Raw genomic sequence first — 139,986 nt, 5'->3', positions numbered from 1 at the left:
CGATAAAACTGAGTTGTAAAACAGGGTCTCGCAGAGGGGAGCGATTTTTGTCTTCTAGGCTCTGGTTCTCCTTCTGACCTTTCAGTGCAGTTTGATAGACTGGGTGGAAACCTGCCGCACTGAAGGTGTGACTCATTCCTGTGCATGTCTGTACTTAATTATAGCTCAAGCCTATGGAGTCAGTGAGCAATGCTATGGAAAAGGGACACAGTTTTCTCCAGAGTGTTTCTACTGACTAATGTTATTAAGTGGTCTCTCCAGGGAGATTGGTTTTGCAAAACTTTGTACCAATAAATTATTGTATATATGCAATTTCAAACTCTTTACAAAAGATTTTGGGGATTTGGTCTTCCCAGGCAAGTTTCTCATGGTTTCAGCTAAATGCTGTAGCTATTGCTTTAATCTGTCAGATTGCATAATTGTATTTCAGAGATCTAAGGGAGGAACTATGACAGTACTCTAGCGCATTGAGGCTCATTGTACTATTTGATTACCTCAGGGTATGTTTAAACTAGTTCATGAGAAGTTAGTCTTGCATGGACTTTGAAAGCCACGTTATTATGGCGCTGTTGTAATATAACTCTTTTACTATTGCGTATTGATTTTGATTCTGAAAATTAACTTTAAAAATAGGTGACTAAAAGTAACTGGTGTATTGGGCACGGCACATAATGAAGGGGAATTTAATTGTTTTTCAGATCCTTGAGGTGAAAGCACACGTGTAAACCCTGGCGTTTACAGAAGATGAAAGACATCGACATAGGAAAAGAGTACATTATACCCAGTCCTGGGTATAGGAGTGTGAGGGAGAGAGCTGACTCGGTGCAGCATGAAGAGCAGGAAGAGCCTAGTTTTCAGCATTCTAAACTTAAGGTCAGTTTCTTTTTCATTGTTCATTTTGCAGTCTTTATGCTTATTAAATTGCATGCAGCAGCCTTTTTGCTGTGCTAGCTGTGTATAGATTTGCTGCATTGAAGGTCAATAATGAGTATTGCCTATTGTGTGGAAGAGGTCATTCCAAAGGGTGCTGTAGCTATTTTGATACCAGGTCTTAGCACTTACTAAGCATTTTTCACTTTTAAGTGTGGCTTTTCAGTAACATTTGAGCAAAACTTTTTTCTAGTATTCAGCTATTGATGTGAATCAAGGAAGTTTTTTAAACCTTTGTGTTTTAGAGAATCATTACAACCAAGGAAGAGCAGTGAAGCGCTTGGCACAAATCATGCACCATTCAGTGTTGGCAGCTGAAAAAACTCTTAATCATGCCATAGTTGTTTCAAGGATTAATTTTCTAAAACAGATGGCTAGCTTGCTCTAGTACTTGACTTTTTTACTTTCCCCTCAGATGAAAGTAATTATTATTGAAGACTTTCTTGAACATCTGTGTATTTAACATGGTGAGGTATCATCATAATTCTAGTTTATTTTGAGAGCTGGGTCTTGAAATAACCACTGGCTTAAAGCTAGCCTGTCATTGTTCAGAGCTTCTAATTTTTAAAGCTTGTTTTCACTAGGAAGAGTGCATATACTACCAAGTGCTATTAGGAAAAAGGCTCAGAGAAATGGAAACACCCATGCTGATGAAAGATATGGTCAGAAACTAATAACCTCTGCCAGCTGAAGAAGGTTAAAGGTATTCCAGTGCTAGCATTCAGAGCAGCTAATATTTTCTTGCATGTCCTGTTCTTGGCCTTTTCTGAAATACTCCAAGGACTGATATATATGTATACACACTGTAGATTTTTCTCAAGACAAACAAATAAAGTTAATAGTGCTTCTGTCTGATTTTCACAATGATGAGTTCCTTGCAGATGTGCTGCTGGCCATTCCACATGGTTTGCCTGTGAGAGGGCTGGAAATAGGGGAACTTTCTGTATTTGTAAGGAGGAATTGTGAAGACCTCTAAAGAGGCTTAATCTTTGCTGGTTAGAGTAGCTGTTGAGATACTCTGTATTTCAGCTTCCCTTGTTTCAGTGGGTTTGAGGGTTTCCCAGGGCTGCTCTGCTGATTGGGATTGGAGAGCTGAGCTCTGCAGCAGTGAGTGCAGCCTGCAGGCCCTGCAGCTCCGGTGTCCCCACAGGCTCTATGACTCAGCAAGTGCTGCTGCCGTGTTCAGCAAGGTGGTGTCTGATTGCATTACAGCAGGCACCGATGCACAGCCGAGCCCTCGAGGGTTTTTATGGCTTTTGTCGTGTTGATGTCATGGGCTTGCTGCCCACCCTGCCCTGTCCAGTAGCAAATCTGCTCTGTCAAATTACTGGTGACAACAGTGATGCCATTGGTGGGCAGCTCTGTTTCCTGACCAGTGGCAGCGGAGTTCAGCAGTAATCATTGCATGTTATCTCTCCCTTTTGGTCTGCATCATCTAATCAGGATTTAACTTTTAAAGGAAACAAGCCTTATCTTACCTGTAAATTTTTAATTAAATGAAACCATGAAACTGGCATATTTGTGGGTACTTTTATTTTTTTATTCCTTTTTTTTTTTTCTTTTGTGGAGACTGAAAGGAAGCCAAATCCTGCATGTCTGTACAGCCTGGCATGAAAATCTCCGTGAGGCAGCTTCATGTCAGCTTCTCTGTTAGTGGTCTTTTTTACCCTTTTACCCATTCCATTTGATGTGCTACCTATGACTACAGGGTGGTACACACAGATAATTGATTGCAAAACAGGAGTTCTGTAAACTTGTGTTTACTGATGTAAGAGAAGGGCTTATCCAAGCTCATACATTGAACTTTATCTTGTTTGTTCTCTTTGAGTAGAAGAATGATCTGAACTTGTTTTGCTAATGGCATCTTCTGGCTCTGATAGGATTCCCACTTTACTTGGCAATTATCTTGCTCAGTATGCCAAGGTTGTGTTAATTTCTAGCTCAGACGTTGGTACCATTTTTGTTTTGCTAGCCTTGCAGCTCGGGTGTATGTAGTCCACAGACACAAACAGCTTTGAATTTGTTGCTACATGTCAGTGAGATTAAATCCTGCTTGCTTGCAGAATACTAAGGTTAAGTAAAAGAAGAGGTATTCATAACACCTTATCTAAGGTAGGCATTCATGTTTGTGTACCAAGTTTTTCCCTTTCTAGTTGAAACAAGCTCTGGTTTCAGCAGCATACTTGGCTTAGGGAAGAGCAAAGACTCCCCTTTCATAAAGCTGAGCTTTGTCTGTTTGGTTAAGCACTTTCCCTCTGCATGTAAGGAAATGGTAGAAGCTGTGAAGAAAATAGTGTTTCAAGGGAAGAGAAGGAGCCCTGTCCTTTGCTACTGTGTCTTTTAGGGAACCTGGATTAGGTTAGATGCCCAAATTGACTTGGCACAGGTGGTGGCAGAACATCACAGAGGGCTGATGTGATGAGGAAGGGTAGGACCACAGCAGTTCAGATAGAGGGACAAGCTGTAGTGGAACTCTCACTTGGACAACAGGGCCCAGTGTACCATCAGTAGAGATGTTGTGACTCTCAAATTTCTTGTAGAAAATCTGGCTCAGGATTTGAATTAAGTTGACCAGAAAATGACTAAGCTGTAAGCATGATCTGTATTGCCAGGAACAAGCTGCAAGCAGATGTAGGCTGTTATTTCACCACGAACTTCAGATCTTTGTGGAAGGCAAGTTTAAGGCTGTTTTGCAGCGGACTTTGACTGCATGAGGTGGCCTTCTTGCTAACATGGTGTACCCTTTTAGGGTGAGGTTGAATCCTCTGTGCTCTGGGGACAGTAGTCAAGGGCCACTGGTTCATGGCCAGTGGTGATGACTGCTTCTGGCAGGGCTACAAGTACATTTGGCTGATCAATAATATGACTCATTGGGTTTTTTGTTGCCTATATTGCTGCATTTCCTGTATCCTTCTTAACTTGAAGCAGACAAGTCTAGTTGATTTTCTGATCATGATCTTTATAGGTGAAAGACCTGTTTTACCATTGAGCCAAGGTCCCAGAGCTTTTTTGTGTGTCTCTTCTTTGCATTGCAAAAGGTTGTGTTCAGCTTTCCATTTTCTGTCCTGAAACCTCCATTCTTGTGTTTATTTCCAGCTGAAAGGATGCTGTTTCAAACCACCACAAGTGTGTTCATGACAATAGTGAAAAAGAACTTGCAATTCTTTCCTTGGAAGCTTAAATGCTGCTTGGTCACAGCTTGAAAGATCACATCTCTGAAAGACAGGAGCTTTTCAAATAGGCTTCCTGGAATCATAATTGAAATAATTCTGCAGTATAAGTAGGACTAATCCAACATTTCCTGGCACTTAATGGGAATGTTGCTATAGAAATATGGACCTTTGAAATAGGCACTTCAGGGCTGAAATTCAAGAAAAAATTATTCAGCTTGTGAATACATATATTCACCTCATGAATAAGTGTCTGCAGTGTGTTCTGATAACAATTAATTTTTAAGTCTTTGGAGACCTTAATGTAGCTGACAAAAGACTCTGAACTACATGTTCCCCCTGCATGGTACCATACTAATTGGGCTTATTGTTTGTGGGGACATGCCTCTGCTGGAGAACTTGTAGGTGCACTTGCAGTACAGTGAGTGGTCTTCATCTGTAAAAGCTGTTACATGACCAGTGAGTAATAATTAAGGGATGTTTTGAAATATTGATTTGTACTTACACCTTTAGGACTTTCTGTTCTCAGAATGTGCCTGTGCCCTTCAATTTGCATCTGCAGTAATTGTATGTAGTTTTTCTCATGGAAGCAGTGTATTCTGGGGAGGACAGACTCCACTGTCCATGAAATATAAAATCACAGATGAGGAAGAGAAATAATTTATTTTTGGAATGCTTTTGGAATTGGCTTGTCTCAAATGTAGATTTTGTTTATTTGATGGAATAGCAGGCAATAGAATTTAGCTTTCCTACCCCATTACAGTTACAATAGAGGAGGATATGACAACAAGCTGCTTCTATGATACACAGAGCTTATGAGAACTCAATTCTTAGAATTCAACCTCCCACGTTAACAATGCTACAGCACTTATTTACAAATTGTACTCCAAGCTGTAGTTGGCTCTGGCTGGAATGTACTGTTCAGGATCAAGTTCTTGCTGCTGAGGGATGATGACTGCATCTGTGGTGAATCTCAAGTGCAAATTGCTGTGTTTCAAGGCACCAGTCAGGGAACTGTAGAGATCACTTCAAACATGCAGGAAATGTGTTGCTAACTTTAGCTATCAGAAGCCCTACTAATATTCCTGTCCTTACCTTGATCTCTTGTTTTTCAGGTTTGTTTCTGACATCTTTTGCCCAAGACAACAGGGAATGTGATCAGAACTTGTTGGAACTGGTGTAAATCCTTCAAGCACTGATAGCTTTGAAGTGATTTATCACTGAGTATTTAAATAGATCAATTCTGCCTCAACCTCTCTGAAGCATCTGAGTGTCTGAGTCAACTGAACAACAGGTTAAAAATAGGGGTGTGAGTGTAGCCTGGGTGCTTCTGCCTGTGCACTTCCAAGTCCTAGACTGCTTAACTATAAGCTGTTTTTGTAGCTGAAACTGCTGGATGTGTCTGCATATTTTCATAGCCAAGTAAACATTTTTTAATTTTTCAAGTCAAATGAAATCAAAATTTTAAAATCTCATTTTTTTGCGACAGTTCTGTTATTTTTGAGAACTTTGAACACAGTCAGACTAGGTGCAGAAGCAAACATTGGTGGTACTTTCTAAAACTACATTAATTCCATGATATCCCTGAAGAACTGAGCATATTGGTTACCATCATGTTTTGTTGTTTTACCATTGAACTTCTGCTAGTAAAGCAGTCACTGACACAGTGATCACAGAATCAAGTGATTCTGTCAAGGATCACTTGATGGAAGATCCTAGAATTGTTTGGTGTATGCTTTAGGATGACCCTCTAACCACACTGAAGAAGGGGTATCTCTACCTTCTCCTCCATGCCTAGATGCACATATCCCCATCTGAGAAAGGAGCATATCCACAGCCAGTCATGTATCAAAAGTTTATCTGACACTTGGAGGGGGGTTTATGGTATCAGAGAAGCCTTCCACTTAACAGGAGGAGCAAAAAGGTGAGATCTGTGAATGGGCAGAGACATTTTCTAGAGGAACAGTGATATTCTGGATAATTCACAGCTTCCTTTGGAACGTGACTGCCTTCCTTAGTGCACAGCCATCTTCTTTCCAAGCCTTAGCCACATCATAAAACCTCAGCTCTGACCACACGCTGGTATTGTCTTTGACTACTGTGGGTTGCTCTTCCTTTGTTCAAAGCAGATTTCTAAATCGGCCTGCTCGTGACCAGAAGTGTGTAAGGAGTAGATTAGCTATCAGTGAAGGAAATCTTGCAGTGTCTTTTTCATTGTGGTGTTCTATATTAGTGCTGCAGACATTCTGCTCTATGGCTGTTTCAGAAACTCAGTGTACAGCTATAAAGTGTTCTCAGAAATATTCACTGCATCTATCCCAAACTATTGGTGAACTCAGCTTGGAGCAACTTAAAATTCACATATATGTGGGGGGTTCTGATGTCTTGGGACACTGAGATGGTTGTTAGTTTTTGAGAATTTGTATCCTAGTGATAAGGAATAGTCAGTCACTTGTGCTCTGAACCACAGACAGCAAACAAGCTGTTCCACAAACAAAATCTGTGTTTCAGTTGTTTTTGAGGATGAAGGTTAATGAATTTCAAAGTCAACATGTTTAGAGCCCTGTGATGTTTAGTTTGAATGTCCTAGTTTACTGTTTGCTTTTGGAAATGTATGTTGGTGCAGGAAGGTGAGTTCAGTACAAGATTGTTGTATCAGGCTTGGTAAATGCTGTGGTGTCAAGGCTTCTGCTGTCACTTGTTGATTCTACTCAATAGAAGTTGAAGTTCAAGGTCTCCCTGGATGCTCCATGTGCTGTACAAAATTCTCCTGTGTAGCTTCTATTGTGACCTGGCTTAGGCATGGCCTGAATAAGGATTGTTCCTGAAGAACACCCCCAGCATATGGCAGGGTGTTGGGGTGGTTCAGGAGAGCAGAGCTTACCTGAGCAAGGCAGGAGCCAAATTCTCAGCCTGTGCTGTGTTGAGTTGATCTGCTTAGTGAGGAGTTGGTTTCCCATCTTTGTAGGCAGAGAGATGTGGGTTGCCAATTCTAAAGCTGGTTATTAACAATTCCACAGGAGTCTGCTGTTACTGTGCATGAGCTATGTAGTTCCAGTGCTGGATGATCAATGTACAGCCTTAGTTTTGAATGAATCCTAGAACCTTTGCTTACAAGATCATGAATACTGGTTTTAATGCAAAACAAGACAGGAATTCATGGATACCACAAGCCTAAGCACATGCATAGCTGCTTATCAGGTGCATTCATAGCAGCTACATTTCCAAAATCCTAAAACAAACACTTCATGCCAAACTCTGTATTTCTTGGATTGCAGGAATTAGTGGATTTTCTAGGAAAGAGTTGAGAACATCTCACCTCAAAGCTGATGCTGGCCAGAATTCAAGGGCAAGGTAAAATAAGAAATATTCCTGTAAGAAGCTGATATACCTGTCTTCGCCAAGGACTTCTGTGCCTCAAGTGAAAGTGTTCAATATATGTGACTAAAATACTCAGGCTTACCAAATGTACATACCCTGACCTTGTTTGGCTGCAGAACCTTGATATCAGTACCAAGCACTATTGGGAAACTTCTGCTTTAACCTGAGGATGCATAAACCCAGGCTAGCTTTGAAACCATGACTCCAGTGTTAATACAACTTCTGCTAATCCTGGCCCAGAAAAGTAACAAAGGATCTGGTGTAATCAAGTCACATGTAACTGTTAAAGTGGACTCCAAGCTTTCCTATCTCTGAACTGTTGTGGTAAATCAGAATATTTCTCAACAGAGCTGTTCTTCCAGGTAGCAGAAGCTGAGAAGGCAGCAGAGACATGAAGTTTTATTTTACCCCCTTTTTCAGGAGGTTGAAGAAAATGGAGTCTCTGACTTCTTGATCTGATTCTTTTATGGAAATTGTAACCATAATTTCTAGGCATCTGACACTGTCTGATGGTCTCACCTTGGTGCTGTGTGAATGCAGCTGTGTTGTCTGTACTTTGCAGTCAATGTGTGCAGGTGCCTAAAGGATCAATGCCTCCTTCCTGACACCCACTGTCTCTGATCTAGCCCAGTGCCTGCTCCTTGTTGCTCCAGCGTCAGGGAGACAGCTGGTATGGGTGGATGATACACCAAGCTAGTCTTAAATAGGCTCATATTTTAATCAGGCAGGGTATTATAAAGTATCCTAGCTACAGAGAAGGCTGGGAGCCTAATGCTGCAAATCCCCTTGTTAATATTTTTATAGATTGTGTATTGCATCAAATCCAGTGAAAGGAGAATTGTCTTAGTAGACCATAAAGTTCATGGTGCATTGCTGCTTCACCAAGCAGCTGCAGACTCAACAATGTTTGGACCTGCAAACCTATTTGATTTTCAGATGCTCTGGGGTTTGATGATTTGCAGTCTGGACCATGCTTTAGGGGCTGCCTGTGCTACCTGCAGAAGCAGTGTATATATCCCTTACTCCTTTCTGGGGGTATTCTTGGACCCAGAGGAATTTCTGGGAAGAATGTAATTAATACTTCAGAGGATCTTTTCCTAGACTCTTGTTTTATTTTAGTTGTGCTTAAGCTAAATGGAACAGTTGGTTCTTTGCTTCCCTTCCCCAGCCCATACAAGCCAATCACTAATCTTGTTTTGTAACACCAATCTTTTAATGAAGTCTTTAAATATTTTTAAGTTGCTCTTCATCCTGGAGTTGTAAAATGGTGAATGCTTTAAGTTCTGAGCAGATCTGGTGATGATGGAATTATTTCTCATCACATGCCCGCCTAGTTCTGAGCTCTGCTCTTGTGGTCTCTAGGTTTCCCATTTGCCTCTCCTTGCTGGGAACTTTAAAGGCATGAGGAAGCCTGCTGAGCTCTGGCTGCTAAGTGCAAGAGATAGGAGTTCAGTTCTGCAGTGTTGCCAGCTCAGAGACCTTTACAACTTAAACAATTTTAACTCTGTAATAATAATTCAACCACAGTAGCTTTAGTATTCTATGTCAGCTGCAGGGATTATTAAAAGCATAGTTACAGGTCTGTTCTAGTTTCCTGCCCGCTGCTGGTAGGACCAGAAGAGATGCAGCTTCTTCCCTGCTGTGCTTTGAGCCCTGGAAGATGTTTTTCCTTGGGGAAGAAGGGACAAAGCTGTTTGAGGGGTTTGGGTTGTATGCACATATCAGATTCTCTAGTTCTCCAGGCTTTATGTACCTCTCAAATACCTGTACCTTTATTCCTTTTATCTATCCAGCTGAAAAATCTTAAGTTTATGCTGTTCAAGCCCCATTGTTATTACTGCTCAAGGAAAGTAAGTTTTAGTATAATACCCTTTTTGAACTGAAGTGACAAGAGGCATAGTCTGGTGTTCAAAAAGGGTGTAAACCCTAGGGTTTTTTAAGTGTTATGCTAATGTTTTCTGCTTTATCCTTTTTGTCTTTTGTAATAATTCTTCATTTTTTTGACTTTTTGTTGGTGCTGAGTAGTCATCTGCTGTTTCTCAATGCATGTCTGATTGAATCTTCCTCTCCCAGTTAGCAATATCTGATTTAGACTTGTTTTGTTTCTGTGAGCATTTCTTTGGAGTTACCAGTACCATGTTGTATCACTCATTTAATTGCTTGTTTTGGCATATTAATAAGTTGATGAATTAGAAAAAGTGCATTTTAATTTATTTTTTATGTTTATTAGACATTTATTTCAAGAGCAGAGCTGGAGCCTGTTGTAGCACATTAGTAACGACTCAAGGCATTGGTTTCCAAGAAAACTGTGCACACATGAAGGCAATCAGAAAACCTAATCAGAAACCTAAATTAAGTATTGGGGTTATTTTGGTTTTTTTACTTCAGTCTTTTGTTCCTGAAGTGCATTGTAGAACAACTTAGGAGCCTCACTTCTTCCTGATAAACTCTGCTTTGAAGATTTTCTAATCTTCAGAGAACTACACAGAACTCTGGAGTTGTTCTTAAATCCTAATTGTACAGTGGTGTGATGCATTTGTTTCTTGGTAGGGATGTGGGATTTTGACAATCTCACCAAGATGGAGATGAGCAGTGCTCTCAGTGTGGTTGTGTTTGTCTCTATGGCAGGACATCATAAAGGCAGTGCCCTTGTCTTTATCAATCCAGCTTTTCCACATTTGCTGAGAGAACTCTTGAGCAGCTCTGAAGTGTTTAATTATTTTTCACAGTGATTGTTTATGAATATTATCTTTGTACTGCCTAAACTCCTTGCAATTGTGCTTACTTATTAAAAAGCTATTCTTGTTTCTAAGTGAGTGAATCTATTTTTATGCTCATCAACATAGTGTTTTCTGTTTTGGAAGATTTTTTTTTTTTTTTTTACTTATAGGCACTTTTTTGGTGTGCTCTGAAAATCAGTGTTTATACAACTAGTTTATGGCATCACTTAGAAACAAGTGTGTTATCAGCAACAAGATGTTTGGGCAGATCTGCCCTGGGCCTCTTGTGGGGGTAACGCAACAAACCAGTTAAAATTTCCTCTGCTGTATCCAGAAAAGAGGTGGTGCAGAACTCTTCCCTGCTACTGACTCCTTTGGGATGTTTATGGCAGGTCCCTTATTAATGCTAATTTGCATAGGTTTAGTAAGGCAGTGTTGCCTTAGTGAGTCAGTAATTTAATATAAATTGAGTGAGAAGTCTTTTAATTCAGATTTCAAGTACTGTGTATTTTGAGTCACTCCATGTGTCATAAGGTTTTAATGTTCTTTTGTTTTTGTGTTATTTGGCTATCTCTTGTTCCTATGGCTTTAGGTGATAGCTTAGCAAATATATTTTTTGAGATAGAACCATGGATTGTTGACACCATGCTTAGGCGCTATTTAAGTACTTTGGTTAAGTAAATAAGGGACAGATTAATGACACTTTCAGTTTCCTGTTCTTATCCTTCTCATGGGTGGAAATAGTGTCTTAGTGTGCTATACTATTACATGTTAACATAGTACAAAGACCATGATAAATGGTGACACTTCCAAAAACAATTGCATGACTTGGAAGTCAGGAACCAAGTGCTTGCATTTAATCTGTGTAGGAGGCTACAATGCATGGCAGTTGTTTCTTTTCAAGGAAACAAGCTAACTTGTCTCTGATAGGTCAACTAATAAAGGTAGAATCATAGTATCTTTGTAAGGCCTTCAGGAAGATTTTTACCTCAGAATTTTTTTTCCCTACAAAGTAGCACAGGTGGAATAAACTGGAATACAAGCACGTAACGTGGTCCTGCAATAAATGGCACATCAAGTTAGCAGAACCAGTCAAGGGCCCTCTGCCACAACAGATAACAGGCTCATCTCCTCATGAACTTTTGCCACATCTGGCTGCTCACCAAAAGATTTGTTTGAATTTTGCAACATTTTGACTATCCTGTATCACTGCTGTTCCTCTGCTTGGATTAGCATTTAAGTCTGCCTTTCCCTGGGGCTGTGGAAACTCTCCCCAAGATAAGGTTTGCCTTTTAAGTAAGTGGCTGTTACCAAAGTTGCTGAGCCATTGAGAAACTGTGCCTGGGAGCAGAGAAAATTGTCATTTTTGTTACATTTAGATTAGGGAAAAAGAGAAAAAACCAGGAAACGTGATAAAAGTAAGTACAATTCTACTTAGTGCATATTTGGTTTTTTGAATTTAATCTCAAGTGGTTTTGAAGAAGAGACTTTAGTAGAATTCTGAAAATACTTTGTATTTTCTGTGAATAAGAATATCTAAATTATACTAAGAGGGTGTAAATTCATCAAGGAAATGTCTTAATTTCACTACATAAGCCAGTCACTGATTTCCTGAGCTGATGTCATAGGTACTTGATGTTGTCATCTTTCTCTGTTGTATTCCCTGTGGCAGGATTAGTCTGGTCTATCCATTTATCCTTTGAATGCACTGGTGCAATACTGGTACCGATTTGTTTTACAAATGCAGCAGTCTAACACAGACCTAGAAGCTGTGCCTTCCATGGCTTTGCTGCCAGGATGAAGCCTGTGGTCTAAGACATTGAAATGACTGTGAGTGTTGCACAATAATTTGCAGAAGAAAGAGGTGCAAAATTGCTGGAGATGGGAGTCATGGACTTCAAATGTAGTTTTGAAGTCTGAATCTGTTGTCTTTCTTGTAAAAGCAGATTGAATGCCAGGATGCCTTGGAAGCAGCAGCTCGGGCAGAGGGCCTGCCACTGGACATCTCTGTGCATTCCCAGCTGAGAATGCTGGATGAAGAGCATCACAAGGGCAAATACCACCATGGTCTGAATGCACTGAAACCCATACGGACCACTTCCAAGTACGTCTTTAGGCTACCACAGAACTCATACAGCATTTGCTTTTCAAACCAGTGACAAAGCAGAATTGCAGATGTAGGTCTGCTGACTGGTACTGGAAACATCAGAATTTGTTTAGCAAGTGTGGCTGGCATGGACCATTTGGTACTCTGAGTGCTTTCAATGAGAGGAGGCTTTGTTTTTCTGGAAGATTGACATTTCCTGTTTCCTTTTTCATTTGTTTGTGATTTTTCTTTAATTCTTTTAGACACCAGCACCCGGTTGATAATGCTGGGCTTTTTTCCTCCATGACCTTCTCCTGGCTCACTCCTTTGGCCCACAGAGCATACAAGAAAGGGGAATTGTTTATGGATGATGTATGGTCTTTATCAAGGCATGAGTCTTCAGATGTCAACTGCAGAAGGTAAAGACATGTAGTTCATTATTATTTCCTTGTTTCCATTTATTATGTTATCACATGCAGGCAATGGTATAGTGTTGCCCTAGAAGAGCACTGACATTTTGTTTTGCCTTTCTCAGAATGGTGGAATTCACTTCCATCTTTCAGAGAACAGCTTTCTCATTCAGCACAGTTTCTGTAGCCTTGTTGATTTCAGTGAAATTAGGGGATTATTTCTTTAAGATTGTCTTACAATTATTCTGATTTTGCATGTCTTAAAAATTTGTTTTAATAGAAAACCAGATTATTCTCAAGGCTAAAGTGAAAAATTCTTGTGCTAAAATGAGAAATTATACTGTCAGTAGCAAGGTGACTTAAATGTGGATCAGATCTTCTGATCAGGCTTACCTTCTATGGTTAATGAGAATTTCTTCAGGTTTTGACTCTGCAGTCTTCAGTCAGTTCAGCAGAGAGACTGTCAATATATTAAGACTGCCAAAGAAACTCCTGGCAAAGAAAAAACACTGTGTTTTTCATCCCTCTGTCCTATGGAAGTAACACTACATAGATATTTCTCTTTACCTCACAGAGTGTATTTATTTATCTTAATATTTTTTGTTGTTCTGAGCTAGGAAGCACTTAGAGTTTTAACAAAGGAGTATGTATGACACTGTACCTTCTCCCACAGTGAAAAATTTATGGCATGAATAAATGTCATAAATCTTCTGTTTTTATTAGGCTGGAAAGATTGTGGCAGGAAGAACTACAAGAAAATGGGCCTGATGATGCTTCTCTCCGGAGGGTTGTGTGGATTTTCTGCCGCACCAGGCTCATCCTTTCCATAGTGTGTCTGATGATCACGCAGCTCGCGGGTTTCAGTGGACCAGTAAGTAATATCCATCCTTTTTTTAACAACCCCAGAGGGCTCCATCTCATGGCCAACTGTAAAATCTTAAGGTTTCATTGCAGAATCACTTAAATGTTTTGACTAGCTAGAAATTTTGGGGTAAAATTCCAGAGCAATTCAATAATCCAAGATAGGATTCCTACAGCTGATGGATCAGTTGCTGAATACCCAGGCAAGTTCTTGGGGAAGGGAGGGGGAGTTTAGGTATCCTGGAGGAAATGGACTTTTTGTTTTCTCTCTTTGGTTTTGAGTATAGTTTAAAGTTCTTCCCTAACTGCATAAGCTTAACTACATAACTTGCTTTTTTCATAAGATTCTTATGTGCAGGTCTTATTGTTTTTCTGTTTGAAATTCTGTAAACTTATCTTGGAATAAAATTCAGTCTGATAAAACCCTAATCTTAAATTATTGGCATCTTCGAGAAGCGGACCGAAACAATTCTGAGAACACTGCTTAAAAACTAATGTGAGCAGATCTCAAGAAGCCTGTGGGCATAGTCTTTACTGATCCTACACAGAATGGCCAGACAGGTTTCAGGTAGAAGTGTTAGAAAATGTTGTTGCCTCTAGGAACGACTGCTGTTTGTTGCTGAGGGTCGTTATTGAAGAGAACAACATGGGACTTGACATTCACACCATTTTTTGTCACCTGTTTGTTGCACATGCTGTGCAGATTTAAAGTTGAAATTTTGACTAAATTTATTCTCTACACATTTCCCTTGAGGAGTAGGAGCAGTATTACTGCTAGTAGTACATGTTTCAGTGTGCTGGTAAGCTGGAGGTTCATTTCTTGGGTAAGTACACTTGGGTGCACTGTTAGGTGAAATGTCTTTTTAAGATGTTTTCCTGCTTTTCAATGTCTTATCAAAAAATGATGTTCTGTTTTTTTAAGTCTTCTTAAAGTTTGCCTTGTTTCATGTAATATGAATGACAATGAATGTTTCTGTGGTATTGTTCTCTTTGTAATATTTTACAGTTGTCTTTATTATAAAATACATGAACATGCTTTGTTAATTAACAATAAATTATGATTAAGGTTTTAACAGCACTAGCTTTTCCCAAGAAGAGCTTCTGTCATTGTTTCACTACAGGGCTTGAGGAGCTGCTTTTATCTTTAGCAAAGAACTTGCAGCAGGGTTACCCCTAATTTCTGTAGCGTAATGGTCTCAATTTGTCTCAGCCAAACTGCTGAATGAGAGAGAGCCAGAGGGGAAAGGAGAAAACAAACCAGCTTGATTATGTTGGGGGCTGCTGCTGCAATTGATGCTTGATATGGGTAACTTTAAATTATCTACAGACAGTTGCCCATTTACAGACAACCTTATTCAGTTTCTGAATAAGGCCCAATTCATTTTTGGTTCTACCATTTGGCATGAAATTAAGTCTTTACCATCCCTCCTCCCTGTTTTTAAAAATGGCATGCCTCAGGGATATGCCTATGCTGTCTCCTCAGATGTATCAGTGCTTTCTTGTATTCTTACACCCTTTCAGTCACCTGATGGTGAGAAGGGAGATCAGGAAAAGCACTTGACTTGACCTCATGTATTGGAGGAAAAATATAAAAGTGGAGTTAAACACTATATTTAACTTAAAAAATTTTAATGCCAGCAAATGGCTGTGGCTTTGCTAATGAGCATTGTGATGGTTATAACTGGAAAAGAGTTGTTCCAGTCTTCTTGTGTGGACTCTCTTGCTTTGGTTGGGTGGCCTTTTTTGGTATCAGATCCTTCAAGGGTCTTCCTCTTTTTTTATTTTGATACATTTTGCATCTGGCACAGAATCTAAACCTATAACCTGATGAGTCAGCTGCATGTGTCAGAGTGCCTTGTAATAACCATCAGAATGTACTTGTATAGGTGATATATTATTTATCTCAAATAAATACTTGCTACTATTTGATCAGCTACCAAAACTTCCAAGTTCTGGTGGAGGAGCAAAGAGGTTTCTTCATTACTGAACATAATTGGTTTAACTCCAGGTCTGAACAATGTACCTGTTTGCTACTGTTCAGAGCTATTCTTCCCATTTGGGAGATGGGGAAAGTTGCTATTTTAGTGGAGCACAGCTTGACACTTTGGTCAGTTACTGGAGGGGGGAGTGGTAAGCTGTGGGAGGTAAGTGTTCCAGTTTCCCCGTTGGCTCCAGCTGCAGCCTGCCCCGGGCTGTGGCGCGCTGGCTGCAGCAGGGGCGCCGGCACTGCAGTGGGACCAGTGACAGAAGCTGTTCTTCAGCATTTTCAGGATGGCTGTTTTCTGCGTCAGGATGAGACATTCCTGCTGGCCAGAGCCACCGCCAAGAGCAAAGGTAAGGTAATGTTTATTCCATGGGAATGCTTAAGACAGCCCAGCAGCTTGTACCAACTACTACGGTAATAGCCACAGGAGCTCTTTACCCCCTTAGCTTAGTTTATATACTGCAATGTTTTTGTTTTGTAAATAACTTTATGCTGGATTCTTTTCATTAAACGAATATGAATTTGAATAGTACTTGTTCAGATGTTAATGTTAATTTTCTGTGACTTTTTTCCCCTCCCTTTTCAAAATTCTTTAATCTGCTGTTTCCTCTTTTCTTTCTTCCGGAACAAAAATAAATTGGGGTATAATGTAAGCTGGTCTCTATTTCATCATTGGAGATGCTGAATCTATAAAATAGTGCTGCAAAATTGCACTAAAGTTTTGGGAGGAATGAGACCCCAGGAAACATCTGCTATCTTTATACATCCTCTCTTGGAGACTTTCAGCAATGCTGTGGTGTGTGAGAAAATGCTTGCAGTCTGCGACCATGCTGAGTTACAGCTCGTGAGGAAAAAGGGGGATTTTCACCCCAATTGCTCAGTGACTCAGTTGCATATGTTGGATTGAATACTGGAAAAAGAAGTCAGTAATCTCCAAAGTAACTGCAGAGCAACTGTATGCAGTTGTGATCCAAACAGTTGATGTAAAATTCAATCCAATCAGGAGAAAGTTGGAACGCAATAGATCTGTGAATGTGAACTCCTCACATTTGTTCAGTGGTTGGTATGTAAATTTTCTCAGTGGCCATTCTAGAATCTGATGGACATCTGGCTTTAATTCACACCTGTGAAAAAGAGCAAAATTATTTACAGCATGTTTCCTTGGTTCTGATGTACAGAATTATTTTCCTCTGAACAGATGAATTTGATCTCCTTTTTTTTTGTTATTTGGTGCTGGGCTGTAGCTATCAAAACCTTTGCTGGAGTTGTGGGGTTTTGTTTTTTTCTTCTCTTCAAACTATATAGAACTCCTACTTGCAAAACATGGTTTAGCCAAGAGGACTTCAACGGACTATGATGTGAAAGGCTTCTCAAATATTTTGTTTGGTCTCAGATTTTTTGTTGATTTTTCTTGTGGGCAAAGGTAATTCTCTACTCTGTGCTAGTATATCGAAAGCACCAGTATTTTAAAACATCATTTGTTGAAAAGCTCTCTAGGAAGTCTCTTGCTGTCTGTGAAGCCTTACTGTAGGATACTTTCAAAACCACATTTCAGAATTTGTGCAGCCTCAGAAACCTCCTCTGTTGGTATCTTCAAGTTTGACTTCTTTTGGACTCCGTGAACAAATACCATTCTGTTTTTGTATCTTTATAATTTTGTATATAGATTTAAATCTAATTTGCTAGAAGCTAAGACTGACTGTTAGATATTAGGCCTTTATAATTATCCTGTATGTGCAGATTTTATGTTTATACAATGGTTTACCTGTTGTATAGTGTTTTTGAGTTGTTACCATTTAAGATGACAATTCATTTCAAATAAAAGCCTATTGTTTCACAGTTAATGATATTTAATGCTGGTGGTTGTGAATTGTATGATGTTATATTGTGCCATTGGAACACAAAGAACTGGCGTTGGGAATTGGTGGTTCTGGGGGCTGTCCTCTTTCTGCAGGTGATGTTTGAAATGTGATTCCTGAGGTAAAGTGTTTATGTTCTTGTGGGAAGAGGGTATGGGGAGGGATTGAATGGTTAATTTTTTTGTCTTTTTTTTTTTTTTTCCTCCCCATCCCTAATGATTTGTGGTATTGCATACCTTGTGCTTTCTGCTTGTTTTTTTCTTTACTATTAAACTGCTGATGTTTATTTCCAGGAATGTTTTGCAAATGTCCTTCTCACTCTTCCCCTCTACAACTGTAGGTACATTGTTCCTTTTTATCAAATAAGCACGTTTGAAGCAAACCAAAGATAAAATAAAAAAGGTCTTAATGTCACGTAAAGGAATGTTTCTTAATGTGTGCAGATGTATAAGTAGTGACTATATTTTAAAACTCTTCTATATGATAATGCATTGCTTTCAGCTAACTGACACATTTATGTTAAGTTAGAAGACACGGAGGATTAGGAGCGTGCTGCGAGGAATATGGTTCCAAATTAAACTCTCTTTACTTACTAAATTTGACTCAGTGCTTGGCTCTCAGCAGGGCTTGTGTTACAATACTTCTTGTATTGACACCTTTTACTTCTGGAAAGAAGATGCTTTCTATTTCAAATGGCTCTTTTAAAAGCAAAGTAGCCTACTTATTTCTAACTTAACATAAAGTTGTTGTATGGTCTTCTGGGGTGATGGGGTGTTCATGCGAGCTTGCATTTCTTCCTGTAGGCCTTCGTTGTGAAACACCTCTTGGAGTATACCCAGCAGAGTGAGTCCAACCTGCAGTACAGCTTGTTTTTAGTTTTTGGCATCTTTATGACGGAAGTGGTGCGATCGTGGTCCCTGGCACTAACCTGGGCGCTCAACTATCGCACGGGGGTCAGACTGCGCGGGGCTGTCCTGACCATGGCCTTCAAGAAAATCCTTAAGCTGAAGAACATCAAGGAGAAATCTCTTGGAGAGGTAAGCTGCAGCCTTGTTTTGGAAATGGCAATGTGAAAAGGGGTGTGTAATACGTTCCTTTGAGAATGAGCTGTGCCTTAAATCTAAATTATCTGTTCTGTTTTTCAGCTCATAAATGTTTGCTCCAATGATGGTCAGAGGATGTTTGAAGCTGCAGCAGTTGGCAGTTTGCTGGCTGGGGGCCCTATTGTGGCCATCTTGGGAATGGTTTATAATGTGATTATTCTGGGTCCAACAGGCTTCTTGGGATCTGCTGTCTTCATCCTCTTCTACCCAGCAATGGTGAGTTGGAAAGAGTTAAGACTTACTTCATTTTTCTTAGGCCAGACAAATGTATAGTTCTGAATAGAAGATGTTGAAATGTGCTAGGTTTAGCCAGTTTATGGCATTGCAGAAAGCAGATAGCCAGAAAGGTTTAGCCAGTTTGGCATTGTACTTTATTGAAGGCATTTACGAGATAGTGTATGAAGCAGAAATATGGAATCAGGAAGCTCAAAGTGATAAAATTAGAAAATGGGGATGGGAAAGCTGATAGATCTGGCTGAGACTAATATTCATAGCTAAATGAAACTACAGAATATTAAGGTGCTCATGATTGATGTTGGAAAGATATGAGGGCCTCCAGCTTGTGTATGGGTGCTCAGTGTTGCATAAGCAGTGTTCTTTGATTTCTTGACTCAATGCAAGATGCTGAAAAACACCACATCTTCTTGATGAGGTACTCCTGCTTCTGCTGAGCTGTGAAATGGGCTAGTTCAAGCCAAAATCATCTTGCCTATAAAATGTCTGTAAGACTACTGGAGATTTGTCACTGTGTTCATAATACATGTTTTATAAACCATGGAAGCTGAATACTGTGAGGTTCACTGTGGTCCAATTTATCTGGCTAAAAGTAAGGATTATGTGGTGGGAGTTGCATTTTAGAGGGGAATGAGGAGTGGAGTTTGAACATGTTTTCCAGTTCTTTCCAGCAGTCCTCCTTTATTGATGGAGATGTCAAAAGAGTTTGCAGGTGTGTGAAGAAAGGCAAGGAGCTAAGACTTCCTGAAATAGTGTGTTAGGTTTGAATTTCAGACCAGGAATGGGATGAATGTAAGAGTAGCAGATACCTTTAAAACATATCAAACACAGCTTTCTGGTTTTAGATGAGTTTAGTAAAAATGTTAAAAACTGTTTTACTGCCTTCATAGCACTGGCATGGATGAGAAATTGATCTGACTGGGCAAAGTCCTGATTTGTCTTACAGAATGAGGTTAAAAGTCTGGCTAAAGTGGGGGTCAGCTTCATGTGTCTTCAGGTTCACTTTGTGCTTCAGAAACTTTAACTGAACTAGTACTAATCAATACTGGTAAAAGTGTGCACCTTTATTCTCTCAAATTTTTTGTTGAAATTTGCTCTCACAGGTCTGGTGCTTGGTGCAGATGGGGCAGGAGGAAATGCAAGATGTTCCCAGCCTGAGTTTTATGTTAGGGCAGCAGTTTCCTGGCCCTATCCCTGAATCCCCTTTTCAGATTAAAAATTAATTTTCTCTGGTAATTAGGAATTTAAGGTACTTGCTTTTCCTGAGATGCCATTAATGTTTCATGGTGTTTTTTGTTTCAGATGTTTGTGTCACGCCTCACAGCTTATTTCAGAAGAAAATGTGTAGCAACAACAGATGAACGTGTGCAAAAGATGAATGAAGTTCTTAATTACATTAAATTCATTAAAATGTATGCCTGGGTGAAACCATTTTCTCAGAATGTTCAAAGTGAGTTCCCACAGTCTGTGCATGTCTCCTTTGCTGCAGATGCCCCACTGCTTTGTAGCCTGGTGCATCCTGACTTTGTGCTGTAGGTGCTGCTGTACAAGCAGTGTAAGAACTGTCATCCTTCAGGCTCCTCTCTGTTATGTACAGTGGGTTGGACAAACAGACCTGCTTCTAAAATTTCACCTTCTGGTGTAATGATGTTTGTGGCATGACACAAATTTTAAGTTTTTCCATTTTGTTCCTCTTTTATCACTTAAAAAATCCCTATATTTGTGTGGAGATTAGACCATTATAGTTTCCTCCTCTATAATTACTTTCCTTTGAGAATGTTTATAATGTGATAAAGACTAAAGTGTAGAGTTAGGCCTCTTACTCACTGTTTATAGTGCTGTGCTATCTGTTTTGTGTATGTACCCCCTGAATCACAGTTCAAACGTGGTGCCCCTCTTTGGATTTCTAGAAATTCGTGAGGAGGAACGCAAAATCTTGGAGCGTGCAGGCTACTTCCAGAGCATCACTGTGGGAGTGGCTCCCATTGTTGTTGTCATTGCCAGTGTGGTGACCTTTTCTGTCCATATGATCCTTGGCTATGACCTTACAGCAGCTCAGGTAAGCTGTTGGAAATATTCTTTATGCTTTTGCTGCTGTAGCTTTTGTGCTGAGCCATTTCTTGTGTGGCTGTGCCCATGTGGCCAGGCTGTGTCCTGGCTCACAGAAGTGAATTATGGCTGTGACAGCAGCAGGTGGAGTCTTATATTTTGCACAAAAAGGCTTTTGGTGCTCTTTTGTCCTGACCTTCCTCAGAACAGGTTTTGGGCTGAATATAAATAAGTGCTCCTGTTTGGATGGGGCATTGGGGATTACTGGATGTTTTTGTTTTGCAGTGTGCTTGGATGCAAACAGCACAAATGTCTAAAAATAGGATTTGAATTTGTGCCTTTGCTGGTAGGTTAATGTGGAATTTGACCTGCAAACAGAACAAGATGTCATGGTCTGTTAAAAGCACTAGAGAAGGAGTTGGGTAGATTTGCTGTTTGAGAATATGTTGAATATTTAAATGGTTGTTCTTGGACTGGGCCTTTTCTATGGTTTTGACTTGCTGCTGTGCCATTTCAGCTTTTAGAAGGCTGGAGCTGTTAGAATGTTGCATCCAAGTGTGATTATTTTCCTTGTCTCACTTTTAGGCATTCACAGTGGTCACTGTCTTTAACTCAATGACTTTTGCTCTCAAAGTAACTCCGTTCTCAGTGAAGTCTCTGTCTGAGGCATCTGTTTCTGTTGACAGATTTAAGGTAAGCAGTCATTTGGCCTCACATTTTCTCTGTAAGTGTGGAGTGTTGTATGTGTTCAGTAGATGCAAAGGGAACACTTGGAAGGTAATGTGATTTTAATGGCAGAGAAGTTATATTTCTTTACACTTAACATTCTAGATTATTTGATTCTGCAAGACATACAAATGTAGTGAAGGAATATTAGCAGTTCAAAAATAAAATAATACCACTGTGAGAAGCAAAATAGTCTGATTCAAATATTTTGAGATTTTGAAGTTGGCCACAGGATGAGATAAGAGTGAAAGACTCAGTGGCTCACTGTGAAATAATTTTTAACTCCATTTTAAGAACATTTATATGAAAAGACTGCAACATGTGTACAATGAAATTTTATGGCTTGCTAATAAAGCTTTTTGAAAATATCAGGTGTTAGGTAAGCAGGTTGATAAAAAACAGTGGGGTTTTATCTGTGGTCATAGAACCCTGAGGTTTTATATTTTCAGACCAGATTAAGTGACTGAAATTCCTCTATATCAGTAAAATGGAGTTGTGATCTGGCAAAACAGATCTATGGCAGAAAACGTAAAGCCCTGATAATGAACAATCTTACCTTGCATCATGGGGATTGGAGGATGAATACACTGTGTGTACTTTATGAACTCAGAGGGGAGACCTTTACTTTGTCTTGTCTCTTGAAGATAACAGTGCATTACACATTGTGGAAATTTCCAGAATGGAAAATAGCACTTTCCAAATAGAAACCTTCACAAACACTGACAGATACATGGATTCTGTGTAATGCATTCATGAAATAAACCTCTGTATGAGAAAACCAGGATCTGTAGAGTGATTTTGAGATTCCATTGCTTTTGAGCAATTTTGCTTCATCTTCTGAGTCAGCCTAAAATCAGCCTTTCTTAAATCTAAGTGCACTAAAGGGAATTTTGTGGGAGGGATGAGAAGTAAAAGGAAATTGAATTTCTCCCAGTTTGCCTATAAATTGTGTAGGAAATGTAGCATAAGGTGAGAATACTCTGACATCACAGTAAAAATGTAATTGACTTGTTGGCTCTGTAAAAGAGTATGAGCTTTCTTATGAATGTGTGATTCAGACATAGCAATTGCAAGAATAAATAAGGCTGGGAATTGAGAAGTTTTAGTCACAAAAAAACTACTTGGTTTAAAACAAATTGTGTAAGTGGAGAACATTTTATCTTGTAATTAAACTGTGTGAAAAAATGTCTTCCTGATCTGTTGATTGTAAATACTGATGGATGTGGTGGAAAACGTGATACACTTGACTGACTTCTTGCCAAGCAGCCTGAGATAGATCAGCTACACTTGTGCAAGATGACTTTTTCCAGCAGAAAAGTTGATGGGTAAAGGCTCAAGTTAAAAGCCCTTCTGTCTCCTTCCATAATGAGTTGGTGTGCAGGACAAGTCAATCACTTTGTCCCAAGTGACCTCTCCAAGCTGTGTGTTCTGCTTGCGTGTTTTTAATCTGCAACACACAGAGCTGCAGTTGCAAACAGTGTCAAAGGAAGAAGTGCCTGTCACATCACATCCAGAGTATTGTAGTTCTGTTGAAAGTCAAGTGTATCCAGGTGCTTCCACCACATCCAGGAATGCCCCAGCCACTTAGCAGACCTGGAGTTAGTTTACACTAATGAGCCACCTTTTGCTCTTCAGCTTCCTCCTACTATGTAGCCTGATGTGTTTTGCTGCGTGAGTGTGCCGTAGGCTTGTCTCCCAGTCTTGATCAGGTGTCTCATCTTTACACCTCTCTCACAACTCCTATCAGAGTTTATTTCTAATGGAAGAGGTTCATATGATAAAGAAAAAACCAGCCAATCCTCACACCGCGATAGAGGTGAAAAATGCTACCTTGGCTTGGGACTTCTCCCACGCCAGCGTCCAGAGCTCACCAAAGTTGACCCCCAAAGTGAAAAAAGACAAGAAAGTCACCAAGAGCAAGAAAGAGAAAATGAAGCTGCAGAATGAGGGACAGCAAGCTGTGCTGGCAGAGCAGAAGGGCCATCTTCTAGTGGACAGTGATGACCATCACAGCCCCGAAGAGGAGCACAAAATGATCCACCTGGTCAGCCTTCGGCTTCAGAGGACTCTGTACAACATTGACTTGGAGATAGAAAAGGTAAGAAGAAATGAAAGGAGGAAATCTGAGCTTTTCAAAGGCCTCATTAGAGCTGCTCCCTGGAACAGAGCTGTGTGCTGTTTCATTTTGCATGAAATGGAGCATATTGCCTTTGTGCACTCCTGTAATATCCATGGCAACTGCAGTATCCAGGATGCAGTGTCTGATCTTGCTCTAAACAGCTGTGCCATTTTAGCAGCTACATCTTTGCAAACAGCCTGTGAAACAAGGGCAGGCTGTATAGCTTGCACATCCAGCTGAGGGGTTTGTAGCTCCTAGGAGAGTGTGAGCCACTGAGCTCAGAGAATCTGCAGGGCACCATGTACCAGTGGGCTGCTGGTGAACAATGTGTTCCTGCTGTGGTTTGATAATTTTGCAGTTTCATCGATGTTCTGGGTCAGCATTTTAGTGGTTAGGTGTTCCAGTGGAGCATAATAGTGCTTTTCATTAAAATGTACAATTTTCTTCCTTGAGAAGTTTTGTACAGGTGGATGCAGGTTTTCAAGAATAGTAGAAGCATTTGGAGCTATCGCTCCAAGGTGGGTAAAAGCATGTAAGATGTCAAAGGAAAAGTGTTGAACTTAATACATGACATTATCTACACATACCAAAGCTTTGCAGTCTGGAAGTTGGATATTGTAATAATGGGACCCATATATTTATGAAGTTATTCATGGTTAAATTGTCTTATGTAGTTACGCAAATAGAGGGATAAGTTAAGCTATTTTAAACAGTAAAAAACAGTATATTTTAAACTCTGGGGGAGAATCCATATAGTTAAAAAAAATTGCCTCAAATAGGAGTACAGTTACTTGAAAATGTTAAGTCTGGTTTTGTCTCAGAAGTCAAAAAGAAGCTGGTTTTGTCTTTCTCTGCTATCAAGAGAAGGCCAGCAATGTGTTCCACAAGTGTCTATATACCTTTCTTGAACACTTTACATTTTTTACAAAAGGAATAAAAATAGTTTTAATAAATTAATTGTTTAATATGGGTATTAACCCACTCATTCTATTGCAGAGAAATTCTTCAAAGTGACTAAATTCTAGTATTTTCATGGTACATGTTCTCTAACAAATTGGATCTAATTGGCAAGGAGTTGGACTGGACCCATATATGATGAATTCTCTTTTCTTTCAGACTTTTCTTCTTTCCTTATCACTCTCAAAAGCACTTTGGTGCATTCTGTTCAGGCAGACCTTGGTGCTTTTGGTTTATTGATCCTCTGCACCTGTAAGCCTAGTAAGAAGGAGACTGATCTTCAAACAGCTTTATTTTTACCTTTAGAGTTGATTTCAGTTATATTTCACTGTGGGATTGTGTTCACTGTCTACAATTTGAGCGTTAAGATGCTGACTCTTGCTTTTTCTTGTCTGTTATGTCACTTCAGAGGTGTCATTAATATGCAACTGTCCTCTCAGAGGTACTAAAGGTAGTCTGAATTCTGAAAAGGAAGATGAATGTAAGAAATGAGTGCTATAATTTTTTTTCTTTCTATGTAGGGAAAACTTGTTGGAATTTGTGGCAGTGTGGGGAGCGGAAAAACTTCACTTATCTCAGCAATTTTAGGACAGGTGAGAAATCCTGATTTGAGTATTTCTGCTCCTCTTTGCCATCTCCTGTTTCACTTATTTGAGCTCTGTAGAATGCAGTGTGTTGTGAGCATGGGGTGGCATGGTCTCACAGCTGGTGTGTCACTGCAGATGACGCTGTTGGAGGGCAGCATCGCGGTGAGCGGCACCTTCGCGTACGTGGCCCAGCAGGCCTGGATCCTCAACGCCACCCTGCGGGACAACATCCTCTTTGGCAAGGACTATGATGAAGAAAGGTCTGTCTGGCTGCTTGCTGATTGTCATGAAGCTCACTGATTCTTGGCCCAAGTGTGGGAAAGCTTTAATGCAGAGTACACTGCAGATAAAGCCTTGGTGCCCTTCTAGAGTCTGTCTCCAAATCGCCTCTGAGTCCCATTTAGGATCCTGCCCCTCTTCCGTGTGGCCCTGTGGCTGGTGGCTGTCATTGAGCCTGGCCCTGCTCCTTGCAGTGAGGCTGGGCCTCATCCTGGACCTCTGCGTAAAACCAGCAGCTGCTGTGAGCAGCACTAAAGTGGTGTTTGCTCTTGTTGTCCTGGCCTTGCCCTCTTCAAACACAACAACTGCTGTGTGCAACGTGCTGACATCTTCCATGGGCCCCCTCCACCTGGGGACTTTCCTGTGGCCCTTAGCCAGCTATCCCTGAAAACAAATTGTCTCTCTATCCTCACAATGCTTTTGAAGTGGATGATTAATTATTACCCTCAGTTTTCTCCTGAGACTCCAAGACAGATGACCTGTTTTAGTCTGACGGAATATTAGCTATTAGTGTAGAAAATGATATAATGCTATACTACTTAAATAATTGTGGGGAAAATCAGTGTTCTTAATTATTTATATACTTGTTCTTCAGATACAATACTGTGCTGAATGGCTGCTGTCTAAGGCCTGACCTGGCCATCCTTCCAAACGGGGACCTGACAGAGGTATGTTTTGCTTATACTAAACTAATTAATAGATGGAGAAAAAAAGTTTAGGTTTGACAGGGTAAACTGGAATGAGGATACATCACTCTGGGGTGCATATGAGCTAAGCTGTTGAATGCATTCTCTTGACCTGACCTTAGAGGGCCCTGGACTGTTAAGAGTTGTACCCTGTATTTTACTCAGATGTTGACTGTTTAGGAACTTTTTTTATTGTGTTGTAAATTTAGCTGCCTTAACAGGACCTAATTGAACTTGATTTAAAATAGCTAAGAGAAGAAATGGCTATGTTAATTCATAAAAGGTAAAATAAGCAAAGAAAGTACTGCCACATTTCAAGCATATTAACCTTGAGTTTGATGTGTAGCACATGTCACAAAGTGGACACTTAAACTTGAATACGTATATGTATTAATATAAAATGTTAAGGGGGAGTATATCTATATAAATATATAAAATGGAATGTTATGGTCTGCTTTATTCTGCTCATCTATGTTGCATGGTGCTGAAGAAATGATGGGTGTGTGTGTCTCTGTGCAGATTGGTGAACGAGGGGCTAACCTGAGTGGGGGCCAGCGTCAGAGAATCAGTCTGGCTCGAGCCCTGTACAGTGACAGGGACATTTACATCCTCGATGACCCCCTTAGTGCCTTAGATGCTCACGTTGGAAATCACATTTTTAACAGTGCAATAAGGAAGCACCTGAAGTCAAAGACTGTCCTTTTCATCACACATCAGCTTCAGGTACTGAATCTCCCACACTTTCTTTCTTGGACTTTCTTGAAATGGTTTGTTAATCCGTTGTCTTCATACTGGAAATCTTTGTGCCCTGACCTGTGATGGGACAACCCTGTCTGTCTATAGAGTGTGTGGCTTACATTTATAAACTAGGTTTGCAAAGGTGCACTGAGCACAATTTGATTGCTTAATACCAGTGCTGCTTGGTGTCTGATTGGGACTGTTAACCCTTGGCTAAAGAAAATTTACCAGGGAAATAAATACCTGTTCAAAAATACTTTTGCTAACTTGCTATAAAGCTATTTCATCACAGCAGAAAACAGTTATAATTGTTATCAGTAAATCAGAATTGATGTACCTGAGATTTTTTTGCTGTCTTCTGTGCATGGAAATATTAGTGCTCAGTCTATCAGTATTTGCAGTGTTTAAGTATTCTGAGTCATGTCTTCCAGAAGAGATTGGTTTTGATAGGACACAAAAACTTTTGATTTGTGTAGTGTGAGTAATCATGGCGCTCTAGTCAGAGGAGGACCTCTGAAACTCAGCTGTCTGTTGTGTGGGCATAGGTGTGCTGTGTGCCAGTGCCTACAGGCTGCTGAGAAGGGTTGTGTGGGAGTGTTTGGTTATTGAACATCATGATAGAGACTTGTTCTTGCTGCCACTCTCTGCAGTATCTTGTTGACTGTGATGAAGTGATCTTCATGAAAGAAGGCTGCATTACTGAGCGAGGCAGTCATGAGGAGCTGATGAATTTAAATGGGGATTATGCAACTATTTTTAATAGCCTACAGCTGGGAGAAACACCACATATTGAGGTACTTGTTCATTTTAAAGTGCTCTGAATCTTGACTGTTCTGAGGTGAACCAAGTGATGTTTGAAATATGGAAAATGGCTTCACACATTTTCATGTGTTGATCTGACCAATAGATTTCCTATAGAATAATTTCTGCTTCATTAGCACTTTGCCACAGTTTGGCTTTAGGGAACGTGTGCTAGAGAGGACTCTGCCAATGAGCTCATGAGTTAATAATGAAAATATTGTAGTGTCTCCCCTGGTGATACTCAGAGCAGGAAGTTCTTCTCTTATTGTACACTCCACTCCTTAATTTACCTCTGAATTAGCACAGATCTTCAACAACTTTGTCTGAAAAAATTCTTAGTGGCTTGCTTCTATGTTTTCAATGGAGTGTGACTGAGACACAGCAGGTGTGACACAACTTGTCAAAAGTTAGATGTGACAGTATTTTGGAGGCATAACTGAAAATGCTGTGTTTTGAGGGAGTTTAAGAAAAAATGTTTTGCCTTGACACTAATTCTGTTATGAAAAAAGTCTGTAAATGCAAATTTGAATATGTGCTGTAGTATTTCGGTTGGTGCAAAAATTGTAAATCTAGAAAAAAACAAGAGACATTCAGTACAACAACATGTAAATTTTCAGCAATTTTATTTTTCCCACCCTTCTGCTCTTTGTTTCCTGATGTTAATCTCTAGAGTGAGGATCTTGGCATTTTGATTTATAATAGCTTGTCTAAATTTTGTGTGCATTTTCTCTTAGAAAGAAAAAAAAGTACATCAACAGTTTATTTTTTAAGAGATGAGAAGCTCCTTACTCATGAGACATTTAAAACAAAACATTTCTGAGAAGGAAGCATTATAAGAATTACAGATAGAGAATGAGTTTGGTGACACATTCTCCTGGGAGATAATTGTGAAAGAAGCAAAAGGATATAATGCATTGCTCTGCATGTCCTTTGAGGCATGAAGATAATAGTTCTGCCATTTTAAGACTAATATAATGATAGTGAACAAGAGATACTCCAGTCTTCATGCTTGGCTGACCTTCAATGTCGCTGTAAACATTAGCTCATGGAAAGATCATTAAATTGCATTCCCTGTGGGATAAGAATAAATGGATCATCAGTTGGGTTCTCTGTGGTTTGATCTCATGTAAAGTATGGGAAGGCAACCCTGAACATGGCATGCAAGGGGTTTCAGTCCATGTAGGCTGATTCTGAGCAGGCAGTAACTCCCAGTTTTGGAAAGATGGCTGGGTTTAAAACAGTGCTTGTGGGTCACTGTAGTGTTTGGATATTGGATTTCTGGGAGATCAAGTTAACCTGATTTTTCTCAAGAAAGCTCTCATGAAATGTCTCTATGTGCTAGGGTGCTTGGGGAATAAAAGCCTCTTTAAAAAATGTGAGTTATTTTTACAAGGGATAGAGAGATTATATCTTTCTTGCAGTAGTGGGGATATCATTCCTCTACTATGTACAGTCATAATTTCACTGATCCTGAAAATTGCCCTTGCACTCTACCTGTACAGGTTGGTAGTAGTTCAGATTAATAGAGGAGGAGAATGTAGTCCACCAGAGTTGGCAATCATCTGTAATAACTGTGAAGTTAATATCCTCCTTGATGTGAATGCTGAGCTATTGAAAGCCTTTGTCCTTAGGTGGCAGATAAATAAAAGTTTAGATATGAAAATGTTAAAGCCAACTCCTCTGTTTAGTGTCATTGTTTCCCTGCAGATTAATATAAAGAAGAACACAAACAATTCATTGAAAAGGCCCCAGGATAAAAGTACCAAAACAGGGTCTGTGAAGAAGGAGAAGGTTGTAAAGAAGGAAGAAGAGGGTAACTATGTAATCAAATTTCTGGCTGTAATTATTTTGTACACTAAGCTCAAAACATGTGCTTCAAAGTATGTTGTTAATGTACCTCTCATGTTTTGGAAGCTGTCTCAATCCTAATCACTTAGTGTGGTTGATGGGAGACAGGCAGTGGGCAAAGAACATCCATTAATTCATTAAATATGGGTGCCTGTACAATGTTTTTAAGTTCGGTCAGATGCTGTTAGCACAAAGGAGGTGGTGCTGCCTTGTCCCCCACACCACCTCTCCCTCCTGTCCTAAGAGGGCCATGTGCACAGCCTGACACTCAGCCCTGGGCAGGACATGGCATTTATGGGTGAAGGGACAGTCTGACCTCTGTAGTTCTCTGTTTAATGTTAGCTTTGAACTTCAGGGTTTAAAAAGCAATAGCGAGGCTGATCCCAGCCTAACATTCAAGTCTGTGCTGATGAGGCTTTTTCAGCTGTACCATGACTTAAATGATTCTGCAGAAGAAATGTGACTTCTTGAAAAACTGTTTGAACCACTGAGTTGAGTGTGAAGTAAAGTGTATGTTTCTGAAAGTACTGTGCACAGTTTGAAAGACTAATTTTGTGAGTGTTCACAAATTTATAGGAGTTTCATGGAAGAGCTTTCCTCATTCCCTCTTCATCTTCTGTTGTCACAGGCCAGTTGGTGCAGTTGGAAGAGAAAGGCAAAGGCTCTGTGCCCTGGTCTGTTTATGGTGTCTACATTCAGGCAGCTGGAGGCCCCTTTGCATTCCTCATCATCATGGCACTGTTTGTGCTCAATGTGGGCAGCACAGCCTTCAGCAACTGGTGGCTGAGTTTCTGGATCAAGCAAGGCAGTGGAGTAAGTTCAAAAGCTTTTCTACTGTTGTGTCTGATGGGCTGGGGGTGTTCTGCTAGACTAATTCTAAGCAGTCCTGTGAGACCAAATGGTGCTTTGTAATTTAAATAAGTTGTAAGGCTCCCCAGGAGGTGGTCTCACTAGGGAGTTCATCTCCAAGAATAAGAGAGCTCCAGTAATGAGAAAAATATAATAACTTATGTGGTTTAATGCTGCCCTCTTGTTCCTTTTCTTGGTTAGTCTAAGAAAAGGAAGTAAAAATATGAAAGGGGCCAACAAGCTAACTTTAGTGGTTTTTGTTTAAATGTGATCTTATACCTAACAGGATAATTTTTTAAAATATGTAAAAATTGAGTGAGATGACTTTTGGAAATTGCTTTGGAGATTCTGATGACTTGGGGTGGTTTGGGCTTTTCCCCCACTCTCAGGGCTTTGCTTGCAAGTCTTGTTGCGTTTAAAAATCCAAATATAACTGCAAGAGTTTTTTTGTGGGGGCACAGAGAGCAAGGTACTAATCTCAGAGATTAAATAATGAAGTGCAGGTGGCCAACAATATTAGAATCAGCAATGAGGTCCTTAAACATACTTAAAGAGCAAAAATAAAAGAGAGAATGGGAATGTATAACAGTGTGACAGTAAAGAATTTATTGCATAGTGGCAGAAATAAGTGTTTGGTAAAGATCTATCCAAGGGGAATGTCTGTGTGGTGGCATCCAAGTATCTGACATTGTTCAGAAGAACACAAGAAATAAGAGATGAAATGAGAGATTAGGAATCAAATGAAATAGGCATTGTGGTAGTATTTTGGAAGATATTGTAGGAAAAAGATCAAGGGCTACAGATCAATAAGTCAAGCATCTCTGCCAGGGAAAAGTTTCTGACGTATTCAATGGTCGCTGAAGTAGTTTAAAGAAGAAATATCAAATACAGTGAGAGAAGACAAGGCAGTTAAATTTTACCACATGTAATGTACACATCATGCTTTATCCTTGTCTTAACCAACCTCTTAAACCTTGTATTTTCTGCAGAACACCACGGTGACTGTGGGAAATGAGACTGTCATAAGCAACAGTATGAAAGATAATCCTCACATGCATTACTATGCTGGCATCTATGCACTGTCTATGGCAGTTATGTTGATCCTGAAAGCTGTTCGTGGTGTGGTCTTTGTAAAGGTAGGTGCCAGTGCTGGTGTTTGTCTCCCCCCTACTCCTGCTTCTGCAAATTTCTGTCACTGTGGTTCTTTTGGTCATCTCTTGAGAGACTTTTGAACCAAAGTCAGTCATGGATTGTAATGTTTCCTTAGCCAGCTCTTGAGTTTCTGCTAAACTTCTGCCCAAATTAACAGCTTCCTCCATGGGCTGGAAGCACAGAGTGCAGTAAAAAACCTCTTGTGGTCGGAGAGAGAAACAGAGTAGAATATTTGGGTGGCAGGAAGGCAAACACTGCTTTATAACCCTGCAATGTTTTCTGCATTGTCAGGGAACTCTCAGAGCATCCTCAAGGCTCCATGACGAGCTCTTCCGACGGATTCTGCGTAGCCCCATGAAGTTCTTTGACACGACACCCACTGGGAGGATCCTCAACAGGTTTTCCAAAGACATGGATGAAGGTATCTTTCACTGTGTGCCCTGTGAATCCCACATTCAGACCTCCCAGTTAAGCCCTGAATACTGTCCAGTCTGTTGCTGTTGGGGTGATTGTACCCCGTGTCTGTTGCCAAATGTGCACTCACAATAAACAAAGCAGGAATTGGGATATACCTGGGTTATGATTGTAGAAGGCAGCTGATAGCTCAGGTCTGATCATTCACTTAGGAAGAAGGAAATGTGCTGCTGCTCTTGTACCTTCAGGCTGCACATGGGCTCTCAGCAGGTAATGCAGGAGCAACTTAAAACATTGGAGTGAAGCTGATGTGCAGCAGAAGTGATAGTTAGGTCAGACTTACATCAGTGCTATTTCTGCAAACAGGCATAATTAGACTGCCAGTAATCAGAAGGTGAAAACATCCCAATGAAAGTGTACATTTTTAATTTGAAAAAACTAAGAAATTCCTGTGTTATTGAGATAGACTGGACTGAGTTGATTTCTATGGGTTGTTTTAGTTTTCTGTACTCAGGATCTTCCTCTCTTCCTTCCATTTCCCAGTTGATGTTCGTTTGCCGTTTCAAGCAGAAATGTTCATCCAGAATGTCATCCTTGTGTTCTTCTGTGTGGGGGTGATTTCTGGGGTTTTCCCCTGGTTCCTGGTGGCAGTGGGGCCTCTCATTGTTCTGTTCACAGTTCTGCATGTTGTGTCTAGGTAAGTGCACCAGCTGCTTTGCCTGAAAAGGTACTTTCACCTTCAAGTACAATGCAGTGGTTGCCATATGGTGGTTCTGCATGAGACTCAAAGTGTTTCTTTCCTTCCAGAGTCTTTATTCGAGAGCTCAAGCGTCTGGACAACATCACACAGTCTCCATTCTTGTCTCACATTACATCTAGCATCCAAGGTCTCTCCACAATCCATGCCTACCACAAAGGACAGGAATTTCTGCACAGGTCAGTCTAGATATCCATCTGGGAATGGTAGAGCACAAAGCTGAATGCAACAGCTTCTGGCATTCAGAAGGATTTATTACTGGAGTCTGATGGATCATTGGTTCTGTGACTGAAAGTTGCTTTTCTGGGGAAAGAAATTGGGAGAACAGAAGGAAGGGTAAGGGAAAACTGGGAAGAGCAGTGGTGGGGAAAGTTTACAAACCCTGCCATCATGTTTTGGTTTGAAATTTGGTCGGTGATGAGTCTTCCCATCCTGAATCCTGATAATGGAACAGGACTTTAAGTAGGTGTGATATTTGCGGAACATCAGGCTCATGGAGTCCACTAACCTTTGCTGTGTTTGTTTCAGGTACCAGGAGCTGCTGGATGACAACCAGGCCCCGTTTTACCTGTTCAGCTGCGCCATGCGCTGGCTGGCCGTGCGCCTGGACATCATCAGCATTGCTCTGATCACAACCACTGGCCTTATGATTGTGCTGATGCATGGCCAGATCCCTCCTGCCTATGCTGGGCTGGCCATCTCCTATGCTGTGCAGGTGAGTGTGACCACATATTGTAATACTTAATTTCTCTTTTAATGTCGATGTTGCTAATGAGCAAGCAGCGTCCAGCGCTGGCTCAGAGGAGCTGCAGGGCTCTGAGCACTCTTGGAGCTGCTCTTTGGCCTCTTCTGCCTCCTTGTGGTGCTGAGGGGAAATCACAGAGCTTAGACACCTCATACTTGAAGCCGTTGCTCTTGGGAAAAGTTTCTAAGCTGCTGGTTTCTCAAGGGATTCATAAATTATGGTGATTTTAAAATGAACTATTTAATTAACTTGTCTTGAAGACTTTAGTTATATGGTGCCTGATGTCAAGAATATCAAATATCATAGAATTCTTTAGGTTGGAAAACAGCAGTAAGGTCATTGAGTCCAACTATTACCTCAGTAATGCCAAATCCACCACTAAACCGTGTCCTCATCGTCCACATCTACACAACTTTTAAATACTTCCAGAGATGGTGACTCCACCACTCCCCTGGGTAGTCTCAATTCTTGGCAACTCTTTTAGTAAAGAAATGTTCCTAACATCCAATCTAAACCTTCTCTGGCAAGACTTGTAGTTGTTTCCTCTCATCCTGTTGCTTGTTAAGTGGGAGAAGAGAGCAAACCCCACCTGGCTGCACCTTCCTTTCATGGAGTTGTAGAGAGTGACAAGGAGCCCCCTGAGCCTCCTATTCTCCAGGCTGAGCTCCCTCAGCTGCTCCTCACAGGACTCCAGACCCTTCCCCAGCTCTGTTGCCCTTCTCTGGACATGTTCCAGCACCTCAATATCTGTGCTGTAGTGAGGGGCCCAAAACTGAGCACAGGGTTCAAGGTGTGACCTCACCAGTCCCAAGTACAGTCACTGCCCTGATCCTGCTGGTCACATCCATCTCTTAATTCAATAACAAGTCACAGCTCTAAAAATCTGTTTTCTTTCACCTCTTCAGCTAACAGGGTTATTCCAGTTTACAGTCAGACTGGCCTCAGAGACAGAAGCTCGTTTCACCTCAGTGGAGAGGATTGACCACTATATCAAGGTAGGACTGCATTCAGCTGCCTGTTGTGAAATTTTGTGTTGTTTGTTACATTGCTGGCCTCAGCCATAGTCTGCCCTGGTACAGAATGTACATTCCTGATCTTGGAAGGGCGCTAAAGCCTGTGCTGTAACATTGCAAAGTGAGTTTGTTTTGTGAAGCACATGTATCAGCATTGGGGGGCTGAATGGCCCCAGAGCTGGTAGGTAACTAAACTTAGAGGCATTACTGGTTTACATAAGCTAGTGGAAGTTTGCTGACACTCACAGTAAAGAGTGGAGTGTGTGAAAGGGGTAATTGGGGATTCAAAACATTATTTTACAGCAAAGGGATGGTGTTCTGGCATCCTCCATTCCCAACCTAATGGAATTCCTTCATTTAAACACAGATAACTGTTTGTTACTTTATCTACAAGTAATTCCACTTCAGCCTAATAAGCCTACTTTTCCACAGCTGTCTTACATAACATATTTCTGTATGCTTGAAAAGTCAAGGGAATGCTCTTACTGCAAACATGAGAAATGTGCTCAGCTGAACATGATAAATGTGCCAGGCTAAATGCTTAGCAAGCTGCTCTGAATATCTGTAACCCTTTCTTTGTAACTGGGATTTGTGTGTGCAGAACTGGGCATGGGTCAGTGGGGAAAGCATATCCAGGAGAAAGCCTCCTACTGGGTCTGGTGTGTGAGGTGAAAGGTTTTTCTATTTAATATTTCCTGTGACTCAGAGGGAGATAAATTTATTTATTTATTTGGTAAATCTGGGCTATTTAGTAGTTGGTATTTGTAGCTTTTTAAAAAGTGGGTGGATTTAATCTACAGATTAAAAACCAGAGAAGACAAAAGCCCCAAACCTGTCTACTCCCCCAGTTAAATCCTCTGCAGGCACCTAAGTAGAAAATTTCTGCATATGGAAGACTTAGTGACCACACAAATTGACAAGTGTGCTAAATGTGTCTCTCACTGGGCTGAGATGGGTTTATCAGTCAGGCCCTTAGTGGCAAAACCTACAGTTGTAGGGCTGTTTGGGGTTTTTTAATTCATGTCACATTCTGTATCACGATCAAGGAACAGTATCTGTGATTTAAAAAAAAAAATTGATCCTTAGACACCCTTTATGAAACTGTAAAACTGCTCTGAAGCTGAAATGAAGGGTGGGTGGCCAGTGAAACACCATTCAGGTCCTGGGTCTTACCAAGGCCCAGACTCAGCTTTTTCAGGGGGCTCAAGGTTGCTGTTTTGAGCACCAAGCTCAAGGAATGGGAGCACTATCATAGCAGATGGCTGTTTTTTCTCTCAAACCCCTGGTGTACAATTAATCTGCCTCTAACTAGATGCTGCAGATGCCCACAGCTGCCATCCCTGTGGGATCTCTCTATGGTCAGTGTAGGAAATGGATGTCTCTAGAGGGCAATTTATTATCTGTTCCAAGTATTTATATTAGAATGAGAAAAATCACACTCTAGAAATGCTGTTTTATAGCATTATAGCATTTATATTTGTAGAGATCTCTCTTTGTAGAGACTATGAAGGAGTTGTCATGGCCTGGTTCAGTTACATGAGGTGAATCCCATGATGGGATTGCTGCCATTCTTTGAGGGTGCTTGTGCCAAGTATGGGAAAGTGACCTTGACTTCACTGTAAACATGCTATAAAGCCTTGTGTTTGGCTTTCAGAGGTTCTGCTTTTCTGTTTCATCTGTGAGCTGCTCAGTAAGGGGCAAAGTGAAATAGCAAAAGTGAGCAGGCTGGAAGGGACTGACTCAGTGATTCAGTAGGACAGGGGAACATGAGGAGGAGAAGGAAGAGGGTAGCCTTTAATGTGTTACTTGGACATTCTCTTCTGTGTCAAAATCAACGGTGGTGACCCTGGTATGGCATAGCAAATGAGGCCTAGAAATGCACCAGATTTTGCCTCAGCCTTTGGAGTGCCATGAAACTCAATAGGATTGTGCTGATGAATAATAGGCCTAAAATACATTTTGAATTCCATTGATGAAAACCACTCTTGTATAGAAGGACTGATGTCATTACTGAGGCAACAGGAGGGGAATTAACAGTGTGGTCAGTGTAATACAGCAAACCTCTGGGCCCACACGCAGCCAAACAGCTCATCATGAAACTGCCATAAATGATCTGGGCTGAGTCTGCAGGGAAGAGCTGCTGAAAGCTGCAGCTGATAATTTTCCTTTGGTGCTTTGTTTACTGGAAACTGAACTTCTGTATTTTTGTTAAAAGACACTTTCCCTGGAAGCTCCTGCTCGAATTAAGAACAAAACTCCTCCTCTGGACTGGCCACAGGAAGGTGAAGTTGTTTTTGAAAATGCAGAGATGCGGTACCGAGAGAACCTCCCTCTAGTACTCAAAAAAGTGTCCTTTACCATCAAACCCAAGGAAAAGATTGGCATTGTGGGGAGGACAGGCTCAGGTAAGGAAAAACACAAAGCAGAGTTAAATTATTACTTTCACAGAATGGATTGGGGCAGTCATATTGGCTCTCCTGTGTTTAAGTTGCTTGCACAGGAGGGGCTGAGCACTCTGTCAGTGGAGGTTTCTGTTCATGTCTGTACATAAGCAAGATCCCTGTTAACAATAGTGAAAACAAGTTTCCATTTAAAGCACAGGGATATCTATCTACTATGCTTGAGCCAGTATGTTGACTGTATTTAACTCCCCAAACCACTGACTGGCACAGACAGTGCTTACACTGTGCTCACTGCAGCTTGTCTGACTCTCTTGAAAGATTCTGTACTGATGCTGCAGGCAGGTTTGGCTCTGAGCCATCTCAGAATTCTGTAATGAGAATAATCCAAACCCCTGTTTGTGAGATGACTTAAATCAACCTCAAAATGAGTTTCTAAATAAGTAATTTATATTGCTGTATTGGGTTTTCATGGCAGGGTTTTGGCAGTGGGATTGGGACAGTACTCCAGGCATGGCTTTATAGAGGAGAGATTAGGAGCTGCCCCCACAATTGCTCATAAGTTTAAATGCTGAACCTCAAAACTTACCAGAGCATTGCTTGCCAGGACTTTTTTAGTATTTTAAAACTTTTCTTAGATGTGGACAGCTTTTAAAATGCTTTCTTGTCTGAAAAACCGCTATGATTCTGTAGAAACAGCAGTCATGTTTTTCCTGTCTCATTTTTAGGGAAGTCTTCCCTTGGAATGGCACTCTTTCGTCTTGTTGAACTGTCTGGAGGCTGCATTAAGATTGATGGAGTGAAAATAAATGACATTGGCTTGGCAGATCTTCGGAGCAAGCTCTCCATAATCCCTCAGGAACCTGTGCTCTTCAGTGGCACTGTGAGGTTAGTGAGGCCATATGAAGGCAAGAAGGGACTGAGCAGTCTTTGTTTGTACCTGAAATGCAGTAGGTGCCTGGTGAGGTGGTAGCTCTCAGACATCCCAACTTCTGTTGTAGTTTTCAAGCAAAAACCACAGGTGAATGATTTTAGGTGGCCCAGTGCAGCACTGGGTGTGATCACACTGTATGGAAGTCTTGCTTCCCTTTATATGTGGTTGAAGTTTTAGTATCTTTGTCTTCTATCTCTACTCTTGTTTTTTAGCTTTTCTAACCTCAGTGTGCTGGGAATATCTGATTTCCCTGGCAATGAAACTGTTAGAGGAAGGCCAGATGGGAATCACCTGTCTGGATAAATCAGCACACTGTTGGTTTGCCATTCATTGCTGAGTTAAAATTCTCCTTGTTTTCTGCTTCCCCTTCCAGATCAAACTTGGATCCTTTCAATCAATACAGTGAGGAACAAATCTGGGCTGCTTTGGAAAGGACTCACATGAAGGAGTGTGTAAGTATTATGTGCCCTGGGAGATGGATGTTTGCATTTGACTGCCAAAGCAACATCATCTGTTAGTGGCTACTTTAGAGGTCTTTATCTAAGCTTTCTCACTAAATTTCCCCTCTTGTTCTCTATGCTTTGTTTGACCTTTTTTTTTTTTCTTTTTCCCATTATTTTGTTAGACTGCTACCTTTGGTTTTTTAGGGACATGCCATATTCTGGGTTTTTTTAGTATATAGAATAGCAGAGTGCTGTTTCATCACAGGGATTCTTAGGGTGTTAAAATAATTCAGGTGATACTTTTCTGTATGTGCCTGAGGTGTGCATTCTACATTTCCATTTATGACTGTACATGTCACATGTGCAAATTTATACTGAACTTAAAACCTGCCCTTTGCAAGGCCCTATGCAGGAAGTCTTGCTGCAATGACATTTCCAGTTCTTTTTCATGTAAGTCTGGTGGCAGGTATGGCTATGGAACATAGGCTGCAGAAATTCCTGCAGGTTCACTCTTCTCCTGGTGACAAAGATTGTCAGGAGATCTGTTTGTGTTTATATGATTATGTGCAGTGCTCTAAGATTTTTGCCTCGTCTTTCCCACACAGGTTGCACAGCTGCCTATGAAGCTTGATTCAGAAGTGATGGAAAATGGGGAGAACTTTTCTGTTGGAGAGAGACAGTTACTGTGTATAGCCAGAGCTCTGCTGCGTCGTTGCAAGGTGAGCACAGCAGGAGAGAAATAGAGATACCAGAATCATAGGATGGAACAAGCCTTTTTTTGTGCTGGATTCTTTGTCTGTCAGAGGAATCACACCAGTGATTATTGCAACCCAGAGATGTGTAAGGTTAGAACAAACAGGAAGATATCTGTAGCCAGCTTCTGCAATGTCCTGCCATTGGAAAGGCATTGCTTGTAAGTGCTAACAGTAGTGTGTCAGACAATCATTTCTTCAGTGTCCTGTTAGTGGGGAGCATCAGATTCTTCCCCTTTTCCACTTTTTTGTGAATATGAGCCAAGTGTTTTTCTTCTACATGGTGCTCCACTGAAATGTGGTCTCCAAGTGGAGTTTGGGACCATGCTATGCCAGCCAAGTCAAAGATTTTGCAGGAATGAGAAACAAACAATTACAGTGAAAAGGGATTTTTGGATTGAGATTGATCAGGATTCTGGTTTTAACAACTTTTTTCCTGAAATGTGACATATCATAATGTTTTAGAGTTTACTCTGCATCTGTTTTTAAAGTCAGACTACTCAGCAGAAGTCACTGCTGTCTCTGCAGTACCTGCACAAAGCACGTCCAGTTCAGCTTTGACAAGAAATCAGTTCAAATCAGTTTATGTCTGAGGGGAAGAGACTTTTTACCCAGTGTAAAAAAGCTATTAAGCCTAGTCAGTATTGACTCATTCCAGGAGGAATGGCACCACCAGGGATGTGTCAAATCAATTTACTGGTAAAAATTCTGTTGGAGAATCATCTGTGGAATATAAAATTGAGAGCAGTGGAAACTTGAGGCCCAGGTTATAACCCACATGTAGCCCTAGGATGTGACAATAAAATGTCATCCATAGGCTTTGTTGAAGGCAGTTACATAGAGGAAACTGAAAGGGTACTGTAAAACTTGTGTTTGTGCCCTCAATTCTGTAAGGAGTGCCAGTTGTGACAACACTTGGCTGTGGCCATTCTGCCCACCCTGTATGTGTTTTTATATTCAGAGAGGGAAGGTGTGACCATGGGTAACAGCCAGAATTCTGTGCTGCTTTCAGATACTGATCCTGGATGAAGCAACAGCTGCTATGGACACAGAGACAGACTTGCTGATCCAGGAGACCATCAGAGAGGCGTTTGCAGACTGCACTATGCTAACAATCGCTCATCGCCTGCACACGGTGCTGGGCTGTGACCGGATCATGGTGCTAACACAGGGACAGGTGAGCAGGGAGGTGTCTGCTGGTGCCATGTGTGCAGGCTGAACTGAGGGAACAGCTGCACTGCAGGGCAGAAAATCCTCTGTTCATTCATATCCTTGGTAATAATAGTAGAGTAGAACCAGTTACTGCCTGGGACAAGATCAAAGATGGCAAAGTTTTTTTTTCACGCTAAGAAAGTACCATAAAATAACAGTCTGTCTTTAAAAATCTCTTTGAGGCTTCCTTTGTAGGTTAATTCTGAGATGGGTAATAACATAAACATCTCTTCTGGGGCTCAGTGTCAGTTTCCCATTACTTTCATGAAGCCCTGTGCCATTGAGCACACCAATGGCAGATACTTCACCTATTTTTGAGGCTTCCATTTGGGAGCCATAAACAGTTAAATGCAAGAACGTTGGCCTTCTCTAGAAGGCAAAAGCCCATAGCATCTGCCTCTGCCAGAACCACCAGAGGTTGCATCCTCTGGGCTAGTTTCAGTTTTTGAGCCAGTTTGAAGTGTTCCAGGTTACAGTATCCTTAAATGCAGGTGCTTTTCACTGCCTGGTGTCTCACCTAAAGATGAATGCTGTGTTTTCCACTCTTTACCATCACATTACAAGTCTAAGGGGGTAGAAGTCAATTCTCTGCTGAGTTTTACTGACATGCTTTACCTGCCTTGTTTGGTTTCAGGTAGTGGAATTCGACACCCCGACTGCCCTTCTGGCCAACGAGAACTCGCGCTTCTATGCTATGTTTGCTGCTGCGGAGAACAAGGTTGCTGTCAAGGGCTGAAATTCAGGGCAAAGTCACTTTAATTTTGGAGAGCTACACTCCCTGCCTGTGGCAGGCCAGCTCTTCCTCCTCCTCGCAGATTATTGTCCTTTCATCTTTTAATTTTTAGCACAATGTGTCAAGCCAGAGAGTTTTTAGAACCATGTCAGAAGAACTCATGTTTTTATTATGTATTTATTCCATACTACTAATTTTTTGTTATTAAATGCACTCTACAAATGGCTCAGGGAGCCATAGTTATAAATGTATCAGAGGCCTATAATGAAGCTTTATACATGTAGCTATATCTATACATAATTCTGTATATAGCCTATATTTACAGTGGAAATGTAAGCTGTTTATTTTATATTAAAATAAGCACTGTATTAATAACAGTGCATATTCTTTTCTATCATTTTTGTACAGTTTATGGTACCAGAGATCTGGCTTTATCGGGCTGTATCAGACAAGGTTTTGTCTTTCACAGTTCGTCTTTTCCTAGTGCTGGATTTTCTGCGTGTCTGAGTGGAAGTGAAGCTTTGCAATAGTGTCCTTTATTGTCACATCTTTGTCTAGCGCAGCAGAGAGGAGCTCTGTGGTGTAACTATTGCATTGTAATTTATCAGAGCTAGCTGGGCCATCGCTGATGTTCACCACGGCAGCAGCTGCTGCTTCCCATGATGCTTTTCCAAAGCAGGGTTTTTAGTGACCTGAATGGAGAACCACTCCTGGGTCACATTAAGGCCTTGTATTTTCTCAGTGTCCTGACACAGTATTTCTTACTGTATCAGCAGAGTTTATTTTAATGCAAGCAAGCCCAAGCTCTTCCTGCTTCGCTGATCTAACACAACCAAAATTGTACTGTTTGTGGAATGATCTGTAACAAATTAATCATAAGGTTCAAATTGTACCCTGTATGCTGGCAGGAAAGCCTTTTCAGAGTTGCTTCAGCTGACTGACTCTTTATCTTGAAGCTGCTAACACTCCTCAGAGGTTTAGGTTGGCTTTCACTGGCATGGGTAACACTAACTCTTTGTTCTGCTCACTTAAACTAAGATTAATCAACATGGATATTTCCTGTTTCTTTCTTGCACACTTGTTAAGGAAGTAGTCCTCGACCCCACATCTTCTGGAACCTTAGAGGGGTTCCTGTTGATCAGGATGTAACACTGGTGTAGGACATGGTTTTCTTACTGTAAATGACCTACCTCAGGTTACTGAGTCCTGTGTAGTGTGTTGCCATGATCACTGTACACCATCCCTGTTTTGGGGACCTGTGGCCCGGGGGACACAGTTGTTCCTGTGATAGCTGTGACTTATTGAATGGTCAGCGTTGCATGTCTTTGTCAACTTGGACATTTTGTAGCCTTAGCATGTTTGCAAAATGTCTCATTGAGGCAGAAATCTGAAAAGTAAATAAAACTATTTTGGGTTTTGTAAATTTTATTGGCTTAAGTGGTTTGTTTTGGGCACATAAAGAACTTTGCACCTTTTTGAGCATTGGGGAGCAGGTTTGCAGGCTTTTGTGGTTTTTTTTTTCCTCTTGTCATGCATCACGGTCTGATCTTTCTTCCTTCAGAGTAAAGGTGTTTCTTTGAAAGTGTAGTGGGTGACTTTTGTGCCCTCCAGCATGGGGGTAGCCTGCAATACATGTATGTTGAGTATTACAGGGAGTAATAATTTACAGTGCAAGTATTCAAGCCAAGTAGAAGGGCTGAGGTCAGGTGGAAGACCACCTAAGGCTCAGATTTTCCATTTTCTTTATCTGAAATCACTACTGTTTATAGAGAGACATGACTGCAAAGTCACAGAAAGAAGCATTTCTACCTACCAGTACCACAGGCAAATTGTGGCATTAACAGAGCTTGCAATGTAGCTTGAAGTAGCACAAAAAGCGTTGTTGTGGTTGTTCTTAACTCATGTCCAAAGCAAGAATTAACTAGCACAGACCTTACCCTGCTCACAGGCCTGGAGTTTACCCCATGGACTTCAATATTTCCCTTGAAGGAAATGGGCTAATGTACCTGGTCCTGCGTGCTGCTGGGGTCAGTGTGTGGCTTCACTTGGCAGCTAAGGTTGAGCTAATGGCAGTCTAGGCAAAAGGGGAGCCATCCTGATCTTATCCTCCTTCTTCTTCCAGGCTGGGACTTCCTCTTCCTTTCCCGATGCCAGCAGTGGCTCTTGTGTGGTCCAGTTCAGAAAGCTAAGTTGCTGAAAGCAGGAAAGCTGTACAAAGGAGGAGACAGGAAGGCACCACCCGCAGGAAGGGAGGTGAAGTGAGGCTGCTCTTTTCAGTAGGTGCTGGCTGTAACAGTAGCATAGGTGTGAGAGGGAGCTGCTCAGCGATCTGCCCCAAACTGCTGCTCCCAGTTACACTCTCCTAAAGAGCTGAGTCTTTGCTGCAGCTTTGGCCAGCTGAAACAGCTCAGCAAGGTGTCAGACAAGGGTCTGTGATGGAGCAGGTGAACAGTCACCTGTGAATAGCAGGATTAGCTCAACCATTTTGTTAAACCTTGGCTGCAGTGCTGTTACTTTGGAATTAAAGACAGAGACTGACAGAAGGAAATGTTCTTTCTGTTGTGATCACTTCTGCTCTTCATTTGGCACTTGTGTCACAGGTGTACTGAAGTGTTGCTGCTCACAGGGGAGCTGTAATTTTAATTTTTGAACTGACTCTCATCCTGAACCACAGGAGCAAGCTGAGGCCTGGCCAAGGGCCCTGTCGCTGAAGTGGAAGGAAGAAACATTAATATTCACAAATCTGACTAAAGTATCTGTATTGTTGGAGCATTCTGCAAGAGGCTGATGATTGAAATGTTCAGGAATTGCATTCTGCTTTCGAATTTATAGTATGATATCCAGAGAAGACTTCATCCTATGAGGAATAGAATAAGACACTGGGATTGGGACACAGACTTTCTTTAAAGAGATCCTACCCAAAATAGCATGGAGATAGCGCATGCTTCTGTTCTGGTTTAATATCAGCTGGCAACTAAGCCCCACACATTCCTGTGGGATGGGGGAAAGAATTGAAAGGGTGAAAGAAAAATTGAGAGTTGAGATCAAGACAGTTTAATAGGGAAAGCAGAAGCAAAACAAGGTATTAATTCCCCACTTCCCATGGGCAACTCTGTCCACGAAAGCAGGGCTCCCTTTTGTGTAATGGTGACTTGGGAAAACAAGCACCATAATTTTGAATGTCCCCTCCTTTCTCTCCAGCTTTTTTAATGCCATATGGTCTGGAATAGCTCTGTGGTCAGTTGGGTCAGCTCTCCCTGCTGTGTCCACTCCCATCTCCTTGAGCACCCTCAGCCTCCTTGCTGGTCAGATGGGGAATACAAATGTCCTTGGTTCTGTGCAAGCCCCCCTCAGTAACAGCTATACAACATCCCTGAATTATCAACACTGTTTTCAGCACCAGCCCCAAGCACAACCGGATACCAGCTACTGTGAAGAAAATTTACTCTAGCCCAGCCAAAACCAGCACATCTTACAGCAAAGGCTGTGGCCCAAGACCAGCAGGTGTGCAAAAGGAGAGAGATTTGCCTGGGATAACTGGTTATTGTATTGTTCTCTGTTGCTTATTCTGTCCAAACACTGTGAGTGCAGCTGATCCTGATTCATTATCAAAAGCTTAGACCCCCTTCAAGAGAATGTGTTCTTCCTCATCTTATCAGTCTGATGAGTGGACACACTGCACTTGCTTGGGACTTCAACCAAAGCACAGGTACGATGCTTCTGAAAGTGCTGTGGGGTTAAAGTGCAGTTGGATTGGTGTAATCAGGCCCTAAAGTTGTCCTGGCTTGAGCACCTGAGGACATTTCACCCTTATCTGTGGTGAAGGTCGTGCAGGGTCAGATCCTGAGGTTGCTGGGGCTGTGCTTTGCCCACCACCTGTAGATGAAAGCCATATCAAACAGGCTTAGTGCATCACTGGAAGCAAAATTGGAGGGAGCTGAATATTTTCCAAAAGGCAACTGGTATGAGTGTGAGGTGTCAGAAAGATAAAAGCAAGATATTTGATTTATTAAAGGAGGATGTGGACAGCAAAAATGGCAGGACAAAATGTTTTTCTTAGTTACAAGAGGATTTATTGTAATGGCAAAATTTCTTTTTGAAGGTGCCTGAAAAGAATGCTGAGGAAGTGCAGGGTGCTGTACGCAGCAACTAAAGAGTCTGAGTGCTATCTTGTTATTTTTTTACTGCAACTGTAGCATATGTTTTACTATATATAAAGTGATTACACAAAGGTTTTCTTTAGCTTCAGGTCGGTGGAGGGTGATATTGTGATTTGTTTAACCCTTGGCTGAGCCAGTAACTTCAGCCACAATGTGCTGAGGCCACAGTTTGTGCCTCTGGTGTGATGATACAGTGAAAACTGAGCTGGAATTTGGTGCAGATGCTGCAGTTGTTAGTGTAAGGCTTGGGAAGCTTTCAGAATGTACCACTATGGATTCATTAAACCCACAACCCTGTGAGAAATGTTCCTGTCTTGTCCAAAATATGTGTCTTGAAGCCTCATCAGGCAGTGAGGTAGGCAAAGCATAACAGTGAAAATTAGAGTGAAAATAACTTACAGGAGTGTCATTACATGGGGCAGAGACTGCACTTCTCTTGGGCTGGTGGGAGTGCAAATCACAGTTACTTGCACACACCTCCTTCCTTCCAGCTTGCTGACTCCCGCTGTTGCCGCACAGAGAAACAAGTGCTTGTACAAAGCTGATAACTTTGTGATTTCTGCCCTTTCCCACTTAGCAAGGCAGCAGTAGAAGGTGTGTGATTTATTACCCAGAGTTCTGGGGAAGATAAAGTACATTATGTCTGGCCTGGGCTCTGGGGCCAGTTTGCAGCAAGAGTTGGAGGCAGGAAACCACGGGCAGCGCAGCTGGGAGAGAAGGGATTAAAAAAAAAAACGGGTGTAGGGGGATGCAGGGAGAAGGGAGGTTATTTAGGGTTAGCTGTGAGCTCGATGTGGGGGTGTGACCAGGAGGAGTGAGGAAGCCAAACTAGTTAGCGGTGGGATGAGGGTGCAAGAATCAGCCCTGCTGGGAGCCGTGGAGGCTTTGGGGGTGTTTGTGGTGCAGCTGGGGACGGTGAAAGTGAGGCACTCAGAGGGACAGAGCTGGCTCTGAAGGCACAGCAGTGATCCGAGCGGGCTGTTGTGGCCAATGGCCGTGCCCAGAGCAGGAGTTCTGGGATCGGTGTGTCCGGGCCAGGCTCCGGGGCTGGGCTATGCGAGAGGAGGGAAGCTCTGCGTGGGCCGCTTAAAGCTGCCCTGCGAAAGGGGCACGGCTGGGCGGAGCCATGTCGGGCGGCACGCGCGGATATCCACGCCTGTGAGGGAGTGAGGGAATGAACGAGTGGCCGCTGCTCTCCCGGAGCGGTGCCGGTGCCCAGGGCTGCCCCGGTGCCCGCCCTGGCTCCGGCCGTGCCCGGGGCGGGCTGAGGCGGGCCGGGGGCGGGGCGGGTGCGCGCGCAGCGGCCGGGGCGGGGCCGCCCTCGAGCGCCCCTCGGCGCCCCCGCGGCGCCCCCCGGCGGCCGCGCCCGCCGCTGCTGTCCGGGCCCGGGCCCTGTGCTCCCTCGGCCGGTCCTTTCCGCCTCCCCCTCCCCGCCCCGGCCGCTCCGGCCGCCGGGGCCTCCCTCCACCCCGCCCGCCCATGGATTTCACATAGCAGCCGCCGCCTCCGCCGCCGCCTCCTCCTCCTCCTCCTCCTCCTCCTCCGCCGCCGCTCCATGGCGGCTCCGGCTCCGCGGCCGCCCGGCCTGTGCTGCTGCCGCAAGGGCTCCGCGGCCGGGCCGGAGGCGCCGCCGGCCCCGCCGCCGCCTCCCGAGCCGCCGCCGGACGTGGCATCGGCGTCCAGCTCGCAGCTCTTCAGCCTGCGGCACCTGCACCTGGGGCTGGAGCTGCGGCCCGAGGCGCGGGCGCTGGCGGGCTGCCTGGTGCTGGAGCTCTGCGCGCTGCGCCCGCAGCCCCGCGCCCTGGTGCTGGACGTGCACCCGGCGCTGCGCGTCCTCTCGGCCGCTTTCCGCCGTGCCGCGGCCGGGGAAGCGCCCTGCGCCTTCGCCTTCTCGCCCGCCGAGGCCGCCGCCGCTCCGGCCCCGCCGCCCCCGCCGCCCTGCCCGCCGCCGCCGCCGCCCTGCGCGCCGCCCTGCGCCGCCAGCCCGCCCGCCACCGCCACCTTCCTCTCGGCGCCCTGCATCGCCGCCGGACCGCTGCCCCCCGCCGCCCCCCCGGGGGACCCGCCCGCCGGCCCCCCGCCCGCCGCCGCCGAGCCGCCGCCGCCGCTGCCCCTCTTCGCCCAGCCGCCCTGCTCCGCCTGCCCGCTCGGCTTCAGGGTGGACCCCTTCACCGACTACGGCTCGTCCCTCACCGTCTCCCTGCCCGCCGCCCTCCAGCCGCACCAGCCCTTCCAGATCATCGTCCGCTACACCACGGCCGACGGCCCCGCCGTGAGTACCGGGCGGGGGTTGGTAACGTAGGAAACCGGGTCCCGGGGCGGCTGGCAGGGCCCTCCCGTGCCGCCCGCACATCTTTGCTCCTGTTCTAAGTGACCGTCGGGGAAGCGCCCCGGCTCCTCAACAAAGGCGGCGGGAGGTGTCTCGGTGCCAGCCTCTCCTGTCCTGCCCCTGGCCCCATGGCCTGGCAGTGCCAGCCCGCCGGGCAGCAGCGTCTGTGCCCTGCCCGCAGGGGCTCCCGGCGCTGCCAGCCCCGCCGGGCTCCGCCGCACTCAGCAGCGGTGCCCGGACCGACCCAGCCTCTCTCCCTCCTGTCTGCCCCCATCGCGTGGACCCCAAGCCTATTCATCCCCCCTAGCTATTGTAATTTGAAAGTTTTTCGTTCTTTAAGGACATTGCAGTTGTTGGCGAGGAGAGTGAAAATTTGCAAACTCCTGCCTCGACCCAGTCCTTGAGGATAAATTATGTCATGCACAATGTAGGAGTTTCTCTGGGGGTTTTGCCAACTGCTAACAAAATCAGGCCTTGCACAGCTAGGCTGGTGTTCCAGTGAGCCATGGTCAGGAGCTTTGAGAAGAACAGGGGTGATTCCACAGGTTCCTACAAGTTATCTGCTGAAAAAAGGGATGAGAAATGGCCCAAAACGCCCCTTTGGATGTAGCCATGTAGGTGCTTCCATGTCTGTGGATTCACTTTCTTCAGCAGTGAAATGCTTTGTAAATTCTGTCACTTCTTTTAAACCCCTGGTATTTAGAAGCACTTTATTCCCAGCCTTTTAGGTGCTGCTTATCAGATCTTGTGTTTTTAAGAAGTTTTTTAAGTTTTAAGTGAAAATATGAAGTTCTCACGGAAACATCAGTTCTGTTTATTACCATACAGTCTGGTTGGAAATTGAGGTGATTTTCATCATGTGGTTCATGAATCTATTTACAAAAGAGATGTATTTTTATGAGAGTCTTGCAACTTTGTTGCATCTATGTTGCTTAGAGGAATTGTCTCTCAGTCCTCTGATTTGGTGTTGCTGTTGCACTGGTCAAAACCAGTAAATGTGTAGATCTATTTGGCTTTTACAATGTATTTAACAAGAGCAGGAATTGAATAATAAAAGCTTCTTGCAGCACAACCCACAGGAAGTAAGTAGCAGGCCTTTCCTCTTGATAGGAAAGTCTTGTTGATTAGAATGTGTTTGCTGGGTGTTTTTCTGTCTAATTTTAATACTACATGGAAGATCACAAAAGTAATTTCATCCTTGGAATGATCTGGGTAGTCTTAATACATCGGCTCACTCAGAGTAGTGAGTTAGACATGAAGACTTTTATTGACAGGAGTTTCCTGTGGTCATATGGTGACTTTTTAATGTTCTAATCTTTCACTAGAACTGCAAAAATTAAGGAAGATTCTGTCACTTCTAAAGTCCAGATCCACTTGAATATTGTTCCTTTTCACCTTTGGAATTCCTGGCTTTAGTATTTCCTTGTACAATACTCTGCCATGTAGCTCACAGTGTGTTCAGAAAATTCCGTTCATTATTTTTTCCCGGGTTTATGAAGGAACCTGTCTCTTTTGTCCAGTCTCTGCCTTGTTTATGGTGAGAAGGCTTTAAAGCTAATTTGGCATTGCTGTGTGCTGTGTAATCGTTCTCAGTCTGGCTGAGCCACACCTCCCAAAGTACATGATAACGTGCTTTCCTCCTCTTGAACAAATTGTTTTATTTTAGGCCAGCCTGTGCTTTCCCCTGTGTTTTGCCAGCCCTGTTGCCAAAGGGGCAGCCTGTCCTGCTGAGTCTATGGAGAAGTGATCTCAGTATGACTGGAATACTGATCTGGCTTTGGGAATGTGAAAACCACTGGAAGGTTCAGGGTTGATGTGATGTTCATTTAGTCTCACCTTGTATTTATGTGTTGTCTCCTTGGCCCCACACACAGTCCTGTGTGGGTGCTGGAGGACATTTCTTCCATTCCCTCTATTGTTGTCTTGCTCCCCACGGATCAGAGGTGAGCTAGCTGTTCTTTATACTGTTCTTTGAAGTCTTTATTGTACCTTTAACAGTGTGTCCTGCTTCAGCTGAACTGAAGCTGCAAGGGCTCATGTCAAGATTATTGATGGTCACAGCACTGGGGACATGCACTGCCCTTCCCAAGTGATCCTGGAAAGCAGGAGCAGGCATGCTCACTGACATAAATCCTACCATGTTTGTTCACTCTCTGTTGTAGGTTTTGGCTGGCAAAATATTTGTCCTCTAGTAGCACCTGTTGTAGCCCTTCATGTTCAGCATGCCGAGCTATTTTGTTTGGATCCAAAGTGATTTGGTGCTATTGTAGTGCTCTCTGTCACTGCTGTTTTTTGGCCCAGCCCTGCACTTTAACAGGGATGAGTAACCCCTATGTGTATAAGGGTCAAATGGTTTATACTCATGTCTTGTAAATGTCCTGGCAGTCCCTTTTCTGTCAGTGAGGCACAGATTTACAATGTCAGACCTCTCTCTTATAAAAGTTCTATTTTCTTTGGCCATTCTAGGAATGTATTCTCCTTAGGTCAGGGTTTATTTTCTGTGGGACCTTTATCATACTTGTGGGACCTATAAAACAGTAAATACACGTTACAGTGCAGTGGGAATGTGTTGGCAGTAAGATCAGCAGCAGAGATAGTAGTGTTTAAAATTGGAAACCTGTTGTCTTGATAGACTTGCTTTGAGCCATCTGGACATGTTATTTGACTGTCCCATTATTTCTCATGTGGAGGAAGAAGCCAAGATCTTTGGTTGTTTGATGGACATTGAGAGACAGCTGAGAGATTAAATCTGCCTTTCACAGAGCATTCCAGCTCCCTGTGCTGTTAGGAAACCATATGCTCAGTACATCACCAGTTTCCATCAGAGGCAAGACTGTCACAATCATTGTGTATCTCTCCTGGTGTGGGCTGAAGGCACACAGTGATCAGATATATCAGGGACAATAGTCCTGTTCTTCCTCTCCTTCTCCCTCATCCCTTACTTCTTGGTAATACTCTTGTGTGATATTTTCTTTTTTCCTTCCCTAGAGAGAAAAATCTGCCCCTGTCTCTTGCCCACTGTGTCATTTCTCTGATTTGGCAGTGCACATCTTAATGGCAGTGCTATTTTCTTTCCTTAAATGCAAATCCTCCTCTGGGTTCTGGTACAAAAATTATAACATTTCCTCATCTTCAGGATTTAGCAGAAAGGACAGCTCTCTTTGCAGTGCTAAAAACATCCCTGTAATTCCTTAGATTTGTCTTGATTCCTCAGTCCCCATAGAAGGACTTGCTGCCCAGGTGTGCCTTGCTTCTGTCACGTGCTCTGCATCTCAGGTGTTTTGTTTACTTTGTCATCAGATAGAGCAGCTTGTTTGCCTAGAACAGAAGCTGTGGCTTTGCAGCTCTTCTGCCACCTTCATCAATAATGCATGTAGAAACATGGAGAGGTTTAAAATTAAAAGAGGCTTAGCTAATTGCCTTTGTCATTTGCCAGATTTGGGCAAAAGATTATGATCTAAGTCAATAAAAATTATACTCTTGGCAGGTGTCTTATAAAGTGTGGACTTCTTTGCAGTATGTGGGCAGGGGAAAGCCTGGGCTGCCAAAAGCCTTTGTTCAGCAGAGGAATCATGCAGCAGGTCTTTTAATTGAAATGCACCACAGAACAGCTTTAATGTGTGAACAGCTTTCCTGTATACATGAAAAGCTAGATAAAAATGAAGAGCTTGATGATGATGTCATGTGTATTTCCCAAGGGGAAGTGCAGGAGGGATTTGCATGTGGAGTAGATGATACAGCCCCAAATGCTGCTCTGTCCCTATGCTCCACCAGCAGCACCCTGTGCCTCTCACTCCTTTCTGGGTTGCTGCTTATACTCATTTTCCCCAGCCCATAGCCCTGCCTCTGTCCAGCAGCATAGCCTGGTCTATTTATATTACAGATCTATTTATATTGTTTCAGGATAACTTTCATCATTGTTCCAAGTGTGTCTGGAAAGAGAGACAGAGGCTTGCCATGTAGCTGCAGACGTTAGAAAACAGGGGAAAAAAATACTTCATCCTCTGCAAATGTTTTCCCGCTTGGCTTGTGGGGCTGGTGTTTCACTTAACTTCAACCAAATGTCAAATAAAGCAGGACTGGTTGAAAAGAAGTTGTCCTTAATTTATGGAGTTTCTTGTAAACAAGAATCAACTCTTGGTTCCTCTTCCCTTCCTGCTTATGTTTTCCTCCTGCACTGCTCAGGGAGAACTTCCCCTTGTCTCTCTGCTGTAAAGACATTCTCTGTCAGCCCTTTTTCCTTCCTACTCAAGTGTTGCAACTTAGGTGTGGTGGTGCCTTATCTCTCTGTTTTCTTTGTTAGCCTCTTCTGTCTCTCAAAAAGCAAAGGAAACAATGTTTTGAAGATGAGTCTCTTCAGCAGGGCCAGCGATAGGATTGGAAGTCAGACTTTGTGATGCAAGCACAAAGCCACTGCTCAGATGAGTGTTTTTAAAAGGCATTGGGGCAGAAATTGAAATGTAATTTCTGAGCCTCTTCCCTGGATCCTTAGAAAACTACTACCCTGTATTAAATACAGCACCTTCATTTTTTTGTAAATGTGTGTTCTGGGTGGAAGCTCCTAGTTACTGGTGTGTAAAGAGACATGTGTCCCCAGATGCCTTCTGGAACAGCTGTCTCTAGTTCCATAACGTGGCATTGCAGACATTATATTCATTGCTGTGAAAAGCAGGTATCTATGAGAAATGTACTGGAAATCTGTAGCTGTGTAGGTGCCCCTGGGCTGTGACCCAGGGTTGTGGGCAGTGCTACACTGAAATGCAGCACATGGGTGTGAACAGACAGGGCTCCTCAGAAAGTCCTGCTTGATTCTGGCCCTACAGGCTCGAAATAGAAGAGGGTAATCTTAAAACAAATTTCAAGAGACTAATTTTACTTTTAGATAAAGGCTTTTAATTTTGTAATTCCTCTCTCCTTTGCCAGCAGAAGTGTGAGACTCCATGGGAATAACTGAAACTGCTGACTCTGTTTCCTCTCCTCACCTTTCACTGATCCCTGGGGGGGCTGCTGCAGTGGATGATTTGGGAGAGGAGCACACTGGCATCTGAGGAAAAAGGTCTAAAGGCAAGGGAAGAAGATAACAAAAAGTAACCTTATAGGACAGAAGGAAACAGAGAAAACTTTAACTTCCAAAGGTTAACTAGGAGACAGAGTTGTAACATGTTGTTAAAATGTGAGCAGACTTGGTACCCAGGTTTCTCTTCTGTGTTTTGTTGCTTTCCCTTGAGGACTAAAACTTAACTAGTATTTGCACTAACTGCTGTTCCCTGATCTCAGATTTATTGGTTGCTTTGATCTAAGAATTCAGCAGACTCAGAAGTTTTATTCCTTGTGCTTGACTGTTTCCAAGACTTCCAGTGGTTCAAATTTTATTGCACATTTCACAATATTTGATATTTTCCATCAGAGTTCAGCTCCAGAGTTCTAGGATTACAAGGAAATCCTTATTTAAAATTGCTCCTATACTTCAAAGTTGGAGGCAGGGAGCATGTGAAAGCACAAACATTTGAAACAGAAAGACCAAAAGGCAAATAATTGGACTTTTTCTTATTATTCTTAATCTGTTCTAATTATTTGCTGAGGGTCTGACTTGTGATTTATTTGCTGTTTGGTACTGAAAATTGACATGCTCAGCGGTGTGTTTTGTTGGCTTTTCTTTTGTGACCACCCAGAATCTCCTTATCCATTCTGTAAAAAGGGGCCTCCAGTGTCCTTGACCAGATGTTTTCTTACATATACCGACTTTTTTGCATAGTGTCAAAATGTTTGATGCTTCAGCCAGGAGGGCAGTGTCAGGGTCGCAGATAATATTGTGTACACTGTTCAGCTCCAGGGATTTTTGGTTTGTGGATTTGGATTTGTTTTGGGTTGTGTTTTTTTTTTTTTTTCTTTTCAGCTTTTATGTTACCTGACCCCTTCTATTCCTATTCATATTGAGTTTTAAAGATGGAGATAGCCAGAGTACTCCCTTTGAGAAGAAGGTTGTGGGGATGTTTGTTAGGGACTTGTTATTAACCAAGCAAATTGATATAACAGAAATAGTGGCTGGAAGTCACTATGTTACATGTCACCACTCAGTGTTCAGACAGTAAGAAATTTTCTGAGTATTCCCAGCAAATAAAGCAGAGTAGAAAGATGTATTGTTAGAGATGGAAATGTGCCCTGTGCCAGGTGTTCATCTGGGGAGCTAAACAGCTGAGGTGGTGCTTCTCCCCCACAATCCTCTTCATGCACATTTTGTTTTTGGCAGCTCATCCTTATCACATTGTCTGTTTCCCTCATCTCTTCTTCCCATCGTGTTTCAACAGATCTGGTGGCTGGATCCAGAGCTGACATATGGCAATGCCAAGCCCTTTGTCTTCACCCAGGGACACTCAGTGTGTAACCGCTCCTTCTTCCCGTGCTTCGACACCCCTGCAGTGAAATGCACCTACTCAGCTACTGTCAAGGTAAGGGATGCCTGGGGATGGTTCACAGAGCTCTTAGCTGCTGTTAACTTGTGAAAGTGTAGTTACATCATGTATTTCTAGCAGTTTACATCTGCTAAAAATATTGTGATTCAGTGTTATAAAGAATACTGAATTTTTTAGGTCTAATTCTGGTTCTTGGGCCAGAATCAGGGTAGTGCCACAGAGGTAACTCTGTTGCCTACTATGTGTGGGTCTTGCCTTCCTTGTACTCAGTGCTGAAAGAGTAATTGTGAAATAAAAATATGAGAGAGAATTTGGCTGGCCCCTTCCAATAGTGGTTATTGATGATGATAATACTCAACTCTATTGTACCAATTTTTGAAAGAAAAAACCTGAAGTCTTTTGAAATCATCATCAAATAATGTTGCATTTTGTATAGATGAAATAATTTAATATGTAGGTGCTTTTGGCCAGCTGGCATATAGGAGGAGTAATATCTTCAGTTGGTATGTTTTCATGGATTGGGCAGATTGTGGTATAAAACCTCACAGAAATGTTATATTTTGTGTTATGTAAATGATTATTTTTAATGTATATCATCAGGCATAGATGAAAATGAACTAGAGATGTGTGGTTCAGTCATTCAGCTGTGATTATCTGGTGAGTTGATGTGTATGATGATGGTCTTCCAGGCTCCAGCAGGCATACAGGTGTTGATGAGTGCCACCCAAAGTTCCTACCTAGAAGAGGAAGGTGTATATCAATTTTACATGGAATATCCAGTTCCTGCTTACCTAGTGGCCCTGGTGGCTGGAGACCTCATACATGCAGACATAGGTCCAAGGTAAGATTTGCAGTGAGTTCATTCTGCATTTTATGTCTCTGTACAGTGCTTCATACTGTAAAGTAGCAAGGATTTGAGTAATTGAAAAGGGAACAGTTGGGTTCATGAGCTGTGAGCACAGAGACTTTGAAGTGTAGTTGGGTATAAAGAAATTCATGGCACTGCACTGGCAAAGATATATTCCTCTTCCATAAATGTTGCCTAGTGTTCCCTGAAGTCATTACAGCTCCTTTCTCGTAGCCTTGTTGAGGGATTTTTGGTTACCTCTTGCCATGTTCCATGGAGCATTAGTCTAGGAAGGCCCAGGTCTGGGAGGTCTCCTTGCTCTGTTACCATACATGGAAGTGTGGTAAGGCTATTTTTTTTTTCTAAGAGATAATTCAGTTTGCTGAAGTATCACCTGATGTTTTCTGTTTTCTGACAGGAGCAGAGTGTGGGCAGAGCCTTGCCTGCTGCCAACAGCCATCAGCAAACTTTCTGGCATTGTGGAACGCTGGTTGACTGCTGCAGAGAGTCTGTATGGCCCCTATATATGGGGAAGGTGAGCTTAATCAGTCTCCTGGGAATGTGCAATGGGAACAAAATAAAACAGTATTGAGAAATGATCATGCTTTCTCCCTATAGCAGGGCAAACTAGCACTTCAGCTGGCAGCATTGTAGTAGTTGAAAAAAGACTCTGGAGTTTTGTCTCCACAAGTGGCAGGAAGGACCATGGAGACATGAGGGTATTTTAGCTGGTTTGCAGTGGAAAGATCCACTGTTTAGGAATCTCCAGTTTGAACTGGAGGTTTCTAAACAGTGGTTCTTTCCTGAGGAATGAAGGTTTTCATACTACAGTGTTTTGTGATGTAAGTCCAGCACTGGGCCAGACACCATTTAAAATGTATGGTTGTTTTATTTATCTCATTTATTTCTGCATTTATTGTGGCATGCCTGAGAATACTGAATATCTCAGTATAGACTCATTGAGAGTCCAAATCCCCCAAACCAACATTAATAGCTCTTGAAAAGCTTGACTATATATGAAAAAAGAGTGGTTTTGAGAGAATGCTTGCCTCTTTGGATGGGAGAAAATGTTTACGAAGGTTTCCTATATTTCTTTGCTAAAGGTAAGCAGGAAGATCGCCTTGTTGTTGATTTGACAAGTATTGCTTGAAATAATGTGAGAACATGGCCCAGTGTGCCAGTGCTGATCACTGGTAAACAAATATTACTGTTGTGTTCCAAAGCAGACAGATTAAAGTTATTTTGATGACACTGCATGTGTAGGAAATCAATTCCTTCATTGACAGCTTCCTAGCCTCTCTCTTTCCTGGGAGCCTCTGGGGACTCAACACTGTGTTCCACTACTGTTTATAGTGTAAACAGTTTTTGTGGCTCCCAGATATACAACTTGTGATGAGTTTGTGTGTGTGAAGGGAGCACAATGCTTCTTTTGATGACATCAAAAGACTGTCAAGTCTTTACATCCAAACATAAGCAGGTCCTTGCCAACAAAATAAATTGTGATCCTCTGTTCAGAAGAATTAGGCAACACTGGTATATAAAGTTTGTTCCTGAAGTCACAAGAAGGTCTCAGAAGAGCCTTCCCTAAAGAAAGAAAAATGTTACCGTGTCTTCTGAAAACAGAAAATGTTACTGTGTGTCTTCTAGCTGGAATTTACTCATGTCCTTTCTTCTTTCTTCTCTCTCTCATTTTAGATATGACATTGTTTTTCTTCCTCCTTCCTTCCCTATTGTTGCCATGGAAAACCCATGCCTGACCTTCATCATCTCTTCCATTCTGGAGAGCGATGAGTTTTTGATCATTGACGTCATTCACGAAGTTGCCCACAGCTGGTTTGGGAACGCGGTCACCAACGCCACGTGGGAGGAGATGTGGCTGAGCGAGGGCCTGGCCACCTACGCACAGCGCCGCATCACCACCGAGACCTACGGTACAGCTCCAGAGCTCCTCCTGTGCTCCTTCCTACCACAGCTCTGAGCTGCCTGCTCCCAGTGTTTGCCTTGGAAGCTCAGAAGTCTGTAGGGAGCTGGTTTTCAGTTAGGCTTTGTTTTATTTCTGGAACGCACACCCACACACAGCCCCAAAGTTTGTGTTGAGCATGTTGCATACTTAGAGTTTGACGTTGTCTTGGCTTTAGTGGGCTCAATACCAGATATGGTACCAGGGGCTTTGAGTGAGGTGAGTTAGCACAGTGCTGTGGGGACTTGGAGCTACTGTTGGGTACCAGGCAGGGGCTGATATGTCAGAGCAAGGTCAGCAGAGGATGCGTCAGAGAAAGATGTAAGAAATCTTATAAAAGTTACATTGTGAAACAACTGTCCTCTGAACAAGTGTCTTTTTAATTCTGATCAGTTAGTAGCTGCCTACTGTTAAAAAGAATGATGGCAGTAGCATTAAAAAAACGTGCAGATTTATGTAGCTGTTTATGTGCTGGAGGCTTCCTGCAGCATTGTAAACCCTGCCTTTACTTGTGTCAGTGAATTTCACAGGTCAGTTTTATGATGCTGTCTTTAGAATATATAAGTAGTAAATTATTCCTCTTTCTTTTAAGTTTAATTGGCTTGTTATTGAAGTGAATAATAGGAATGTATGCTTTTCTAGTTTGTCCTGTTATGTTCTTAAAAGCCAGTTCCATGTGTTTTCTCAAGCATCCAATGTAAACAATCTTAGAAAAGTTCCTAGAAATCTTGACAGCAAAAATGTTTAGATGAAAGCATTTGTTTTTATTCATGTATATTGGTTTTGGACATGAACTGATGACAAGTTTAGGCAAAGAAGTGCTCTGAGCATCTATGGAGATGTTACAATGCATATTATATATCTTTGAAAGCTGTTTTATGTTGAGTAATTCTCAGTGAGTAGTGCTGTCCTAAGTCACATTATGCATGGCAGTAATGTGGGTAGGTCAGCAGATATCAACCTGTTCATCATCTTAGTCTGTTCCATCCAACATAGAACAAAATCCTTTCTGATTTTGGTCTATTCTCTAGAACTGGTTGTTTCAAGAAGCATTTGCTGGGAGACTAAAAAAATGTCTTTCCCTGTGCAATTCTTTAGTAAGCTCTTTCTCCATTCTATTTTGTTTCCAAGACAGACCTTTGATCTAAATCTTACCCTCTCTGACATAATTTCTGGAGTCTTTTCTGTTGATAGTAAGTAGGTATCTTTGCAATTATATTGTTTAGGGAAATTTGAGTCCACTGACTACCACTCCTCTTGGATCTTGCTTAATTCTCCTCTCTGTAGCTTGAAGTAATTGCCCTTAACACTAGTTACCCTAGTTCTTGCTTTCCCCTGGGAAGCAGGTCCACTTCCTTCTCTGCTCATACAGCTTTTTTTGTTTTCCAGATATATCCTGGTTCTTAATTCACATTTGGCTATGTAGGATTCAGGTGTTACACTGAGAGTCTGAGGTTGTGTTATGTTACAAACCCTGACTTCAGGTTAAAAACTCAGCAAAGAAGGCTAAAATTTTAATAGTTATGGATGTTAAGTATCTTCTGAATCTGAAAATCCATTTTCTGCAGCTTCTAATGTCTGAAAGGGCATAGGAAAGATCTCTTGCCTTGGCAGTGTAATACAGCTGGTTTGGTTTGAAAACATGGAATGCTGTATATTGCAGTTAGGGAGAAGGAGGAGCTTACCCAGTCACAGCTGTAAAAAGTCCTAATGAGAGCAAGGTGAAATACTTAGGGCAAAAACCAGGTAGGATGATAGATAAAGCTTTAAAATATACCCAGGATCTGTAATACAATAACCAAATCCAGTTCTTTTCTCTTTCCACTCAAGAGGTGACATTTGCTTAGTAATTCTTGGCACTGAGTATGGAATTGTGTTTACTGTTCTACCAGTGACAGTATGCTTTTGAAGCACTTGATTGCTCCCTGAAAGTTACCTGTACAGTACTTTTTTCAGTGCTGCCCTCCTTATCTTGCAAGAACTGATGAGATGATGTCAAGAGTGTAAACTTCAGCATAGTTTTCATGCTGTTTTGGTTTCCAGTGCAGCCTGATGCATGATCATAGTGAGGAAATACACTGGGTTAGGCTCTGACTTCCATTACCAATTACAAGGATGTTCTGCACTCAAGTTCCTCTGCCCTTACATTACTGTGATTCTGTCTCACTGTTCTGTCTTTTGCACTTGCAGCAGCTTTTAGTTTGTCCCTGTGCCAGTCCTGCACAGATCAGCTTTTGCTGATCATTTTCCCACAACTAACAAGTTACTTTCTGGGGTAGGAGCTGCCTTCACATGTTTGGAGACTGCATTCCGCCTCGATGCTCTCCACAGACAGATGAAGCTCCTTGGAGAAGACAACCCGGTCAGCAAGCTTCAGGTTAAACTGGAGCCAGGTATTGCTTTTGGCTGAGGCTGCTCTACACAAAATTTTACACCTCTGTATATCCATGGTGAAATATTCACAAAAAATTACTAATATTTACATATCTTTTTGAAAAAAAAAAATTGTTTGTAAAAACAAGTCTAAAAACAAGTAAGGAAGTTTTGCTTTCAAGCTTTTCTCAAGGTTGGATAACTCTATAGATACTGTTCTGTGTAAGAACAGACTTACTGAGTAGAAAGCATGTGAAAAACTGCCTTGAAAGCTGTGTGGGTTTGCAATTCTGGACATGTAAAATAAAGTATTTAAAATGGAAATATTTGGGAACATAATATAAAATCCTCTGCTATTCAGTGTTTCTCTCTTTATGTGTTCATGTAAGAACTATGTATGTATTTAGCATGCAGATAAACAGGTCATGCTTTGAGTTGAGCTGTGCAGAGGCTGTTTGGTTATTCCCTGAGCAGATGCATGACTGCACTCCAGATTTACCTGTCTCCTTCACTGGTAGTTCTCTAGGTCTGTGGTCACAGTTGGGTGGGTGAAGCTGTCTTCTATCTAGATGATATTTGAAACAACCTAAAATGCAAGTGGAGATGATACTGGAGTCAAATGAAATGGAAAAGCTGTGTGAAAGCCTGAAGAAAGGAGCAAGTGGTGATTACCTTTTATTGATATCTTTGAAAACTTGTGGTATGGTAATTCCCAGAACCTGGCACTGAAAAAAGAAAAAATAATTTGTTTTCATGTTCCAGATCTGTTTTCAGTGACCTCTAGTTTGAAGTGGCTTATTCCTTTGGGAGTTACTACTTTCCTTACAATGACTGATTTAAAAAAAAAATAAATTTTCAGGCTGTGTCTTTGGATTGCATCTATTTATTTACTGCAGTAACTTAAATGTACTGACAACAAGCTTAGTTTTTATTAAGTCACTATGTCTCACCTTGGTGGTCTCTAAGGAATCTGTATAACTCAAAAGAGGCTGGAAATCACTCTCCTCATTAGTTTCTTATCATGTTGTCTTCTTTCAGGTGTAAATCCCAGTAATTTAATGAACCTCTTCACCTATGAGAAAGGCTACTGCTTTGTTTACTACCTGTCCCAGCTCTGTGGTGACCCCAGACACTTTGACTCCTTCCTAAGAGTGAGTGTAAATATGTGTTTTCTTGAGATTTAGAGCTGATTTTTTGTTGCCATTTTTTTTCCCCCCAGATTCTTTCACTGTGACTAATTGTTAAGGGTGAAGTTGAATACAAATGTGTCAGAGATTGAGGAAAGTTGTGGGCTTGTCAGCTTACATGAATCTTTGTACAAAATTTCTAAGATTGAGCTCATGAGGTGCTAGATACAGAGCAGTAGTATATAATTGTTATCACTTGTTCTGTCCTCCAAGTAATTAGAAAGCTGTTCCAGCACAGGTTGTGTGTGACTGGAAAGATGTTAATTGATTCACTACTAAAAAGTGTTAACTTGGATTTTTTACCCAGGGTGACAAAGGGTTTGAGTTACTGTATTGGGGCAGGTTGGTGCCTGGAAGCACACTTACAAAACCTATAGAAAATTATCAGCTACTGCTTTGTTTTGGAAAAGGAAAATGAAATTATACTCAGCTGTCAATGTATTTGCAGCTACTTTCTTTTTTCTTGTTTCTTTATTTAACTGGGTGAGGAGGGAGAATATTTTTCTTCATTTTTTAAAAAACCTTCAAATAATTGTTCCTACTTTTATGCTTGTATTTTTTTGTTGTTGTTGTGGCATGCAGTGATTCTACATTAAAAGGAAGCTGTCTTACTCCTGATCATAATTTGAACGTTTTACTATTTTAGGCCTACATTGAGAAGTATAAATTTACCAGTGTTGTGGCTCAAGATCTTCTGGATTCCTTCCTGAATTTTTTTCCAGAGCTGAAAGAGCAATGTGTTGAGAGCAAAGCAGGTAGGAGATTTACTAAGCTAACTGTAAACACTGTAGAAAACCTGGTTGATGATTTTTGTGCTTGGCTTGGAGGATGCACAGGGAAATGCTAAGGCAAACAAAATAGTTCAGCAACAACCAGATGTTCTTGACAGAATTTGTGGCTACTGCCTCTGCACTGGGGAATGAGAACCTCTGAAATTGCTGACAATTTTGTAATTAAGGGACAATTAGCTAATTGTCCCTTGGTTAACTTTCTCATTAACTCACCTTCACTCTGCAGACAGAATGATCAGTGCTTGTGAGATTTACAGATGCTTAAATGCAGGGAAAAGGTGAACACGCTTTGAAATTTAATCTATTTTAATAACAGAAAGCATGCTTTGAGAACTGTAACTTCCCCAAGATCCTGCCCATACATATAAAATCTCTTCCAGAATGTTTCACTTTCCCTTATATTCTCTATTTATAGCAGTTGGTGGATTTGTGGAAGATCTGTGGTCTCCCAGGTGCTTATTATCTCACTTTCTTAAGGAAATGAGACTCCTGTTATCTTGCCATGTGTCCATCCCTGTGAATAGCTATTGAGCCCATTGGACAGTAAGAGTACAGCTCTTAAGGATACTGGGTGCCTACAGGATTTGTGGAGAGGAAACTGACTGTGGAAATGAGTTTTCTGTGGGAAAAGCTGCAGCATGAGCTCGGCAGTTCTGTGTTTTATTTGGCCCACTGGTAGGCTAATGAGTTAACCACAGAAGTTGCTAATTTTTGCCTGGCTAATATTCAGGGCATGCAGAAAGTGGGAGTTTTAGCATAGATGGTGTGGAACAGGTAGTATTGCCATGGGTTAGAAAAGTACAGAGGTGGTAAAAGGCCAAGAGGAGCAGCTGGAAAGCAGGCTCTGCTGCTTGTGAAGAAACTTTCTTTTTTAATTAGTTGCATAAATAAATATAAATTGCTTGGGTTTACTGGTAGGTAGGAGGAGTTTAGTCATCCCTCTCACCTCCTTTTTTTATAAAATGGGTTTTCTCCATATTTGTCAGTCTTCCTCAAAATTCTGAGAGAGAAATGCAGGCATACAAATATTAGAGCATAACTTGAACATAGATACTTGTCAGCCTGGCTGCCTTGAAAGCATGTGTGTTTCTTGTACTTACTGTACTGCTGAGCTCTAGAAAACTCACAGTGAGGTTTGGACCAGTGTTGCTGGCACTCTTCCAGGTTCCACAGGCTGTCCCAGTGAGGCTGCTAAGACTGTTGTGTCACTATAAGTAGTGGTTGCTGTTGTTACAACCTCCCTTAACTATGCTAGAAGCAATCCTGAACTTTGAGGCAGCCAAGCCACCTGCAGAGATCTCTGCTCCACATTTTTGGCGCTCCTCATTCCAGGACTGGAGTTTGAACGTTGGCTCAATGCTACAGGACCTCCGTTAGCTGAGCCTGACCTATCTCAGGGATCCAGTCTGACCAGACCAGTGGAGACACTCTTCAAACTCTGGACCACAGAGCCTCTGGACTCTGTTGCTGCTGCCAGCAGTGCTGACCTCACTAAATGGAGAACGTTCCAAACTGTGCTTTTCCTGGACAGATTGCTGGATGGATCACCACTGCCACATGGTGAGTACTCTTTCCAGGATAGTAGAAAATTATCTGTGGAATAATTGATGGAATTCTACAGATCCCTGCCTCTGGTTGACATTATAATTCATGTAAAGTCAGGTTGATGTCCCAGGCCATGTCACAGGGGGATTGGAATAGGTGATCTTCAAAAGTCTTTCTCAGCCCAACGGATTCTGTGATTCTGAGATTTGATGAGTTATTATCTGATGACCCTCAAAATTGACAAAATAGGTCATAGTTCTTTCTCTGTGTATGTGCTCTCTTCAGAGGTGATAAAAAAGCTCTCGGAATGTTACTCCTCTCAGCTGGACTCCATGAATGCAGAAATCCGTATCCGCTGGCTGCAGATTGTAGTCCGAAATGACTATTACCCAGACCTTTACAAAGTCCGTCGCTTCTTGGAAAACCAGGTACTAACTGCTGGATTAAACTCACTGCACCTCTCAGTGCATGAGACATGTGCATGAGACATGCGACGTGAAAGACCTTGGAACTTCTGCTTCCTGGCCAAGTGTAGCCCAGGTGTGTTGCGAAGGGGCTGAGCATGGCTCACCTGCTAGCGGTGGGGAGGAATGGGCAGATGTAATTTCAAATGCCTACAGATAATCTCTGTTTTTCTAGCCTGACTCAATACCCTTGTCCCAGCTCTGCCCCATGCATTTTATGTATTGCTTTGCAGCAGCCCTGGCTTTTCTAGACCACAAGTTTTTGCACTACTAAATCATGTGATTATTTGAATATTTACACTTCAAGCAAGGCTAGGGCTCATCGAGTTCTTTTCAGTAGTTGTTATTGTGCTGGAGCAAAAGGTTAATGCATGTGTTCAGTGTGGCCTCTTCTATTTGGCCTTTAAAAATAGTTCTGTTATTTGTGGAAGTAGCTCAGTCTCAGAGAGCAGATTTTTTTTTTTTTTTACCATTCATAAAAATCCTTGCATCAGACTTAGAATAGACTCATCTGTCTTTTGAAGAAATGTGTTGTTTGCAGTCTGAAGTTACTCAGGGCTGTTGGAGTGTAGCTGTAGAAGAGCTGAACTTCTTGACTTTCATTGAAATGTTTTTGTCTTGTTTTCCTTTTTTTGTAGATGTCTCGGATGTACACAATTCCACTTTACGAGGACCTTTGCACTGGCACTCTCAAGTCTTTTGCCTTAGAAATTTTTTACCAGACCCAAAACCAGCTGCACCCCAATTTGCGGAAAACGATCCAGCAGATCTTATCCCAGGGCTTGAATCCACTTCCTGCCATAGACACTACAGCAGTCACTACAGACACACCAGCAATGGTGCTTGAGGACAAAGTCTCAGAGGCCACAAATGGTGCCATTTCACTCAGGGATGTCAACGTGTCTGCTTAGATCACCAGTTCATGCCAGCCACGAAGCTTGAAAATGGGGACAGGAACAGAGGAAAGATACCAAGCGTTGCCTCCTTTCCCTCAGCCTTGCAGCTGCAGTGTGTTGTAACTGGATTTCTTTCCCAAAACACAAAGCAAATGTGCCTTCAAGTATCCAGTGTGTAATACTGCCAGGTTTCAGAGATCTCCACCAGCTGTGTGATGAATATTTTGATTCAATTTTTACTGGGCAGGGACTCCTGGGCTGTTGCTTCTCCATGGAAAGTGGATAGTTCCCTTTCCTGAGGCTCTTCTGGATGGTTTCTTCAGATTTGTTGTTTGGTGGGAGGGTGTTCTTTTTCTTCTTATTTTTTCTTTTTGTCTGAGGCCACTGAGGCTGTGGAGTATGTCCTACTTGCTGTGTGTATGTTGCTGGGGAGTGTGTATGTGTCAAGCTGTCATTGTCCTAATATTTGGGCTAAAGTTCTGCAAAGGAGAGACTCAGGAATTGTTAGTGGCAGCAAACATGTTTTCATGTTATGCTCCTTCCTGTGACAGAGTTATTGTGATTTGGAAGGAAGGGGACTAATGCTTAAATGAGAAACTAATTTTAAATAGCTCCTGTTCCCCCCTGCCCATAGGTGGCTAAATAACAATAATAATAATAATGATGATGCTCTTTATATATATTAAGAAATATATAAAAAAGAACAGGGAAACATTATGATGGATTTGAAATCCTTCTGCTAACCCTACCCTCAGTTTTCCCTTTGCACTCAATGGGACAAGCAATAAAGAAATGTGTAGGCTTGAATTTCCAAAGTTAAAATTAGGTTCCCAAATGCCATCAATTCTGGTACTAACTGGATGCCTAAATCTTTTTAACTGTTTTGACAAGTCTAGCTGCAACCTTTGCTAGTGTGTCAGGATGTGTGGGACATGCATCAGATGCACTCTGTGTCTTCTATTCTGTCCTTTTGGAGGAATTACCAAGACCTGTAATTTTTTTAAGATCCCCAGCATATCTTGGCCTGTAGGTCAGCCATGAAAATATCCATGTGAAGATTTTACTGCCTTGAATAATGTTTGCCTGAGTAACAGTGGCCCTGTCATATGATAATCTGAGGGAAGCACCATTTTTCTTGATGTGAAACTTTTAAGTCCCACTTTACCCAAGTCTGTTTTCTGACTTATGGTGGGAGTAAGGTGCCATTTCATTTCCCTGGTGTGCTGTTTCTCTGGATCACTGGCCAGCCATGTAGGATGGTAAGACACTGTCTTCCCTCTGTGCTGTTTGTTCTCAGGAAGCCAAGGGTAAAGTGTCCTGGGGTATTGCAGAGTACAGGTGATGGTTCTTAGACTCTGTGCCACAAACTTTTTAACATGTGAGTACCTGTGTGCTCTCTGTGAGCTTCCACAAGGCATCTCTGAGCTGATGCATCTCCAGGATAGTATGAACAAAAGGCAAAACATTTGGAAAAGACTCAGCTAACAGAGATGTGAGAGAGAAATTGTTTTATACTCCAGGGCAAATTTTAGTCCTGCTATGGGGATCTGCATAGACAGGAAGAGGAGGAAATTTGGGAGGGCTTTGTTTTCTTCACCAAAAGTATCTGTTTACACCCATGTGTGGATGAGGACTTAGGTGCTGTTACTGGATCTACATTTTCTGGCTTTAAATTAATTTGGATTTCACCATAGCCTTAGCCTGGGCTGAACTGGGATAAAGCAATAATAAACTCAGGCCTCTGTAGTGCTTCATTAGTTTTAAAAATGGGCCATCAGCAATTTTGGGCTTCAGAACTTCAAGCTCTGCTCTTTGCTCCTTGAATGGGATTATCTTTTAAATTCTGTTTTGTTTTCCCAGAAAGGATGGAGAATGATGTTTTCTACACAAATCTCTTTCCTTTTCATTTGTTGTTCTATTGAAAGAGATTTGTACAAGCTGACTTTACACTTCCGGAGCTGCTGCTGTTGGTGCTGCGTCTCCTGGGCCCCACTGCCAGCAGCGGCAGCCTGGTCGAGACCAGGAACCACTAGCGATTTTTGGAATCACGGGCCTCTGCTCTAACATATTTTATTTAGTGGGAGAATGTTTGTGACCCTGGTGGGAATTTTTCATTTACATGGATGCCTTATGATGATTGTCAAATTAAACTAAGCTTTGTGACAAGTTCAGCCTTTTGGGCAGTTTTTTGGTGTCCCTGCTGTAGCTGCGTGGAAGAGCTAACTTGGTACATTTTCTTTGTTTTGTTCTTTTCTGGGATGCAGCATAGAGGGAGTTTGGAAGCTCTTTCAAAGCTACACAGGAAGGTGCTGGAGAGGTGGCAAAAGCAAACAATCAAAAATAAATATTGTCTATTGTTACTAGAACCGACTGAAATACATCAAATCAGCTCTGTGTTTGCATAGACACCCATCAGAGCAAGGAAATGCTGGCTGAACTGAACAGACTGTTTCTTGGTTAAAGAACACAAGATGTATGTTAGTGTTTCTGCTCTCATCTCTGCGAGATCCCATCAAATGGCTTTTGACCTAGGACTTGTTTTCTGAGACACTGAAACAGAGTAAGGTTTTTTTGAACATATTCCATGCATCCACCTCCAGATACTTCTGTTTCTCCTGTGAGTGAGGAGTGCATTTTTTATTTTGTAGAGACAAAAAACTGGCAGCAAGTTTGTGGAGATAAGCCTTCCTTCGCTGACAGAAAATAAATTGGTGCTTCAGGCTACTTGCTGTCTTGATTTGTAGTAGACTTCACGTTGACAGGCAAATTAGACTGTGATTAAATAGAAACTATTTGCCTTATCTTTGGTACTTTAATTTCTGATCCATTTAAGTCAGATTAGATATCAAATAGGTTTTATTCAAACAGATTCCAAGAGATTGGGTTATCTTTTTTTATTTTGAAAATGAAAACTATTACTTTATTTCATTGCAGCTTTGAGCAGGGCAACAGAGGATGTAGAAATATCACTTGTGGGAAAGCTCTGAAGAACCAGTTGTTTAATAGAATGGAATATTTCTGACAATTTTTTAGCATTTCACAGCCACGTTGGTTGATACATTCAATATATTCTTGCTAGCTACAATATACTGTGTGTAAGCTTGTATCAATAATTTTGGCGTCATGTTACATTGCAACATTTTAACCACAGACTCTATCAACCAAGAACAATTCTATCAAGTATCCCAAACATTCTTCTTCAATCAAAACTCTTTTATGTTCTTGCACTGCAGTGACCTTGGTCATTACCTTTTTTGGATAACACAGGACCTTCTGTACATCTAAGCTCATGTGCTGCACAATTCACTTAGGTCAAGTGCACTTCTTCAGTCTGCTCTCCCTGTTTGTCCAAAGACAGAACAACACAGTACAGTCAACACACTAAAATCACATCACACTTTTCACACTTTTTACTATAGAGTGATAAAAGCTGAAAGCCATTTTGACCACAATATCACTTGGTGTACAAAAGAAACCGTATTATAAATCCCTGTGTGAGATTTGTCAAGCCACTGTTCTCTGAGACACAGAATTATTGTCAGTTGTGAGGACACAGTTTGACACTGATTTTGTTGAAGCCCCAAGAAAATTGGTTTAGCTGTTGATTACATGCATTCCTGAAATGCATACCTAATGTCTAGTTTGGATTTGTCTACTTTTATCTTCCAGCACTGGAAACTACTGCTTTGTTTGTGAAAGTTCAACTACTTATTCACATATAAACTAATGTCTTTCTCATGTAAGTACTTTTTAATTCTTAAAGAAAACAGATTGATTGGTCTGTTACTGCAAGCTGTCTTCCACAACTTCATGTATTGACTTTACTTGGGTGGAGCATGATGTTTCAACATCCTTTTAAAGTGGAAATTGCACATTGTTTCTCAAAAATTACCTCAATTGCTGCTGTATATTCCACATTACCTTTAAAAGAATTTTTTACTAATATTGTCCATTCATCCTTTTTTTTCCCATTAATAACAGTAGTAATTTGGGCACCTGTTAGCATATGTCTTACCTGGACATGAGAACCTTTTAAAGATAAAGGGGGTACAGAAAAACTATTCCATATTCTGGAGGTGACTTTTCACTCTATACAGAGGGATACTAGCTAGTGACAATAAATAAATAAATAAATATATATATATATATAAATATATATACTAGAGACAAGTCTTTAAAAATGCAATGGCATTAGTGGGGTTTGCAGACCCTTTTCCAAAATCATATTTACTGAGGTGCAGCATCTTGTGTGCTGTGGTAGCCAGGCTGAAAATTTGGAGCTGTGTGTGCCTGAATGAGAGAGGTCTATAACCCCAAATACCCACTCCAAAATCTCTCTTAAGCAAAAAGACACTCTGTGCTGTTCCCTTGACACAGCTCTGATCACTGTCAGCTGAGTATTGCTGTGCCTTGCTAATCCTGGTATCAGGATTCAGAGAATTCAAGAGCTCCCTTGCGAACAGCTTCCATGTGTCAGCATTTGCAGAAACAAACACACTCATTGGGCCCAGCCACTGCTGCTTGATTACTTTTACTCCTCTCCCTGTCCTTGAACCACTGGGAGTTGGAGACAAAAGCAAACATGGGATTGATGAAACCCCAAAACTGGCAAACAACCATGAAAATATCAAACACTATTCTAAAGGATCATCTTCATTCACATGGAAATGAGCTGGTTATTAAACTGGACAAAAATCCCTTTTAAATTTCTATAGCAATGGGACTCAACCCTTCTCAGTCTTCCTTCTTTCTTTCCAATGAGAAATGAAGCACCTACGTTAAAGTGGACTGAGACAACAAGGCAAGTATAATTTTGTCTTAAAATGTTATCTTCAAGACCTTCTGTCTGAATAGACCTGTGTTTTATCTTCAGGAACAGTTTAATCCAGCAGGATTGCCAAGAGGCAACAGGGAAAGTTCTCTCTTTGCTGCTCTCATTGCAAAGAGTTTTGGGTTAACAGAAAAAAAATCATCAATTGCATACTGTATTAATTTGCCCCTTCCCAGCCTTGGAGTGGGGCAGGGAAAGCGTGTCAGGTATCTGAGAGACCAAGATAATATCTATCTCTTTCCTTCTTCTAATAGCTTCATAAATAAATAGGTAGGTATTTAACTAATTAATTGTTGCAGGCTGGACCTCCTGTATTTACAGTTAGAGCTCAACATTTATCCTGCTTTCTAGAATTGGTCCTCTAATGGAATTTATGCAGTTGTGTGATCGCTGTTTCCTAAAGAATGCAGGGGTGAAATCACACAGATCAGAGCCTCACTGTTCCTGACACAGAGGCCTTTTTTTCCCCTTTCCCTCCCCCAACAGAGCTCTCCTGTGTTGCTCGCTTGCAGCCGCGCAGCTGCAGCTCCCTCGCATGAGCTGTGGACAAGAGGGTTATTCTTACTGCCAGCAATGTTTCCTCTGCTCCCAAAAGGGTCAAAACTCCAACGTGAAAAGTCTTGTTTGTTGATTAAATTTGCAGTGTGCAGGGAAGAAGCCTTGTGTCTGTACAACGGGCATGACCGAGGGGCAGAGAACCTAATTCTGAATGTCAGAGGTTGGACAGCTGCTGCAGTTACCTGAGAGCATTTCCATCTGCCAAGGCTGGCTTGAGAGGAGGATTTCTGCATTAATGTCTGCTAAAAACCAGTCAGGCCCGTGTTTTCTGTGGCTCTCTCATTCAGATGACCTCTCTACCCAAGGACCTGATGACCTTAGACTCAAACACATCATCACAGGCAAGTGTGATGGCAGAATTTTTGGTAAACACCTCATCCTTCCACAGTGGCTCAGCAGCTTCTTTATTGACCACACCTGAGCTCCCTGAGGTACCCTGATGTGAAAGGCCCAAACATGGAAAAGACAGCAGCCTCCTTCAGCGTGCCCTGAAACCCAAAACCTTCTAGTGCTGAAGGACAGCCTCGTTTGGCCCTTATTTCTCCATTTCTGTTCTTTGTTCCTGAGCTAGGCTGTATTTTTAAGGCACTTTTACTATTTCACAGGTCAGCAGTAGCATTCGGAATATGGAAATTAACATATCTCCTTTGACGGTTCAGCCCGTGGACGACTATATGGTGATAAACTATCCGAAAATGTGATCTGTGCCGTTATGTCAGAAAAGGACTCGATGTGGGCCAGCAATTTCTCTGTGTTTCTCTGTGGCAATCTTCATGAAAACACTTTGGTTTCATTTTCCTCCGCACTAGGAGCCCGTATCTCAGGTGCCCACGGCCCGTGCCCCACACGAGCAGTTTCCCATTTCCCCCGGGCATTCCCGACCAGGGAACCTCCCACAGCTCGGGGACCCCTCAGCTCCCCTCAGCCGGGGAGGCGGAGCCAACGCCTGGTGCGCGCGCAAGTACCCTCTGCTGATTGGTCGGCGGCGCCGTCCATCATGCGTGGGCTGGGCGGGGCCGCGCGTGCCGGCGTTGCCGGGTAACCGCCGCCCCGGGCAATGGCGGCGGGACCGCCTCGCGGTGAGGGGGAACCTGGAGCGGGGGCGGCCGGGCCGGCACCTCTTGTGGGGACGGGGGGCTGGGGGGCACGAGGAGGCGTGGGCGGAGGGGCCCTGTTCGGGCTGGGTGTGAGGAAAGGGGTGGGCGGGGGAGCTTTGTGTGGAGGGTGTGCGCAGGGACCTAGGCGGGTGTAGGTCTCCTCATGAGGAGGCCCCCTTGTTTTCCAGCTGAGCGCTGTAGGGCGGCGTCAGGTGCTGGAAGAAGTAGCACCATGGTGGTTCCAGGTGCTCCGTGTTACAGCGAGAGGCTGTCCGTCCCTCAGTAAATCCGCCATGCCTGTTTGTTTCCCTGTTGCAATACCCCAGTAACACTCGCTTCTGTTGCAGGTTGCTGCCTGGCCATTTAAAGTCGTAGGAATAGCCGGCAAAGCTGCTTAGGACTGTGTTGAAAATGCTGGGAGAGAAAAAGCAGTTAATGGTGGCAAGAGACCTTTATACAGACCCCACGTTCCCGGCCAGTGATACCTCCATATTTTTTAATTATTGTACCCCGCTGGCCCAGTTCAGAGGCGAGATATCTTGGTTGAGACCTAAGGTGAGTTTTAAGGTATAAGAGGCTAATTTTAGCAGAATTGGGCTTTTAGGTAGTAAATGCAGGTTTGCACTGAATGACTACTTCTGGTTATTTGTTTGGAAATACAGAAGTGATAAAACCAGTGTATGTCAGCGTTAACAATACGTGAGTTACAGTTTTTAGTCTAGGTGCTTGTTTGTAGACTTGATTTAAATCCTCTTGTAGAGCTTTTAAATTTCATAGCAGTAAGAGAAATTCAGATATTTTATTAGAAATATGTTTCATTATGCAAATTATGTGCATACCATGTTAGAATGCAGCATTTTGTCATTTCCAAACTTTCTGATATGTTGCATAATGGTTTTGAAAATAAGTAGTTGTATTTTAGAATTTTTTAGAAGCCTATTGCTTTTTTTGTGGTTGCTTTCTTTGAAAACAGGAAAGAAAACTTTTGAAGTTTATAACTTGTCATGTGACTTCTATTGCTTTTAAACATAGCTGGGTTGCAGAGCAAAATATATTAGACCTAAAAGCTTTAGAATGCATTTCTGCAGTACACCTATTTAAGGTGAAGTATTTATGATACTGCCTTTGTGTAGAGGGGAAAAAAATGGCTATAAAAATGTCATGGAGGTAAAAGGCATATTGTCTTGAGTTGTATTTTTTCCCCAGTGTTTGAGGCTGTCTGTAGGACAGTGACAGAGCTCTCGGTTATCAGGTGTAATTGGCAAACAAACGATTTCATGGAGTTGAGTATGCAGCTTCCTGCTTTTGTTCTTAACACCTTGATTGCTGCTGGGGGCTGTTGAGTTAATTTCCATCTCTTGCAGTGTTTATATATAAGGAGAACCATTTCACAAACTCACTTTCAGATCAGATTAAGTGTTCAGGACTTTGCAGCTGAAATTCCCTCTTGTGCTACCAACTGATCTATTTTTCTGTGCCCTAGGTTTTTCCCTTGTTCTAATTTTGAGACTGTTGTAACTTGGGATGTGCAGTTTAATGTGGATAGCATCAGCCCTGTCATAGCAAGGAGCTAATGAATTGTGTAGTCTTTCTTCTTACTGCTTATGCTAGGGCTGCACCTGATGGTGACAGTTGTGTACTAAAATTCCTGTGGGATCTGGTTTTACATTCATGAAGTACCTGCAAAATACCCCCACAAGCCATTTATTTGTTACTTCTTACTTAGGCTGTGTAGGAAAAGGAAATTTTCTAGAGGTAATAAATTCCCTTATTTTATGAGAGATCTCTGAAGCCCTCCCAGTCCCTAAAACTAAGAATTTCTTAGAATGTCATGCAGGATTTGGCTTTAACTCCTCTTCTTTAATTTTAGGACATTTGTTCCTCTCCTCGGTTATTTTCAAACAATCTGCAGGATGTGCAAGTAAAACAAGGAATTTTGGGAGACTGTTGGTTCCTGTGTGCCTGTGTAGCTTTGCAGAAGAGCAAATACTTACTGAACAAGGTATGGAGAAGTTTCATGTTAGAAAAGTTTTCTTTGCCTATTTGACATTTGTGTATTGTTCTGCAGTCCCAAGCTGCCGTGTGAGCATTGCCTTCATTATGCTCAGTTTCACTGCTTTTGTTATTCTGTTTTTTCTATGTTTGTTACAAATGGCTGATACAAATTCTGTTTATTTTAATCTAGTTTTGTTTGCAGAAAATAACCTTCATTAATTCATTGTTTGCCTTGATTTTGTCTTTTGCCCTGCAGGTGATCCCTCCAGGCCAGCCCAGCTGGACAGATGAGTCCTACCAAGGCTGCTTCACGTGCCGGGTGTGGCAGTTTGGCCACTGGGTGGAAGTGACCATTGATGATCGCCTGCCTTGCCTTGGGGGCAAACTCTGCTTTTCCCAGTGTCAGACAGAGGATTTGTTTTGGCTTCCACTCCTGGAAAAAGCTTATGCAAAGTATGTGAACGCTGCTATTGATGGAAATAGAACTACAGTACTTGTATATTTCTTCTGCTTGCTTATTTTACCCAGCTGCTTTGGGTATAGATCTGGGCATTGTGACTGCTGGTGGTCCCATCCTGGTTTGTGCAGAAGTTGCTCTTTAAACTGTAGGTCTGTAAGGTGTGCTTCCAGTTGCATATGAAGTAAGATAGTCTAAGTAAGGGAGGTAATTCTGGTAAAAAGTAAGCTGCAATCAGTTTTCAGGATTCAAATGATCTTTGTTAAGTCTCTGCCCATTAGTTATCTAATTTCTTAAAGGAAGATGTTTTACTAGGGAAGATGAGAGCTCAATGAGAAGCAGAAAGCATGCAGATATTTTCATGGAAAGCAACATTGAGTGATTTTGTGCTAGTTGAGCCTCTGGTTGTTTCACTGAGAGAGTTTCAGTGCTGCTTTGTATAATTTGTTAGTTTACTGTTTCAGAAAGAAAATGCAGCTATTTAGTGGTTTATGGCACATCAGTAGAGAAGGTGTCCAGAAACACAAAGCAATTTGGAGACAAAATGCGCTGATAAGATAGACATCTAATGTCCCAAAGAATCGGAGCTGAAGATTTTGTGATTGCCAGCAGAGGGCAGAGGCAGACTTCAATTATATAGTAATTTAGCTGTAGATTGAACAGAAGCTGTGAAGCACCAATGTCATGTTAAAGCTTCTCTGTAGGTTTGAAATGTAATATTAGTTGTCTGCAGAGCTCTTATTGTTCAGTCTTATAACTCTATTTTAGTCTTGACTTCTTTGGCTATATTTTTGCATCTGCTGCATCAGGTGGGGCAGTCTCTTGGTTTGCTTAGGTTGTTGAGGGAAATGCTGCTCTAGTTATTTGTGCAGAGTGAGTAAAGAATAATTGAAGAGGAAGAAATATTTCTATTTATACACAATGCAGTTAGTATATCACAAAAGATAATGGAGAGCATGGATAATAAGGTACAAATCACTAGTACTAGACAACAGCAGTTTTTTGAGTAGAATAGAGAGAATGTAAGAAACTTCCCATCAAGCAGTGGAATATCCAATGGTTTACATATTCTTTAGATGTTGTGTTCTATATAAATAAAGCAGTATGTGCTTTCTCTTCCCTACTTTGGGTTATGAGGTCAGGCACAGTCATGACTGTGATATAGAGTGGGGTGGCAAGTGTGTGTAGCAATTATGTTTCTTTTGTTCTGTGTGTACAAACTTTTTATGTTTTCTTTGTATTTTTCTAATTTTTTTTTTGTTTAAATTTTTTAGAGTGCATGGATCTTATGAGCAGTTGTGGGCAGGACAGGTGGCAGATGCTTTGGTTGATCTGACTGGAGGAATTGCTGAAAGATGGACCCTGAAAGACCCTGGGAAAAATGTGGAGAAAGAGAAGACTGGCATGGTTTTGGAGAAAGCAGTGTTTAGAAGATTAATGAATCTGAAGGAACAGTGTGTAATAAGCTGTTCAGTCCTCAACTCCAGACAAGGTGATAGTAAATGTCTCTATTAACAGGCTTCAAAGCACAAGGCAGCCAGCAAATACAAATGCTGATTTAGTACCTAGCCAGTTTCATGGTACAATTTGAAATATTGGATAAATGAAGATTTAAGGATGTTACTGAGTTCAGGATGGGGGCTGCCTTGGAGGAGTGCTTTTTATATTAGAAGCTAATGTAGTCAATTCTCAAAAACAAATGCATCCCCCCCAAAATGCACTCCCTTGAAAAAGCATCTCAAAAACAACCTTGAAAACCTCAATTAATTTTAGCACAGTGAATTTGTAGGGACTTGAGATTAAGGAGCAAGTTAATACACTTTGCAATGTTATTTTATGCCTTTATAGTCACTAAAATGAACTATTTGAGGTTTCTTTGTGCTGTTGTAATACAGATTTAAAACCAATTTCATTTTATCACAAAATTGACTTCTTTCACTAATGTTATTGTAAAATATGGAGCAGATTCTTTTGTTTATTTTACAATTTTTTTTTTCCTATTCAGGTGCAAGTGAACTAGGAGAATTTCATGCCTTTATTGTGATAGACACATTGAATCTCTCTGAAGTGTCAGGCAAGGAAATCTTCCTGCTACGAATAAGAAATCCTTGGGGGAGGCGGTGCTGGAAAGGGCCTTGGTGTGAGGGGTGAGCAGTTTTCTATTCATTTGGAAAACCATTTGTGTAAGTTCTGAAGCACAAAGCTTATCTATGTATTACATAGGCAAACAGTGCTAATAATCTCTAGCAGAGGAGAGAGGCTTCAGTGTGTGTGCAATTCTTTAGAGAGCTGAGAGTTCACACAGCTCATTGGTTCTGAGGCTAGTAAATTTAATCTCTTAGTTCTCGCAATATCAATTTTTTAATAACTTTTTTATTTATCAAGTAATATCTTTTTATAGAGACAAACTTAAGGTGTTGACTAACTTTCTGTTTCTGGTTTTTGTGCTTTTTTGATGTTCTGCCATTGATCTAAGTATCTTTGATCGTGTTTGTTTCTTGCAGTTATTCAGCTTTCCTTGCCTCTTCTCATTTGTTCCTGGCTCAGCTGCAGAAAACAAGCAAAGGAGCAATTATAAAACTATAGCAGAAGGAAGGATGCTTATGCTTGTTGCTCGTGTTATCTCATTTCTGTAGATTGATATAATAGGAGAAGCTGGAACTGAGTCCATATAAAGTAGAAATAAAGAAGAGAACTGTTTTAAAGGACTTGCAGAAATATGTGTAGCAGCTCAAATAGAAAAGTAACAAGAATGAAAGGGCAGACCCTACTGACTTATTTTGGAAAATGTTAGCATGTTTTGACTATACAAAAGAACATGCAATTCTTGACACAAGCAACAAGCATTCAGCATTAAAATATGTTAACAATATGGTGATGTTCAGGAACATTTTTGTAGAAATATTTTTCTTCCCTGAGTTAGACAGATAATTTAATTGCATTTATTGAGACTTCAGCTGATATTTTTTTCTTTTGAGAGTGTTTTGGTTATACAGTTGGCCTCTTGTTTCTTTGTCAAAGAGTATGTTGCCATATAGTTGCAAGAGGATAGGGTTTCATTGGATGGCCTTAGAGCCCTGTTTTATTCAAGTGCAGAACTGTTCCTTTTTGCTAGTGAAACAATGGAAAATGTTGAAACTACTAGCTTTTAATGAGACCTAAATAATGAGGGGTTTAAATTCTGGATTATTAAGACTTGGCAAACAGATTCATGGGGGTAGTCAGTTGCTTAATACAAATGGCAGTTTTTGTTGTAAAGCAATAAAACTTGTTCAGAACAATGACAGCACAGCTTGTTTTACTTTTTTGCCTCTTTTTTAAACAACAGTTTAAAGCCTTTATTTTGCTCTCAGACTTCTTACTGTAGTGACTGTTGTAAACAAAGCACCTATTTCACCCAGAAGTCTGTTCTGCATCCAGTCTGGTATTAGGCTCTTTCTAAGTTTTCTTTGATAAGTTATGACTTGTGTTTCCTATGATCCCTCTCACTGACCAGCAGTGTGCAGAGAATTTTTCAATGCAATTATTTCACAGTAAAATGAAGAAATCTCTTCTTGCTGTCCTGCTCCATAAGATATTTGGTGGAACATTGTTCTTGAACTCTACTGGGCAAAGAGCTGAATGTTAACTTCTGTATTATGTGCAGTGGTCAAGGATGGAACCAGCTAGATCCAGTAGTTGCTTCAGAACTCCTCTCACAGATCCAAGAAGGAGAATTCTGGGTTGATGAAGAAGAATTTTTCAGGGAATTTGATGAGATTACTGTGGGCTTTCCAGTCAATGAGGAAGGACAACTTCAGAGCCTCTATACAGGTGTGGTATGAGGAGACATCTTTCTCATGCAAATAACATTATGTCAAGGGGAAGAATTGATTTGAATTGCAAATGGGTACAACTAGACCATAATTTCTCTTTCTCAGTTTTTCCCTCTTCTGTAGATCCATTGGCCTTTTCTGTCTCTACTGAAAAACAGAAGGGCAATAGGAATTAATGATCTTTAGAGAAACCATTGATATTTCTAGGAAATCCAGTTACTTGCTAGTTGATTGAAAGATTAGTGTCATCTCTCTAGAAGACTGTTATTTTAGACAGCCCTGTGATGTTTTGTTTTTAATGGTATATACACTTGAGATTTCTAGTAACAGTGTCTTGCAAAAGTTATGCCATTAGTCTTTCATTACCAACTGTGGCCTCTCAAAATCTTGGTCATGAATTTCTACTTTGGGGAAGTGTCAGGCTATGACAGCATGTTTTCTTGGGCTGAGCAATCTCTGCCATATACCTGTTGTGTAAAATTAGGCAGCTCCCATGTCTGAAATCCTCACTATGATTTTCTTATTTTGTTAGAGAAAGTGCTGTATCACTCTCAGAATCTCTTTGGATCCTGGGTGAGAGGCCAGTCTGCCGGTGGCTGCCGCAACAACAGCAGCTTCCCTACCAACCCCAAGTTCTGGCTGAGGGTGTGTGAGTCCAGTGAGGTGTGCATTGCTCTGCTGCAGAAACACAGGAAATACAGCACTGACTGGGCTGGAAGGATTCAAAAGCCAACTCGCTTAGCAGAGGAAAATCCATCTTTGACTGAAGGCATACAGGGAAAGAATTACCAGGCTGTGGGATTGCATGTCTGGAAGGTAATACAAAAGTGACATTTTTCTCTTTGCAAATAGAAGTTTAAAAGCAATACTGAAACATTTGAGTAAACAATTCATTTCCCATGCCAGTGATACGATTCAACTAGTCACAATTTTTCTGTTTCTGGTTTATGCTGGAATGGTTCTGTTTATCTCACAGTTACTGTCTGTACAAACTATTACTGCACTAGTACTTCTTATTACTAAGCACTTGGGACTGTTCCAAAGTAGTGCATGACATTTTGGGCTGATTGCTTGAAGCCATTCCTAAATTTACTCCTGAATATTAACTCTTCCTACTTCTCTTTGATGTTCAGGTCATCTGCTGATACTCTTGTCTTTGTTTAATTTGTAAATGTATGCATGTTTGAAAATGTTTTGAACAATATTTGATAATTTTTATTTTATTACAAACTAGTCATTTTTCCTAAACCACCATGCATCATTATGCATCTATTCTAGGTGGAGAAGAAACGATTTAACCTTCCAAAGACCCTCTCTGCTCCTCCAGTTGTAGGTACTGTCTGCCATTCCTACGACAGAGAAGTCCATGTGTGCTGTGACCTTTCACCTGGCTTTTATCTTGTTGTTCCCAGCACTTTTCTGAAAGATGCAGTAGGGAATTTCTTGCTTCGTGTATTTTCAACAGGAAGGATCTCTCTCAGGTAGGTTTAAAACAAAACAGAATGTTTCTTAAATTTGTTGACATAAATACAAGTGTAGCACAAAGTGGAAATGTTCAAAATATTTTGAAGAATTGTGCTGAGTGCTGTATAACAGCATTGTATTGTCTTTGAATTCATGCAAGTTTCCCAGCTCCTTGTTTTTGTCATGAAGCTGCTACTACCTCTTGTTAAAATGCTAACAAGAAGTAGTCAGATGAGTAGCATCTTGACTCTAAACTGCAGCTTCTTGCTGTATGCAGAGGCAAAATGTAGTGTTGGCAGCTGTTTAAAAGCTGGTCAGGTTTGTTTGTATTCTGTTAGTATGTGTTTTATACATTTTTGTTTATTTTCTCTCATGTTTAATAGTGAACTAAAGCCACCACCCATGGATGCTGCCCTCTGTGAAGAACTCCCAGCTGGTGAATGGGAGACAGTGCAGCTGCATGGATGCTGGAAGAATGGGCTAAATGCTGGAGGTAGCAGGAACTTCCCCTCCTTCCATACCAATCCCTGCTTTCCCCTCTCCATTCCTGCAGGCCCAGGGAAAAGCAGTGTGAAAGTCACCCTCCGTCAGCACTGCCTGGATAGCAAGTGTTGTCCAATAGGTTTCCATATTTTCCAGGTAAGGCTTCTGGTCAGTTTGATTGCTTGTTTGCCAAGGGTGAAGGTTAGCCTGGCAGCATAGGGCTCCTTGCAGTTTGCAAGGGTCTTGCTGCTTCTGGGAGAAATACAGGCTGACTCTCAAAGTGATGCCCATGAAAGATATGGAATAACTTTGGTAGTTACATTGCATAGTAACCAGATAATTGGTTCCACTGAATTCTTACAAGGTTCTAAATTAGTTTTAGCTATGATGAACTCTTTTGAGGATTTGCAAAGAATTCTTGGTGCCCTAGTGATTGAGGACCAAACCTTTTGGTAATTCATCATAAAAACTTACTTTCATTGTGTCTAATAATTAAATGTTTATAGGCAAATTATATTGGATCTAAAGGACTACGATATCTTGAGCAGGTGATCAGAAACAAAACAAGATTTGAGTTGATATATATAGATACAGATTCAGCATGTGTGTACCAGTGTTCAACTGCATAAGTGTAACCAAAGAAGCTGCTGCTTAAGTAACTATTTTGCAGAGAAAGGTAGCTTTATTTTTAGAAAACATGCTTCAAAAAAAGGTGTTGCTTAAGTGAAAAGTCTGGAGTTGGGCACCAGAAGTAATCATAAAACTTCAAGTGCACAATATGTGAAGAAAGATTGGTGTTTTTTATATTCCTATAGAAGACTGAGATGAAGTCTAATATGACATTTTAGTACTGGAAAGACCACTAGATATAGGAAGGGCACAGTCTGTTCAGCAGATCCCTGAGGCAGAAAACAAGTGCTTTAGGCTACAGCAGGGAAGAGTGAGGTTTGAAAACAGAGAAAGCTCTACAGTGGGTTCTATACATTTGTTTACAAACAAGCTAGGAATGATTCATCTGTTCTTAGTACTGCCATCTGGGTTTTCTAGAAGCTTTTCCATTCCTCTTCTCTCTAGCTCTGTACAGTAGAGTGAGTATTTGGAATAGAGATAGACCATATCACACTGTGGTGTCCTAGGAATGAAACACTGTGAGACTGAAACAGTAGGCATGTTTGCATTCTTTTTTGCAGGTGCCTAACAGCAGCTGGAAACCACAAACTACTTCTTTTGTACATTTGGAGCCACTGGTGAGCTGTGTTCCTCACTGCTATTCCCAGGAAGTCAGCCGACTCTGCAGGCTTCCTGCAGGAAGTTATGTCATTATACCTTCTACATACTTGCCCAATACAGAAGGCAATTTTACAGTGGTCATAGCAACCAAAATAGACAGGTAAAATTATGTTGCCTATTATTTGCTTTTCTAGTCTTTTTAGTGCTTGTATTACAGGATGCATGGAAATTACTGCAGTAATGTGTTCTCTTGGTGGAAGGTTTTTGTGAAGTCTTTATATTTCTGTAGTTTGCCTGCACTGCTTACCACTTTGATTGTGTTGGAGGAATGACTAAAAAAGGTTGTATTTGTTAAATCTTCTTGCATCACTTGTTGAATATCAGATGTCTCTTGCTGCAGGAGATGACACTTAAGTAATTGATTACCAGCTGTATCATCAATGTTAGGATTTATGCTGAAAGTTACCAATGCCTTTTAAAATTCTGGGTTGTTTTTGAGAAAATGCGATGAGTAGCCAGACTCATTCCAGTTCTAACTATGATGTGAATAACAACAGCTCTGAAGCAGAACTGAAAATTCCATAAGAGTGCAGTAAGACTCAACAGAATTGCAGAAAGATTTGCTAAGGGAAAGGATGTAGAACGAAGCCTGTTATAGCTTCTCTTTTTGAAGTGGGATAAATACTTGATATTTGCAAGATTGCCAATGCTTTGTGCAGAAATAAGTGTGGTTTGGGTTTTCAACAGGAAGCGCATTCACAGCCAGGAGACACTTGGACAGGTGTTACAAGAGGTAAGTGGTCTATTTTGATGTATTCCTTCTTGGTGTCACCACAGATCTGCTTTAATTCCTACTTGACAAAAAAACCCTGATGAAACAGATTTTTTTTCTCTCTATTGCACATTTTCTTATAGGTTTCCTTTACAACTGTGATGAAAAGGTAGTGTGGAATTCTGACACTGTCATTCCAAGAAACGTTGGGAAGCCAAGGAATGCCTCATCTCTTGCTCATCTCAATTTTAAATGGAGTAACAAGAAGATGCTCTTAGCCCAGCTGTTTTTCACTGGTACCAACTGTCAGACCTGTAACAACTTGTTAGTAAAAAAATACCTCTTTTAATCGTGAATACTCTGAATATTTGGTCTTCCCACATTTTTAGAAGGAGCATTGTACAGCAAATTATCACGTGCCTCAGTTCTTCAAAACTAAAAGTGAAGAATATGCACATGTTTTAACCTAAGCTACGGTTTTGGAAGAAAACCATAAAACTTATGTGTAAGGCCAGGTTGGATGGAGCCCTGATCACCCTGGTCTCATGGAATGTGTCCCTGCCCATGGCAAGAGGAATTAGAACAAGATGATCTTTGAAGTCCCATCCAGCTATAACCATTCTGTGATTGTAAAATAATATTTTATTGGGAGGAAAAAAACAATTAACCTGACAGAATAACTTCATGTGACCAAAGGGATGGTGAACATAGAGGAAAAACTGGAGTATTTTTTTCAGGAAGGATATACCTCAAGAACCATCAAAATACACTGGAGTAGAAAAAGTCCAAGCTTGTATCTGACACTGCCAGTCTTGCTGCTGAGCACTTTACCTTGGGCCCTCTATGGAACCAAGGAGATGGTGGGTTCAAAGGAAAGATTTTTTTGGTGAGTTTTTCTTTAATGAATGCCAGAAATAAAAAAGACAAGACTTGAAAACTTTTGAACTATGCTATCAGACTGCTTTTGTAAATCTGTAAGAATGTGTTTTATGGAAGAGCTGCCCTTGCCGCAAGAAATGTGCGGTTTAAGGGTTTTTTCTTAATTTGTGTTTGAAAGTGTTTCTTATTCAAGCAGGATTTTTAAATGTTATATTTTTCTCAGTAAAAATAAAGTAACATTAAAAGTTTTAAAATGGCTTTTATTTTAAAAGTTAAATACTTCAATTTTGTCACGCATGCATTGGTTCTGTGGTAGTGAACATTACCATGTGTTAGAACCCTGGGATTTCACTTAGTGGAAGGGAATAATGGGAGATACTTGCAAGAAGAATCAAGTCTTCCATTAGTCCCAGAAATATGTAGTATTCTGCTTTTGCTTTTAACTACATCCTGCCATATTTTCTACTAGCTCCTGTTGAACTTTGAAAATTGAAAGGATTTAGGATGCTTTCGGCTGAATTTTAAATGGTCAAAACCTTCCACATCTGTTGGTGTGGAAAAAGAGCAAAAGAAAACACTGAGTAATAAATCTCTACTGTACCTACTAAAACAGCTGTTGACATCTTTGTTTATTTCCTTAATTTCTTGAAAAGCTGTTCCTTTCTCTTCAAATAGGAAATTATTGGATCATACAACAGTGTTTCTAAACAGAAGGAAAAGTTTGTGAAAGTGCATGGACCTGAGTTGTGGTGAAATAGAAATTGGATACTGAGGAAGTAAAAAAAGATGTAAGGATTTCTAAATGGGCTGTGGTTATGAGAGGCCCCATACTATAATAATTTTTGTGTGTGTGAAGTTTATGCTACACTTTATAATGCTGTGTGGGAGAGTGAAAGACAAAGGAATTAACTCTAAAAGTGTGTGTATTCTATTACCTCCTGCAAGAAGATCTAAGAAAAGACCTGTGAACTCAGAAGACTAACAGCTTATTGAAGTAAATTTTATTCAAGCATCCTTACTGAACAGTTGTCCCATTTTAAGAGTGTGATACCTGACAGAGCATACATGCAGGAAACTACTTGATACAGGGCACTTCTCTAGCATCCTACAGCTAATTCACTGCTACCGTGAGTGTGAAAATACATTTTTTTGGAAATATTGTGTGTTTATGTATGCCTAAGACTCAATTATGTGAGTTCTCAAGTAGACTTACTTTGATTTTAGAAAGTTCAGTAGATGAGAATTGAGATAGTGAAGCATGTTTTTAAAGGATCTGCACTTACTAACGGGTTGAAGTCTCTCAGCATTTTGGTGTGTTACAGACTAGCGTGGAATAGCACAGAGTTTATATGGGTGTGGCTGCAGTATTGCACCCAAAATGTACTCCAGATTGATTTCCTTTACCCCCTCAGGGAGCTGGAATGTAAATGCCCGAAGGAGATTGGTAAAGAAGATGAACAGTTCAACTTGTGCCATCCGTTCCCCCAAACATACACGGTGCCCTGCAGAGGAAAATCAAGAGAGTCAGTTGAGTAAAGTTAAATTCTGTAAAAGAACTTTGCACAAAATTCTACTGAGTTCCATAAATTCTGTTAATGTAAGATAATTATTTCATTCTGTAAAGACAGAAGATGCTTTAGGACGAGGGTGGGGAAACATTTAACTGAGAAACTGTGCACCTCTGTCAAGTGTTTGATTTGGTGTTTTGATTGGGTTGTTTGGTCTTTTTTCACCCCTGGAGCATGCAATTCTCCCTTTCCATTGTTGATTCTTTTTGTAAGAGCCATGAATTGCTTCTTAGCTAAGCCAGATTTTAAAAAGATTCATATACTTCAGAGTCTTATTTTGGTTGTTGAGAAGGGAGGGCTGGAGAATTGTGGGATGCAGTTCTAAAGCCAAGGAGAAGGATGTAATCAGGATTTCTTTAACAGAAATTCAGAAGGGTGTGTTAGGGCCTTGTAGCCCTAACACTGGATGGATATGCCAAGGAAAGAGCATTGTGTCTCCCAGCCACAGCAAAAGACCTGACTTTAAGTCTTTCAAATCAGTCAAATAGTCAATCTAGTCAAATACATTTTTATAAATGTGTATTTTAGAACTTAGTATTTTTACTCTTACTGCAAAACTGAGCAAGCAGGAATATTCAAGGTCAGGGTGTTACCTGCTGAGAAAGGTAAGAATGCCTCTTTGTTCACAAAGTTGCCATCCAAGTCTAGGAAATGATCTGGATTGAACTTCCAAGGGGTTGCCCAGTGCTCAGTGTCATAGACCACAGAGTGCAGATTTGGCAAAACAAGCGTGCCCTGCAAGAAGCAGCAGAGATCTCATTTTCCATAGATTTTCCTTCTCTCTATGTCATATAAATGCTAAATATTAACAGCTCAAAGATGTAAGAAACAGGGTGGCTATCCTTATCCTCTGTACCTTTTTAATGTGAAAACCCAGCAGAGTTGTGCTCCTCAGGCACTGTCGAGGGACCCCGACGGAGGTGACGTTGCTGTAGCGCAGAGCCTCGTGGATCACAGCGTTTGTGTAGGGCAGCTGCTTACGGTCCTCATAGCTGATGACATGGGAGGGTTCCAGAACAGCCTCCATCTCTCTTTGAACCTTTTCTGCAGACAAATGAAAATACTTTCATTTCCCCCTCTGCACCCCTCCCCCACTTCCCCTCTTTATTTCCACTAGATTTTTGTATGAGAATGTCCTGTCTAAAGGAAATAAAAGAAATTATGTTGCTATGAAATGCTTTGGCATGTGGTTTGACTGCTGTGTAGGTTTCAGTTGATCAAGAAGTGCTTCTCCCTGAATCCTCATTTAAGACACCTACTTGGTGATGAGGATAGTACGGTTTTGTGTTTCAAAAAATGGATTAAAATTTGAAATTACAAGTATAATTTGCATTGTTTATAAATATGTATCAGATTGGATATATTTTAAAAACTTTTCTACTTCGACGTTTAGGAGAAGACGAGGTTGCATATGAAATGTCTTTAATTTGTTATTCTCTCTTGCCAACCCATTCTAGAGACGTAAAACTGTGACTACTACTAATTTCTGCTAGTGTTGCTGGTGAACCAGATGGGGAAGCACCTGTTTGTTTCATTTATTGACCTTCCATTTTCTGGATCCTAGTTGCTGATGTACCACCTTTCATGTGCATAGCTAAGGGTTTTTTTGATGCCTTAAAAGTGATTGATCAATATTATTACATAATGATGTTCATGGTGATGTTGAATGCAGCTCTCTCTGATGGTGCTTTTGCTCACCTTGTATATCTGGGTATTGTACCATGTAGAGCAGTGCCCAGAGAAGGGTGGTGCTTGTTGTTTCTGTCCCTCCCAGCAAAAGATCAACCACAGTCTGAACCATATTTTCTTTATTGAATGTAGAAGTAGGGTCGTCCTTGGTCTGTAGGACATATTCACAAGAAGACTATGAAATAGATAATTTCAGATATTTCACCAGTCACATAGAAACTGTCATTGTTTGATGATAACAGTGAGCAGCCCATCAAATCAAACACCTTCAGTGCTGCACAAATAGAGTGTGCATATAAAAATCCTTTGGCAGTTATTGGAACAGCAAGTGTTTGTAATAGGCATTGAAGCCAAAGAAGGGAGAGTGTGATAAGCAGATACTTACTTTTGTTATTTGAGCCAGGTAGAAGCCAATGAGATCCTGTGGATCACCTGTGTTCTGTCTTTCGTGGGCCTGAACCTCCTCCATGACTAATCTGTGCATGAAGTCATTGTATGCAAACACCTCCTGATGAGGCCCTGGGAGATGGTGCATGAGCCATGGGAAGGCATCGTACAGCTGTGGTGTTAAACAGAAAGCAGAGTGTGTCAGATCCCACTTCTCATTTCCTGATAATTGTGAAGCCACCACAACACATGAGCAACCAAACTGGGATGAGAGGCAACAGACACAAGAGAGATTAAATACTGGGAACATGATTATATTTTACTTTTTGGATCAACACCTAATAATGTAACAGGGCTTCTGAAAATGGGTGAGTAATTGAGTGCTGAATCTGACTCGCAAACAGATTTTTCTCAACCTTTTATTTTTTTACTGTAATTATTTCAGGCATCCCTTTATGAAGAACCTGATAGAATAATTCTTTTAGAATGCCAGTGTGCCAAAATCTGCACAAGTTAAGCAATAGCTAGGGTTTCAAGAACTTAAAAAATATTCTTCTTGGTGTGATGAATTTGTAACCTGTATCTTATAGAAAGCTCAGAATAACTCAGATCTTGATGGTAATATGACTTATGAATTGAAGCAAGATGTCTTTTCAAAAGAGCATCCATTTGAAGACTTAGTTCTTATTAACAGCCTTTCTGGATTTGCAAGACTAAATAAAATTTTAGAAGCTGCTTTCATTTAAGAACTAAGAATCTTAAATACATAGTGTTCTGCAAATGATTGCTCTTTGGAAATCTGTGAAAAGCAGTGATGAACTAGAATTTTAATTTTAGGATGTGATTTACAGACATAAAGAAGAATTAGAAGCCAATAATTACATATACAAAGTATGTATTTATTTATTACTTCATTGTGGCTTGTAGAACTATGGTATATTTGGAAATGAAAAGGTTTGTGAATAATTGACTTTTAATTTCTTTTGACTTGTCAAGTGCAAATGTATCTTAAGGAACAAGAAAAGTAGGCTCTTACCCTGCCCCAGATAGTACCTTGAAAGTAGATCACAGAATAAATAGCTTTGATGAGTTTGCTGAAAGATTCATCCTCACTGGAGAAGCAATGACCAAAAACAACAGCACAAATGATATTTGCAATTGCATGGACGATGGAAGTGTGGGGGTCAAAAGGTTTGCCTGTGAATATGGGAAGTGCTGTGAGAACTTCTGAATTGACTACAGCAAGAAAAATGAGGAAGACTTTCTTTTTTAATGGTAAAAACAACAAGGCATCAGACTATTTTTAGAAAAAATTCTGGTAAGTTAAGCCTAGTTTAGTATATATTAACTGCATGAATTGTAAGTGCACAGAATCTTAATTTTCAATCTGCTCTTTACTCTTGTAAAATACAGTTATAATCAGTTTTGAGCAGACAAACCTAAAAGCTCCCCTTCTTTGACTTGTGGTCTGGGTTGTGTGGAAACACAAGCAATTAATTAGAGCATATGCCTTCAAATATGGAGGTAGATATTTAAGTTTTGCAGTTAAAAACCAAAACAAAGAATTCTCACCATTCCCCCCACCCCCCCCCAAAAAAAAACCAGAAAAAAAAATAGCGTTTTCATTTCTTAGTTCTGTTGAAATGACTTATCTCTTCTTGATTTTCAAGTATCAGCTTAACAATCCAACATAGATGTATTTTTTTTTCCACAGACTGAAAGGGCAAAGCTCATATAATAGGGTGGAATACATCTCCCATTGAAAAGGATTGAATTAAAAAAAAAAAAAAATTAAGTACACATTTCAATGGCAGGGACAACCTTTGAAGTATACTTCTGTGGAAAATACATCCCTGACTTCAGTCCAGTGCTCATGGTTATTCTTGGAAAGAGCAAACACATTTATTGAGTTTAAAATTGAGACAGGGTTGCATGGTAGGTAAAGCTTTGGGCTGTACAGGGACTCGAGGTAGATGATTTTTTTCATCTCCTGCATTTTACAGATGTGTGAATGTTGCTCTCAGAAGAGACATGGGCCTGGTCCAAGGAAATTTGGAAAGAGACCTCAGGCAACCGCTCTGTGTTTTCACATGGAACAAGATGTGGGTGAGGGATTTGGCTGCTCAGAATATTTATATTTAATTGCTTTATTTTGGCAGCTTGCTAAAATTCTATTGGTTTCTATTTCATCCAAACCTTGAAAAGAAAATTTTTTTGGATAACTGAATGATACATTCCTTGTTTTGGAGTCCTTTCTCTGCCAAATCCTGAAAGCCTGCTGTCCTAGAATGACTTCCAGCAGGTCATACATTGTGTATTTTAAGGAGGGTTTTCTATATTCCTTGAGTGTAAGAATCATTACCAGCTGTGTTGATAATAAACATTTTTTCAACTCTCCTTATTTAAAAAGAAACAATTTTATATTGCCCACTGTGCAGACAAAACATTTTTTGCAAAGAATGCAGTTAAGAAGCCAGTGAAATTTCTACTAATAGTGACAATGTCTATAGTACTTGTAAAAATATACTGTGAAACTTTTAGCAGCCCTAATCTTTCAGGAAAACGCTAAGTATTGTTCTTCCAGTGAATTTACCGTCTGTATTTGTGAAGATATCCACGAGGTGACAGGCCTCTCTTTGAATTTGATGCTCCAAATTGTTCTTACCAAGTGCCAGACTTCTTATAATTGTCATGCCAAAGCGTCTCTGCTGCTTCCAGGTGTGGCCATTTGTCAGGAAAATACCTGAAAAACACACAAACATTTAGTTCATTGCTGGGAGGGAAAATCTTTTCACAGCAAATTTTGATTTAGATAAGGTTGTATTTCACTAATAAGATACAATGATTTTAGACTTTAGAAGCTGAGTTTTGGTCTCTGAGGATTTTATGACACTTAGCTGCTCCTAAATGCATCCCTGTAAACTGAGTGGGTTTTGGTGAGGACTGAACAGCTTTGTCTATAGATATCTTCTACATGAGCAGTCTCCTGGTTTAGAAATTATACAATTGAAGGGCAACTTCTCCAGGCAAGTATTCCTTTTCATCTATTGGGAAGGAAAAAGACTGAGTAATGTGCTTTATAAGACAATAAATTTTTGGTTTTTCCTTAATATGCTTAGCACTGCATGAAACACTTTTGCAGTGAGAGCCCAGTTATGCCCTGGTACAGCAGTAGCTGATGTGTGTGCCCAAGAAAACATCTTCCTTCTTTACACCTTGTTCTATCTCATTCTTGTGTAATGCTTTGTACCTTTCTCGCCCATCATATCCCTGTAGAAAGGGGTGAGAGGTCTTCCAGAAACTTCTTCTGAGTGGGTGACAATGCCATCTTTTACTGCTTTGTATCCATTCAGCACAACCAGAGGTGTCTGTCCCATCCACAGTGTGTAGATGTTTCCGTAGATGTTGGTTAACTGAAGAGTTGATAACAGGAAATTTGTAAATATAAACCAGGGAAAGCATGCACTAAAATATCAATTTATTTAAGAGTTTTCTGTAGTTGTGACTAAACCCATTTGTTGGCATCAAATTGAATTGCAGGTTTTAGAAAAAAAATTATTTCTGTTATTAAGGTGCTTTGGGAACAGAAGATAATTGCTCTTTATGGAATAAATGCTAAGAGCATCTCTCAGAAGAAGACCTCTCTAATTTCACAGAAAGAAAACCAGCAGGTCACTTTGTTAGCTCTGAATCAAAGAACAAATTATTACAGGCAAAATCCCAGAGTTTTTCTCTTTATTTTATTAATGAACCAAAATGATGGTATTTTCTTGTCTCTAGCTTACAAAGAAAGAAAAGTAATGTTCTTGCTTTTTTTTCTATAGCTGTTCCTAGCTTCTAGGATTTTTCTTATTTTCCTCTGTTGTTCCTCACATCATGCTTATATTTTTCCTTGTAATAATGGGAAGCAAATTCCTTCTTTTTAAAAATAATTTTGATTGATGTGATTGATTTTGGTTGTGTTGTAGACAGCAATCAGATTTTTCTGCTTTGTTTTAGCAGTAACCTGTTAACAGCAGATAAGAAATACTTTTGCTGAAAAAACAATGCGAAAAAAGTCTGTTTAGGGTACATGTTTGGTCTTCTAATGGAGATGTTCCAGTGGCACTGGTGTCAGGAAAGGAGAGCTCTGCTAGAGGTGGCTCAGAGGGCTGGATTAACACAGAAACAGAATGAAACTGCCAATGAAATACCATTCTATGACAGTGTTTGTGAAAATGTAACCAAAAGAGAGAGAAAGTAGCAAAGACTAAATCAATGACGATGTTTAATACTCAGAAATATTTTTAATACTGCAGGGTCCTCAGAGCCTTTGAAACTGGCTGATAATCAAGCTTGAGGTTTAAAAAAATATCATTTTAAGCCATTCCTATGCAATGCACAATTTAAGTTAAAATAGATTCAGACTGATTTGCAAGCACAGAGATAAGTAAATACCTTACTGAGAGTTTCTCGGCGGAGTTTGAAGTCCAGCAGCCACAAATTTCCAATGATGGGGAGGGGAACTGGTCCTGGAGGAAGCTGGGTACGCATCCATTGCAGCCTGAGGAACTGCAAAATCAGGAGACACACTACTAGAGCTAGAAAAATCTCAGTAATCCCCAACATTTTATCAAAATTTTAGCTTCTCACTGGCTTTGGCTTTTTTGGTCTTTTTTGTTTTTGGTTTGGTTTTTTCTGTCTATGATTTCTTCTGAAAATTTGGATTTGTGGATATGTTTCTTCTACTGAATCCAAACACTTCCTAAGGATATGCCTCCTGTAGCCATCTCTCTCTGTAATCTACAGTTTTCCCAAGCTGAAGTCCCTAGAAAACCAAACTATTTGATGCTTTGTGGTTAGCCAAGCCACACCCACTCTTTTTTTATGACCTGCAATTGTGACGTGTCTCTTTTTTCACTTAGAATTTTATTTCCTTCTCAGTCTTGATAGTGGGTCAAAGTGCCAATTATTGAATAGTTATCCAAGATTTTCAAGAGTTTTGCATAATGGTAACCCCTTAGGCAGTTTCATGTAGTTAAACACTGAAATGCATTACTTATTGTCATTCTGAAATACTACAGTTATTGTGTGGTTACTTTACAGAAGAAGAAACATCTACACAATATCTGAGTTCTCTGAGGTGTAAAAGAATGAGTTCATGCAGCATAAAGCTCAATTATTGTCTTTAATAAGAAAAATAAAAGGCAATTTAATAATTTGAAGAGTATCTTCTTTCACCTTTTATCATATCCTAGGTTGATATCATGTGAACACTAGTTAGAGATTATTTTTCTATCCATCAGGTTTTAAAAATTTTTAATTTTATGCTAAGTTTTAAAATTTTCTGCTTCAAATTTTGTAGATGAAACCATGCACGTGTTCTATTAAATCTACAGAAAAGAACAAATAAATGGAAGAAACAGGAAAAACTTTTAATCCTTACTGATTTGTGGATCCCATAAGTTTACCAGAGAGGTTTGTACTAGTGTGTAGCAAACTTTAACTTGAGACTTACTTTTCATACTTACGGATATATTACACAGTATTTTTCAACACTTTGTTCAAGAACCTAACTAATGTCATCTTCAAGACTAAATAAGAGATTAAGGAAAGCCATACAACTGTACAAGTTGTCTATTTCAATGTTTTATCATAATTTCTCTGAGCGGGAAAAAAATTCTTGCTGAATTTTTAGTCTGCACTTTTCAGCTCAAAACATTTCTACAAAATCAAGGTTATTGATTGGAATCAATGTATGTTATGATCCTGAAATATAAAGGTTTAATGCTATCCATGGGCTTCTTAAGAACTGAATTAAGCTTCAAGAAACTGAGTGTTACAGGCATGGACACTCACTTCAGTTAGTTTTCTAATGAACTCATTTTTTTGTGTGTGGGGGTTAGTGGTAAATACAATCTTTCATGATTCAGTCTTGAAAAACGTGTATATGACAACTGGTCTTTTTTTCTGGGGTGGATTGTAATAACTTCAGGTTCCAACAGGAAACACAGGGGCAGTTTCACAGGGCAGCAGTGACATCGCAGCATTTTCTTGCCTTACCTTCCTGAACAGCCACCCCTTGACTTCTCTGTGCAGTTCCATGCAACACTTCTGCTTTAGTGTGCTGCATATGCAGATGCTTTTGCAAGAAGTGTGGAAGTGGAGCAGCCAGCAGAGGCCAAGGATCATGACTATGTGCATCTTTTATCTGTTTGTTTAGGTTTTTTGGGCAGAGAAATGGAAACGGAAAAATTTTCAGCAGCATGGTTCTATGAATCTTACAATTGAAGAGTTAAATGGACAAAAAACCAGAGGGAAGCAATTTGAAATTCAATAACTTTTATGGGTTTTTCAGCCAATCCTGACAGTTCCATATGTATATCAAAAATTGCAGTGTTACTGAGTTATGATATTGAGCAGTTATTTATCCACCCATTTTTTTCAGATTTTGCTGCTATTTGAGACTTTAAAATTAGTTACTTGATGAAACTATCTAACTTCACTTGCTGCTTGTGTGCATCAGGACTTCATTTCTTCATTTGTTTTATTTCTTCCCAGTTCATCCAGCTGATCCTGTCTAGTTAAAAGGAAGTGAGTGCTGTCCTATTTCTTATTTGTGCACAGAATCACTTGTCAAGTTTGCAAGTTTTGCAAAAGTTAAGGACTCCTGAAAGCTCTTGATGCTCTCATGCCCATCAGTGGGGATATGATTTGTACACTTAAAATTACCAGAATCAAGATGAGTTAAGCCATGAAGTTGCCTATTAATAACAGTGACTATGATGCAACTTAAGAAAACGCAAAGAAAGAAAATGGCTTCATGTAAGAGAAATTTGGGTCCAGCTGAATAAGTCTGGGCCCACCAGGAGTGTTACTCTGAGTCTGACCCTTTGAACGCTGTGGGGCAGTGTGTTTTCCTGCTGCTAGGTGCGAGCTGGAGGCAAACTGAAATACACTGAGGCAAAGTTATTTCACAAAAGTTTGGGCTGAAGTTCACAAGGAGAGAAAAAGCAAGGAAGCTGTTTCAATACTGTGTATTTTTATATTTTCAGTACGTGTGAGTAGTAGCTGTTCACATAAATCTTGCTCAATCTCCTCTGACACAAATACTATTGCAAGAGCTGCATCTCCACTTAAGATGACAGATATTAAGTTGGATTGCTTTGAGCAGATGAGGAAATCTGCTTTTGTAATGAAGGTTTCAGGCCACAGGAGTGGAAAGCAGAGAAGAAGATCATTAGGATGGTGTGAAGCAAAGGATAAATGTGCATACTGGGGGTGGAAAGGGCTCCTGGCACACCTCTGCCTAGAGCGTGTGTCATCTGCTCCAACAGACAACCAGGGCTTGTTTTTTGTCTGTTGCAGGGACAGATGTATTAGAAAACACAGCCTGGTGTTCTTGCTGCCTGGCCTGGCCTCAAGCTAAACAGCACAGGTATTGCTAATTGCTAAGCTGGTTTTGGGATTTGTTTTGTGGGTTTGTTTTTTGTTGTTGTTCTCCCCCCCCTCCAGTGGAGACACTAATTTGGATTTCTCAACTTAGCTGTCTCTTCCTCCCCTGCACTCCCTGATCTTTCAAGCACTTGTTAATAGGATAATAGGAGCTAGGAGCTGTTAATTGGCTGAAGGCATCAGAATTTCCCTGAGGGAGAGGAGTTACACTGGCACTCTGTGTCCAGGTAAACACTGAGAGAGGGAGAATGTGGCTTACAGCACAGCTGGAGTGAGCACAAGACTGGGAAATGTGAGCAAAAGAAATTCCCATTCTGTCTTCAGTTCAGGAAAAGAGAACTTTGCTGACATGCATTGTAAATAAAGTATGTGGGGTTTTGCCTCCTGCTGTCATCTGTTTCGTTGGGACTTGAAGATTGATGAGTTTTTAGTTTGCATAGACAAAGTACTGGAATGGGACTTCAAATTCTGTTCCTAGATTTGTTCATAGTTTGTCTGTGACTCTCATGAACTTGCTTTATCTCTCTGGATCTAATCAACCCTGATTAGATCCTGATTTCACTTTTTGAAAGAGCTTGAAGGTTGACTAATGAAAGTGAAGTTGTAGATGGCAGGTATGATTGTTTCTGTTCTGTTCTTTCCCTATATTTTCTTCCTACTCCTCTGCTCTAAAACCTTCATTAGAAAAAAGGGTTTTCTGAGCTGTCTAAACACCTTCCATCTCTGCCAAGGAGCCCTTGTGACAGTATTTGTTATATAATAATGAGTAAGGCTTGCATGGAGTGGTGCTATTCACAAATAATGAAGATATTGGAGCAAGAAAAACTGATTTTCCCCAAAACAACTTGTAGAAAGCTTCTCTGTAAACACCTGCCTCTACCTGCTTGATCTCACAATTACTTTATTTGTATTTTAGTCCTTAATTCATGCACTTAAATCCTGCAATTCACACACATTGATGGAGTTAATTTAAATTCTATCACTCTGCATTACAATGAATTGTAGCATCCATCACTTTCTCTTCCTGCTAGTAATACAGAGTCATCCCAGTCATCTCAAAATAAAACCAGTTGGTATATCTAATCTTAGGGACATTTACCAACTTTTTGGAATCACTGGCATGCAGTGAGAGCAGAACTAGAAAAAGCATGAGCTCTAGCTATTGGAAAGGAAATTTCAAAAATTCCTCTTTTTGTTTTCCCATTGTTTTCATTATTGGTTGTTCTGTTTGGGCTGTTTGGTTGGTCAGTTTTGCCTGTTTTGGTGTTGTAATGCAGTGCTATTTAGGTGAAAGCAATGCAGACCTTGCACCAGTGCTGTGGTGTGGGAGCTACCAAGGCCTGGTGCCCTTTCAGTCTCCCTGGTTTGTGAATTGCTGTGTAATCTTGGCAGTGTTCTGCAGTCAGCTGCAGAAGAGCTGAACAGAGACAAGAATTTCATAGATGAACCATAGCACATACCCTTTTCTCACTGAAGTGTCAGGAAGAAATAATTAATGTTGCACAGACAGTTTTCCTTCTGGCATTTCCTAATGTTTGAGTATTTGCAGCCTCAGCATTCTTTTTGACAATTTTCCAGAGCAGTATCTATTAGCCCAGATGCTAATGCACTTGGAATGTCAGCTGTGGACAGAACAGAAAATTTGAGCTAAGATTTGTTCAGATGAATTTGCCAGGGATAGAGGTTTAGAGGCAGCCTAGGACCAACTCTTTCTTTCCTGGAGGACAGTATGGTTATTGCAAATATATTTGATATATATTGTAACTGATTCCTGAGCACTGGGAGAAATTTCTGGAATCCAACCCAGATTAGTTACTGTGTAAGGAAGGATTTTTTTCTCCAGGGTAGTGTTCTTGCCCTTGTCAACAGTGGTTGACATAGGTGCCTTGAATGCTACTGAAGAACTTAGATGAGTTGAATGAAATGTGAAAAGATCTTTCAAAACATGCCTGATGTCCTTTCTGCCAGCTGCTAAGTGACACCAGTGGATTATGCAAGTGGAGTTGTGAGAATAAGTTGAAGTTTTTTTTAGACAGCAAATCTTGAGACAGAATGACAGCCTGCAGGGACATTTCTGCTGTGAGAGGAGCAACAGCCCCAGAGAAAGCACAGGCAAGACAGTGGGGGTGTGGTGAAAACAGCAATTAAGATCAGTAATTGCCTTCTTGTGTTCTTTCTGCAGGGCTATGTATATTTTTGGGCAAGCAGTCAGCACACATGGAGTTCTTTGTCTTCTGCAGCCTTTGCAGGTGTTTAGATTCACCCTGTCTGATGGAATTAAAGGCACTCCTTAGGGGAGCACTGCGCAGCCCCATCCTTTTAATGTCTGTTGTTCTTCATAAGGCAGCTTGGTACCAACATCCCATACAGCCTATTCCACTAGCTGTACTCTAGAAATCTTCTAAGAACTGCTCCTCTTTGTAGGGATTTTTTTTTGTGTTGAGGAGATCTTTGCATGTGCTGCTTCAGGTGCTGTGGATGAAAAATAAAACAAAGAATTACAGGCTCTGGAATTAATTCTGCTGAGCAGGGGTCCTGCTACTGAGATAAGGCAGAAACTAATTCATAAAGCCTCATAGGGGACAAGAACTCAGCCCCAAAATGGAGTTTAATGTGAGGTCTGTTACACTTTTTGCCAATAGCACTAGTTATGTTTGATTCTTCACTGTGCTGTTTGCAGTTCATCTGTACTGTTTACTGTGAAAACTCAAATTGCAACTCTTCATTGCTCTTGGTTCCCAAGTCTGCATCTCCACCCACTGTTGTACAAGGCTACTGGTTGCTTCCTTTTACCTCTGCCCCAAGAAGGCTACCTGATGAGTATTCCTGCCCTCATCTGACAGCTGCAGCTTTGTACCCGAGTTCTTGACGTGCATGTAGTCAGTATTTTGAGTGACATGTTCCTCAAACTGATTGCTCAAAGGGATGTTTCTGGCTGAGGTTCCCACCTTCTCTGACCCAGCCTCTGCTGGATCTTAAAATAATAGTATCAATTAGCATATTGCAGCATAGTGATGTATTAAATAACACTCAAGAATGGAAATAATCCTCATTTTCTTGGATTGGGAAGAGTGGTAGGAAAGAAGGGAGGTGAAAATTCAGAAATCTTCAATGTGACAGGGAAGAGTTCAGAAGAACAATTTCAACAGACATATTTGTAGCAATTTTATAATACGAGTTTGGAAGTGTGAAATGATGATAAGTGTAATTCTCATATCTCTGGTTTTGTTTCTTCTGAGTGCACAGTTCCTGAATATGCAATGGAAGAGTCGTGGATTTCCTCCTGGACCAACCCCATTTCCCATCATTGGAAGCCTCTGGTGGATAAACTTTAGAGCTGATCACCGGGGCCTGAAAAAGGTATGTATCAGATGTGAAGTAAAGAGCTATTGAGGCAAAACCTGGAAAAAAATGGTGATGGTTGCTGATAGGCTGATGTGGTAACAGGGAGAACCCTGAGAGAAGGTGATTTGTGGAAGTGAAGTACCTAAACAAGTTAAGGCAAAAATCCTGCAGATAGTTTAATTCATATGAAAGCCTAATAATTTCATATGAAAGTCTCATTCTTATATGTGTGCAACTTAAACAGAACTGAACATAGTAATTTTGCTGCAGAAAATACTTCTATTTATTTGGCCTTGAAAGAAAAAAAAATTATTCTCAGATTTCCCATTATAGGCATATATTGAAAATAATTTTAAACTAGGTGTCTTAAATTCAGAGGTGTCTTGAACCAGAATATCTTCTGCTCTCATGGTATGGAAGCAAGATTGTATCCCATATGCAGCCAAATCCTTTCATCTGTTGTTTCTCTGAAGTCCAGTCTGGGATGTACTCTTTGCAGATAAACTAAAGATGGAAATAATGGTGAAAGGAAATAATTAATGGGAAGAATGAGCTCCATGCTAAGCCTGCTAATATAGATTCTTTCAGTTTTCAACATCCTCCACTGAGCCAAAATATCACAAGAGAACCCAATGTGTTAATGTATTTTTTAAAATTGCTGCCTTTCCTTATGTGCTAAGTGCAACTTGCAGGTCAGAGGGTGGCTGGCTGCAGCTGAAGGGAGCTTAATGAGCATGATGCTAAAATTTTCTGATGGGTACATGTTAATGACTGTGAGAGGACAGATCTGTACTGGTTCTTGGTCTAGCGTCAAGGACTTTGTCCTTGCAGAATACCCACAGCATTGCCTGAGAGCAGTCCCATCAGTACCCAGACATGGGATCTATGCTTAGATGCCTCAGCTGACAGTATTTCAGTACAAGATGGGAAGAGTTCTTGCCATTGAAACGTGAAATCTGCAGTTCTTAGAACTCTAGAAGGGGAGTTACATCTAGAATTCATCATTTCAAGAAATTCTGGTTGTTGTCTGAGCCAATGAAATATGGAGTTGAAAAATGTAACCAAGAATGGGCAGGTGGAGTTTCATAGGAAACCTTGTACAGATCCATAAACACTCAAGGGCATTTAGCCTATGGTTGTTATTACAAAGATAACCCAGGCCAAGTTCTAGAAAAGGACCATTTATTCTTTCATTGCTTACATTTCTGTGGGTGTTGTGTTCCCAGAGAGAGCCCAGACCCTTTCTGGGAAAGAACCCCCACCACAAAACACAGCCACTGTCCCTTTTCACCTGCTGAACCCCTGAGCAACATTGTGCTGAAGACAGCAGCCCATCGTGTGTGCATGTTCTTTGATGTTTCTCCCATGGGGTTTTTTTGGGCACTGATTTTACCTGCAGCTGGCAAAAACCTATGGCAACATCTGCACCCTGTGGTTGGGTCACAGACCTATGATGGTGCTCTATGGGTTCCAAGCTGTGAAGAATGGTCTCACCAACAACTCGGAGGATGTTTCAGGGCGACTGCAGACCTACGTTTTCAACAAACTGGCAGATGGAAAGGGTAAGATGTTCACCTCTCTGAAAGGACTTCACCCTTGACTTTCTTTATTTCCTCTTGTGTTTTTCTTACTGAAAAACCCTTAGTTCCCAACTGACTTTTTCTGTCTGCTCAAGGTGAATCATATAATTCTGAAGCATCATCCTAAGTGGTCTCCAAATCCCACTGTCACACATGTATTTCAGAATCTTATCAGAGCAGCATGGGCAACATTCTTAGTGTTGTCTGTGTGCCCTGATTTCAAATAATCCTGAGCCTGCAGCCTCCTTTGCAAGCTGAGACTAAAGTAAATCTTTATGCTCCCAGTTGTTTGTTTACAGCAAAGGCTGCTGTAAGAAAAGCATATACAGAACTTTGATCTAGTCTTGCTCCGAAGTACAAAGTCACAGGAAGGTCAGTGGAGCTTTAAATTTATTAACCAGAGTGTTCAAAGTGTTGTATTGTGTTATCACAAACACTGCTGAATCACACTGGAGAGAAAATAAAGATACTGATATGTTTAAAACAGAAATAATTGAACTTGTTTCCATCAGCCTCTTATCCAGAGAATGTACAGCAGATGCCTTTACCCTCAGTCAGGATTTGTTTAATGTGAGCTACTGTCTGGAAAGCTTTAATTTGTAATACTAGCTAATGTAAGTAGAGAAAAACCACTTTAAGGTATAGAGATGGTTAAGTCTGGGGCCATTTCAATCCATTTGGAAGGATCTGTATTGCCACTTTTTATCAGGGTGCTGTGGAGAAAAGTAGCTGGGTTGTGATGTGTGCCTTAAAACTTGCAATTTGTAGCAGGGATAGCTTTAACCAACAGCTGCAGCTCAGCTGCAAGTTCGTGACTGCATCACAAATACAACCTGCCTGTCCCTGGTTCCCAGGACAGCAGAAGGAATAGGTGAGAGTTATTCCTGTCTGTAGTGAAGCAGCTGTCTCAGGGAGTAAGCTGGCTTTCCCAGGGGGAGGTGTAGGCTAGACTTGTGGAGGGAATTTCCCCACCAAGCAGATTAAATGGTTCATGCTGGGTGGTCTCTGCTAGAACACAGACTCATAGCAGAGCAGCCTGGGATTCCTTTCTGTACCACAGGAACTCTTGATCTTAAGGAGCTGTTTGCAGATTGTCTAAAGCCTATTTTTCCTTCTCATTTTAGCTGGGTGGTTCTTACCCTGGCTTCATTGTCTTTCCAGAAGGGACCTTTCCAGGATGAGAACTTGATATTTGGTATAAAGATCCTGGTAGAACAGGATCCCTCAAAGACCTGAGACAGATGCTTCAGAAAAAAATAGGACTAGGCTTGGAAGGCAGGTGTGTGAGTCCAGAGGTCCAAGTGGGTTATTTCTGCAGCGATGGTAATGTCTTATCCAAGGTGTTTTCTCTGCCTCTAACAACATTCAATTCAAAGAACACTGCCCTGATGTGTCCCTCCTCTCTGAGCGACAGCATGATGAGAAGATGACTCTTACTGTGTTTATCATCTACAATTGTATGAACTTTATTATGACATAAAATTCATTCTTGATGGCTAAAGGTATCTTGGTCTCAAATGGTCTCATCTGGAAACAACAGAGACATTTTGGATTTGGAACTCTCCGAAAACTGGGAATGGGGAATAAAGGAATGGAGCGTGGGATACAAACCGAGGCCCGTTACCTGGTGGAGTTCTTCAGAGACAAGGAGGGTATGGCATTGACACAGTGCTTGGGGGCACACACAGTACAGACTGCTTGACTCTAAGGGTTAACACTGCTTTTGTTACTGAATGGAATGGACTTGGAGCACACCTTAGATTTGCAGATTTAGGATAAGTTGCTAAAAAACTGCAGACCACACATTCCGTGGCATTTGCTAACAGACTGGAAAAAGAAACATGAAGGAATACAGCAGGGAAACCTCTGAAATTTCTAAAATATGGAGATTTCTTTGCTTATTTATTTTTTTGACAAAAAACCCCTCAGAACCCTTGAGATCATTGGACCTCAGCATTTTGTATTTTGGGATCAACACCCAAGATTAAGATTAAAAAAGAAAGCACAAAGGAAAGCAAATTAAAAAAAAACAAGACCAAGAATTAAAGATTTGAGGCTTTCCTGTCTTCATTTTGGAGTGAGGTTTATCTTTTGTTACATTTCCTAGTGAGTTTTGGGTGTTTCTGAGTAACAGTATAAATATCATAGAGGACATCTATTACAAAATGTCATTGTAACCTTGTTCTCCCAAATAGCAAAGGAAGAGGAAGTGCTTTTGAGATGAATGTTTTTCCCTGTCTGCAGGAGAAGCTGTGGACCCTTCCTTCCCCATTGTCCATGCTGTCTCCAATGTGATTTGTGCTGTGGTTTTTGGACATCGTTTCTCTCTGGAGGATAAAACCTTCCACCAGCTGATTGAAGCCTTCGATTGTATAGTGGCTTTTGGGAACAGCCACTTTTATTATGTAAGAGTATTACTTATTAGAATATTACTAACATGCAACTTATTTGATCATTTGACTCATTATTTATTGCAATATAATTAAATCAGTATGTATATTGTTAAAGTACTGCATTATTGAATACTGATAAATACTCTGACTGTGAATATGAACTGGACCTGCAGTGCTTTGGGTTTGACATGATTCAATTATGAATATTGTATTAATAATCTTTAGTAGAATGTCTTAGCAAAGGTAATATGCTTGGGATAATGACCTTTTCTGTAATGGAAATACCAGTATTGTTAAGGTGAAAAGATGATACTCTGTCTAAGAATGAAAGAGAATGTTGGTTTGGGGTTTTTTTGTGTGTTTTTTTTTTTTTCCAGTGCTAAGGTGATGGGCATAAATATTTATTAACAATGGACTTATTAATATTGATATATCTATCTGCAAAAGTAGATTATTTTGTTGGTGAATTAGCAGGGCAAATAAAAATGGAGTTATCTAGTAAGGATGGGAAAAAATCTAGGATGGGAAAAAATCTAGGGTGGAAACTGTGCTGTCCCTAATTGGTGATTTTAATGTGTGTTTATGTACTAAACATTTTTTTCATGCCACAGGATTTTTCTCAGAGAAATTAATTCAGCAGTTTAGCACCACAAATGTCCATGCTCTCTCTCTAGCATGAGGCTTCTCTACAGTGTCACTAACTGCTTCTGTACTGAATTCTTGCTCCCCAGATATGTGAAATGTTCCCGTGGTTTGCAGAGCACCTCCTAGGACCTCTACAGAAAGCAAGATTTTCCCGGGATTTTGTTTGTTCCTTTGTGAGGCAGGAAATCAAAAGCCACAGGGAAACAGGCAGAATAGATGAACCAGAAGATTTCATTGACTTTTACCTGAAGCAGTTAGAGAAAGTGAGTGATTAATGCTGTACATGATACAGATCCAACCATAATGGGTTCCCCGCTCTTGTCTACCCACAACAACATTACTGCAGAGCTCTGCAAGAACAGCTTAAAAACTCTGCTGTCAAACTCAAAATATGAACTTTGAATAGTTAGTTCAAGAACTTCTTCTAGAAGTACAAATTATTTACATTGGTTTGTTATCATATTTTGGAATCCTTAGTGAGGGCTAGGCAGTAGGGAGGACGGTGAAAAGGTGCAGATATTTAGATGGCTGCCGAATTCTGATTCTTGCTTTGCATTATTTTTGTGCTTAGTAGTGCTGTATGAGTATCATGACAATCTTCAAATGTTGTCAGTCTCTGCTCTGAAAAAAAGCACAAATCTTTAAAAGGATAACATTATATATTAGAAAGATTCCTGAAATCAGCAAATGTGCTGGAAGTGGTATGTCTGGGATAAAACTACCTAGAAATGTGTTTTTCTGCTGTGGAAGTTAACAGAAATCAACATGCTACTTTACAAGGTAGCATAACAGGACTTAGACACCTGACACATTCAACAGCACCTGTAATTTAAAAGTATCTCTGTACTCATTTGAGTAAAGTCTTTGCCTATATCTGTGTTCTGCTCAAGTATCTGTGTTTGTCCTCTAGAAATCTTGTTCCTTTAGATACAGCGATAATTGTCTGTCTCAGTGTTGTTGCACAGCTATACTCCATTTTACCTTTCTCACTGACACTTGTAGACTAAAAATGTCCCCAGTTCTACGTTTGATGAAGACAACATGGTGCAGTCTGTTTTTGACCTTTTTCTGGGTGGCTCAGAGACCACAGCCACCACTCTGCGCTGGGCTCTGCTCTATATGTTGGTTTACCCTGACATCCAAGGTGAGTAGCACACAACAAGCATGGATATGATTAAAGTAGAGCATTTTTTTTTTTGGCTAAGATCAAGGTTTTTTTAAGATCAAGCTTACTTTAAAGATAATTGTTTAGCTTTGCTTTTAATAAGCCAATGTAGTAAAATTTTTTCAGACAGAGATTTTAAAATAATTTCAGGGATGTTCAGGCTCTGATACTGTATTGGGTCCTATTGATTTTTGTAGGACTCTTTCAGCACTGTAAGCATATAATGGAAGATACAGGCTGAAAACACACAAGGTGGAATAAGAGTTTGGGTTAGGGCAAAGTGAAGCTTTTCTGGCATCCAGCATGTGTAATAAGGTTATATTATTTGAGTTCATTAACTGAGACATCAGTCAAATTTCTGTAAAATAGATATTTATTCTAATGCATGGGAATGTTAAACATAGAGAAGGAAGACAAAAAGATGATCCAGAAATTCTGGACAAGATCACAGTTGTGCACTAGTTTCAAAATTTTTGGGTGATTTGGTAGAGGGTTTTCAGAGATGATGAACTACTAAGCCAAGTACATGTTCTTGACTCAGGCTGAGGGCTAGAAATTCTTTTCATGCTTGTGGTGTTAGAATGCTTGCAGAACAGAGCCTTGTGCACACACATGCACTTCAAATTCTGATAAATTATAAAGAAAAAAATTCCTCTTAGCCTAAGTTTTAAGTATGAAATCTGAACCCATCTGAGACTGTATAAGGTGTGTTAGTAAAGCTTAGATAGCAGCCCAAAGAGATTAATACTTGGTGATGGTAGATGGTAGATCATATTTAGTAATATGATCCTATTTCAGTTCTCAGCATTGCACATGTGTCAGCTTGATGTGGTGGCTTGCTTGCAACACTCTCATTAGTGTTGCAAAAATTATTTTACTCCAGTTAAATACTCCTGTATTTAACTGGAGTAAAATCAACAATTCAGCTTAATTGTATTGATGTCATAATAAGGTCTTGTTATAGTTTTCTCCCCCTCCTTTAAATATAATGCTCCATAAATCTGTTGGGCTTGTGGAAAGAGGGTCTGAACATAAAACCTATCAACTAGAAAACAGAGTGTAGTAAAATCATAACTAGCTGGTTATGATTTCTATAAATTATACATTTATACAAATGCATTTAAACTTCAGGATATGGTAAGTATAAATTATTTGTATATTGTAATTTTTTCTATCACGACTATACTCCAAAAAGGAAACGAAAGCTGTTTCATCCAAAACAGTGTTCTTACTTCTATAATGGATGTTTTAATTTTTTTAGACAAAGTCCAGAAAGAGCTGGATGCTGTTCTGAGTCCCTCCCATCTCATCTGCTACGAGGATCGGAAGAAGCTGCCGTACACAAATGCTGTGGTTCATGAGATCCTCCGCTTCAGCAGCATTGTTTTAATCACAATTCCCAGAGAAGCTGTGAAGGATACCACTGTTCTGGGGTATCATGTTCCAAAGGTACAGATATCCCTTCTATTCCAATGTGATCTTTGGCCACCAGTAAAGGTTTACCATTAAACCCTTTCCCCTCCAGCTGAGGACAGGAAGATCATTTAATTAGATTTAAGATATGGTACTAAAGAACTGCAGACCACACATTCTATGGCATGTGCTAACAGACGGGAAAAAAAAAGACATGAAGGAATACAGGGAAATCGCTGAAACCAAAATACTGAAGTTTCTTTGCTTATTTATTTTTGGACAAAAAACCCTCAGAACCCTTGAGATTATTGGTTTTCCCCTAATTATGTAATCTTTCATTTCTGCTGCCTTTCTGTGTGCAGAATTATAGCTGGAATCTGTTTGTGTCCTTTTATTCTTTATGTGTGAGAGACAGAACTGTGCCAACTGCCTCTTCCTTTCAGGGCACTCTAATCATGGCAAATGTAGACTCAGCTCTTTTTGACCCTGACTATTGGGAGACACCTCACCAGTTCAACCCTGGCCATTTCTTGGACAAGGGTGGAAATTTTGTGACCCGAGAGGCCTTCTTGGCCTTCTCAGCAGGTGAGTGCACTGAGAACTGAGCCCAGGTGTGTGGGTTAGATGAAGCTGTGTTATTTTCATTGTGGAGAAGGCCAGAGGGGAGTGTAACCCCAAACTGCAGGAGCACATAGTTTTCCCAGCCCAGAAAAATGCTTGATTGCAAAAATAAGTTGTTTGCCAATTGTATAAACACTTGATCCTAGATTTTTGTGAAAATGCAGAGAAGATAAGATGAGTAAGGTCCCAGGATTCCCAATCACTTAGGAACTTGAGTCTTTACACTGCTGCCTTGGTTCTCCTCTGTATATGCTGGGCTATGCCATTACAGTGGATATTCTGTGGCAGGCTGCTGTGCTGGAGCTGATTTATTTTGTATAAATAATTCAATATTCATCAGTGCAGAGAGATGAATGGGAGATCCAGAAGCTGGATCAAATACATCCAGAAGTCTATGTCTTTCCTGTGGAGTTTCTGGAATCACTCTTCCACCAGTGTGTGAGTTTATAGAAGCTTAAACAAACAAAAGCTCTCAGGGATCATGCCAGGAGGGAATAGCCTGGTTGACAGAGCTGTCAGCTGTGATGGGAAAATGTCAGGCTCAGGTTTCTGGTGTAAATTGGGCAGAAGAGGAATTGGTTTCTCACTTCCGAATTGAATGACCTGACCACTGCATTTCAGAGTTTGTCACTGTCTGTGTCTGGGAATTATATCCTGGACAGAGTTAATTGATAAATTGGGAAGAGATTTTTCTTTAGCATGTTGTTTTCACTGACACCATTATGTAGGAGAATGTTTCATCAGGTGTAGAGTGTCCTCTGTCTTCTGATTTTTCACTGTTATTAGGGAAGATAAGTCAGCCTGTACTAAGCAGAAGCCATGAAGGAACCTAAATATGCTTTCTTGTTCGTATTTGGAATCAAAGGACTGAAATCCCTTTCATAAAACTAGGGAGTCCTATAGATTAGGAAGCAAGAATGAAACTTCTGAGAAGCATCTCTGGTATCTTTTCCATAATCTGGGCAGATCCTTCAAAGATGAATTGCAGACATGTCAGTTGTAAGTCCAGTTCAATCTGAGAGGAAATTGTCAGATTCAGCAAAGCTCTTTGTTCCTTGATGAGCAATGCTCCTGAGAAAAGCTGGGAAACAGGGGCTGGTTGCAGACCTTGGTGAGGACTGACTTCTGTTTCCATTCACCCCTTGCAGGTCACCGTGCTTGTCCGGGAGAGACAATGGCCAAGATGGAGCTTTTCATCATGTTCTGCAGCCTGTTGCAGAAATTCAAGTTCACTGTACCAGAAGGAGTTAAGGAAATCAACACAGACTTTGTCTTTGGGAGCACCATGAAACCTCATCCCTACAAACTCTGTGCAGTTCTGCGCTAGGTTGCTCAGCATTAGAGATTTAAGAAGCACAGACACAGGTTTGGTAGTGTGCTGGTATTTGTGCAGCTTTATGGTTCTCATTTTTAGCTCAAATTCAGTACAAATCTCTCCTTGTGTTATATGTCTTAGAAGCCAGGCCTAAAAAATGCTCTGGTTTTTCTGTGTCTGGAAAGTGTCTGTGCTGCATTTTTTTTCCTGCTGTGTTACAAATTAAATAAATGTAGACAATTATTGCTCTGTCTAGTCTTACTAGAAACTCAGCAGAATCTTCCTGGAGGGAGGAGGAGCATCAGAGCCAGGCTCTGAGCAGCCTTCCCCTACATCCTCAAATCCAGAATGATCTGTGGGAATGCTGTTACCATAGGTGGTGGCTCTGGGCATTGCCAGAGCCCCCAGGTGTGGTTGCATGGAAACTCAAAGCTGTGGAGGGGCATCTCAACTTGCTGGGAGCAGCTTGGTCTATTTGGCCAAGGGCCATGGGCAGATGAGTAAAAGAGAGACAACAGTGCAACTCTTCATTTGGTTGTGAGGCTTGTGACTCAGGCCAAGAGCAAAGGCAAAGCCCTCCTATTGCCTGCTGGAAATTGCAGAGGGAAGCCCCACTGCTGGTGGAATGCAGTGGGTGGAAACAGATAAGGACCAGTGGGCTGGCCTAAAAATATTTTTTTTTTTGACATATACTCTTGTGCATTTGAGATGCATTTTGTGAAGGTGGTAGTCCTCTCACATGCCAATGTTTGTAATGACAATGATGTACAGCAGATTAGGTTGGCCATGTCTCTTCATTGATGCCCAAAGTGCAGTTCAGGGGGCAGCTTGTAGTCTTTGCAGTAGCAAAGCTTGTTGGCTGCAAAGGAGGGGCAGGGCAGGAGACATTGATGTGGTGTTCCCCAAAAGCTGTGGGAGAATCAAAGCTCTTGAGAGTTTTCTGTGAGCAGAGAGGCAGCTGCACACAAGCAGCCTTCTGACAGCTGAGCTAAGCCTGCTGAATCCCAATGCACACTGAGGGAAGAGCTGTGCAAGGTGCAGCTGGCAGGAGCAGTGCCCAAGCAGGGCTAGTGGATGGCAAGTGTCAGTAGCCACTCTCACTGTGAGACTGGCCTTGTAACCCACCCAATAAGATTTAAAACCCAAGGTCAGAGTGAGGGTTACTGTTGCTCTACCAGCTTCCTTTCTTGAATAAAAGACTTTACAATTTTTGTTATCACAAGCACGCTTCAAGGACTAGTTGGCATTGTCCTGTTTATCCATTGTGTCATGGGCTGAAAGGACGGGGCAGAAGAGAATGGGCCAGCAGCTCTCCTGGCAAGAGTGAGAGGAGGAGGATTCACTTGTTAGAGGGATACTTTTCTGTTCTTCTGAGCTGTCAGACAGCTCTAACCCCTGCTTCCCCGGGCATTCAATTCTCTTCATGGAAGCTGTGGCAAATACATCTTACAAAACCTTATCAGGCTTCTCTCTTCCCAGGCTTCCAGCACCATCTTGTGTGAGGAGACAAGCAATTTGTATTCCCTTGACATCTCTCCCAAAGACTTGGCAAAGCTGTTTGGCAGCTGCCTTCCTACATGCAGGCAGGTCATGTCTAGGCTGAGAGGTGCAGTCCCCAGAATGTGGCTAATGTGTGTGGGAAAGTCAGAGTGAGCCTGGAGAGTCAGCGGAGATGCAGAGCAGCCAGCCAGGACTGTGCACGGGCTAGATGGGGCTGCAAGTGGGCAGGGCAAGAAAGCCTTGGGGCTGTGAGTCTCCTCCCAGAAACACCTTGGAAAATACTAAACTCAGAGTTGGGAGCAGTTTGAGATAGAGAAAATGCCACACCAGTGAAGGAACTAAAAGTCCCGAAAGTGGTCTCAAAATGGATAATTCAGTTTTTCGGGTTGATCCTAGCTCTCAGTTAGATCGGTGGCCAGCAAGATGGGTAAATGTTATTTTTCTGCCCTGTTTCTGGAGTAAACCAATGTCCTTCACACCTCAAAACTTTTATTTCTAGCTGTGCCAGTTCTGTAAGTTTGGTACATGAGCAGCAGGGCCATCTAGGTGATTTCCCAGAGTGTTACATGCTGCTGTCTGAGTCAGAGCCAAGTCTAAGCTAATGCTGTTCCTGTGCAAGTGCCAAATCTGTGTTGATCCCGTTCAAATGCCACCCTTTGCTGAGCTGGAGTTACTCAGTTGTGTAAGAGCACTTGTGAAAGAAGTTCTCAGAGGCAGCTGTATGTCATTTTTGTTCCTGCTGCAGGCAGTCCACAGGGATTAGCCACAGGAAGGTGGAGGGATGAAGAAATTTTGCTTTGTGCTTGGTCAAGGAGACTGCAGCCCCACTCCCCTGTGCAGCTGGGCAGGGAGTGGGAGGACACTTGGGTATTATGTCATTATTAGCAACAAACTCCTGTTGGAGTCTTTTATGGTCTGTGTGTGTCCTAGGCACAAAATTAAAAGGTAGAGCCACCCTCCAAACACCTTTCAATATAAGCTGTGGGGAAAAATATTAAAGGAATAGCAGAGAACATCAGAATCAAGAGTGTGAGGCGAGTTAAGTAGCAGAGCACGTGGTTGGTGCATATGATGGCTACTGATGAGCCTGAACTTTTCAGTAACCCACTGCCCTTGGGTGTGCAGCCAGCCTTCAGGAAATTTTTTTATTTCTCATTCTTGCAAGAGGTTTTTTATGAAACCAGGACCGTGGGCAGAGATTTTTGTCACAGCAGGAGTCATGGCACAAGGAGGTGTATAATTAACCTACATTTTGTGTCCCTTGAAGAGGCAATGATTGACAGATGTGTAGCTGCAACATAGTGATGTTATATACGAGTACAAATAAGAACACTTAATTCTCTGGGGTGGGGAAGTAAAAGTGATAAACAGGGAAAGAGATGAGTCATAGGAGCATCAAGTGTTTTTTCTCTTTTCAGGGAGGTACCCAAAAAGCAAGATAAACTGATCTCTCCTCTGTCTACACAGCACTTGTAGAGAGACAACACAGCTGTGTAAATCAGAAGTAAAATGTTAACAGTGAGTGAGGTGCTGGTATTTTTTGTGCTGTCTCTGCTATTAGTAGAGTTTCTGAAATTGCAATGGATGCGAAGACATTTTCCTCCTGGGCCAACTCCATTTCCCTTCTTTGGAAATCTGCTGCAGATGAACTTCAAAATTCATCATGAGCATCTTAAAAAAGTATGTATTGTCTGGCAATGCATTAATGAACTCATAAACTGATTGAAAAGTAACTGTGTTTAACATAGTTTTGTTTTGAATGCTAGGGAGGGATTTTTTCTAAATTGCATAAATGTGGAAATAGGTGGAGATAATTAAAATATCTATTTCTTTGTGTGAAAATTTGCACTTACTACGAGATATATATATATATATATATACATATATATATATATACATATATATATATACACATATATGTATATATAAAACCATAATGATGATAATAGTCCTGTCTTACACATAGGAAGAAGCTGTATTTTAAAGTAGACTCGCTAATTCTGTGCAGTCTTTTGGATGTCTGTATTTTGACTGTTGTTGCACTGGCATTTTCTAAGTATCCCATGAAATAGCTGCTGAGGTTATGTTTGTTTCCAGTATAGAAAGGTTGATTTTTTTATATATATTTATTCAATGGATTTTTTGAAAAATCTTAGAATCAATTATTTTATGACATACCATTTGGTCAGGTTTTCACAAGAGATTTCAGTCTGCTTTGCAAGACTGAGCTTTTAAATGGCTAAAATAATTCATAGTATGCTCAAACCCTTTCCAATTGTAATATGCAGCACTTCTAAAGTTTGTATCCCATTCTTTTATAGTTCTTATACACCTATACTAAATACTTAACATTTAAATATGTAAGTAATAGCACCTCACTCGTCCTCTTCATTCTCAGCCTTCCCTCTCCCTCGTTTTTCATGTCCTGCCAGCTCCGTCCTCCTGAGCTGCATATTTCAAGGCAAATGTTATTGTTCCATAATATAAAATAGTAGCTAGTGCCTGTCTGCTGTGTTTTCTTCTATTTCTGACATCCCAGACACGAAGACTAGTACTGGTCATCCCAAGGTTTCAAAAGCCATGAACTGGTCCTTACAAAAATGAAATTAAACACAAATGTGCAAGTGCAAGCACATATATTTTTGCTCACTGTGCTTAAGTATTCCCTCTTGTTTGCTCCCAGGCAGCAAAATTGTGTAATCCTCTGGTCCTGCATTTCTTGGGATGTCTTGGCAACACACCACTCTTTCCAGCCTATTCTGCTACTTTTCTAGTTCCTGATTCAGCACCAGGAGAAGGACTGTCCTGCCCACTGCAGGGATGCCTGCGTGCATGGCAGCTGAAGACAAGGCTGTCACAGCTGTGCTGGAAGGGAAAGGGGGATTCCTGCATTACTCAGCTCCTCGACTGCTTTTGCTACACTTGACACATGGGGGAATCTGTAGATGGCTCATATCAAATTCATGAGCTACTGCTGTCTTGTAGCAAGTGGTGAGGATGGAAGAGTTCATCTACAACGAGTTTGAATTGTAAGACATAATAAATGACATCACAGACTTTCGCAATATTGGGTGACATTTTAGAAACATCATGATCTTTAATAAATAAGACTTTAAACCTGACTTAAATATATTGTATGTGAGAATATACCTGATGCTCTGTTCTCAAAGTCAGTCACTCTTAGGGCATCTGCCCAGGGAGAAGATCTGGTTCATTTTGTTTGATTTAAAAGTACCAGTTCTCACTCCTGTTACTCTAATTCTGCCTTGTTCTACAGATGGCCAAAATTCATGGCAATATCTTCACCTTATGGCTTTCAAACACTCCTGCAGTTGTCTTGCAAGGGTTTCAGGCAGTGAAGGAAGGTCTGACTGCCCATGCTGAAGATGTTGCTGGAAGGCCCGAAGAGAGAATCTTTCAATTTCTAACACGTGGAAAAGGTAATTTTTATTCTCAGAAATTCTTTTAATGTGTTGTGTTCTATCCCTAGTTTTGAATACTGATTTAGAGCCTCAAAGTCCTTAATTTACATCAGGAAAAAGCTTCTATTTTCACAAGTTTTTTAAAAAATTCTATTCTGTATTCTGTCAGAACAATAATGACAGCATAGAATTAATGTAAGAGCTTCTATGCAGAAGATAAATGGCTAAAATACAAAAAGAAAGAAAAGAAGAATGTTGTCAGACTGCTGTAAAATATTTGAAAAAAATTAGAAGAAAAGAGAAGCTTCTTGGATGTATCAACCTTACCAATCCATCAATTTATAAAGCATTGACAGCATTAGTTCATTATGATTCTAGGTGTTTTGTTCTCTAATGGTCATCTCTGGAAGCAGCAGAGGCGTTTTGGAATGGCAACAATGAGGAAGATGGGATTAGGGAAAAAAGAGAAGGATTATCTACTGCAAGAGGAGGCTGCTCTCTTGGTGGAATACTTACAGAAAACAAATGGTAGGTGAGGTGGGCAGGGCAGTCTGTGCAGTGGGAGAATGGGGCACTGTAACTTCTGAAACTGATTACAAAAATGGATTCAAAGTGTATATGCAGAGTTGAGTCTCAAAAGTCTGTATATGCAACCTGCATGAGATACTTACTTGTGGAAGTGTGAAATTCTGTGAAAGGAAGATCACAGAATTAGATTCCTGTCTTGTTTTATATATATATATATATATATATATATATACACTTGTTCCTATCAGTGTTATTACTTCTGAGTCAGTTCTATGTTACTTATGGCAACAGCATCAGGGTAACAGCAAACAGTAAAAAACATCAGTGTCACAGTGCCTCCTATTCCTGTGTAGAAAAAAAAAAGCATAACACATGCAAAGCTTTGACCAAGGATGCACAAGGTATGTTGAAATATTCCAATACAAAATGATATGATCAAAAATAGAAGGTGGTTCTCTTCTCAACTCATCTACATATTTAATGTTTCAGCTGTTTTGTACCCTGGTTATTGCCAAATGTGAGATCTGCTGATGCCAAGGTTTGATGATATCTGGGTATTTTTGTAATTAATACTACTAATTCCATTCCCACTAGCAGTGGAACGGAATTTCCTTTTTTTCAACCAACACTGTTTTTCAGATGTCTGAAGTTACTTTTTTACTCAGGCCTCTTACCAATAAATTACAGTTTGCCATTCAGTGATCTAATTAATGTCAGAAGTGTTGATGAAATTTTATCAGCTCTCCTGTCAGTGGGCAAAGCAGGAACAGTAAGTGTTAATGGTGAATGCAGTCCCTTGTGTTTACAGGAAAACCTCTGGACCCCACTATGCCTGTTGTTCATATGGTCGCAAATGTCATTTGTTTAATCATGTTTGGACATCGTTTCTCCAGAGATGATGAGAATTTTCACCGCCTGATTGAGTCCTTTGACTACCTGGCAGCATTTTTGAACAGTGTCTCCTTTTATGTGAGGAAAATCAGTTTTGTTTGTTTGTTTGCTCTCTTTAGATAGTACAAAAAGGCAACTTGCTTGTTACAAAAGTAACAAAAATAAATAATACCAGAGCACCTAGAATTTCTGGGGAGCACTTCAGAACTTCAAGATGGCTAGTTCAAAACTTGTTTCAATTGTTTATGCTTCATCTTAACACAGAATTTTCCTGTGTAGGGGGGACAGGGATGAAAATGCAAAGATTTGTTACATGGCTGAGAGATCTACAAAGGACTTTCTTTTAAAAAGTGCTACCTGCACAACTCCAGAGTTTGAAGCTATATCTGAAATCAGTAGTAAAATATGGGTTAAACTATCTGAAAAGCTCAGAAATAAGCTTATCTCAATTTCTGTCTAGCAAGCTACCTTTCTTCTCTCTATTATATGACACAGCTATCAAAAATGTCAAGAATAAATAGGTTTTTACTGTTTTCTCTACTGTCAGCTAACCTCATAGAAACTGGAGTAGAGCAACTGTTTTGTGCAAAGGTAACATGGCATGAAATTGCTGAATGGCAGCTTTTCCCTACAGTTTTTGACAGCAACACCTGCACCACATCTGCACATCCTTACAAGAATACAGTGACACTGCAAGTCCCCCTCCTTTAGCTGCTGGATGATATCTGTCTCCATTCAGGGCACAAACTCCCAATTTCACATCTGGTCCATTGGAGAGAAAAATTCTCTCTTGCTCCTGTATGTGCATCTGTGAGTGCAGCTGGCAAAGCAGCAGAACAGGTGGCCTCAGACTGGGGCAGTTTTGTTATGAATCATTTATGAAGGGCAACCACAGTACTGTGTATAGTCAAAAAGTGAATTTACCCATGCACGAGGCAGCTGCTTCTGCAGAACTTGTTGGAACTCATCCAGTTCTGTGTCTTGTATGATTTCCACCATCTCTGACTAACTGGAAACTGCTGTAAGTAAGGTCCTAGAGGATTTAAGGACTATTTTGATACTTTGGCTAGATAAGCTAAAATAAAATTCCTTACTAGTAACTATCCCAGAAGATGCCAGTGAAATGATTCCTAATCTACCCTTCTAATCAGGGTGGACACAGGTTCAGCTATTTCCAAACTGCTCTCAGTAGGTATTTGTATAAGTTGTTTTTAAAACAACGCATGCTCTCTCTCTATATATAAATAAATAAATCAATAAATAAAACTTTATACTATAAAACTGAGAGAAATTTTAATTTTGCTCCAGGGAAAAATAGAATTAAGAAAGGCTTTAATCTTTAATGCATTATTGAATAGGCACTATCCCTTCAATCTAATTCTAATGCTAATTCAATCATCAGTCTTTCACTTGCTTTTTCCACTACCCAGAAGCCTGTATTAGGATTCAAATTTAGTTTGCTAAATGCCACACAGTTATATGTAATATCGCATATCTAAAATATCTCTTTTACAGGTGTATGAGTTGTCTCCCTGGCTTGCTGGTCACTTTCTGCCATCAGTTAAAAAGATGAAGTCCTGCAGAGAGTTTTTGGATACTGTGTTTGTAAAGGAACTTGAAAGTCTCAAAGGAAAAAGAAACCTTGATGAAAATCGACATTTTATTGATTACTATTTGGATGAGATCAATAAAGTGAGTACTTCTGAACTTCTCTCACACTTCACTAACCACAAGGGATTTTAAGCGTTTCGTTGATTATAATGATGTCTAATAGAAATTTAGAAGTGCATGATTTCTCCAGGTGGTTTACTTCTTCTTTTGTGTGCCATTACTTTCTTTTCAATTTGTATCTGCAGACTAAAGGAGATCCTGATGCAACTTTTGATGAAGAAAACTTGATCCAGGTTGTTGCTGACCTCTTTGTAGCAGGCATAGAAACTACAGTCACCACTTTACTGTGGGCATTGCTCTATATGGTGATTTATCCTGACATTCAAGGTAAGCACATCCAAAGAGGTCTGCAACTCTAGCAATGAAACAAGTTCAAATAGTGGTCGTGCCTGTTCAAAGAAAAGTAGAGGAACTAATTATTGAAGTATGAATCAGGTGAACTGCATTAATTTGTTTCTTGATGTATCCTTTCTAACATTCAAGCTAATCATTCCAGCTTGCTTTTTTTTTTTCTTTTAACAGATCTAAACAGGATACAGGGTGTGATTAATTTAATCAGCTGCAGGAATTTAGTCTCAGATAAGATAAATTGCACCATTACCCCTCCACAGACAGTAATGACTACATTTCCACTAAGGAGTCTTTGGGTCATCCTTTTAAATCCCTGACTCCTACTCTTTGATTTGCTCTTGGCCTCTTGCAGCAGAAATAACTTAAATACAGTGTGGGGTTGCTAATATTGGGCTGAGTAGCTTGAAAATGTGTGCTTTTAATAATGATATTCACAGAAGAAAGTTACAGGTTGGCAGAGTAAAATGACTGAGAAAAGAGCTAGAGAGTATGGGATAGAACAGATTAGAAGGTACAAAATTCACTTTAAAGGCCTCATATTTGACAGTTTTAGCTGAGTACCAGTCACAGCAGAAGCCTGGCAAATAGAAAATGTGAAAGTGTTAAGGAGAAAGGATGTCCCATTTTGTTACCTTCAAAAGACTTGAAACTGGGTTGTACATACTGAATTTTCACATAATTTTTCATCTTCTCAGGATATATTAACACATTCTTAAGTTTTGTGGGGGTAATTCTAATTGCAATGATAGAGTCTCTAGTGTTAAAAAAAATAATCAGAAAATACCATTTCAGCTCAGATTGTAAGTAAAAAAAAGAAGTCCTTGGGAAAAACTAATTTGTAGAAGTGCTTCCCAAGGCAAGTAATTACAGAATAGCAGTTAGGAATCTGTAGATGACAAGTAAAATCTATGTGCTTCTTAATGAAGAACAATCCTTGATCAATTACTAAACTGTTCCCCTAACACACGATTAATATTTTTTCCAGTTGACTCCTTGCCTGTAGAAATAAATATTAATAAAAGTCTTTTCATAAATTACCTTAGAGCAGTAAATGTAACAGGAACCCACATATTATTATAGAATGACCTCATCCACTATCTTATTTTAAAAGTATATATGCAACCTATAAACAAACTCTATGTCAATTTTTTTCAGGTCATCTGTATGGGAATTTGAAGGCATTATTTTTTTATAAAGTATCTTTTTCATCTAGTTGGATGCCATTCTGTCTGCAAAAGGCAACAGGAAAAATTATGACTATAGAGTTTATAGATTGTTTGCTGTATATTTAAAGCTGAATATTCCTCCTTAGAGAAAGTCCAGAAGGAGCTGGATGCTGTTGTGGGTTGTTCCCATGTGTTTTGCTATGAGGACAGGAAAAGGTTGCCCTACACAAATGCTGTAATTCACGAGATCCAGAGATACAGTAACATACTCTTAATTGCACTGCCCAGAATGAGTGTGAAGGACACAGAGCTGCTGGGATATCGCATTCCAAAGGTACAAATGTGCTGCATGTTTGAATCAATTTGATCTTTGGTCCATTAGATGATTTTAGAAAGGGGTTTGAGTTTTTTCCTAACTCGGAGCATGAACTCTTCTTCTAGTGCCTCTAAGGTTTGACTGCCCCTGTGGATGGCCTTTCACAAGGCTTTGTCCTGCATATCAGTAGACTCTACAGTCACAGTTTTTGTTGAAGCCACTGCTCCTTTTTTTTCAGAACACAGTAGTTTTAGCAAATATTGACTCTGTTCTGGCTGATCCTGGAAAATGGGAGACACCCGATCAGTTCAACCCAGGCCACTTTCTGGATAAAGATGGAAACTTTGTAAACAGAGAAGCATTCTTACCATTTGCTATAGGTAAGTGCACTGAAGAGGGATTTATTTACTCCTTGTGGTAACAACTTCAGATCCATTCACTCCTCAAAATAACTGGGAAGGCACCTACAAATGAGTATATAAAAAATGTTTTAAATATCTCCAAGAAGAGAGAAGTCCAGTTGTTTGTGGAAAAGATGAGAAGAGAAAGAATGACACACAGAAAGGTCTTTCTTGGAAGACAGATCCAGTTTCTCTTTGAGAAGAGATCCAGCTATCAAAGCAGTAGCAGAAAAATGCATGGAGCTGGGAAGACTGTAAATGTGAACTATGCCACCCTGGTGACAGTTTCTATAACGTCTTACTGCCTGCCGTAAATGGAGATCGAAACTTTTTGGGGAAATACAAGCAGCCTTTCAGCTATGAATCATTAAATGACAAACTTAAGAGAAAAGGATAAAATCTGCAGTAAACAAGCAAAGAAAATCCCAGGTAGTTTAGAAAAGGAGGTGTGATAGAAATCCTTTGGCTGAAGTGCCTTTTCTGTTTCTTCACAGGGCATCGTGTGTGCATGGGGGAGCTGTTGGCAAGGATGGAGCTCTTTATTGTCTTTTCCACCTTGCTACAAGCATTCACATTCACCCTGCCAGAAGGAGTGAAGGAAGTCAACACCAAGTTTGTTTTTGGGAGCACAATGAAGCCTCCTCCCTACCAGCTCTGTGCCATTCCTCGATAGGGAATGGCAGATTCAGGGAAGAGTCACTCTGTAAAACTGCTTCTTTGTGAATTCCTTCTTGCATGTCCTAAGATTCTTGCTTTCCTCTTCATTTGGTTAATCACTACCCTGAAAGATTCTTGACAGACAGTTGCATCCTGAGCATCATAATTATAAAGGGTTGATATTTTGTTCTTTTTTTTTTTTCTGTTTGGAAAATATTGGTAAATTGTGTAACAAATAAAGGCATTAAGGGAAGAATCAGAATTGGGACTTACATATTACCAGCTGGAAAGTGGTTTTACAGAGAATGATCTTGAAGTGTAGTCTATGAATTGGAAATCTCATTAATAAAGATTTCTTCTCATAAGCCACAGTTGCATTTGTGGAGATAGGCTTAGAGGTCTTCCAGTCTATCTCAGGATATTAGTGGGTGCAGGAGGTAAAAGAAGCTCTTGGAGGGAGCTTTCTAGGGCAGATAACACATTTTCTTAGATTGATATGGTTTGGTGTTGAGCAAGCCTGTTGTTTACAACTCTGTCATTGTCACTTGGGAAGACAGTTCAGGGTTTCACCCACTAAACCAGATAGCATTTCAACCCTTCTGATGAAAATAGAAGAGTGGCTTCATCAGGCAGTTGTGGAGAGCTTTTCATATCACAAGCCAAGAGCAAGAACTGGAAGACAAATGACAACAGTGAGCAGTCAGAGAGTGTTGATACTTTATCCTTTTTTATGCGCCCATTGGTTGCCAGCAACATGGGAACTTCATGCCAGGTAGTCTACTTATGATGATTGCTCCAGATTCTCCAAAAATTTATTCAGCTTAATTTATTCTTTCATTTCTTAAAATGGATTCTTTTTCACAGTTAGATGACTTAGCACACCACGACCAAGAGCAGATTTGGCACTACTGAAGAATTCTGGAAGTCTTTATGAACCAGGTGCCTAAGGACTTGGCAGAAGTGGAGGTTTTTTGCTGGTTTGCTTACTGGCAGTTAACAAGGGATATTCTTTTATGGCGTTGGGATACATTCTTCTTGTATGAGGTACAAATTGGATATTAGATGCCAACACAAGAAGGATTATTTTTATACTCTGATTAGCTGACAGTGCCATCTCCAGGAATGGCATCATCATCACAGCTGTATTTGTTTCAGGTGCCTCTGCCCACCTTGTGTTTTAAAGCACCCCAGTCTAACAGGCAGGGATGTGCAGACAAGATGAAACCTGGGTTGGCAGTTTCTTTGCCCACAGGATCACCTTTATGGGATTGTTCTACCCATGTCCTGGCATGTAGGTGGTTAGTGTGACATCTCCTCAAGCTGGACCTACAAACATCCCCCTGGCAGTAACTCCACACTGGTAAGAGAACAACTCATCAGGATCCGGGAGGGGAGGCAGCAGTTGCTTGCCTTTGGCAAGTTAAAAATCATTAATCCTAAAGAATAGCTGGTAGACAGTGCTGAAGAAATGCTGCTGCTGGCTGCATTTAGTAATTATTTAGAAAATGGAGCCTTGGCTATCTCATAAATACATTTTCCATCAAATAAAGTAAGATAAATCCCATGCCTCAGATCTGAACTGACCCACAGTCATCTTCCTTTTCCAGTGTATTCCAGACAACTGTATTCCAGGCTGGCTCCAGCTGAACACTGGTTAAAGGTGTGAGACTGCAGCCCTTGTGGTGTGAAGGCACTGGGACTTAAATTCCAGTGGACAAAATTACTTTTTCTGATGAAAAATTATTTAGATGGGAAATTTTCCAATATCTAAAAGAAAAGTGAATGTATTATATTGATTCAAAATTGAAAGTTCTGATAAATATTATTTAGATGGGAAATTTTCCAATATCTAAAAGAAAAGTGAATGTATTATATTGATTCAAAATTGAAAGTTCTGATAAATTGGGGAATTTAAAGCAGAGTTTGTGAGATTACACTGGAGCCAGAGAAGGCAAAACTTAACCAATTTCTTTTTAAAGAGAATTTTGCTTTTCCTGTTGAAGGAGAGAGATAAATTAGAAATGATTGTCTTGAAAAATCACCTTTTTAGTGTGCACAAACAAAGCCTTTGTGAAAACCTATAAACATCCCTTGGTTAGTACACATTAATCAGTTATGCATTAGTGGTAACGAAGGCTAATTGATCTGGAGGTTTGTAAACTGTGTGCTGGCAGACTCCAGGCTGTTCTTTCTGAATAAGGGTCTTCTGTGCTCCAGAGCCACAAAATCTGGAAATATTTTTTTGTCCCAAAGTCAGCTTGCAAGAAATGAGCTGGTGCACGAGTCTTGGCAGTTTTCTCAGAAGATTAGTGAAAACATGTTTCTTTTACAAGTGCTTTGCTCTCAACGGATGGGCAATTTCGAGAGGGAAGCATTTCAGTCTGGATCTGTAAGAGGGGACTGCAATGGTCATGGTCATGTGGTGCCCAGAACCCCTCTTGTGAGGTTTCCATGGTCTGATTTCAGCCAGTGAACTCCCCTGGTGCTGTGTTTGTAGTTCCTGCCAGTGCTGAGGCTTGGGAAAGAGCCTTGGCTACAGACTCTGTTTTCAAGTTACCAAGAATCCACACTCATGTCATGACTAGTTCTTGCTGAGGCCCTTCATTCTGGCAGTAGCTCAAGATCCCTACTAGGTTTTTCCCATGTTTTAAATTTTTTTTCTTTTAAATCTGTATATTTAACACTAGAGGTACTTTCTCCATTAATATGCATTATCTTTCTCACATACTTTCTGATGATTTCTCAAATCATAAAGGATACCCACTCTATGTCAAGACTGAATGGGGAAGTGTAGAAGCAGATAAAACCCTCTGTGAGTTTTTCTAGTGCTACCATGTTAGGGAAAAAAAGTGAGATCATACATTAATCCAGTTATGTCTTCAATTGCATTCAAGAGTGTAACAAATTTTGCTTTTTGTATTAAGCATTAGATAGTTGTATATGTATCTTAAGATAAATGTGGGCTTTTTAAACTTCTATCAGCCTTGCCATTACTAGATATAACATGTACATGGAATATATACAAACCAATTTAAAAACTCCAAGATTTAATATCCACTTACATTTGCCTGCTTAATTTGTATGTATGGCTATTACTTTTCTAAAAGCATTCCTGGAGTATTTGTAGGAGCACATACCATTCCAAATTGGCTCAGAAAAACTAGATAGGGAATTTATGTGCATCTCCATTGCCTGGAAAATCTTGGCCCTAGTATTGTAAGATACTGTTCCTACAAATCCTGTGATCTATATTGAATAAGTATAATCTGGATAAGAAGAAGAAGAAGGGTGTGCATCATTAATATGCTGAAGCATGAGAATGTAATGAGTGGAACAAAAAGGAGTGGTTGATAATAAAGAGGTAGGGTTGGAGGCGGGGAATATTTATTATGTGAATTCAAGCTCTTATGAAAAAACTGGTTTAGCAACCAACCTTAATAGCTTCAAAATACAATTTTGAATAAAGGCAAGCTGGTATAGGCAGACTCTAAAATGTTGAGCATAAGTGAAGCTCTTGTGGCAGTGGCTGTATTTCTTCTAATTACGCAGTTTTTCAAGTTGCAGCGAGTGCGGAGACGGTTTCCTCCTGGACCAGTCCCTCTCCCAGTCCTTGGGACACTGATACAGCTGAACTTTCAGTTTAATCGTGATCTTCTCATGCAGGTACTTATTTTCAGGTACTCCTAATTGTCTAAAAGTCTTTGTGATTTCTCCTTTCTCATGTTGCTTGCTATGTGAAAACATCCTCTCCCAGAACCTCATTGCTGGTACTGTAACTGTTAACTGGCCACTGTGATATCACACTTTCTTTGGTTCAGAACTGTTGGTTTGGTTTGCAAAATAAGAAAAAGATATTGCAGTGTAAAGTAGTTTGTCAAGCTAAGAAACCTGGTATTGGAATTTCTGAATGTGTGAAAGTCATTGTGGTGTTTAAAGCTATCCCTTTTAAACACTGATTTTCACTGAAATTCGTGTGAAGCTTGATATCTTTCTATCACCCTTTGCCACTAAATTATATGAATTCATGTGAAAATTGATATAATTTAGAATTAAATATATTTAGGGATTATATATCAGATTTGGAGTTAGGGAAAAAAAAACTTTAAAAAAATTACTTTCACAGCATGGACTTGTAGCTTTCTGAGCACTGGCACTCTTTAGCTTGAGCAGTAAATAAATACTTCCTTGCACTCTGTGTGTATCAGCTTGTTCATATTGACAAGATCAAAAACTGATGGGAGAAAAGAAGAAAGTCCAGTGTCTAAGCTAATTACTCCTCTGACAGTTCTGTGTTCTTTTGTGCTACTTGTACAGATGATAGAAACACACTTGAAATAAATTAATAAATAGGAAATACCCTTAAGCCCATTAATGAGTGTGAAATGAGCCTTGGCTTATATACAGTACTAAAAAATACTTAATTCTTCTTGACATAGGCATGTGGCTCTGAAAAGTGGGAATACATGGGTGTTTCCAACAGTGAATGTTGGAAAAGCCATTCATGCTTTCTCAGTGATAATTGTAGTCTGGTGGGAAAGATGGAAAGCATCACTCCACCTTAGGGCTGGTCCTGTAATCAGTGCAAGAACAGGTTCATCCTCTGATTGCAATATGTGGGATTTCATCTGTGCTTTCCTGGCTTCTCTCCCATCTCTAGCTGGCAAAAATTCATGGCAACATCTTCACTTTATGGTTTGGATGGGCCCCAGTGGTTATACTGAATGGATTTCAAGCAGTGAAGGATGGTATGACCACACACCCTGAAGATGTTTCTGGCAGGCTGGTGTCCCCTTTCTTCAGAGCAATGGCCAAAGGAAAAGGTGAGAATTTCCAGGCAAAAACAGTGCATCTTGACAAATTTCAGTATCTTTTGTAACTTGTGACCACCTTCAGAGGTAGCACAGAGGCAGGGTTTGTCTGTGAGGAATGACTGCTGGGTGAGCTGCAAGGTACAGAGAGAAAATAGCTTTTTGAGAGTAGCAGGAGGAAAATACTAGCGAGAGCAAAAGGATTCATAATATCTTCTATGGAATGCTCACTGAGGCAGATTCAGAGATGATGAGATAGATGAGACAATGGTAAATTGTGTTGCAGAGAAATGGAGGAAAAGCAGGACACTACCCAATTCTTTGTCCTGGACAAATTGCCTCCTACTATGACATTTTCCATGAAGAGTGAGTTTGACAGTGGGATCTTCTTCCCATTCCCTTCCTTTGGGGAATATTTTCCTGCTGGCACAGTTGCACCTAGAAATTCAGTGTGCTTCTGTTTCAGCCTTGCTGTAGGTTTCATACCACCAACCACACTAGAAATTTCCAAAGTCTGTAACAAAGCCTAAATACTGAACTTTCCTGCCCTACAGACAGGATCTTTTCTCTTTGGCTGCGGACTGTCTTCTGATTCTTTCCCATTTTCCCTTCATGAGAATCATCACCCTGATTCAGGTGAGCTTCAGGCATAGCAGAAACTGTGAGACAAGCACTGCAAAGAGCACTAGAGAAGCAGCTGAGATATCCTGAGATATCTGATTGTCTGGGATCAAACTTAATCCTGCAAGTCATCTTAGACCCAGCTGAGTTTGCCTATTTCATCCCTATCAAAATCATTACAGGTCACAGCTGTTCCTTAGTGCCTTTGTGTTCACGGGTAAGGCAACAGTTTATGTTCTCTGGCTTAGTAAATCCTTTGATGTAGTCTTTGTCTATGATTAATATTAGCATGATAAGGAGCTCTTCCTTTAATGATGCAGGAATTATGTTGGCAACTGGCCACACCTGGAAACAGCAGAGGAGGTTTGCTCTGAGGACTTTACGCAACCTTGGTCTGGGGAAAAGAGGTCTGGAGTACCGAGTGCAAGAAGAAGCTCACTACCTGGTAGACTTCTTTGCAAGTATGAAAGGTATTTCTGCAATAAATATCAATACATTTTTGCCATTATTCTGATGTCTTTAGTGTATGAACTTCTCTGTCCTGTCCTGAAACTGAGGGCAGCTTTTGTTCCACAAGGGAGTGTGCAGGGTCTTACACTGTCTGTGTGGAATGGACTGAAAATGCAAAGCCACCGGTCCATCTTGTGTTTTCAAGGAGACTATTCTTGCTCAAAATTATTTATAAAACTACTAAAATTGAGAAGAAAAACTGGAGCTTATTGATTATTTACATTATAGAGCACTCTTAGTGGAAAGGGATCTCTGAAGATGGTCTAGCCTAGCCCCTACTCAAATCTGAGCAGGTTTCTTAGGGTGGCGTTGTAAATATCTGCAGCAATGGAGACTTTACCACCTTTCTGTGTAACCAGTTTCACTGTTCAGTGAGAGTTATAGTAAAAACATTTCTTGTGTTTACATAGAATTTAATGTACTTATATTTTTCCTGTTGCCCTACTTGATACCACTGAGAAGAGTTTGGTTCTCTGTTCTTTATATCTCTCTACAATGTATTTATACATATTTAGATATCTCCCTATGTCTTCCCTTCTCCAGACTAAATAATCTATTTCTCTCAGCCTCTCTCATGTCAGATGCTTCAATTCCTTAATTGTCCTTGTGGCCCTTTACTCAACTTTTTCTAATACACTGATGTCCCTCACACTGGGGAGTCCAGAGCTGGACCCAGAATTTCAGCTGGGTCTTGCCAGTGCTGATCAGAGGGGAAGGATCACCTCCCTTGGCCTGCCACCAATTCATTTCCTAATGCAGCCCAGGATGACGTTGGCCTTTGCCTCAAGGGCACATTTTTGGCTCTTTTATGGTGCTGATGCATAGAGAGACAAAATCAATGCTGATGAATTAAGTCCTGTAATGCCATTTGCACACGCTCTGTAAAGCACTGACTAGGATCTTGTCTTCATTACAATATTCTACCCTGATCAACCCTGTTAGGATCATGTGAGTAGGATTTCCCAATACTGATCATTATGCAAGGGCAAAATAAATCAGGACATGCTGTGGCTAGTGTTGTATAAATTAAAAATAATTAGATTAAGCCCAATCCCATGGTTAACAGCTAGAAGAGATTGAGATGTAACCATGTGTGCAAGGAAAAAACCCCAGAACAGTAAGTTACTAACCAGAATTGTGCCTTGGGTGTTGGGCAGTTGCATCAATACACACACAAATAGAGTTTTTTATGGCCATATATTCCATAATCACAACATAGTTTTCTTGGGATTAGATTTCAAATAACTGCTTTAAAATTAGTTATTATACTGTTAACACAATTGGTTGAAAGAAGTTTACAACATTTTACAACATTTTATCTTACTGGAGGTTGTCTCCAGCAAGGTCAGACAAAACACAGTAGCCTTGCATGCCTCTGTGTCCTTGCTGAAAAAAGCAATCTCTCTTCTTGCCCTTCTACCCTCAGGTTCCCTTTGTCCGTAGTGTTCTCAGTCATTCCCAGGCTTGAAACATATTTTGATTTTGCCAGAAAGCAAATTTGCGTAGATTTTTTTTTCCTTTACCTCTAAATTTGCTCTTTCATGTGATGCAATATTTTACACATCTGGCATTTATTTAGAGTGCCACACATTCCTGGGCTTGCAGGATTGCAACATGGTTGTGAGGAATCAGTTCAATACTACAGTTTTGAAAAAATATTGCTGCTTCTCTGTGAAATGTAATGCCTTCTTGAAAGTTATGTGGGGAACTTAGAGGATTCTCACATTTCACTAAAGCAGGAAACATTAACAGTGACATTTATTATTTATTATTGTGGTTGCAGGGAAACCTGTGAATCCTGCTTTCCCTCTTGTCCATTCTGTCTCCAATGTAATTTGTGCTGTTGTGTTTGGACATCGTTTCTCCAGAGAGGATGAGGCCTTCCATGATCTGATCAAAGCTACAGAACATCTCTTCAAGTTTGGGGGCAGCTTTATTCATCATGTAAGTGAATGATCTGTTGTATTTTTCTGAGCAAGACAGAGAGTAAGAAATGCAGATTCGAGAGCTATCAGGCAAAGTTTTAGAATGGGTGAGTGAGGCCCCACGCAGTTTTACTGGGCAGTGAACTCTCTCACAGTGGGATGGTGAAGATCCACATGCCAGCCTCGGGCATTTGTGTTCATTCTCCTGTCTTTGAGTACTGTGACAGTTTGCCCCTAAATCTTTGCAATAGGGCACAGGTTCATGGACTGCTCCTGGGTCATGTTTGTTACTTGGTTTCTCAACCCCTGCACACCACAGGTTCCTGCGTTGGACATCATGATTCCTAAATATTAAATGTCAGGTCTGAAAGTCTGACTCATGTGCCAAGTTAAGACACTGTTTTTTATACAGTTAACAGAGAGAGGAATAAGTCAAATACCAAAGTGTTTTGCCTGTGGCTACTTATCTCCATTTCTCCTGGAAGACACAGACTTGAAGACTTCCCAGAGAAATTCTACTCCTTTGCCCTGAGTGAGGAGCAGCTCCAGGCCCAGGCAGCAGAAGGCAGGAAATACAAAGAGAGCAAATATAACTGCAAGCTTGGCAATCAAACAATCTGGGAGTCAGTGATCCCTCTGACACTAGAAGCTTACTTTGCACAAAAGTAATTAAAAATTTCCTGGGAGTTCTGGTTCTGGTTCCCCTGCTGAAGTTGTCCCATACATTTTATGAGTACCTTTTAAATATAGAATACATAAGCAATTCCTGGAATACAGATGTCTCTCCATATCCCATGGAACATTCTTCTCACTGAGTTATGCTCAAGTTCCCTTTTGTTTAGTTTAGCTTTGGTCCTGTAAGTTGAGTGTAGTGGTGGCAGGTGACACCTGCTTTTAGGACACAGAACATACCTCCTTTTCTTCTCTGCTTCCCATCCTGGCTCTGATTTGATTTAGTGCAGCAAATAAGATACTGTTGGGGAAATAAGAACAGGAGTTCAAACCATTCCAGAGGAATGGCCACCATCTCCACACCTCCCAGATATGATGAATACACAATATTATGCAAAAAAGAGGATATTGCTGCATCCACATCCCCATTTCTTATGTGAATCTCATGCTATCAGTCACTGACAGGGGGACACTATGGATGGGGCCCCTCCATAAATGGATGAGGAGTTTTGGCAGGAACCCAGGAAGGTGGATGGATGCAGTTCCTGTCTTGAACAGACAGCTAAATTCAACTTACAGTTAGAGCGCCATAGTGGGAGAGAGGGCAGACATTTGAGAGTAGGAATGCTTGTAATCTTGGCAACTTTATGTGATTAGTCAGACCACAGTTGTGTCTAAGGCTTCTGAACACATTTTGCAAATATAAAAATACCAGAGATGGAGCTAACCAAAAAGGACATGAAGTTCTAAGTGAATTTACCAAGGACTGGACAAGTACTTTTTTTGGTGATAAGGCAATCAATAATGGATAATTGGATGTCTGACAATAAGAACTGATTTCCCAAAAAGATACAAGTACAGTTTATCTAATTCAACCACACTCCAGTGAACACCTAATAGTGTGCTTTCTGTAGTGTGATTAAAAGAGTATGAGAACAGCTCAGCAAAATCAAGGCTGAGAAAGGATAAAAATTCTGCTGTTGAATAAACAATGGAATTATATTTTGAACAGAAAAAGAACTATTAAGAGAGCGTTGTATCTTGGAGATACAAGAATAGACAGATTACCCAGGCATAAATGTAGGCTGGAAACCAGAATTAACTTTCTAGCTATCAGAATAGGTCAAAATCAGTTATTTCTTAGGCCAGATTTTCCCAAATGGTAAAACTGAAGGAAAAAAAAAAATCTAGTTGTGCCACATAACCCTGTCTCTCTTTCTAGAGGAGAGTACTCAAAATTGTCAGGTATCTGTTCCTTAGGTTTTCTGGTTTTCAGATATTTGAAATTTCATGGAGGAACCTTGAGAAGTCGATTGGTAGAGAGTACTTTGGGGGTTACCCAGCCTGTAAAGCAGCCACTGGGAGCCAGTCCTTGCTTTGACAAGCAACCTGGTGAGGAGTTTCCAACTTTTGCTTCTCCCTTCCCGGTATTCTCCACTGGAGGGCAGGAGCTCACTTTTAAAATGCCCGAATGCAGTTCATAGCAATTGAAGATATGAATAACTGCATAGGTAAATATCATTCATTCTAGTTACAGTAATTCTAATTCAGCCTGTGATTGAGCTGAAAGCCTTTGGAACTCTGAATCTTACCATCAAAACTAGAAATTATACAGTTTACTTTTCACAGCTTGAAAGACCAAGCACAGTCTTTGTCAGGATATTTTGCTGATGAGACCCTAATCCCAAGCTAACATGAACGTTACCTCTCTTTGTAGCAGGCATCCATAGTGCATTTTCTCGTGATAGAGACTTTGCAGGGCCTCTTGTGTGTCAATCCCACAGCTCTATGAAATCTTCCCCTGGCTGATGAGCCGCCTCCCTGGGCCTCACAAGAAGGCCTTGGCTTGTTATGATGTCCTGAGCAACTTTACACGGAGAGAGATCCGAATGCACACAGAGCGTGGGGCACCAGAGGAGCTGCAGGATTTCATTGACTTCTACCTGGATCACATTGAAAAAGTAAGTTTTTTCTGCCCCATCATACAGTCATAGGGGAAAAGGTCAACAGGGACTATTGAATCTTCACAACCAGTCTGAATCATCACAATCTCTTGCCTTTCTACATTTGGTAATGTGAATCCAATAACCAGGATCTTCCTAAATCCTTTCTGATCATTGATGTGCCACAGCACCTTGCAATCCTTTCATTAAATGGCAGGTTAATACACTGCATTTTTTTTCACTGGCACAAGTTGTAAAATGATTGAAGGTCTTTGGAAGACAGAGTGGGATGCTCTGGTTACAATATTTTCCCAGTAAAGGTTTGCCAAGAGAATTTGCAAGAGGACAGCTGGATTTTGAGAACATTTTATGGAGAAATAACCTAGGAGTCGGCAGTGTTAGTGAAGTGTCACCAGGGTCAGTGAAGTGTCAACCAGACAAAGGAACTGGGACAGATAAGGGCATTTTGGTCAGGCAGGCTTAGTAGAGGTAGGTGGGAATCAGTAGGGCTGTAGGAGATCACAAGATCTCTCCCTTTTCTAGACCATACCAGGATCACTTTGCATGAATCTCTTGGGTACTGGATCCCAGCCCTGATGCCTGGACTGTCAGTTGCCCTTCCCCTCTGTGACTCCTACCTCCACTTAAATCAGTTTTCCTTTCTCCTCTCCTCTGCTGTGTCAGGATATTTTCCTCTTCCTGTTCTGCTTGGTGGCAGGAAGGAAAAGGAGAAAGAGAGGAAGTGGCAAGATGAGACTGGTCCTACTTGGGTGTGGCAAGGCAAGAGTGGCCCAGAGAGCCAAAGGCCCTGGGAAGTGGGCAGTGACTCTTGTTCCTGGTGGCAGTGCTGTCCTGCAGGGACAGCCAGTGTCCCTTTCACCACTCTCATGTGCTGTAGCAGCAACAGAGGCAGCCACAACCTGTTGGGCTGCAGCACTCACCTACCTCCCCCTGATAATTATTTATTGATGAATTCCCACATCAGCTGCTATATTCTTATGTATGGTGTGGATGTCAGCCTAAATGGCTTCTAGCTCCTTGAATCCTCTTGTTTTAATTTTTTTATATCAGCACAGTAACACACCTGGCCTTCCAAAGCATTTGACTGTTTCTAAAGCTTTTCATTGCTGCTCTAGGAATTTATGAGACTTGAACATCAGCGTGCCAGAAATTGTTTCAGTGAGCTCTTCTGGGACTCTGCTGGGTGGAAATCATCCAAGTTTGTTTATTAAAAAAATTGAACTGTCTCTAATAGGTGAACAGGGGCAATAAAAAAAGATTAGATGATATTACAGCAGGGAGAAGCATCTCTCCTTCTTTTCAATTGCTCCACTGGCAACAGAAATGTTCAACACCCTTGAGCAAAACCTCCGTAAATACAGACAATGAATTCCCCCAAACCATAGCTGTGTTTATTTATAATTTCAGTGTATACATACACATCCTCACACTCCTAATTGAAAACTCTAAAACCCCAGAGCAGCTGTACATGAGTCATTGTGCCCTTGTGTAGAAGAAACCTGAATGCCACAGGTTAAGAACTTTATTCAGCCCAGTATGAAATCACATTTAATCCAATTCTGTTTTTTCTAACTTTCACATATAAGCTTTTAACTTTTCTTATCATTTGCAGTCCAAAGATGAACCCAGGTCAACATACAATGAAGACAACATGGTTTATTCTATAAATGACCTTTTCTTGGGTGGATCAGAGACATCAAGCACTACATTGAACTGGGGCCTTCTCTATATGGTCGCAAATCCAGACATCCAAGGTGAATAGATAAGCCCATCACAGATATCTCCCATGCAATAGAAAAAACAATTTCCCTGTCATTCTCATGGATCAGAGATTATTCCTAGATCCTGGTATGTGTCTAGTGGCACATGTACCTTTTTGTACTTGTAGGTCTGCCCTAGGCAGCATCAGCAGATCCAGGGATTAAATTAACTCTGTGATGTATTTGAGTCTCTTGTAACAGAAATTTTTCTAGTCAGCAGTGGAAACAGATGGCTCCTCTGTTACCTCTATGTGTATTTAAGAAATTTGCTTTTAAGTCTAGTTCTAAAATAACTACCAATCCCTTTAATAGAGCACTGAATGAAAACCAAAGGAAGAAACATGTCTTATGTTGGATAACCAAAATCTCACAGTTACCTTGCAGAATATATGCAACTCCCAGAGGAGAACAGGATTTTAAATGGATGAAAGAGATGAAGATAAGAAAAACTTGGTCAATTTGTAGCTGTCAGACAAGAAATTCTGCTTAATCTCATGTTATCACATGTTTTGTTATCGCTTACTCTAATTAAGGTTATGAAAGCACCGACTCACCTGTATAATTTTATTTAGCTAAATATTGCACATATTTGGGAAAGCACAGCATGTGCAGAGTGATTCTTCCTGAGCTTCTTGAGAAATACATTGCATCAGGACTTAGAACGAGCTGACACCAGTATGTCTGTCCTCATTTAATTAATTGGTGCCTTCTTTTTGAACCCATTCATACTTTCCCTGTGTTGACATCCAATGACAGTGTTCCACTCTGTACCATAAGGAGAAATTTGGCCTTTTGCCTCTTCCCTGAATCAGGAATAGAAATGTGTGTTTATATGATGCAGTGACTGATTACTTCAAACTACCTGGATTCTCAAGTTCTTCTGCAAGATAGTTCTTCATGGAGGAAAGTTAACTTAAAAATAGTTTTGAATATACATTTTAAATTCTGTAAGGTGCTTAAATCTCTGTTGTCACTTTAATGAAGGACTGCTGGCAGTCACAGGGCATGCTTGATGTGAATGGGCACAGACTGATCAATGCCGAATGGACTTCCCTGTGTATTACTGTTGCTTCAAAAAGCCTGAAAAAAGACAGGATCATTTATTAAAAATCTAAGGTATTTTTATTAGGTGTGTACTGCCTCTCTTGAAGTTTATAAATCAAAGGTTTTATTTTTGTTAATGCCTCCAAGACTCCCATGCAATAAGTAATTTAAAACACGCTGTTCTTGATTAAAAGGCAGATGCCAAGCAATAGATCAATTTTTTAAAATAGTACTTGGACCTTGTTCTACTTGGCATTGCTTCACTTAACAGACACCCTGCATAAGAACCATGTCCTTTTAACAGGAATTAGGCTTTTAAGGCTCAGACTCACCTGGCATAAATTTCAGAGAGCTGTGAGCTTAATGTTCTAACTGGCTGCAGGTGTTTGAGGCACCTAGGCAAAAGAAAACCCAAAGATAAATCTGTTATCTCTTGGATTTGTGGTAGTAAGGCAACATTCAGCTTTAAATTTTTGAGCAACAAATGTCTTTTCTTAATCTATGATCAAATAACTTCAGACCCAGAAGCAGAGCTCTCTTATGTTTAAGCTGTTGGAACATCCTGCTACTTTATTTTTCTTCATAAGAAGTTACTTACATTTCTAAATTAATTGTGATGTTGTTCTCATAGTTCTATGTTGAAAATGCCTTTGAAAATGAAATCACTGGAAATGTTCTGCCTGAATCTGAATGTTTTCCCCAGAGAAAGTGCAGAAGGAGCTGGATGCTGTTCTGGGTCCCTCCAAGGTAATCTTCTACGAGGATCGGAGAGAGCTGCCCTACACCAACGCTGTGATTCATGAGATCCAACGCTTCAGCAACATCATTTCAGTGGGCATGCCCAGGGTGTGTGTGAGGGACACAACCTTGCTTGGCTTTCCCCTCAAAAAGGTACAGACACAGCTTCTCAGTGGCTACAGACTTTTCCTGCATCATGGTGTGGATTGAAATCTGTTTGTGCCAGGGCATTCTCCTCAACAGAAGGGGGGCTAGATGCCTTTGGGTCATGGTCTGAATGTCAACAAGGAACAGAATGAATGTTTTTCTCCTTTCAGGGCACCATAGTTCTTCCAAATATTGCTTCATCTTTGTATGACCCAGAGCAGTGGGAAACACCTCGACAGTTCAACCCTGGGCACTTCTTGGATAAGGATGGAAACTTTGTGGCCCAAGAAGCCTTTTTACCGTTCTCAATAGGTAAATGGGCTACAGCACAAATATCATCAGCTTGGATGGGGGCTGTAGAATGATGTCTATTAAAAATCTACTGCTTGTCTATTTTAAACCTTTCTGTGGAAAACAAAAGTGCTTAAATCAACATGATTATTTTCAGTAACATGTGTTCTACTGAACAAATAATAACACAGAATATCAGAGGTGTCCTGACAAACATATATATCTAACTTGCCCTATTCTTGGAAGAACATTCTCTGCTAATGATTGTGGCTATTGATTTTGGGCACTCATTTTGTAACATACATATGTATGGAAAGCACTTTCAAGCAGTCCTCTTGATTCTTTATGCATTCAACACTAGAACATGGCATCTCCCAGGAAAAGCAGGTCCTTATTCTTCATTTACATGGTGGAATGAATTCCTTTAAAGTTGTCAGTCAAATGAAGATGAGGCTTTTGAGGTAATTGAAGGGAGCAGAAGGGTTACATGGATAAAATTCTTTGAAGCTGCAGATAAAATTCTTTGAAGGAAGAAATACATTGCTTGCACTAAGTCCAACAGAAATCCTGAGCTTGGCAAAAATACCTTTGCACTGTATGAGGATGAAAACAGTTGCTGTTGGGGTCAGGTTTGTTTACTCAGTGTCCTTTCCTGTTCCCTCTGCAGGGCACCGGGTGTGTTTGGGGGAGCACCTGGCCAGGACCGAGCTGTTCATTTTCTTTGCCAGCCTGCTGCGGGCGTTCACCTTCCGCCTGCCCGAGGGAGTGAGCCGGGTCAGCACGGAGCCCGTCATGGGGGGCACTCTGCAGCCCCAGCCCTACAGGCTCTGTGCCATCCCACGCTAGACTGGACATGGGCAGGGTCACAGACCTGCTAGGAAACATCTTTCTGATTTTTCTGAATGTATTTCTTGAGACCATATAATGCTTTTTGTATTGGATTTGAATTTCTAGTTCAAAAGCCCCTTTTGTCTACAGTAGGTAATTTTATTTAGACCCTGTTACCTGCTCATGAAGGTGATCTTTTTTTGTGGTAAAAATTCTTTTGATCTATAAGACCCCATCATTCTCAGCCATAAAGGCATCTTGAAGTTGCTGTCTGGCCTGGCAAGTACAAATCTGTGAGCAAATGACAAAACTGACTGCCAGACACCAAAAATTAATTCATTGTTTCTGATAATGAATTAATTCATTATACCATTTCCAAAAGCAAACTGGGAAAACATACCTGGAAAATTCTGCCTCTTGATGTCACTATCATCAATAGCAACATTTCAGTCAACTTTTTGTTGATGGTCACTAATAAAAGATATGAAGGAAAGATTAACAACTGATTTTATTTATAGATGACTTACAGCTTACTGAGAATTTCTAGATTTGATGCAGCGGAATATGTGTAAGGCATCTTTAAACCTGGCAAAGAATACCTGAGTCCAGCAGTGAAAAGGTGCAACTGAAACCTGGTGAAGAGTGAAGATACAGAGAGAAGATTTCTTTTGGGGCACACACTTTCAACATTTTAAAAGTCTTACAAATCAATTTTTGGAAAGTCTTTTCTAACAGGGCAACTAGTTACTCCCTTGCCTGACTCTTTTAGGATCAGCAATGGGCAGCTGCTACACCAGGTGCAAGGAACTAGCCAAGGGACAGTTTGGGTGAGGAACCTGCTTTGGTTTGAGATGATGGTAAATTGAAAAATGTTCATGGAAAATGCCAAAGATACTTTTTAAACCCCTCAGCAGCTCAGCTTCCTGAAGCCACAAAGGGTTGCCATATACACAAATACTAGTAAAACTCAATTTAAAAGTCTATAATTAGCAGAAAGAAAAAAATTGGTTCCTAGTTAGGTGTTTATATTGTTTGGGAAAGTCTTGTAAAGCATAAGTGAACTTGTCTTTCATGAATGTTCCCGTTTCTGAGAGAGAGGACAGGACAGCTGAACAGATGATCATCTGTTAAATCAGTTATCACTCCATGTCATCTGCTGTGTGATTGAGATTGGTTTGGGCAGTTCACCATGAATCACAGTTTTAGATTTGTCTCATTATTTCTAATTCAATGGCTGATGGAACACAGCATCAAAATAGTAACCACTTGATATTTAGCTGTTATTAAATTAAATGGCAGGATAGGACTAGTGAAATATGGAAGATCACATCCTGACATTTTACGTGACAGAAAACTGTGCCCTGGTAGAAACTGATGTCAAAGTCTGTGTGGATTTGCATGTGTGCATGGGGAGATAAGGCAAAGCTGAAACCACTGTGATTTGGGGATGTTGGAGCTGTCATTGCTGCTTAGAAATGAAGTTGGAAACATCAGTAGCATTACAAGCATTAACATCTCTGCTTTGTGGTGCTGTCACCCCTGATGGCCACGTGCTTCCCCAGATATCCTTCCAAAAGGGAAGCTCATAAAGGAGCCTGGGATGGAATCATGGCCAGGAGAGTCCTTATGCAGCTGGAGCAGGTGGAGTTGCCTGAACCCAAGGGAATGGCACAACCCAGCACCAGGGGCAGGAGCACCAAGCACCACTCGTGCAGGTGTGTGAGAGGAGACAAGCAGAGCACCCTGCACCTCATACTGGGCAGGTTATTGGTGCCTGCCTGTGACAGGAACTGCTTGTGGGTGGTTTCTGTTCCATCGTGCAGAAATGTCCAAGGGATGAGAGCCCAGCACGTGAGCCATGGCAGCAGCAGGATGTCAGAGGGAAGCTCACAGCACCAAGATGGGAGAGCTGGGCTTTGCAGAGCCTTTGCATTTCTGTTCCTGACTGATCTGTTTTAGAAGTGAGTCACTTTAGCTCATCTTCTAATAAAGCCTGGTCTTTCTGAGCTTTTGAAAGCCTTTTCAAAGCCTGGCTGATGCTGCCACAGAAGGCCAGTGAAGCTGAGAGCAGATCTGAGAGAAGCCCAGCTCCCACTTATGAAGTGCCAACTCTCTCAGCTTTGGCTGTGTGATGTCACCTCCAATCAGGCTGCTGAGCTTTAAGGGGTGTCTTGGAGACACCCCCTCACACACACATCCTTCATTCCTGTCTCTTATATTCTTCATTGCTTTCATGTTATTTCTCATGTCTTCCTCAGGCTCCATTTTTGTAGTGGTGCTTGCACCTGCTCAAGCATACAGGGGAAGATCTGTCTAAAAAGGAAAACACAGGAAATGTACAGAGGCAAAGCTGAAGATTTTGGGTTCATGTAGCTCTTGGAGAGGCTCAGAGCCTTGTGAATCTGTGATGATCATCTGACACCCTTTTCACTTAAAGTTTATACACAAAGCAAAAAAAAGAAGTAAAGAAAAAATTTTGTATTTCTAGCAGTATAATGAAGAAAAAGGAAAATGGTGGTTTTTTCAGAACTGCAGTATTTCAGGAAGGCTCTGTGACAGATGGGAAAATTGATGGCTTTTTTGGCTTTTATTGTCAATGAAAATGGCCAATGCATTCAACACCGCTGGTGTTCAGGAAAGATTTCTGTCAAGGCTATTAGAAAATAGCTAGATAAACATGATATTTTCAAATTGGCTGAGCTGATTCATCCCAGGGCACTTAGGGGAACAGTATCAACCTCAGAGCTATTAGCAATTATCTATGAAAACCTGTGGAGGATGGGAAAAGGTCAAACATTTCCTTTTCTTCAGAAGGTAAGAGAAGTTGCAGTGCTATAAATCAGCCAACCTGATTGCACTTCTCAGAATATCCTACAAATAATCAGATTGTAAGCACTGGAAGGAAAGCAGAGTCAGTATTCACCAAATAATGTCAAAGTTACTTAGTTCTCTTTGATGACATTGCTAGAGGTCTGTTTTCAAGAGAGAAGCTGTTAATGTCATTTACTGCTCTTTAATGTGGCTTTGACACTATCTCACAAATTCTGTGGAAATGTGGGCTATCTGAAGTTTGATAAAACTTGATGGAAAAGTCAGGAAATGCATATGAACAGTACCATGTCAAATTGGAAGGATGCACTGAATGGGATTCTGTCCTGCATCTAAACTGTTCAATATTTAATTGAGGACCTTGATAGTTAGTAAAAGCACCAGACCTGGGTAAGACCAGATCCAAACTGATGGCTGCAGCAAGGTAAGAAAGAGTTATTCCCAAACTTGTCTGAATTCAAAGAAACTTAAATGTAGGACCGTTTTATTTGGATTTATTACCTTTGTGAAGTGTGAAGGTGCCTAACATGGATACTTCTCCTTAGTAGTTTTAATGTCACATAGCTAAAGAGGTGAGAGTGACCCTATTCCAGCATCTCTCATTATTCCCTCCTTCCTCTCTTCTTGGAGTTACAATTTTCCCTGGGAAATTTCTCTGGGATTGTTTTTTCTTGACCATTATGGTTTCCACAGAGCAGTAAGCTGCAGCAGAAGGATACATTTTAGTTTTGCAGTGACTCAAAATGCCTCTAAAAGCTATAGAATTAAAACTAAAGTTTGCTGTCCTGAACCAAAGTATTTTCTTTGGATATCCTTGAATAAAAGACTTGGTGGAAAAATTAGGAAGTTTTCATTAGAAATTTCTGAGACAAGCTATTTTAAACTGTATTAATATATTTAAATAATTAGAATAAAAATGGCAGTGAGCTGTGTTTATTTGAAGTAATACTTCAGCTAAGTTTGGGATATCTTTTGCTTAGTGAAAAGCTAAGAGGAACTCCTCCTAATATCTGCAAAGAAATCAGAGCCTGTGCTATTTTTAGCCAAATACTCCAGGAACTATTTATTTGCTGTCCTGCAGTGTGAGATTCTAATGTTAAAGGAATAACAATAACAAAATTGCAGCCCTTTCCCTGAACAGTTTATGAGATACAGCATATGAGACTAGAGATGAGCGAATAATATTAATATATTCTGTGGTCAGCTGATGATATGATGGTATTCTACAGAGCAGCATTTTAAGGAGCATTACAGAGAAAATGAAAAATAATCCATACAATTGGAGTGTTTTATATGATATTCTTTTTTAAGTAACTTTTTTTAGCACTTTTAAAAAAATGTTCTTATTTCAGTGCTGCAGTCACATGAGCATTGGCTTTGCCTTGTAAATTCAGGTTGAACTGACAACTACAAATTGTGGGTGACTCTGGTTTCTCAGGTAAGACAGGCAGCTTCCTTTAACCTGCTTGTGGGTAGTTTTGGGAAGGGACAGATGCCACCACCCACCCCTAATATTGAGAGTATCAGTAGTTTCAGCACTCACAGGCAGCAACCAAATCCTAGAGAAATGCAGACCATTGTGGGACCTGCAGGCTGAGGGAGATGGGATTTCAGGCTTGCCACTCTCTGACACCATTGTGGCATTGGCCTGTCCTGGCAGAACAGAGCACTGCTCTGTGGGAGCTCCCTGGTTAGGGATGTCCCCAGTTTGGGGATCTCTCCTGTTTGGGGATCTCCTCTGTTTAGGGATCTCTCCTTTTTACAGATCTCCCCTGTTTAGGGATCTCTCTTGTTTGGGGTTCTCCCCAGTTTGGGGGATCTCTCCTGTTTAGGATCTCCCCTGTTTGGGAAACTCCCTGGTTTAGTGATGTCCCCATTTTGGGGATCTAGTCGTGCCCTGTGAGCTGGGGGTGATGCTGCAGCTCAGGGAAGCTGTCTGCCCTCATGCAGAGCACCAGGAGCTGTCAAGGAGCATGCTGGCCAATTCAGGTGGATCAAGCAGGAATTGCTCAGCCCAAAGTGATCCCGTGTGGGTGTTTCAGCAGCTCCAGGCGCCAGGCAGAGGGCAGCAGAGGCTGCGAGCTGCTGACAGGAGCTGCCCTTGCACACACCCGGGTTACCAGGGCATGCTGGAGCCCATCGTGCCTTCATCTGCCCACAGCACGGGTCGAGCGTGAGAATGAAATGCTACAATACAGTGGCCTTAGAAGATTTCTAGGACCTTTTGGCAGAGCACAGTGTCTGCGTGGTTTTTGGATTACACGGATATTATTCACCCTGACCGTGCTCTTCTGCTCTCTGATCAAGATTAAAAGTTCCTAATTTTCTCTGTACTCACAATTTCTCCCACCAAAGGGAATGCAGTACACCAGGGAAACTCCCAAATTACTGTGTGCCTTGCACTAACTTTCATTTTCTCCAGGTAAGATAGTGGCATTTTACCAAGCCCAGACATTGGAAAAACGAAGTAATGATAGAGTTTGAAATGTGGGGATCGCAGCATCCATGAGACTTAGAGGGAGAATATTGATTTCATTTGCTCTGCCTCTCTCTTTTCCTTTCTGTTAAGTACTGCCAAAAGAAAACTTCAAGATAAGGAAAACAAACAAACAAATAACCAACCCTATACCAACATTCCCCCCCCCCCCCCCCCCCAAAAAAAAGACAAAACAAAACAAAACCAGGAAATATTGAACAAAATAATTATGGCTATTCTCCATCAATTTTAGCTCGTTGTTGGTCTTTATCCAGGTTGAGCTTCTGCAGTAGTGAAGTCAATTAGAACTAAAATTGCCTAATTGCCTTTTATCTTTATGATGTGTTTGACAGGATGCTTTACACAGAGCTGACCAAAGTGATTCCACTTGAATGCCATCCCCTGATCAAAGAAAGCCCTGTACTCCATGAATCTGAGCAGTACAAAATGTCTCTCTACTTTTGTCTAATTATAGAATTATGGATTTGTTTGGGTTGGAAAAGACCTCATAGACTATTGAGTCCAACCATAACCACAGCACTGCCAAGTCCACCAGAATACCATGTGCCAAGTGCCAAATCTACACATCTTTTAAATGCCTCCAGGCATGATGACTCCACCACTTCCCTGGGCAGGCTGTGCCAGGACTTGGCAACCTTTGAGTGCAGAATTTTTTCCTAATGTCCAATGTAAAACATCCCTAGCATAACCTGAGGCCATTTGCTTCTGTCCTGCTGCTTGTTACTTGGGAGAAGAGGCCAATCCCCACCTACACCCTCCTTTCAGGGAGTTGGAGGAGGAATAAGGTCCCTCCTGTCCCTCCTTTTCACCAGGCTGAATAATCCCAGCTCCCTCAGCTGCCCCTCCTCCTCAGGCTTGTGCTACAGACAGGTCACCGGGTCCACTTCCCTTCTCTGGACACAATCCAGCACCTCAATGTCTTTCTTGACAATTTTACAAGAAGTTCTGCAGCCTCTGAGGGCACTTCTTTTATTCTCGATCTCCAGGTCCGGAACTGTGACCCTGTGCTGTCCCCTGTGTGTTTGACATCCCCACTCTCTTACATAAATCCTCACTCCAGGTGTCACACATAACCAGAGGATGCAGAGAAGCTGACAGGGACAATATATAAAAGTAACGGATGTTTAGGAGGATACAGATTGTTTTCTGTGGTAGAAGGTGGCTTTCCTGGTTTATGTGAGAAACTCAGAAGTCTCTTTCAGGAATATTAGTGCAAGGAATAAAATTTCGTGCAGCATAATATCTACAGGAGGAATAACAGTTTTGATCTCAGGTGGTATTTCTCAATCCCTTTTATCGCAACATTCATGGAACATTTTTTAGAGAAAAGGACCTTTCTGGACATTGCTACAGTATTGCACAAGTAATAATATCACAATTGGAACAATCAATAAAAAATTACGTAATTTTTTTCATATCTTTTTCTTGCTTAATTTTGGGGATATGTCTAGGTACTGCAGTAATTTCATGTGCAATCAGTTGGGAAACTTGTGTCTAAAGGCCTGCATTGGCTTTGCCAGTTCAAACTGCTAATCCCTAGATCCTGTATAACAAATTAATATGCAGTCACTGCCACCCAGCTTGCCCTTTGATCCATAAGTAATTGTCGAATGCTGAAAGCGGCTGAGTGTGCTTGCCATCTTTCCTGAAAGTCACACGAGCAGAGTTGCCATAGGTGCTGGAATTATTTCCTGCAGGCAGGCCCTGGGAGGCAGAGCTGTGAGCAGCATTGTCCCAGTGCTTTCTTCCATAGGAGACTCAGGTAAATGTGGAGGGGCACGGGTTACCTGTGTCCCTCCCTCCCTCCCTCAGGGAACTGGTAGAAAAGCAACAAAGAACCAGCAGAGAGGCAGATGTTGAGACAGGGCAGATTAATGGGGCCTGTCAGGGCACAGTCCCAGCTTTAAGTTCAGTTTTGAAGGGAATTTCATGCCATACACAGTGTGTAACTGTAAATCCCCTTGTTCCCTTCATAGTAGCACTACTGCAGTGCAAGTCCCCACCATTCAGCTTTCCTTGGAAGTGAGGAGAAAAAGCTTCCCTGGACAGGGGAAAAAGGCATGAATCAGACTTCTGGCCCCTGCACTTCATGCATGGTTAATTGTCACTTTGCCACTTTAATAAAACAGATGTTCTCTGTTAGCAGCTTAATGCAATTAGTGTAATACTTCAAAGGGCTGCTGCCCCTGCCACATGCTGGAGAGTGAGGAGTGTGTGATGGAGGGTTATTGACCTTCTGGGCTGCTGCTTGGGGTTTCTGTCCTACTCAAGCAATAGAAAATCAAATACAAAAACGTCCTCTAAATCTTTCTCCAGAGTATTTTTGGATGCTTACTTAGGTTGCTAAATCAACCTCTCAAACCTAAATTGTTACAGAAAAGAGCTCTGCCTGAGAAAAGCCTGTGAGGAATGATGGTGTAATTGAGGCTGAGCTGCCAGTCACAGTTTTGGCCAGAGGATGTTACCTCCTCTGGGTTATGAGCCATCCTGACACTCCATAATGGCCATGTGGCTGCTTCTCTTTCAGTCTTCCCTTGGTTCTGCCTCATGGTAACCACACTGAGTGAATCCCCAGAGCTGATGCTTTCAGTTGAGAATTACTCTGTTCTGCGAAATTTTAAGACTGTGGAATGACTACATGATGCTTTATTTAGATAGATGTGAAAAACATGGGCAGCCAGCTACTGCTCTTGCTTTAACTTTGCCTTGACCAGTTCCTGACCTATGCTCAGCATTAGGTTTCAGTATTTTCTCAGCCATTTGCTCTTTGATTGCAACTCCCCTGGATTTGGAATTGGATGTATTTTTTGTGACAAACTATGTTATGACACACACTTCTGGGTGCTTAAGTTCTGTCAGATTTTGTGGGAGTTCTCTCATGAAGTTTGTTTATTTAGGCTGACTTCAAAGTGCTCTGCCATCACTATCCTGTCATTGTGGCTTTCTTTTTCTTGGCAGTCATCAGTTGTGCTGTGAGGAAACCATTCATAGAGATTGAGATGATAAACTGCTTCAGCTCATAACATCAACATTGCATTTTACAGTTTTTTGCCATATTTTTGCTGGTGCTTCTCTCAGACATTTGTGAAAAGATGGTATTTGTGAACTTTGAACTTCTATTTTTACCCCCACAGGCCTGTACGTCCTCCCTTACTCACCAGCAGCAGTAACACTGTTTCTGTGTAAAAATATTGGTTTGTGTAAAAACAGAAACTAGTTCTTTATGTCAGGCTTGAAAATATATCCTCTAACATTTTTTTATTGTCTTTTCCTGTTGATTTTCTTAACCCTTTGAGTGCTTTTGTTTGCATCCTCAAGCTGTTATGCAGAAATTATGAAGATGATCCCAGGTACTTTGAATTTTCCAGCATTATGAAAAACTCATACAGCTATTTCTTACACAGAGGTATCATGGAG

At 40.9% G+C, this 139,986-nt stretch overlaps 6 protein-coding genes across 23 annotated transcripts in view; 5 read left to right on the top strand and 1 right to left on the bottom strand.

The window, feature by feature from the left end:
* The window catches only part of ABCC5 (ATP binding cassette subfamily C member 5), a 66,604-nt gene extending 542 nt beyond the window's left edge, over nt 1–66,062 (top strand). The window contains exons 2-40 of one of the 7 annotated variants that reach the window (XM_054282612.1): nt 699–873; nt 12,148–12,305; nt 12,551–12,706; nt 13,421–13,568; nt 18,205–18,438; nt 18,547–18,720; nt 20,041–20,188; nt 20,649–20,797; nt 21,373–21,480; nt 23,261–23,611; nt 25,111–25,182; nt 25,312–25,436; nt 26,051–26,123; nt 26,661–26,864; nt 27,530–27,673; nt 29,388–29,493; nt 30,157–30,341; nt 31,367–31,513; nt 31,821–31,950; nt 32,487–32,640; nt 32,751–32,879; nt 33,229–33,415; nt 34,351–34,440; nt 36,674–36,863; nt 37,586–37,745; nt 38,165–38,243; nt 38,840–38,953; nt 39,999–40,163; nt 40,833–40,916; nt 53,729–53,869; nt 54,523–54,674; nt 55,099–55,215; nt 56,376–56,611; nt 58,920–59,033; nt 60,052–60,164; nt 60,847–60,955; nt 62,324–62,551; nt 62,822–62,964; nt 63,639–66,062. In XM_054282612.1, the coding sequence (XP_054138587.1) occupies nt 745–873; nt 12,148–12,305; nt 12,551–12,706; nt 13,421–13,568; nt 18,205–18,438; nt 18,547–18,720; nt 20,041–20,188; nt 20,649–20,797; nt 21,373–21,480; nt 23,261–23,611; nt 25,111–25,182; nt 25,312–25,436; nt 26,051–26,123; nt 26,661–26,864; nt 27,530–27,673; nt 29,388–29,493; nt 30,157–30,341; nt 31,367–31,513; nt 31,821–31,950; nt 32,487–32,640; nt 32,751–32,879; nt 33,229–33,415; nt 34,351–34,440; nt 36,674–36,863; nt 37,586–37,745; nt 38,165–38,243; nt 38,840–38,953; nt 39,999–40,163; nt 40,833–40,916; nt 53,729–53,869; nt 54,523–54,674; nt 55,099–55,215; nt 56,376–56,611; nt 58,920–59,033; nt 60,052–60,164; nt 60,847–60,955; nt 62,324–62,551; nt 62,822–62,964; nt 63,639–63,911 (5,919 nt within the window). In that variant the 5' untranslated portion in view covers nt 699–744 and the 3' untranslated portion in view covers nt 63,912–66,062. Of the gene's footprint in view, nt 1–56; nt 126–698; nt 874–12,147; nt 12,306–12,550; nt 12,707–13,420; nt 13,569–13,664; nt 17,742–18,204; nt 18,439–18,546; nt 18,721–20,040; nt 20,189–20,648; nt 20,798–21,372; nt 21,481–23,148; nt 23,612–25,110; nt 25,183–25,311; nt 25,437–26,050; nt 26,124–26,660; nt 26,865–27,529; nt 27,674–29,387; nt 29,502–30,156; nt 30,342–31,366; nt 31,514–31,820; nt 31,951–32,486; nt 32,641–32,750; nt 32,880–33,228; nt 33,416–34,350; nt 34,441–36,673; nt 36,864–37,585; nt 37,746–38,164; nt 38,244–38,839; nt 38,954–39,998; nt 40,164–40,832; nt 42,355–46,646; nt 47,364–53,728; nt 53,870–54,522; nt 54,675–55,098; nt 55,216–56,375; nt 56,612–58,919; nt 59,034–60,051; nt 60,165–60,846; nt 60,956–62,323; nt 62,552–62,821; nt 62,965–63,638 lie in introns of those variants that run through there. The other 6 variants (XM_054282605.1, XM_054282606.1, XM_054282607.1 and 3 more) reach the window with 6 other exon arrangements.
* A 4,235-nt stretch (nt 66,063–70,297) lies between these two features.
* Nucleotides 70,298–82,597, top strand: CAPN10 (calpain 10). Of its 5 annotated transcripts, none has more exons than XR_008483329.1 (15): nt 70,298–70,364; nt 70,730–70,937; nt 72,253–72,384; nt 72,634–72,830; nt 74,109–74,326; nt 74,840–74,981; nt 76,481–76,647; nt 77,182–77,465; nt 77,928–78,130; nt 78,497–78,752; nt 79,787–79,986; nt 80,574–80,619; nt 80,742–80,767; nt 81,336–81,484; nt 82,426–82,597. XR_008483329.1 is itself a non-coding variant. In XM_054282954.1 (14 exons), the coding sequence occupies exons 2-14, from the start codon at nt 70,794–70,796 to the stop codon at nt 81,397–81,399; spliced, it is 2,079 nt and encodes a 692-aa protein (XP_054138929.1). In that variant the 5' UTR covers nt 70,298–70,364; nt 70,730–70,793; the 3' UTR covers nt 81,400–82,413. The 5 variants fall into 5 exon arrangements, 1 of the variants encoding a protein (XP_054138929.1); XR_008483328.1 differs by having other exon boundaries at nt 82,423–82,597; XR_008483327.1 differs by having other exon boundaries at nt 81,336–82,265.
* Nucleotides 82,598–82,800: 203 nt separating this feature from the next.
* LOC128941045 (cytochrome P450 2J5-like) lies at nt 82,801–89,737 on the bottom strand. Its single transcript, XM_054282966.1, has 9 exons — nt 89,559–89,737; nt 88,372–88,534; nt 87,715–87,864; nt 86,158–86,318; nt 85,120–85,293; nt 84,744–84,885; nt 83,902–84,089; nt 83,639–83,780; nt 82,801–82,979 (listed from the first exon to the last, which is right to left on the bottom strand). Exons 1-9 carry the CDS (start codon nt 89,727–89,729, stop codon nt 82,801–82,803), a joined length of 1,470 nt encoding a protein of 489 aa, XP_054138941.1. The 5' UTR covers nt 89,730–89,737.
* On the top strand, nt 82,980–105,262 carry LOC128941044 (cytochrome P450 2J6-like). Of its 7 annotated transcripts, none has more exons than XM_054282962.1 (12): nt 86,317–86,439; nt 87,125–87,227; nt 90,466–92,538; nt 95,802–95,915; nt 97,300–97,462; nt 98,983–99,132; nt 99,725–99,885; nt 100,605–100,781; nt 101,521–101,662; nt 102,945–103,132; nt 103,540–103,681; nt 104,866–105,262. In XM_054282962.1, exons 4-12 carry the CDS (start codon nt 95,811–95,813, stop codon nt 105,042–105,044), a joined length of 1,407 nt encoding a protein of 468 aa, XP_054138937.1. In that variant the 5' UTR covers nt 86,317–86,439; nt 87,125–87,227; nt 90,466–92,538; nt 95,802–95,810; the 3' UTR covers nt 105,045–105,262. The 7 variants fall into 7 exon arrangements, with proteins under 7 accessions (XP_054138940.1, XP_054138937.1, XP_054138938.1 ...); XM_054282963.1 differs by lacking the exon at nt 86,317–86,439 and having other exon boundaries at nt 86,734–87,227; nt 90,466–90,578; nt 91,662–92,538; XM_054282961.1 differs by lacking the exon at nt 86,317–86,439 and having other exon boundaries at nt 86,734–87,227; nt 90,466–90,578; nt 91,549–92,538.
* On the top strand, nt 104,998–116,383 carry LOC128941042 (cytochrome P450 2J6-like). 2 transcript variants are annotated; one of them, XM_054282956.1, is made up of 10 exons: nt 104,998–105,082; nt 108,097–108,212; nt 109,810–109,972; nt 110,333–110,482; nt 111,291–111,451; nt 112,889–113,065; nt 113,230–113,371; nt 114,708–114,895; nt 115,116–115,257; nt 115,773–116,383. In XM_054282956.1, exons 2-10 carry the CDS (start codon nt 108,117–108,119, stop codon nt 115,949–115,951), a joined length of 1,398 nt encoding a protein of 465 aa, XP_054138931.1. In that variant the 5' UTR covers nt 104,998–105,082; nt 108,097–108,116; the 3' UTR covers nt 115,952–116,383. The 2 variants fall into 2 exon arrangements, with proteins under 2 accessions (XP_054138931.1, XP_054138930.1); XM_054282955.1 differs by lacking the exon at nt 104,998–105,082 and having other exon boundaries at nt 107,960–108,212.
* A 2,956-nt stretch (nt 116,384–119,339) lies between these two features.
* On the top strand, nt 119,340–131,703 carry LOC128941043 (cytochrome P450 2J4-like). The gene is made up of 9 exons (XM_054282957.1): nt 119,340–119,598; nt 120,593–120,755; nt 121,685–121,834; nt 123,658–123,818; nt 126,256–126,432; nt 128,048–128,189; nt 129,943–130,130; nt 130,295–130,436; nt 131,083–131,703. The coding sequence occupies exons 1-9, from the start codon at nt 119,428–119,430 to the stop codon at nt 131,259–131,261; spliced, it is 1,473 nt and encodes a 490-aa protein (XP_054138932.1). The 5' UTR covers nt 119,340–119,427; the 3' UTR covers nt 131,262–131,703.
* Nucleotides 131,704–139,986: the final 8,283 nt, after the last annotated feature.

The sequence above is a fragment of the Melozone crissalis genome, unplaced genomic scaffold (genome assembly GCF_028551555.1).
Source record: "Melozone crissalis strain CALT ecotype California unplaced genomic scaffold, PUWL_Pcris_2 ptg000034l_1, whole genome shotgun sequence".
In the NCBI taxonomy this organism is placed as follows: Eukaryota; Metazoa; Chordata; class Aves; order Passeriformes; family Passerellidae; genus Melozone; species Melozone crissalis.
This window is presented reverse-complemented; position numbering and strand designations above follow the sequence as displayed.

Excerpts from the sequence above, each read along its gene's own strand:
- LOC128941043 (XM_054282957.1), top strand. The coding sequence starts at position 119,428 with ATGTTGAGCATAAGTGAAGCTCTTGTGGCAGTGGCTGTATTTCTTCTA. Across the intron at positions 120,756-121,684 it reads AGCAATGGCCAAAGGAAAAG|GAATTATGTTGGCAACTGGC; the intron begins GTGAGAATTTCC and ends TTAATGATGCAG. Across the intron at positions 126,433-128,047 it reads ACCTGGATCACATTGAAAAA|TCCAAAGATGAACCCAGGTC; the intron begins GTAAGTTTTTTC and ends TATCATTTGCAG.
- LOC128941045 (XM_054282966.1), bottom strand. The coding sequence starts at position 89,729 with ATGTTGGGGATTACTGAGATTTTTCTAGCTCTAGTAGTGTGTCTCCTG. Across the intron at positions 88,535-89,558 it reads GCCGAGAAACTCTCAGTAAG|TTAACCAACATCTACGGAAA; the intron begins GTATTTACTTAT and ends TCAACTCTTCAG. Across the intron at positions 86,319-87,714 it reads TATCTTCACAAATACAGACG|GCAAACCTTTTGACCCCCAC; the intron begins GTAAATTCACTG and ends CCATATTCACAG.
- LOC128941042 (XM_054282955.1), top strand. The coding sequence starts at position 108,042 with ATGTTAACAGTGAGTGAGGTGCTGGTATTTTTTGTGCTGTCTCTGCTA. Across the intron at positions 111,452-112,888 it reads TGAACAGTGTCTCCTTTTAT|GTGTATGAGTTGTCTCCCTG; the intron begins GTGAGGAAAATC and ends TCTCTTTTACAG. Across the intron at positions 115,258-115,772 it reads ATTCTTACCATTTGCTATAG|GGCATCGTGTGTGCATGGGG; the intron begins GTAAGTGCACTG and ends GTTTCTTCACAG.
- CAPN10 (XM_054282954.1), top strand. The coding sequence starts at position 70,794 with ATGCTGGGAGAGAAAAAGCAGTTAATGGTGGCAAGAGACCTTTATACA. Across the intron at positions 79,987-80,573 it reads ATAGCAACCAAAATAGACAG|GAAGCGCATTCACAGCCAGG; the intron begins GTAAAATTATGT and ends GGTTTTCAACAG. Across the intron at positions 80,768-81,335 it reads TTTACAACTGTGATGAAAAG|GAAGGATATACCTCAAGAAC; the intron begins GTAGTGTGGAAT and ends TATTTTTTTCAG.
- LOC128941044 (XM_054282959.1), top strand. The coding sequence starts at position 95,748 with ATGATGATAAGTGTAATTCTCATATCTCTGGTTTTGTTTCTTCTGAGT. Across the intron at positions 95,916-97,299 it reads ATCACCGGGGCCTGAAAAAG|CTGGCAAAAACCTATGGCAA; the intron begins GTATGTATCAGA and ends TTTTACCTGCAG. Across the intron at positions 99,133-99,724 it reads GTTCTTCAGAGACAAGGAGG|GAGAAGCTGTGGACCCTTCC; the intron begins GTATGGCATTGA and ends CCCTGTCTGCAG.